The sequence below is a fragment of the Salmo salar genome, chromosome 23 (assembly GCF_965601325.2).
Source record: "Salmo salar chromosome 23, fSalSal1, whole genome shotgun sequence".
Taxonomy (NCBI): domain Eukaryota; kingdom Metazoa; phylum Chordata; class Actinopteri; order Salmoniformes; family Salmonidae; genus Salmo; species Salmo salar.
In genome coordinates, this window is record NC_138313.1 from 33,488,221 (window position 1) to 33,632,399 (window position 144,179).

The 144,179-nt window shown below is 42.9% G+C and overlaps 5 protein-coding genes across 9 annotated transcripts; 4 read left to right on the plus strand and 1 right to left on the minus strand.

The window, feature by feature from the left end:
• Positions 1-39,836: 39,836 nt before the first annotated feature.
• On the minus strand, positions 39,837-42,298 carry LOC106584432 (uncharacterized). The gene is made up of 2 exons (XM_014169756.2): positions 41,476-42,298; positions 39,837-40,502 (listed from the first exon to the last, which is right to left on the minus strand). Exons 1-2 carry the CDS (start codon positions 41,908-41,910, stop codon positions 40,140-40,142), a joined length of 798 nt encoding a protein of 265 aa, XP_014025231.1. The 5' UTR covers positions 41,911-42,298; the 3' UTR covers positions 39,837-40,139.
• A 3,499-nt stretch (positions 42,299-45,797) lies between these two features.
• On the plus strand, positions 45,798-57,431 carry LOC106584429 (E3 SUMO-protein ligase PIAS4-A). Its single transcript, XM_014169752.3, has 11 exons — positions 45,798-45,934; positions 46,903-47,281; positions 48,965-49,049; positions 49,151-49,192; positions 51,710-51,800; positions 51,911-52,039; positions 52,214-52,319; positions 52,426-52,499; positions 52,924-53,084; positions 53,673-53,824; positions 54,016-57,431. The coding sequence occupies exons 1-11, from the start codon at positions 45,908-45,910 to the stop codon at positions 54,261-54,263; spliced, it is 1,494 nt and encodes a 497-aa protein (XP_014025227.1). The 5' UTR covers positions 45,798-45,907; the 3' UTR covers positions 54,264-57,431.
• A 7,503-nt stretch (positions 57,432-64,934) lies between these two features.
• On the plus strand, positions 64,935-76,276 carry mp2k2 (Dual specificity mitogen-activated protein kinase kinase 2). 2 transcript variants are annotated; one of them, XM_014169272.3, is made up of 12 exons: positions 64,935-65,108; positions 65,584-65,701; positions 65,977-66,187; positions 66,398-66,544; positions 66,944-67,021; positions 69,931-69,982; positions 71,045-71,169; positions 71,364-71,583; positions 71,774-71,838; positions 71,961-72,022; positions 72,435-72,480; positions 74,936-75,653. In XM_014169272.3, the coding sequence occupies exons 2-12, from the start codon at positions 65,613-65,615 to the stop codon at positions 75,044-75,046; spliced, it is 1,206 nt and encodes a 401-aa protein (XP_014024747.1). In that variant the 5' UTR covers positions 64,935-65,108; positions 65,584-65,612; the 3' UTR covers positions 75,047-75,653.
• Positions 76,277-76,973: 697 nt separating this feature from the next.
• On the plus strand, positions 76,974-102,059 carry LOC106584433 (zinc finger and BTB domain-containing protein 7A). 4 transcript variants are annotated; one of them, XM_082968067.1, is made up of 4 exons: positions 76,974-77,332; positions 87,965-88,516; positions 89,182-90,110; positions 94,567-102,059. In XM_082968067.1, exons 1-4 carry the CDS (start codon positions 77,303-77,305, stop codon positions 94,982-94,984), a joined length of 1,929 nt encoding a protein of 642 aa, XP_082824193.1. In that variant the 5' UTR covers positions 76,974-77,302; the 3' UTR covers positions 94,985-102,059. The 4 variants fall into 4 exon arrangements, with proteins under 4 accessions (XP_082824193.1, XP_082824194.1, XP_082824195.1 ...); XM_082968068.1 differs by lacking the exon at positions 76,974-77,332 and adding an exon at positions 77,950-78,193; XM_082968069.1 differs by lacking the exon at positions 76,974-77,332 and adding an exon at positions 78,520-79,361.
• A 14,087-nt stretch (positions 102,060-116,146) lies between these two features.
• htf4 (Transcription factor 12) lies at positions 116,147-136,405 on the plus strand (the record flags this gene model as incomplete). The annotated part of the gene is given in 4 exon segments (NM_001141222.1): positions 116,147-116,455; positions 119,683-119,784; positions 121,302-121,373; positions 136,359-136,405. Coding segments are annotated over 2 exon segments (153 nt in total), but the record flags the coding sequence as incomplete, so codon positions are not given.
• Positions 136,406-144,179: the final 7,774 nt, after the last annotated feature.

A 144,179-nucleotide genomic window follows, 5' to 3' on the forward strand; every position in this document is an offset into this window, starting at 1 on the left:
ACTTGCAGTGATCAATAGCACTGGTGCCATATCGATCTATCCGCATGCTGATCGATTGACAGGTACAATTGGGCCTAGAATTCTTAGGGATACTATTGCAGGTTTACTCGAATTAATATATACAACTTGGTTTTTACATATATGCATAATTTATTTCTATGATGTAGCCTAACATGTATAATGTAATGTGGGGTAGTAAAAGTTTTCGGCTGCCCCAGAAACAACTAGAGTAGTCATCATCCTTTATGGCTGTGAATCTATCGATAATCACTATATTTAGCCATGCCAGGGATGGTTATTGGCATCGTATTAATCACCGACATCAGAGAGCGGTTTCACTTTCAAGATTAACTGCTTGGAGGAAAACATAAACATTCACTGTGTGGTAGACTATAATATTATCAAATAAAATACAACCTGAAATAAAACATTTTCATTATGCAGCATTGTTTTTTGTGTTCCTTTCTTAATTCGTATTTAATGGCAAATTGTACGATGGCAAATTCTCTAAATAATAATAATATAAACAATCTAGTTAATTTGATAATAACAAAAATAAGGCTTTATAACAGTGTAATAATCCATATGTAGCATTTTTCCTTTTGCTACAGTTTGTCAAACATTGCAATTTACAAGGGAGTCGTTTATTATAAAGTATAGATAATACATAAGCAAACATACTAATAAGCGTATAGAAATAAATATATCGATGACATTGGCTAAAACTGAATCCTTTTAAGTCATCGATGTTTGTGAATCTGATCGATGATTTCTTTCGAGTTTGTGAAGTGCATGTACGAAAGTGCAAGGCCTATGAAATGAACATGCTGTTATTCTCCAAATAGAGGTGTCATGTCCTGATAGTGTCTTACTGTTGAATGTTACTGTTTACTACTGACTGTTTACTATAATCACTGATGATCTATCGAACCAATGTTCAGTCACCTATCGACACATCAGACATATTCTGTTTCAGCTATGTAAGCCATTTAGAAAAATATGGCATGTTTGACTATTTTGGCACTTATGCCATGCATATGAGTTTAAGATTGAGCCACTTAAAATCAAACATGCATTTTTGAATGCACTCACAACAACCTGGGCTATGCTTTTAAGGCTACATGCAGGCCTACACATGCATGTCTGACTATACCTTTTAAAATATATTATTTTCTACAAACAAAACCAATTTGTGTGTGTATATATGTATATATATACACAGTTGAAGTCGGAAGTTTACTTACACTTAGGTTGGAGTCATTAAATCTCGTTTTTCAACCCCTCCACAAATGTCTTGTTAACAAACTATAGTTTTGGCAAGTCGGTTAGGACATCTACTTTGTGTATGACACAAGTACATTTTCCAACAATTGTTAACAGACAGATTATTTAACTTATAATTCACTGTATCACAATTCCAGTGGGTCAGAAGTTTACATACACTAAGTTGACTGTGCCTTTAAACAGCTTGGAAAATTCCAGAAAATTATGTCATGGCTTTAGAAGCTTCTGATCGGCTCATTGACATCATTTGAGTCAATTGGAGGTGTACCTGTGGATGTATTTCAAGGCCTACCTTCAAACTCAGTGCCTCTTTGCTTGACATTATGGGAAAATCAAAAGAAATCAGCCAAGACCTCAGAAAACAATAGTAGACCTCCACAAGTCTGGTTCATTCTTGGGAGCAATTTCCAAACGCCTGAAGCTACCACGTTCATCTGTACAAACAATAGTACGCAAGTATAAACACCACGGCATCACGCAGCCGTCATACCGCTCAGGAAGGAGATCCGTTCTGTCTCCTAGAGATGAATGTACTTTGGTGCGAAAAGTGCAGATCAATAGCAAAGGACCTTGTGAAGATGCTGGAGGAAACCGGTACAAAAATATCTATATCCACAGTAAAACGAGTCCTATGTCGACATAACCTGAAAGGCCGCTCCGCAAGGAAGAAGCCACTGCTCAAAAACCGCCATAAAATAGTCAGACTACGCTTTGCAACTGCACATGGGGACAAAGATCGTACTTTTTGGAGAAATATCCTCTGGTCTGATGAAACAAAAATAGAACTGTTTGGCCATAATGACTATCATCATGTTTGGAGGAAAAAGGGGGAGGCTTGCAACCCGAAGAACACCATCCCAACCGTGAAGCACGTGGGTGGCAGAATCATGTTGTGGAGGTGCTTTGCTGCTGGAGGGACTGGTGCACTTCACAAAATAGATGGCATCAGGAGGAAGTCAAATTATGTGGATATATTGAAGCAACATCTCAAGACATCAGTCAGGAAGTTAAAGCTTGGTCGCAAATGGTCATCCAAATGGACAATGACACCAAGCATACTTCCAAAGTTGTGGCAAAATGGCTTAAGGACAACAAAGTCAAGGTATTGGAGTGGCCATCACAAAGCCCTGACCTCAATCCTATAGAACATTTGTGGGCAGAACTGAAAAAACTTGTGCAAGCAAGGAGGTCTACAAACCTGACTCAGTTACACAAGCTCTGTCAGGAGGAATGGGCCAAAATTCACCCAACTTATTGTGGGAAGCTTGTACAAGGCCACCCAAAACGTTTGACCCAAGTTAAACAATTTAAAGGCAATGCTACCAAATACTAATTGAGTGTATGTAAACTTCTGACCCACTGGGAATGTGATGAAAGAAATAAAAGCTGAAAGAAATAATTCTCTCTGTCACGTTCGTCGTAAAGATGAGACCAAGGCGCAGCGGGAATGTGTATGCTCATCTTCTTGTTTATTGAGAAGAAAACGAAGCAAAACACTTAATCAAAAACAACAACAACAAAAAAACAGTCCTGTGAGATATACAGCTACACACGAAACAACTACCCACAAAAACCCATGAAAAAACACTCCTACTAAATAGGACCTTCAATTAGAGGCAACGAGAAACAGCTGCCTCCAATTGAAGGTCAAACCAATAAACTAAGCATAGAAATAGATAGACTAGAACCAGACATAGAAATAGACTAACATAGAACATTGCCCAACAAACCCCGAAACACATTAAACAAACATCCCCTGCCACGTCCTGACCAAACTACATTAACAAATAACCTCTTTGCTGGTCAGGACTTGACACTCTACTATTATTCTGACATGTCACATTCTTAAAATGAAGTGGTGATCCTAACTAACCTAAGACAGGGAATGTTTACGAGAATTAAATGTCAGGAATTGTGAAAAAAATGAGTTTAAATGTATTTGGCTAAGGTGTATGTCAACATCCGACTTGAAATGTATATATATATATATATGTATATATATACAGTACCAGTCAACAGTACCTGTCAAAGTCTTGGACACACCTACTAATTGAAGGGGTTTTCTTTATTTTACTATTTTCTACGTTGTAAAATAAATGTGAAGTCATTCAAAACTATGAAATAACACATATGGAATCATGTAGTAACCCAAAAAGTGTAAAATAAAAAATATATATATTTGAGATTCTTCAAAGTAGCCACCCTTTGCCTTGATGACAGCATTGCACACTCTTGGCATTCTCTCAACCAGATTCATGAGGAATGCTTTTCCAACAGTCTTGAAGGAGTTCCCACATATGCTGAGCACTCGTTGTCTGCTTTTCCTTCACTCTGGGGTCCAACTCATCCCAAACCATCTCAATTGGCTTACAACGAAAGCAAAACATTAGATTATGTCAGCAGAGTACCCAGCCAGAAATAATCAGACACCCATTTTTCAAGCTAGCATATAATGTCACATAAACCCAAACCACAGCTAAATGCAGCACTAACCTTTGATGATCTTCATCAGATGACACACCTAGGACATTATGTTATACAATACATGCATGTTTTGTTCAATTAAGTTCATATTTATATCAAAAAACAGCTTTTTACATTAGCATGTGACGTTCAGAACTAGCAAACTTCCGGTGAATTTACTAAACATTTACTAAATTACTCACGATAAACGTTCACAAAAAGCATAACAATTATTTTAAGAATTATAGATACAGAACTCCTCTATGCACTCGATATGTCCGATTTTAAAATAGCTTTTCGGTGAAAGCACATTTTGCAATATTCTGAGTAGATAGCCGGCATCACAGGGCTAGCTATTTAGACACCCAGCAAGTTTAGTACTCACCAAAGTCAGATTTACTATAAGAAAAATGTTATTACCTTTGGTGTTCTTCGTCAGAATGCACTCCCAGGACTTCTACTTCAATAACAAATGTTGGTTTGGTCCCAAATAATCCATAGTTATATCCAAATAGCGGCGTTTTGTTCGTGCGTTCAAGACACTATCCGAAAGGGTAAATAAGGGTTACGCGCACGACGCATTTCGTGACAAAAAAAATTCTAAATATTCCATTACCGTACTTCGAAGCATGTCAACCGCTGTTTAAAATCAATTTTTATGCCATTTTTCTCGTAAAAAAGTGATAATATTCCGACCGGGAATCTGTGTTTAGGTACAGAGACGACCGAAAATAAAAACATGGAGTCGACTCGTGCACGCGCCTAAGCCCATTGTTCTCTGATAGAGCACTTGCCAAAAGCGCTAATGTGTTTCAGCCTGGGGCTGGAATTACATCATTCAGCTTTTTCCCGCCTTCTGAGAGCCTATGGGAGCCGTAGGAAGTGTCACGTTACAGCAAAGATCCTCAGTTTTCAATAAACAGAGTCAAGAAGCTCAAGGAATGGTCAGACAGGCCACTTCCTGTAAGGAATCTTCTCAGGTTTTTGCCTGCCATATGAGTTCTGTTATACTTACAGACACCATTCAAACAGTTTTAGAAACTCTAGGGTGTTTTCTATCCAAAGCCAATAATTATATGCATATTCTAGTTACTGGGCAGGAGTAGTAACCAGATTAAATCGGGTAAGTTTTTTATCCGGCCGTGCAAATACTGCCCCCTATCCCCAACAGGTTAAACAGCCTGGAGGTGTGTTGGGTCATTGTCCTGTTGAAAAACAAGTGATAGTCCCACTAAGCGCAAACCAGATGGGATGGTATATCACTGCAGAATTCTGTGGTAGCCATGCTGGTTAAGTGTGCCTTGAATTCTAAATAAATCACTGAGAATGTCACCAGCAAAGCACCCCTACACCATCACACCTCCTCCTCCATGCTTCACGGTGGGAACCACACATGTGGACATCGATTTCCACCGGTCTAATGTCCATTGCTCGTTTTTCTTGGCCCAAGCAAGTCTCTTCTTATTATTGGTATGTTGTGATCTCTTTTATATCAATTCAACCATGAAGTCCTGGTTCACACAGTCTCTTCAGAACAGTTGATGTTGAGATGTGTCTGTTCCTTGAACTCTGGTAAGCATTTATTTGGGCTGCAATTTCTGAGGCTGGTACCCCTAAGGAACTTATCCTCTGCGGCAGAGGTAACTCTGGATCTTCCTTTCCTTTCTCATGAGAGCCAGTTTCATCATAGCGCTTGATGGTTTTTGCGTTAGCGCTAGAAGAAGGTTTTAAAGTTCTTGACATTTTCTGTATTGTTAATTGAAATGCATTCAAAGTGACTACCTAATTAAGCTGGTGGAGAGAATGCCAAGCATGTGCAAAGCTGTCATGAAGACAATGGATGGCTACTTTGAAGAATCAAAAATATTTGTTAAACACTTTTTTTTGGTTAGTACATGATTCTATATGTTATTTCATAGTTTTGATGTCTTTACTATTATTCTACAATGTAGAAAATAGCAAAAATAAAGAAAACCCTTGAATGAGTACATGGACACACGTTCCTTGAACATCTCATTCCAAAATCATGGGCATTAATATGGAGTTGGTACCCCCTTTGCTGCTATAATAGCCTCCACACTTCTGGGAAGGCTTTCCACTAGATGTTGGAACATTGCTGCGGGGATTTGCTTCCGTTCAGCCACAACAGCATTAGTGGGATCGGGCACTGATGTTTGGCAATTAGGCCTGGCTAGCAGTCGGCGTTCCAATTCATCCCAAAGGTGTTCGATGGGTTTGAGGTCGGGGCTCTGTGCAGGCCAGTCAAGTTCTCCCCACCGATCTCAACAAACAATTTCTGTATGGACCTCGCTTTGTGCACTGGGGCACTGTCATGCTCAAACAGGAAAAGGCCTTCCCCAAACTGTTGCCACAAGTTGGAATGACAGAATCGTCTAGAATGTCGGTGTATGCTGTAGCATTAAGATTTCCCGTCACTGGAACTAAGGGGCCTGAACCATGAAAAACAGCCCCAGACCATTATTCCTCCTCCACCAAACTTTACAGTTGGCACTATATATTGGGGTAGGCAGCGTCCTCCTGACATCCGCCAAACCCAGATTCATTGGTTGGACTGCCAGATGGTGAAGCGTGACTCATCACTCCAGAGAACGCATTTCCACTGCTCCAGAGTCCAATGGCAGCAAGCTTTAAACCACTCCAGTCGATGCTTTGCATCTTAGTCTTGATTGCGGATGCTCAGCCTTGGAAACCCATTTCATGAAGCTCCCGACAAACTGTTCTTGTGCTGACGTTGCTTTCAGAGGAAGTTTGAAACTCGGTAGTGAGCGTTGCAACTGAGGACAGATGACTTTTACGCACTACGCGATTCAGCACTCGACGGCCCGGTCTGTGAGCTTCTGTGGCCTACCACTTCGCGGCTGAGCTGTTGTTGCTCATAGACGTTTCCACTTCCCAATGCCAGCAGTTACAGTTGAACGGGTCAGCTTTAGCAGGGCAGAAATTTGACGAGCTGACTTGTTGGAACGGTGGCATCCTATGACAGTGCCAAGTTGAAATTCACTGAGCTCTTAAGTAAGGCCATTCTACTGCCAATGTTTGTCTATGGAGATTGCATGGCGGTGTATTTGATTTTATACATCTGTCAGTAACGGGTGTGGCTGAAATAGCCAACTCCAACAATTTGAAGGGGTGTCCACATACTTTTTTTATATACAGTGCATTCGGAAAGCATTTAGACCCCTTGACTTTTTCCACATTTTGTTACGTTACAGCCTTATTCCAAAATTGATCAAATAGCTTTTTCCCTCATCAATCTACACACAATACTCCATAATGACAATGCAAAAACAGATATTCATACATTTTTGCAAATGTATTAAAAATAAAAACTGGAAATGTCACATTTACATAAGTATTCAAACCCTTGACTCAGTACATTGTTGAAGCACCTTTGGCAGCAATTACAGTCTCAATTCTACTTGGGTATTACGCTACAAGCTTGGCACACCTGTATTTGGGGAGTTTCTCCCATTTTTCTCTGCAGTTCCTCTCAAGCTTTGTCAGATTGGATGGGGAAGGTCGCTGCACAGCTGTTTTCAGGTCTCTCCAGAGATGTTCGATCGGGTTCAAGTCCGGGCTCTGGCTGAGCCACTCAAGGACATTCAGAGACTTATCCCGAAGCCACTTCTGTGTTGTCTTGGCTGTGTGCTTAGGGTAGTTGTCCTGTTGGAAGGTGAACCTTTGCCCCACTCTGAGGTCCTGAGTGCTCTGGAGCAGGTTTTCATCAAGGATCTCTCTGTACTTTGCTCTGTTCATCTTTGCCTCGATCCTGACTAGTCTCCCAGTCCCTGCCTCTGAAAAACATCCCCATAGCATGATGCTGTCACCAACTTGCTTCACTGTAGGGATGGTGCCAGGTTTCCTCCAGATGTGACGCTTGGCATTCAGGCCAAAGAGTTCAATCTTGATTTTATCAGACCAGAGAATCTTGTTTCTTATGGTCGGAGAGTCCTTAGGATGCCTCCAAGTGGGCTGTCATGTGTCTTTTACTGAGGATTGGCTTTCGTCTAGGCAGTCTACCATAAAGGCCTAATTGGTGGAGTGCTACAGAGATGGTTGTCTTTCTGGAAGGTTCTCCCATCTCCACAGAGGAACTTTGGAGCTCTGTCAGAGTGACCATCGGGTTCTTGGTCACGTCCCTGCCCAAGGCCCTTATCCCCTGATTGCTCAGTTTGGCCGGCGGCCACCTCTCAGTCGTGGCCAAAAGTTTTGAGAATGACACAAATATTAATTTTCACAAAGTTTGCTGCTTTAGTGTCTTTAGATAATTTTGTCAGATGTTACTATGGAATACTGAAGTATAATTACAAGCATTTCATGTGTCAAAGGCTTTAATTGACAATTACATGAAGTTGAGCTGCCCTGGCATGCTGTCAATTAAATTCTGGGCCACATCCTGACTGATGGCAGCCCATTCTTGCATAATCAATGCTTGGAGTTTATCAGAATTTGTGGGTTTTTGTTTGTCCACCCGCCTCTTGAGGATTGACCACAAGTTCTCAATGGGATTAAGGTCTGGGGAGTTTCCTGGCCATGGACCCAAAATATCGATGTTTTGTTCCCCGAGCCACTTAGTTATCACTTTTGCCTTATGGCATGGTGCTCCATCATGCTGGAAAAGGCATTGTTCATCACCAAACTGTTCCTGGATGGTTGGGAGAAGTTGCTCTCGGAGGATGTGTTGGTACCATCCTATATTCATGGCTGTGTTCTTAGGCAAAATTGTGAGTGAGCCCACTCCCTTGGCTGAGGAGCAACCCCACACATGAATGGTCTCAGGATGCTTTACTGTTGGCATGACACAGGACTGATGGTAGCGCTCACCTTGTCTTCTCTGGACAAGCTTTTTTCCGGATGCCCCAAACAATTGGAAAGGGGATTCATCAGAGAAAATTACTTTACTCCAGTCCTCAGCAGTTCAATCCCTGTACCTTTTGCAGAATATCAGTCTGTCCCTGATGTTTTTCCTGGAGAGAAGTGGCTTCTTTGCTGACCTTCTTGACACCAGGCTATCCTCCAAAAGTCTTCACCTCACTGTGCGTGCAGATGCACTCACACCTGCCTGCTGCCATTCCTGAGCAAGCTCTGTACTGGTGGTACCGGGATCCCACAGCTGAATCAACTTTAGGAGACGGTCCTGGCGCTTGCTAGACTTTCTTGGGCGCCCTGAGGCCTTCTTCACAACATTTGAACCGCTCTCCTTGAAGTTCTTGATGATCCGATAAATGGTTGATTTAGGTGCAATCTTACGGACAGCAATATCGTTGCCTGTGAAGCCCTTTTTGTGCAAAGCAATGATGAAGGCACGTGTTTCCTTGCAGGTAACCGTGTTTGACAGAGGAAGAACAATGATTCCAAGCACCACCCTCCTTTTGAAGCTTCCAGTCTGTTATTCGAACTCAATCAGCATGACAGAGTGATCTCCAGCCTTGTCCTCGTCAACACTCACACCTGTGTTAACGAGAGAATCACTGACATGATGTCAGCTGGTCCTTTTGTGGCAAGACTGAAATGCAGTGGAAATGTTTTTTTGGGGGGGATTCAGTTCATTTGCATGACAAAGAGGGACTTTGCAATGAATTGCAATTAATCTGATCACTCTTCATAACATTCTGGAGTATATGCAAATTGCCATAATACATTTCCACAAACTGAGGCAGCAGACTTTGTGAAAATTAATATTTGTGTCATTCTCAAAACTTTTGGCCACGACTGTAGGTAGAGTCTTGGTGGTTCCAAACTTTTTTCATTTTATATTAATAGAGTCCACTGTGTTCTTGGGGACCTTCAATGCTGCAGAATGTTTTTGGTACCCTTCCCCATATCGGTGCCTCGACACAATCCTGTCTCAGTGCTCTATGGACAATTCCTTCCTCCTCATGGCTTGGTTTTTGCTCTGACACGTGCTGTCAACTGTGGGACCTTATATAGACAATGTGTGTGCCTTTCATGTCCAATCAATTGAATTTACCACAGGTGGACTCCAATCAAGTTGTAGAAACATCTCAAGGACGATCAATGGAAACAGAATGCAACTGAGCTCAATTTCGAGTCTCATAGCAAAGGGTGTGAATACCAATGTAAATAAGGTATTTCTGTTTTTTGTTTTTAATACATATGCAACATTTTGGAAAAACTTGTTTTCACTTTGTCATTATGAGGTATTGTTTGCAGATGAGGACAATTTTTTATTTAAACAATTGTAGAATAAGGCTGTAACGTAACAATATGTGGAAAAAGGGAAGGAGTCTGAATACTTTCCGAATGCACTGTATAGAGTATATATACAGTAGCGGTCAAAAGTTTGGACACACCTACTCACTCCAGGTTCTTTTTTTTTTTTTTACTGTTTTCTACATATAACTATAATTTTATAATTTTACTGTTTTTTTTTTACATATTTCTACACATAACCTAACCCTTTGTAAAGAATGGAACATCTGGTCACACAATCCCAATAACTCGCCTATCATGTGCAGTGATTTCAAAACAGGACTGTTGTTTTTCTTTATTTTTACTGTTTTCTACATGGTAGAATAATAGTGAAGACATCAAAACTATGAAATAACAAATATGGAATCATGTAGTAACCAAAAAAGTGTTAAACAAATCAAATGAATTTTATATTTTATATTCTTCAAAGTAGCCACCCTTTGCCTTGATGACAGCTTTGCACACTCTTGGCATTATCTCAACCAGCTACATTCACCTGGAATGCATTTCAATTAAACGTTTCTTCAATTGCAGTCGCAATTTTTGTTTTAACTACTCCTATAGCAATGGTAGTCTGTCAGGTACTCAGCAGGAAGGTCTGACATTCTATTATTAAAGCAAGACCCAGATGGCAAATATAAAGACCTAGTCTATCTTAAAAACTGGAGGCCCCTTACACTTCAATGTTGTGATGCAAATATACTAGCAAAATGCATAGCACTCAGAATTAAAAGGGTTTTACCAGGTATTGTTCATCCTGATCAGACAGGTTTTTTAAATGGATGATACATTGGAGATAATATACGACAATTACTAGTAATAACAGAACATCATGAAACGTCTAAGAAGCCAGGCCTGGTATTTATAGCAGATTTTGAAAAGGCATTTGATAAAGTAAGACTGGATTTTATTTATAAATGCCTGGATTTTTTCTATTTCGGTAAATCTCTTATAAAATGGTTGAAAATAATATGTAGCAACCCCAGGTGTAAAATAGTAAATAACAGTAACTTCTCAGAGAGTTTTTAATTGTCAAGAGGAGTTAGACAAGGGTGTCCGCTGTCACCATATCTATTCATTATGGCCATCGAAATGGTTGCTATTCAAATCAGATCCAATAACAACATTAGAGGATTAGAAATCCAAGGCTTAAAAACAAAGGTGTCCATGAAGGCCGATGACTCAAGTTTTATATTATGTCCACAAGCTAGATCCCTGCAATGTCTCATTGAAGATCTAGATAACTTTTCTGTACTCTCTGGACTAAAACCTAATTATTATAAGTGTACAATATTATATATTGGCTCTTTAAAAAATACAACTTTTACATTTCCCTGAAGTTTACCTATAAAATGGGCTGATGGTGAAGTAGACATACTTGGTATTCATATCACAACATATATAAATAAGCTCTCCACAATGAATTTCAATAGAAAACTTGTAAAAATAGACAAGATCCTGCTACCATGGAGAGGTAAATACCTTTCTATTTATGGAAAAATTGCCCTGATTAACTCCTTAGTCATATCTCAGTTTACTCACTTACTTATGGCTCTGCCTACTCCTGATGATTCGTTTTTCAAATCATATGAGCAAAGAATATTTCTCTTTATCTGGGACGCTAAACCAGAGAAAATAAAACGTGCCAGCTATATAATGAATATGAATTGGGTGGGTTGAGATGATTAATTATAAAAGCACTAAACCTCTCTCTAAAAGCTTCGCTTATTCAAAAGTTTTACTTGAACCCTAAATGGTTCTCCAGTAGATTACTAAGAAAAGCTCATCCATTGTTTAAAAATTGCTTTTTTGCCTTTGTGCAAATTGCTATGTCTCATTTTCGATTAATTGAAAATGATACTTTTTTCTAAGTATCTCTCTTTTTCAAACAAGCATTGCAAAGCTGGCTACAATTTCAATTTCATCCCCCTGAAAAGATAGAACAAATATTACAACAAATATTATGGCTGAACTCAAATGTGCTGGTTGATAAAATACCTGTATTTATGGGAAAGATGTTTGAATAGGGTATTTTGTTCTTAAATGATATTGTAAATTGGAATGGTAGAGTTATGTCCTTCATGGTGTTATCAGAATTGTACGGTAAAGTCTGCTCAATCCAAGAGCACAACCAATTGATTACAGCATTACCCCAAAAATGGAGGAGGCAGGTGGCAGCAGGAGTAGGTAGGAAACTGGTCTGTCTGCCCAATATAATTGATCAAAACTGGCGGAGGAAAAAATATAGAATAAATAGGAAAGTATACCAGTTTCATTGAGGACCAGGATGTTGACACCTGTGCCATACAGATTGAAAAATAGTTGGGAAGAGATTTTTGATGTACCGATTATAAAACAACGCAAGATTCAAGATTTCGTACCTTTAAAGCGAAAATTATTATATAGAATTCTTGCCACCAACAAAATGTTGAATATTGGGGCATAAAATCATCCAAGCTCTGCAGATTTTGTTGTCAGGATACAGAATCAATAGACCATTTATTTTGGTATTGCCCTCAGGTAGCCTGTTTCTGGTCTCAAGTTCAGGAATGGCTGAAAATGCATACAGTAGCATTGATCTAAAATTGACCCTAGAAATAGTACTGTTAGGAGATCTGGAGAGACCGGGTCAGTCAATTACTAATACACTAATACTCTTAGTAAAAGTATTTTTATTCAACTCGCAATCTGAGGATTCTATTCGATTAGATCAATTGAAATTGTACATTAAACATCACAGCGTAGTTGAAAGATATGTGCTGCGTAGAAACCCGAAGTGGGTGGCCAGCAGAGATAGATGGGATGGGCTGAGGAAAGCTGAGGGTTGGGATGAGGAATTCGAGACATGTAGGAGTGGAGTTACTGTGCGGGAGATAGAATAATGGTCAAAGATAAAAGTACAAAAAAAGGTCAAAATAAAACATAATAAAAAGTATGTTTGAATGACACTGAGGGGCAGTGTTTTTACAACTAATGTCGGTTTGCCTGCGGCTGATGCTGTGCAGGTGTTTGTACATCTGCATATACACACACTCACTCAAATAAACACATACAAGAACACACACATACATGTAATAGTGCCAGACATGCACACAAACATATACAGTTGGCATTGCTGTTATGATTTTAGTTGTCCTTGATGTCCTTTGTTTTAATTAAAAAAGAACGATTATTTTTTTCATTGTTGTTTGCTGTTTTCTTCTCTCTTTTCCTTTTTTCTCTTAAGTTAATTCTCTAGGTTGTTTATGTACTTGTGCGTTCTAGTGGGTGGGGAATGGAATTAATTGTATATTTTATTTTTCTTCTTGGGGGGGTCTCAAATGGTTGAGGGTCAGCTATTAGGGGACTGTGTGGGGGGGGGTTCGAGGTCTTGGAGGGTTTGGGTTCACATGTTTTGGCCTGGTGGGAGATCTGTCAACGTGCCCTTGAGCAGGACATTGACCCTGGATGCTTCTGTGTGTCTCTCTGAATGGGAGTCTGTTGGATGACTGGTATGATGTAGTTGTTGAGCGGCTTCACTGTAAGTACATTGTATGTTTCAGATAGTCAATGAATTAAAAAAATGTATAATAATAATAATAATTTGCAATCGCAATATTCATCAAGCACTATGATGAAACTGGCTCTCATGAGGACTGCCACAGGAAAGGAAGACCCAGAGTTACCTCTGCTGCAGAGGATGAGTTCAATAGAGTTACCAGCCTCAGACATTGCAGCCCAAATAAATGCTACAGAGTTCAAGTAACAGACACATCTCAAAATCAATTGTTCAGAGGAGACTGCGTGAATCAGGCCTTCATGGTCGAATTGCAATAAGAAGAAGATACTTGATTGGGCCAAGAAACAGGAGCAATGGACATTAGACCGGTGGAAAACTGTCCTTTGGTCTGATGAGTCCAAATTTGAGATTTTTGGTTACAATCGCTGTGTCTTTGTGATATGCAGAGTAGGTGAACGGATGATCTCCGCATGTGTGGTTCCCACCGTGAAGCATGGAGGAGGACGTATGATGGTGTAGGGGTGCTTTACTGATGACACTGTCAGTGATTTATTTAGAATTCAAGGCACACTTAACCAGCATGGCTACCACAACATTCTGCAGCAATACGCAATCCCATCTAGTTTGCTCTTAGTGGGACTATCATTTGTTTTTCAACAGGACAATGAAACAACACACCTCCAGGCTGTGTAAGGGATATTTGACCAAGAAGGTGAGTGATGGATTGCTGAATCAGTTGACCTGGCCTCCACAATCACGCAACCTCAAACCCAATTGAGATGTCTTGGGATGAGTTGGACCACAGAGTGAAGGAAAAGCAGCCAACGAGTGCTCAGCATGTGGGAACTCCTTCAAGACTGGTGGTGAGGGTAGGTAGCAACACATCTACCATGCTGATCCTCAACATTGGAGCTCCCCAGGGGTGCGTGCTCAGTCCCCTCCTGTACTCCCTGTTCACCCACGACTGCATTGCCAGGCACGACTCCAACAGCATCATTAAGTTTGCAGACTACACAACAGTGGTAGGCCTGATCACCGACAACGATGAGACAGCCTATAGGGAGGAGGTCAGAGACCTGGCTGGGTGGTGCCAGAAGAACAACCTATCCCTCAACGTAACCAAGACTAAGGAGATGATTGTGGACTACAGGAAAAGGAGGACCGAGCAAGCCCCCATTCTCATCGACGGGGCTGTAGTGGAGCAGGTTAAGAGCTTCAAGTTCCTTGGTGTCCACATCAACAACAAACTAGAATGGTCCAAACACACCAAGACAGTCGTGAAGAGGGCACGACAAAGCCTATTCCCCCTCAGGAAACTAAAAAGATTTGGCATGGGTCCTGAGATCCTCAAAAGGTTCTACAGCTACAACATCGAGATCATCCTGACTGTTGCATCACTGCCTGGTATGGCAATTCCTCGGCCTCTGACCGCAAGGCACTACAGAGGGTAATGCTTACGGCCCAGTACATCACTGGGGCTAAGCTGCCTGCCATCCAGGACCTCTACACCAGGCGGTGTCAGAGGAAGGCCCTAAAAATTGTGAAAGACCCCGGGCAACCCAGTCATAAACTGTTCTCTCTACTACCGCATGGCAAGCGGAAACGGAGTGCCAAGTCTAGGACTAAAAGGCTTCTCAACAATTTTTACCCCCAAGCCATAAGACTCCTGAACAGGTAATCAAATGGCTACCCGGACTATTTGCATTGTGTGCCCCCCCAACCCCCACAACCCCTCTTTTTACACTGCTGCTACTCTCTGTTTATCATATATGCATAGTCACTTTAACTATACATTCATGTACATACTACCTCAATTGGGCCAACCAACCAGTGCTCCCGCACATTGGCTAACCGGGCTATCTGCATTGTGTCCCGCCACCCACCACCCACCAACCCCTCTTTTACGATACTGCTATTCTCTGTTCATCATATATGCAAAGTCACTTTAACCTTATCTACATATACATACTACCTCAATCAGCCTGACTAACCGGTGTCTGTGTGTAGCTTCGTGACTTTTATAGCCTCGCTACTGTATATAGCCTGTCTTTTTACTGTTGTTTTATTTCTTCACTTACCTATTGTTCACCTAATACCTTTTTTGCACTATTGGTTAAAGCCTGTAAGTAAGCATTTCACTGTAAGGTCTACACCTGTTGTATTCGGCGCACGTGAAAAGAAACTTTAATTTGATTTGAAAAGCATTACAGGTGAAGTTGGTTGAGAGAATTCCAAGCGTGTGCAAAGCTGCCATCAAGGCAAAGGGTGGCTACTTTGAAGAATCTCAAATATAACATATATTTCGATTTTTTTTAACACGTTTTTGGTTACTACATGATTCCATATGTGTTATTTCATAGTTTTGATGTCTTCACTATTATTCTACCATGTATAAAGTAGTAAAAATAAAGAAAAAACAACAGTCCTGTTTTGAAATCACTGCACATGATAGGCGATATGACGTCTGAGTTATTGGGATTGTGTGATCAGATGTTCCATTCTTTACAAAGGGTTAGGTTATGGATTTTATGAACTGCGTGCAGGAAGACATAATCCTATATTCCAGGTTGAAACTACAACTCCAGATTACTGCATAACTCCCAAATTGACCTCTTTTTGTGGGTGCAAAATTTAGCTTTTTGGTAAATTCCTATTCAGTATTTAACTCTTTTAGGTGGTTTTGTATCAAAATGATGTCACTATTAAGCTTATAAGGAAATTAATTGGATGCTGCATCAGTTTATACCCATTTTAAAATGGAAACATTCTAGCATAATGTTGTTGTGTATGATGACATTAGAGGGTTATATCTCACAAGTGGATAGTGAGGATTGAGACATTAGTTTGCTAACAATTAGAGTAGTTTATCTTTGTTTGGCTCCCAAGTGGTGCAGCGGTCTAAGGCACTGCATCTCAGTGCTAGAGGCATCACTACAGACACCCTCGTTCGATTCTAGGCTGCATCATAACCAGCCGTGATTGGGAGTCCCATTGGGACTCAATTGGCCCATCGTCGTCCGGGTTTGGCTGGTGTAGGCTGTCATTGTAAATAAGAATTTGTTTTTGACTGACTTGCCTAGATAAATAAAGGTTAAAAAAATCATTTTAAAAATCTCAGTCAGTCAGCTGATAGTGTGCACATCCTGAGATGAATTCTCATAGAATATTCTCTCTATTCCAGTCCCCTTCATACAGATGTAGGATCTTTATTTGATCACTCTTTTGTTGCTGAGAATTTTCCTGCGCAGAAGGAAATGGAACTTGTTGTATATTTGAGTTTTAAAAGGCATCCAAAGTTTGGATTTTCCCCTTAGAAATGTCACACTTGATTTGCTCTAATGAAAAATGTATCAACCCCTTCAAAAATGTCTGTTAATTGTTATCTTTCAGTATTCTTATTTTGACTCCTATGCACCTGGAACCAACACTAAGTAGTAGTAAGGACCGCAGACGGCTTCTTATCATAAATTATAATCCACATAATAATTCACATTTCCTGTTGCTGCAGATTTATTTTCCTGGTGTAGCAAACTGGCTCAAATTAAGATCCTACATTTGTACCACACAGCTTTTCACAATCTTATACACTCCTATTTACCACATCCTAAATACCTGCTGGATATAAGCTTAAGTAAGATAGAAACTATTTAACACTTTTGTGTTAGAGCTGGACAAAATTCCAGTAACTTTTCCAAAGTTCCCAGGTTTTCCAGAAACTCTGTTTGGAAGATTTCTGGAATCAGGAGGGAATAAGCAGGAAATCCGGGAATCCTCCAACCGGGATTTCTCAAAAACCTGGGAATTTTGGGAAAATTACCTGACTTTTGCAACCATAAACTGGACATAGTTCAAGGATTTTGGTTGTTGATTCACAGTCACATCACACACAAGGTGTCACTAATTATGCCTTTAATGTTCCCCTGTAACGTACAGTATACATTTGGTATTGTTTTGGCAGTTGTGTAAATGTACATGGCATCATAGAAAGACCTCTAAAATAAAGTATTTTGAAATAAGGTTATTCCATGAAATCAGGAAATTAGAAAGGCTATCCCAATATTCATCAGTATCAACAAGCTCACCAATGTACAATAAGCTGTTGCTCCCCTCCCCCTCCAACCCCCCCACCCATTCTAAAATACCCAACCTCCACACACTGATAGTGCACTGGTTGCTAAGCGACAGAGGGAGAGATGGATTGAGAAGGCATAGTCGATCAATTCTACAGCGGGAGAGGGAGAGCACAGAGAGAGTGACCCAGAGAAAGGAGAGGGGTCGAGGGGGAGAGGGTGAGAGGAGGGGAGGAGGGAAAGGCAGAATGCAGGGTAGTGGAGAGGGGTTAGAGATGATCTTATAAAACATATATCTTTGTTAACGGTATCTTGCCTTTGCAAATATATCCATCTCTAGAACTCTCTGCCTCTCAATCTCTGTCCAAATATATTCCACTTTAATATCTTAATCACAACACATTATAATCTGTTCACCCCCCCCCCCCCCCCCCCATGTGGAATGTTAACCAATTCAAGAGAGTTTATAATTGTACATTTTATATTTTATACTTTCACTCTCTATCACACACACACACACACACACACACACACACACACACACACACACACACACACACACACACACACACACACACACACACACACACACACACACACACACACACACACACACACACACACACACACACACACACATACATTCGCGCAGCAGTAGCACATCTCCCCCAGTGTGTGTGTGTCTGTGCAGAGCTAGGTGTTGAGCGCATCGACTGAGTATCGATCCCTCCACTCACCTCCCTGCAGTCAGCTCTTGTCCTACCTAGCATACCCTGTCTGATTTCTCCCTTAATGGCTTTTATCCAGCTCCAATCTTTATTTAAACTGAAAAGCAGGAATTAGCACTCACTCCCTTCCAGCTACTCCTTCCCCATCCTTTTCACCCTCCTCTCCAGGATGTCAACACATCACTGAACCCCATTCCTCCTTTACTGGCTTTCTCTTTGTTCCCATCCACATTTTACTTACTCCCCCCACCCACTTTGTTTCTCTGTGTGTGTTGGCAATGATTGTGGTGCTGTTTGTGTGTCTGTGTGAGAGAGAACGAGAGAGTAAGAGAGAGAGAGAGAGGTGAGCGAGTGAGGTGGATTTCATACCAAGATCATATGAGTTTCAGTCATGTAAGAGAGAGATTTCAGATTTCTGCATGTTACCAAAAAATATGCAACTTACCTATCAAACACTAATATCTCCTGAGAATCATTATTTGTCATATGTGATTCTGATTTGCACATAATACAAAATAAATATTCAGGGTTTATATGTACAGTACAGTGAGATTAATTTCCATCATCCAGTCACTGACATTTCAGCCTGGGAATGAGAGGCATTTGTTCTCTGAGGAAGAATTTGTTATTGATGGGCTTTCCTTATTGTGATTACCCAAGCTGCCCTGGGGAGGCCATGCTGCATGCCGTCACCCCACCATTCTGTTTGATTTGATTTGATGATGTTCATAGAAGGAAGTGATTGGAGACTCTTATCTTGGCTGAGCAGAAAACAAGCCATACCAAATAAGACACGGCCGACTATCTGTGCTGGCACACACAATGGGGATTAATTGATCCCCTAATACCACAAATAAATCAATTCCTGCCTTCCCCTTGAGCTCCTCTGTCCAATTGGAGGGCTTATTGTTTGATCAACAGAGGCTCCGTGGCCAATGGGGAGGCAGGGGGGAGGGAGACTGACAGACAGACAGCAGAATGGAGGTTAACCCTACTATGGCCAGGGGAGAGCCAATCAGAAAGCCATTGGCAGGAGAATTGTTCCTGAGTTGGATTGAATAGAATTAGTGCTAAATACACAGCGCTACAGAGTGCCCTGTGTAATCCTGGCAAAACTGTAGTGGAAAACTACTGTATAAGAAGGCATCTATGGTTGGAGAAAAATGACTAGTTGATACAATATTCCCATCAATCTAATAGGAATAAATGTGTTTGTTGAGTCAATTGATATCACAAAACACATGGTATACCCTCTTTAGAGTCACTGTAAACCTATCACAATATCATATCAAGTATCACATTAGTCACTGTTCCTTCCTTTCTTCTCTCAGTCAGCCCATACGCTCCTCCTCCCATGCAGCCAAGTCTCTGGTCTGGTCGGGGCACCGGCCATTTTCTCCCAGTCGCCTCCTCTTATCCCCTCCTTCATTTGATTAATCTCCATTAGACTATCGTTTCCATCCACTAGCACTCTTCTTCTCCTTCTTTTGTCTCTCTCTTCTTGTCTCTCCTAGTCTCTCTTATCAGTCACTTTGCTGTTTCTGCCTTTCCCACAAACATGTTTTCGTCTTACAGCTCATATAATAACGGGCTAAAAATATGCCTTTTTCTTTCTGGAAAGTATTGATTTTGCCCGTAGCATTGTCTATGGATAGGGAGAGGAGAAAGAGAGAGGGAGAGTGAAGAGGGAGAGAAATGAACTAGCAGGAAAATAAGGAAAGGATCAGTCTATGTCTGGTTAAGCTCTCACCTTCTGTATTACTGGACTTAACCCAGTTGCAACATACATGTGCTGTACATTACAGCACAGTAATAACCCCACTTTGTCGGTTACATTTTTTTGTTGTACTGGTCTACAGCACAGGGAGTGATTACATGTATAGGTACTAGTATAGCCTACTGTCTACATGTATTTCAAGATATGAAAGAACATTTGACAGACCTTACATGGCAAGTGCTCACCGAATATGTTTTAGGTCAGTGAATGGTTGGCTCTTTTGGCACTTGTGTGTAATGGAAATGGAGAGAGCTGATCAATAGAATATTGATCGCAGCTGGCCGTAGTCAGGGGAATTGAGAGTGAGAATAGGAGGGAGTTGGGGTGGGGGTTGGCTGCAAGTTGAATTTTTAAAATGCTTTATTTTAGAGATGACATATAGCCTGTTTGAAGTGAGGGGAGAATGGAGGAGCCAAAGCGTCTCCTTCCAGTATGCGCTCTTTCTGAACAGTCATCGGACAGACTGGGCTTCCCAGAAGTTGTCTTTTGAATCTGAGCTGAATCTACTACAAAGCGATGGAGGCTTTTAAGGCCACAGCAGCTTGTGTGTGGGGATCTCTGTTTTAAAGGCTTTCAGAGCCATCCAGCAGTGTTTTAAAGCACTGCAAGCATATACAGTTTAGTGATTTGAACTTCTATCCAGGGTGCAAGAGTGTCTGAAACCCCAGGGGTCACAGAGACACACGGTACTTAGGTAATACTTACACACACACGGGACACAGGCTCTGATTGAGGTGCTATACCCATACAAACCAACACTGGAGGAGTGGATAGTAGAGGCATCACACATCAACATTTTATAAAGGGGGAACTGATGGTAAATGTATTTTGTGTGGAAGAAATAGCATATTTTTACAATACAAATGGATAACATTGTGGGGGCATATAGGCTACCTCCTCAGTTTCAGTAGGTATTCTGGCTGTGGTGGACAGGACCAGCTAGTAACCCAGGTCCACAGTAGCCATTGGTAAGGCATTGGTACAGTTGAAGTTGGAAGTTTACATACACTTAGGTTGGAGTCATTAAAACTTGTTTTCCAACCACTCCACAAATTTCTTATTAACAAACTATAGTCGGTTAGGACATCTACTTTGTGTATGACACAAGTCATTTTTTCAACAATTGTTAGCAGACAGATTATTTCACTTATAATACACTGTATCACAATTCCAGTGGGTCAGAAGTTTACATACACTAAGTTGACTGTGCCTTTAAACAGTTTGGAAAATTCCAGAAAATGATGTCATGGATTTAGAAGCTTCTGATAGGCTAATTGACATCATTTGAGCCAATTGGAGGTGTACCTGTGGATGTATTTCAAGGCCTACCTTCAAACTCAGTGCCTCTTTGCTTGACATCATGGGAAAATCAAAAGATATCAGCGAAGACCTCAGAAAAAATTGTAGACCTCCTCAAGTCTGGTTCATCCTTGGGAGCAATTTCCAAACGCCTGAAGGTACCACGTTAATCTGTATAAACAATAGTATGCAAGTATAAACACCATGGGACCACGTAGCCGTCATACCGCTCAGGAAGGAGACGCGTTCTGTCTCCTAGAGATGAACGTACTTTGGTGCGAAAAGTGCAGATCAATCCCAGAACAACAGCAAAGGACCTTGTGAAGATGCTGGAGGAAACCGGTACAAAAGTATCTATATCCACAGTAAAACGAGTCCTATGTCGAAATAACCTGAAAGGCCGCTCAGCAAGAAAGAAGCCACTGCTCCAAAACCGCCATAAAATAGCCAGACTACGGTTTGCAACTGCACATGGGGACAAAGATCGTACTTTTTGGAGAAATGTCCTCTGGTCTGATGAAACAAAAATAGAACTGTTTGGCCATAATGACCATCATTATGTTTGGAGGAAAAAGGGGGAGGCTTGCAAGCCGAAGAACACCATCCCAACCATGAAGCACGGGGGTGGCAGCATCATGTTCTGGAGGTGCTTTGCTGCAGGAGGGACTGGTGCACTTCACAAAATAGATGGCATCATGAGGAAGTCAAATTATGTGGATATTTTGAAGCAACATCACAAGACATCAGTCAGGAAGATAAAGCTTGGTCACAAATGGGTCTTCCAAATGGACAATGACCCCAAGCATACTTCCAAAGTTGTGGCAAAATGGCTTAAGGACAACAAAGTCAAGGTATTGGAGTGGCCATCACAAAGCCTTGACCTCAATCCTATAGAACATTTGTGGGCAGAACTGAAAAAGCATGTGTCAGCAAAGAGACCTACAAACCTGACTCAGTTACACCAGCTCTGTCAGGAGGAATGGGCCAAAATTCACCAAACTTATTGTGGGAAGCTTGTGGAAGACTACCTGAAATGTTTGACACAAGTTAAACAATTTAAAAGGCAATGCTACCAAATACTAATTGAGTGTATGTAAACTTCTGACCCACTGGGAATGTGATGAAAGAAATAGAAGCTGAAATAAATCATTCTCTCTATTATTCTGACATTTCACATTCTTAAAATGAAGTGGTGATCCTAACTGACCCAAAACAGCGAATTTTTACTAGGATTAAATGTCAGGAATTGTGAAAAAGTGAGTTTAAATGTATTTGGCAAAGGTGTATGTAAACTTCCGTCTTCAACTGTAAGTGGTTAGAGCCCTGGTCTATAAGTAAGTATCCCTGAGAGAGAAAAGCACCATACCTCAGTAAAAATTCAGCTGTAAATAATGTATTGAATGAAAACTTAAGGTCCAGAGGGAACAACGGATGGGCTCTTATTCTTTTTGTTGCCTATTCATACAGTGCAGGTTCAGACTGATGGGTTTCCAGCTCCATTCTCTATTGTAATTTCAGCAGCCTACATATCATTTTACATGTGGATATGGATTAGGATAGTCTTGTTTTTCCATTTCACCCTCAAGTTTGCATACAATACACCTGAACACTAAACTGTTTCTCTGCCCTCTCATGGTTGGGGTGCATGTGTGTGTTATCTAGGCCGGTAGCCGAGGCGGATACATGGTCCTAGGTGTGTGTGTTATCTAGGCTGGTAGCCGAGGCAGATACATGGTCCTAGGTGTGTGTGTTATCTAGGCTGGTAGCCGAGGCAGATACATGGTCCTAGGTGTGTGTGTTATCTAGGCCGGTAGCCGAGGCGGATACATGGTCCTAGGTGTGTGTGTTATCTAGGCTGGTAGCCGAGGCAGATACATGGTCCTAGGTGTGTGTGTTATCTAGGCTGGTAGCCGAGGCAGATACATGGTCCTAGGTGTGTGTGTTATCTAGGCTGGTAGCCGAGGCAGATACATGGTCCTAGGTGTGTGTGTTATCTAGGCTGGTAGCCGAGGCAGATACATGGTCCTAGGTGTGTGTGTTATCTAGGCTGGTAGCCGAGGCAGATACATGGTCCTAGGTGTGTGTGTTATCTAGGCTGGTAGCCGAGGCAGATACATGGTCCTAGGTGTGTGTGTTATCTAGGCTGGTAGCCGAGGCAGATACATGGTCCTAGGTGTGTGTGTTATCTAGGCTGGTAGCCGAGGCAGATACATGGTCCTAGGTGTGTGTTATCTAGGCTGGTAGCCGAGGCAGATACATGGTCCTAGGTGTGTGTGTGTTATCTAGGCTGGTAGCCGAGGCAGATACATGGTCCTAGGTGTGTGTGTTATCTAGGCTGGTAGCCGAGGCAGATACATGGTCCTAGGTGTGTGTGTTATCTAGGCTGGTAGCCGAGGCAGATACATGGTCCTAGGTGTGTGTGTTATCTAGGCTGGTAGCCGAGGCAGATACATGGTCCTAGGTGTGTGTGTTATCTAGGCTGGTAGCCGAGGCAGATACATGGTCCTAGGTGTGTGTGTTATCTAGGCTGGTAGCCGAGGCAGATACATGGTCCTAGGTGTGTGTGTTATCTAGGCTGGTAGCCGAGGCAGATACATGGTCCTAGGTGTGTGTGTTATCTAGGCTGGTAGCCGAGGCAGATACATGGTCCTAGGTGTGTGTGTTATCTAGGCTGGTAGCCGAGGCAGATACATGGTCCTAGGTGTGTGTTATCTAGGCTGGTAGCCGAGGCGGATACATGGTCCTAGGTGTGTGTCTTATTTAGGCCGGTAGCCGAGGCAGATACATGGTCCTAGGTGTGTGTGTTATCTAGGCTGGTAGCCGAGGCAGATACATGGTCCTAGGTGTGTGTGTTATCTAGGCTGGTAGCCGAGGCAGATACATGGTCCTAGGTGTGTGTGTTATCTAGGCTGGTAGCCGAGGCAGATACATGGTCCTAGGTGTGTGTGTTATCTAGGCTGGTAGCCGAGGCGGATACATGGTCCTAGGTGTGTGTGTTATCTAGGCTGGTAGCCGAGGCGGATACATGGTCCTAGGTGTGTGTGTTCTGTTAATGCGCAGAGCCGGGATCCATTGATCTCTGTGCAGGATGTCAAACATTTTAGCGCGGATCTTGTCCTTGTTATTGCCCTACACAAGCAGGCTGTTAATGCATTAAAAATCGTTTCTCCCTATCTTTCCAAACCCATTTCGGAGCCCTGCCCGGAGCAACAGAAGAATATACCTCCATTGTATCATATACCACTCCTGGCCCCCCTTCCTCCACCAACTGTTTCTCCCTGTCCTTCCATCCTCTTTGTCTCAATCAATCTTTACGACACCCGGTTGCATCTCTCTAATGTTTCCGGACTTGACTGTATCCCCGTTCAAAAATTCTTAATTAAGCCCGTTCTATCTGTTTACATTTGGGCAAATTCCAATCTGACAGGGCTAATAAAATAACATTTGAGAGAGGTGGCCAAGAAAAGCATAAAGGGACCATTCTCTATGACCCTTACCTCCTTCATCTACCACTCCATCTCTACCACTCTTTATCTCCATATTTTCTACCTCACAGCTCACGCGAAGAGGGGAGTGATGAACTGATACCCGTTATTCAGGTCCTTGTGTTGATTTCATTTCTAGCCAGCTTTCATCTCTGGCTATTGAGATTCATTAATCTGCTCCCTGAAGTACAGTTAGTGCTACTGCTGTGAGTCATATGCCTATCTTTGCACATTAGCATTCTCTTGATATAGTTATTGACATATGCAATATCTAGACTTCGGGAATGTTTTGGTTTTTATTTCATATCTCTATTTCTGTTCAATGTATGTTTTAAAGTGGACAGCTGCAGGAGCAGTGGGTGAGGAGGGGAGGGAGAGGGGACCTCTCCAGCTGTTTAGGGAGACCTAGGGGGCGAATAAGGTTTGACGGCCTAATATCCGCTCAGAGCAGAGTCCAACCACACGTGTCTGAGGTCAGCGGTCATGACAGGAACAAATAAGGGGTGATTTTCGAAGCAGTCTGAAAAGAAAGCTATACACCCCAAATGACATGACAGATGTTGAAAGGGAGACTTAATTAAGGGAAATATAAGAGGGCCCAGGTTCACACAAATTAGGTACATTTATTGGCCAAATTATTGGTTTGGTACAAATTTGGGGTTAACAGTCTTACTTATTTTCAATTATAACCAACAAAAACTTAAATAAGTAAAATGAGTTTTAAGCTCTTTTAAAGTGTATTATTTTCTTCAGTATGTGTGTCCGTAGGAAAGAGAGGGAAAGAGAGTGTGTCTTGTATGATACTTTGTATGTTGCTCGACACAGTCTGACAGGAGCAAAGCCCCACAGTATTGTATTTCACACTCCAGCAGACATATACCTCACATTGGATGTGTGAGAAATCCATTGTGGTCTTTGAGGACCTATCACAGAGCCTCTGTGAACACACCCTCACCTCCTGTATGTCAGCCACACACACAGGCTCCCCACTGCAGCGTGATGTGTTCGCCCCTCTCTCAGGAGGGGATTTGTGAGTGTGTGAAGTGAAAGAGAGAGAGAGGCTCTGAGTTTGTGTCATAGGATCAGAGTGTGTGTGTGTGTGTGTGTGTGTGTGTGTGTGTGTGTGTGTGTGTGTGTGTGTGTGTGTGTGTGTGTGTGTGTGTGTGTGTGTGTGTGTGTGTGTGCATGAATGGCTGTCTATAGTGCAGTTAATCAAAGGAGAGGCCTGGAGAGTGTCAGGCAGCTCAGTTGAAGAGTCCTCAAGCTCTCGCTGTGTGTTGACACCTCTTAACCCCAGTCTATCATCTCTCACACCGACACGGCCTCTCCATTGACACTTGCCACCGCCGTACAGCATACAGCCCTCTCCAAAGGCTGAGAGTCCACTACAGGGGTTGTTAGCATAAAGACAGTGTTCAGAACAGTAAAGCATGTGCATGGTATGAACTGTACGTATCAGAACCCCCTGGAATATTACAATGAAGAAGAAGAAAAATGTATCAAAGAAAAATAAAAGGGGAAATGATTTGTTCTGTAAAAATATGGATTATAGAAGATGAAAATGTATATAAGTATAATGACTTTCAGCTCCCATGACCATTCGCTGCATGCTTGTCACCTTCACTCTTGTTTTTCATTCATTGTGCAAAAATGGATTGATATGGATGGATAGATAGATGGATGGATGACAAAAAGATGGATTGACGGGTCAGTGATGGAGTGAAAAATAGCATCAATTTTTAAGACCTCAGAAACAATGCAAATTTGTTTATTCAAATAAGTCCTTCTCCTGTACAGCTGACCAACGGAAGTGAGAGAGGAGTGTCAGTACTGTCACTGGCCTGTGTAAGTGGGGTCAGGGGGTGGAATCAGAAGATGAGGGTCAGTGGAGGAAGGTAGAAGGTCCCAGAGTAGTGGGTTCTTAAAATTCCTTTTAGCCTCCTTCAGGGATGTTATGAAATAGCTTGGGACTAGTTTGCGGGGTGAGGGGGTGCTAGCTAGGAGATTGTATATGCACTATGCCGGATGTATATTTATTACCCTTTTTTATCGGGATTCAAACTGAGGGCATAAAGGTCAAGAGGGTCAGGGTTCAAATTGATGTTGTTTTTTGGGAAGTATTAATATTATTATGTTTAACATAAAGAGGATGTCTTTATGTAGCATAGTTTAACTTGAACCTTCCAGACATGTTAGTGTCACTGAATGTCATCAAATTAGGTCTTAATAAATAAATGTTCATATGTTCTCATCAACAGCCTTGTGTCATGAACAATGACATCCCCCTTTTACACCACAAACTCCATCACTCCCTCTACATCATCATTGATCACTCCACAGCCCCAGCCTCTCTCTCCCTCGGCTATCTTTCTCCTCACACCTCTAACCTCCCTCCATCCTCTAGCCTCACTGTAAAATGTGTTCTTATTCCCTGCTTCAGGACACTAACCGTGTGCAGTCCCTATTATCAGTCCACAGCTGTTAAATTAATAAATTGATATTGACGAGCTATCTGCCAGGGGATAAATTATTTGGGAGCAGAAGGCTAGGGTCACATGACTTTTAGTACCCACGATTCTGCAATTATTCCCTGCGAGTAGGCCAGTGGTGCATTTCCCATCCCCCCTTCCATACATTCACACTTTGGCCTATAAACATCAACACGTAGCCTACAGTGGGTTACAGGGGGCTGTGGGGAATACCGATGATCATTATTGCTGTCATAAACGTAATTTGGTCACACAGGGGTTAGAGCTGAATATTGTGCATTACTCGTAGCCTACCGATAACTCATAAAATACATAGAATGTCCATCCATGTGTATATAGGCAATATATGTATGAGAATGTATAGAATCAAATGCAATTTGTAGACTATTGAGCGCACATACGTTGCCTTAAGAGTAGAATACCTACAGAAACAAAAATGCGAAAATATGGAATGTTATGCACTGATGTTTCCAATATAAATGCAAATGGGAGGTGAAATCTGGGAGAAAGGTGAGGACTGCAGATGAGGGGGCAGTGAGGTGGCAGGTAACCTAGCAGTAAGAGCGTTAGGCCAGTAACTGAAAGGTTGCTGGATTGAATCCCAGAGCTGACAAGGTAAAACTCTGTTGTTCTGCCGCTGAACAAGGCAGTTAACTCACTGTTCTCTGGTAGACTGTCATTGCAAATAAGAATTTGTTCTTAACTGACTTGCCTAGTTAAATAAAGGTTAAATAAAAAAATTGAGTGAGCATCAGAGTGGCAATCATGGAAGTGCTCTCATTGCCCTCTGGCCACCACTGACCTCTTGACCCTGGCCATGGCCTAAAGGTTAAGGGTCAGCAGGGTTCACTGCTGGCCTGGCCGAGAACCATCACCATAGAAACCGTGGTCCCCAGGGAGGGAGAAAGGGAAAGGGCACTGGACTCTAACATCTAGCATCTCCCCCTGACCAGAGGCTGTATCACATCTTTCCTGGTTTTAGAGATTTCAGCTTCCCCTATTAGGACACATTGGACTAGCATACGGTGGTATTGCTTAGCCCTACAGTAAAAGGAGAAGGAAAGGGGGATACCTAGTCAGTTGTACTCCTGGATGCCTTCAACTGAAATGTGTCTTCCGCATTTAACCCAACCCCTCTGAATCAGAGGTGCAGGGGGCTTGCCTTAATCGACATCCACATCTTAGGAAAGGTAGCATAAGGCATCAAGTAAGGGAACATTATAATGATCGGGTTAATATGATATTTCCAATATAATGAGCCATCTGATACTCACCAGGAGAGAAAGAGCTGATCTCTTGAGATTCTCATCTGACAATTTTTTTAATTAGTGTCTTGTTCTGTGAAGTATTGCTTTCCTGGTTTTACTAAGATGTCTTAATCTGTCGCTTGTATTTTGTACCCAGAAAGTGACATGCAAGTCTACATATTGCGTGTGTAGAATTTCCATAAAGTGTGACGAAATAGAGCCCTACTGAAATAATTGTTACAAATGGTCAACAATGTTGAGGATTTATTGACATCTTGCACCATCTAGTGGTTATATGCCATATCGCTCTTTACGCAGCGCGGCACCGCTGGTCCTTTCTCCGCTCTCATCACCGCTCCCCCTGCAAAAGAAAATCACTCCGTCTGCCTTCGTCTCCCGGGAGCGCCGGTCGATGCCTCGTCCTACCATATGTCTGAGCCCAGCTGCCAATCAACAGGTCAACGCGACCCCGGGGACAGAGAGGGGGTTGTGGGGAGAGATCAAACAGTGTACCTCAGGGATGACAGATGCAGATGAAAAGAAAGGCAATAAAACATTGCTTCAAAGATGGCAACCGTGCATTGGGAGGCAAATGATTGTTAACAGTAATGTGTCGAATAGCGCCTCGCATTCATGATAATCGATTGACTATTATGGGGCCTTTGATGCTCAGGCAGCAGAGGCTATTGTTCCTGTGACACAACTGTACACGACGGAGATAACGGTTCAGGTGCAGCATAATGCTGACGTCTAAATAGTCTACCTGTTTCTATCTATTCAGAAGCTTTACAATACCTTGTTTCGACCTTTTCCAAAACTTCAAGTTCATGCAAGTCTATCTGCCATGGGTCCGTGTACCTTTCCTTACTTTGATTTTCCGAGTCATAAACTGAAAATGTCTCGTTTCTCGTTTCTGATAACCAATAATAAAAAAAGGTGTTCTTATTTATTGTGTCATCATTGGACATGGAATAACAAAAAACAAATAACAACAAAATGTATACATTTTTTGTCTCTCCGTTTTTCATTTGGTTCATATCTTGAAGCAGTGGCGACCCATCATTCAGGGCAGGTGGGGCTGTTCTAAGCGCCATATTTTTGCAAAAAAAACAACAAAAAAAACGAAAACATAAATAAAATATACACTACCGTTCAAATATTTTGGGTCACTTAGAAATGTCCTTGTTTTTGAAAGAAAAACTAGTTTTTTTGTCCATTAAAATAACATCAAATTGATCAGAAATACAGTGTAGATATTGTTAATTTTGTAAATGACTATTGTAGCTGGAAACGGCAGATTTTTAATGGAATATCTACATAGGCGTACAGAGGCCCATTATCAGCAACCATCACCCCTGTGTTCCAATGGCACGTTGTGTTAGCTAATCCAAGTTTATCATTTTAAAATGCTAATTGGTCATTAGAAAACCCTTTTACAATTATGTTAGCACAGCTGAAAACTGTTGTTCTGATTAAAGAAGCAATAAAACTGTCCTTCTTTAGACTAGTTGAGTATCTGGAGCATCAGCATTTGTGGGTTTGATTACAGGCTCAAAATGGCTAGAAACAAAGAACTTTCTTCTGAAACTCGTCAGTCTATTCTTGTTCTGAGAAATGAAGGCTATTCCATGTGAGAAATTGCCAAGAAACTGAAGATCTCATACAACACTGTGTACTACTCCCTTCACAGAACAGCACAAACTGGCTCTAACCAGAATAGAAAGAGGAGTGGAAGGCCCCGGTGCACAACTGAGCAAGAGTGTCACGTCTGCTCCTGCTCCTCCCTTCCGGCGTATGACGTCGCTAGAGTACTAACCACTGGTCCTGGTGTAACCGATGTGAAATGGCTAGTTAGTTAGCGGTGGTGCGCGCTAGTAGCATTTCAATCGGTGACGTCACTCGCTCTGAGACTTGAAGTAGGGTTTCCCCTTGCGTCGCAAGGGCCGCGGCTTTTGTGGCGCGATGGGTAACGATGCTTCGTGGGGTGTCAGTTGTTGATGTGTGCAAGGGTCCCTGGTTCGAGCCCGGGTTGGGGCGAAGAGAGGGACGGAACCTACACTGTTAAACTGGCACCCATAATTTCATGCACCGGTGAATCATTATGATCATTATGATTCACACCTGGACTCCATTACCTTCATAATTTCCTCCCCTTTATATGTCAGTCTTCCATGTTCACTCACCAGTTAGTATTGTTCTTGTGTATTGGCGTACTGCCTTATGTTAATGTCGTGTTCTTGCTTTTGTTGTTTAATTCAAACGTTTCCGACTTCCGACTCAACGCCCCATCATTACAAAGAGGACAAGTACATTAGAGTGTCTAGTTTGAGAAACAGACACCTCACAAGTCCTCAACTGGCAGCTTCATTAAATAGAACCCGCAAAACACCAGTCTCAACGTCAACAGTGAAGAGGCGACTCCAGGATGCTGGGCTTCTAGGCAGAGTTCCTCTATCCAGTGTCTGTGTTCTTTTGCCCATCTTAATCTTTTCTTTTTATTGGCCAGTCTGAGATATGGCTTTTTCTTTGCAACTCTGCTAGAAGGCCAGCATCCCGGAGTCGCCTCTTCACTGTTAACCTCTATGAGCTAGGTGGGACGTGACCGTCCCACTCTATTCAACAGCCAGTGGAACAGCGTGGCGCGAAATACAAAAACCTCAAAAATGCAATCATTTCAATTTTTCAAACATATGACTATTTTACACCATTTTAAAGATAAGACTCTCGTTAATCTAACCACATTGTCCGATTTCAAAAAGGCTTTACAGCGAAAGCAAAACATTAGATTACGTTAGGAGAGTACATAGCCAAAAATAATCACACAGCCATTTTCCAAGCAAGCATATATGTCACAAAAACCCAAAACACAGCTAAATGAAGCACTAACCTTTGATGATCTTCATCAGATGACACTCCTAGAACATTATGTTATACAATACATGCATGTTTTATTCAATCAAGTTCATATTTATATAAAAAAACAGCTTTTTACATTGGCGTGTGATGTTCAGAAAATGTATTCCCACCGAAAACTTCTGGTGAATTTACTAAATTACTCATCATAAACGTTGACAAAATACATAACAATTATTTTAAGAATTATAGATACAGAACTCCTTTATGCAATCGCTATGTCAGATTTTAAAATAGCTTTTCGGCGAAAGCACATTTTGCAATATTCTGAGTACATAGCTCAGCCATTACGGTGAGCTATTCAGATACCCGCCAAGTTCGAGGCACACTAAACTCAGAATTAGTATTAGAAAAATGGTATTACCTTTGCTGATCTTCGTCAGAATGCACTCCCAGGACTGCTACTTCCACAAGAAATGTAGTTTTTGTTCCAAATAATCCATAGTTATGTCCAAATACCTCAGTTTTGTTCGTGCGTTCAGGTCACTATCCAAAGGGTAACGCGTGAGCGCATTTTGAGACAAAAAATTCTAAATGTTCCATTACCGTACTTAGAAGCATGTCAAACGCTGTTTAAAATCAATTTATATGGTATTTTTCTCGCAAAATAGCGATAATATTCCAACCGGAGAATAGTGTATTCATTCAAAGAGGAAAAGAAAAAACAGAGTGGTCTCGTGAACACGCATATCCAATCTCTTTGTCACCAGGCAGACCACTGAGAAACTGAGCTACTATACTCTGCCCAGAGACAGGAGACGCCTCAATCTACTTTCTGAAGGCTTTAGAGAGCCAATGGAAGCCTCAGAAAGTGCTACGTAACCCCACAGATAGTGTAGTTTCGATAGAGAATCAAAAGAAGAACTACAAATTCTCAGACAGGCCACTTCCTGCTTGGAATTTTCTCAGGTTTTTGCCTGCCATATGAGTTCTGTTATACTCACAGACACCATTCAAACAGTTTTAGAAACTTACGAGTGTTTTCTATCCAAATCTACTAATAATATGCATATTCTCGTTTCTGGGCAAGAGTAGTAACCAGTTTAAATTGGGTACGTTTTTTATCCGTCCGTGAAAATACTGCCCCCTAGCCCAGACAGGTTAACATTGAGACTGGTGTTTTGCGGGTACTATTTAATGAAGCTGCCAGTTGAGGACTTGTGAGGCGTCTGTTTCTCAAACTAGACACTCTAATTTACTTGTCCTCTTGCTCAGTTGTGCACCGGAGCCTCCCACTCCTCTTCCCATTCTGGTTAGGGCCAGTTTACACTGTTCTGTGAAGGGAGTAGTACACAGTGTTGTACGAGATTTTCAGTTTCTTGGCAATTTCTCACATGGAATAGCCTTCATTTCTCAGAACAAGAATAGACTGATGAGTTTCAGAAGAAAGTTCTTTGTTTCTAGCCATTTTGAGTCTGTAATCGAACCCACAAATGCTGATGCTCCAGATACTCAACTAGTCTAAAGAAGGACAGTTTTATTGCTTCTTTAATCAGAACAACAGTTTTCAGCTGTGCTAACATAATTGTAAAAGGGTTTTCTAATGACCAATTAGCCTTTTAAAATGATAAACTTGGATTAGCTAACATAACGTGCCATTGGAACACAGGAGTGATGGTTGCTGATAATAGGCATCTGTACACCTATGTAGATATTCCATTAGAAATCTGCCGTTTCCAGCTACAATAGTCATTTACAAAATTAACAATGTCTACACTGTATTTCTGATCAAATTTATGTTATTTTAATGGACAAATTATATATTTTTGGGGCTTGCCTGTTATGCATGTTATTTTGGCATTAATAAGTGTCACATATCAGTTTACATACAATGTAAAAAAATATATACTGCTCAAAAAAATAAAGGGAACACTTAAACAACACAATGTAACTCCAAGTCAATCACACTTCTGTGAAATCAAACTGTCCACTTAGGAAGCAAATGGAATAGACAACAGGTGGAAATTATAGGCAATAAGCAAGACACCCCCAATAAAGGAGTGGTTCTGCAGGTGGAAACCACAGACCACTACATTTCAAAAGTGCTAAACACATAGTTATATTGACTATGTCCGTCGTCGCTCGCTCATTAATGTCTTAATCGAAATGACGGAATACCTCTTATCTGCTCATCGTTCCCTTATGCCATAGTTTGTTCATCTCAATTGTCAGTAGAAACCAAATTTGTTTAAGCAAGTCAGCCATATCAGCTATGTTTTTTTTTAAAAGGCAGTAAACGAGGCTGAATGAATTTTTTTGCTGCCAGACAAGGCTCTGCTGATAGCCAGGTGTAGTGGTGGTAAGGATTCACTCCATTGTCCTGGAAAGAAAGCTCTGCTGTTGGGACAGCTTTATGTAGGCCCTAACAGTTTGTAGGCACCGCTTGTCACCGCTATAGTGCTATTGATGTATTGTTTAGTGTTGTGTTGTGTAGTGTCTTTGCTGGCATGCATCTTTTTTTGAGTTTGCCCCACCAAGATTAACATGCTAAAATCGACACTGCCTGGAAGTACACACCCCCTCATATAATATTCACAGGGTTTAGGGGGGGTGTTACAGTCTAGGTTGGCAGCACAAATAAAGGATTAGACAGTGTGAGTGTGACAGGAAGATAAAAATACTCATGTTAGACTAAGATGCAGAACTAATTATGAAGTTAGCACACCAATAGAACAAACTCAACAACAACTGAACAAAGTTGGTTTGCACTACTTGGCTACAAGGCTGGCTAGATAGCCCTACCTGGTTACTGGCTATAGTCATGCTAGCTAGTAGTAGCTAGTGGAAGTAAGTTAGTCCCTCAACCTGCTATGAAGCTGCCCGGCCAGAGCTACTGTACCTGCTGCAGAAAGGTTCGATTTCTAGATTACTTCTGCAGGGAAGAACAGGAGGGTCTAAGCTGATGTCCAGTAATTATTATATATTCTATCCAGTTGTCCCTCAAACAGGCATGCAGGTGCCATCAAACAGCTTACATACCATCTGTGAGTGAACTGTGAGGATTGTCATGTTTCCCGTGCCAATAAAGCCCATTTGAATTGAATTGAGAGAGAGAGATTAACACTGTTGAGCATTCCATTTCAAATAGTGTATAACTGTTCTAGAGTCATATTGACTCAGCACAGTAGGGTACAGCAGGGTTAGAGAAATAGGCAGACTCACAGTCTTGGGGCCAGGAATATTGCTTCCCATCAGGATGTTGTAGGAGGCAGTAGTGCGGGGCCTTGAGAGCATCATGTCTACTGGATAGGGCTGAGTGACTGAACTGTGTGAATGGTCCTGTGTGTGTGTGTGTGTGTGTGTGTGTGTGTGTGTGTGTGTGTGGTGTGTGTGTGTGTGTGTGTGTGTGTGTGTGTGTGTGTGTGTGTGTGTGTGTGTGTGTGTGTGTGTGTGTGTGTGTGTGTGTGTGTGTGTGTGTGAGAGAGAGAGAGGGATAGGGAGAGAGCGAGAGTGTTTGTGTGTGGGGGGGGGAATCAGTTACCAAATAATATTAGACTGGTAGCGTATCATTGATCATCGACCCCCCCCCCCCTGTACATACCCCCCCCATACCCCCCACACAGGCGGTATGTACAGATGTAGGATGTTAATTGGATAATTTTCTCACAGCAACATTTTTTTCCTGCAGAAACAGGAAATGTGAATTATTGTGTGGATTATAAATCATTGATACTTTTGTCAGGGTTGATAAATTCTTAGTTAGGGCAAATCAAGTCAGTCATTTTAAAGTGGAAATTACAAACTATAGAAGCCTTTTTAAACCTCAAATAAGCTATAAGTTTGCAACAACTGGGTGATCAATTAAGATCCTACTCCTGTATACACTGAGTGTACAAAACATTAAGGACACCTTCCCGAATATTGAGTTGCACCCACCCTTTTGCCCTCAAAACAGCCTCAATTCGTTGGGGCATGGACTCTACAAGGTGTCGTAAGTATTCCACAGGGATGCTGGCCCATGTTGACTCCAATTCTTCCCACAGTTGTGTCAAGTTGGCTGAATGTCCTTTGGGTGGTGGACATTCTTGATACACACAGGAAACTGTTGAGCGTGAAAAACCCAGCAGCATTGCAGGTCTTGACACAAACTAGTGTGCCTAGAACCTACTACCATACCCAGTTTAAAGGTTTAAAAATGTTGTTTTGCCCATTCCCCCTCTGAATGCACACATACACAATCCATGCCTCAGTTGTCTCAAGGATTAAAAATAATCCTTCTTTAACCTTTCTCCTCCCCTTTATCAACACCGATTGAAGTGGATTTAACAAGTGACATCAATAAGGGATCATAGCTTTCACCTGAATTCACCTGGTCAGTCTATGTCATGGAAAGAGTAGGTGTCCTTAATGTTTTGTACACAGTGTACATTCAGAGAAGTAGGCCAATTGTCATAACAATAGTCATGTTTTCTACTGAGTATAGCCTTGGTCTGCCTTTCAGTGAGTAGGAAGGGATGTTGGTGAAGTATACCAATGACAATAAAAATGCTTATTTTAACTTACTGTATTACTTGATGTAACTACATGAAGTTCATGATGATCAGCTGAAATGTCATATTATACTTTTCTCCTACGGGGACATTCAGAACTCTCACACACACACGCACACACAAGCACACACACGCATCAGCACTGACTATAGTTTAGTAAGGAGATTATTGTATACATAAGCAATAGCAAAGTTAGCTATGCAAAGTGCCAGATAGGTAACTATTTACAGTAACTGCAGCTCATTATTACTTAGTCAACAAACACCATTAGCCAACAGAAGATCGAGCTACCTTTCTGCCGCAAGTAGACTTGCCTAGTTAAATAAGGGGGACTAATTTACTTCCATTAGCTACTACTAGCTAGCATGACTATAGCCAGTAACCAAGTAGAGCTAACTAGCCAGCCTGCTAGCTATTCTGTAGCCAGCTAGTGCAAGCCAACTTTGTTCAATTGTTTTTGAGTTTGTTCTGTTGGCATGCTAACATCATAATAAGTTATGCAACTTTGCTAGCATGAGCATTTTTATCTTTCTGTCACACTCATACAGTCTAACCCTTTCTTTCTGCTGCCAACCTAGGCTGTAATCCCTGTGAATATTCTATGAGGGACGTGTACTTCCAGGTATGAAAATAAAGGAATATATTTTGATGTCGTTTGTTTTCTGTTATTCCATGTCCAGTTTTGACACAATAAATGAGAAAACAAGTAGATTTCAGAAACAAATTTTTCACACTCCGTCTTGACTCGGAAATCAAAATAACAAAAAATACACAGACATATTCCGTTACGAATTTAGTTAACCTAGTTGTTATATCCTAGGTCATTGAACTAAGTTAACCATTGGCTAAATTTAGGTAATGTAAGGATTGACTAATTCAAATAATCTAACATATTTGACACGTTTATTGAAATAATAATTTTTACATGCCAAGTTTTGGTGGTGCAGTTGTGCTTCCTGTCTTATCAAATGTCAGTCACATAATACCCCCAGCTTTATGTCATTTTCTTCTGTTTTACAGATTCTCTGTGGAATCAGACATCAGCCAATGTTTGGTCAACATTTGTCAATATTGTGTCTTGTGTTGAGCCATAATCAATCCAAGAGATACTACAACAGAGCTATCAAACTAGCTTTGGAATATTGTAATGTACTAATGTACTAGAACATGGCCCTAAGTTTTCATCCCAGCAGGACACATCTTCTTACCTCACTCTCAGATCTGTTAATCAGGCACAAGTCGTGGACAGTAATCCCCTGAACCCTTCAGCCTATCCTATTAGATTAAGAAGTTAAAGCACCCAACCTGACAACCTCCCTCTGCAATAGCCCTATAGGATGGGGCTAAAGTGTACCACACACTGACTGCGTCAGTCATCTTAAACACTTTTAACTTCTGACCACCATTCATTGAATGGAGAGTTTATTTGGTAAATTGAGATATCAGGTTTCTTGACGATGGACAACTCACATATTCCTAAAATGCATGGCACACCTACAATGTCATAGGCCGAAAGAATATAGCACATTGCTTGTCTATTCCCAACATTTTTTTAAACCTTCAATTATGCTATTTTGGATTAGACATCATTAGTAAAGTTGAACAACTTGACAATGTGTTGTGTCACGTTAAAGTCATTCAAGGGGCTCTACATTGTCTGATAGTTTTCCCATTGATCCTTTTACTGTGAACTTCAACCTTATACCTCACAACCACCAAATAGGTCACTGTGTGTGTGTGTGTGTGTGTGTGTGTGTGTGTGTGTGTGTGTGTGTGTGTGTGTGTGTGTGTGTGTGTGTGTGTGTGTGTGTGCGTGTGCGTGTGCGTGTGCGTGCGCGTGCGTGATTGTGCGTGCGCGTGTGCGTGTGTGTGCGTGCGTGCGCGTGTGCGTGTGTGTGTGTGTGGTGGATGCAACCTGTTCAAAGTCTTGTTTCCTGCCAGCATGCGGCAAACATATGCAACATAATTAAAGCCTAAAAGCTCACAAATTGTTGAGGATTTAATGCAGAGTGCAATTCATGGGAATTAAACAAATTAGTGATCTAATTAGCTTGTCCACAACGAATCGAGAGATTTGGTCAACAAAAATTAATTAGATGGATTTGTCATCGCTCTAATGAACATAGATGGAAATTGGGTATTGAGATGTTTATCCTTTGTATTTGAGCCCTTTCCCATTTATAGATTCATTCTATTTTCTTTTTACAATGTAATCTAATCTACATATCAGATGTATTGCTTTATCTGAAAAAAACCTCACATGAATTGCAATAAACAAGCAGCATAATTCATTCAAAAAAACAACTCAAGTATTGTGAATTTAAATGTCAACCTTTGGAAATCACATAGGAATTTCCTATTAATGGAATAACTGATAGCTGATGATTGACTTTTCTTTTTAATCTTGTTGTATTCTCCAGATAGGATTTTCTGACCATGCTGCTGCATATTTGAACACGTTTTGCCCTTTGGGAAAGAAATATGGTGCCAGTTCCCTATCCATTTTCAGACCTGTTTAAAGATCATTATTATTGTATACTGTATCATATCTCTTTCACATTTCCAGTTGAGTTTGATTGACTGTTGGGTTTGAGTGGACCTGTATACCTTCTACTTGTTGTTGCCTGTGATGACTTTGACAATGACCTTGTCTTCTAGGCCTTTCCATGTCCACTCCTCCACCTGCACCTCCCCCTCTCCATGTTCCCTCTTCTACCTGCACCTCCCCCTCTCCATGTTCCCTCTTCTACCTGCACCTCCCCCTCTTCATGACATCCACTCCCCCTCCCCCTCTCATCTCCCTCCCTCCTTCCCTCACCTCCCACAGTGTCTCCTCACCACAGGAGCGGTTACAGATTACACTGTGTGATAAGCTTCCTATTTTTTTGGAAACTCCTTGGGATCTGTGGGATTATCCAGGTGCTTATCCCCGGAGTCAGCTTTGGGAAGCCTGCTTTAGTCTCTCTTACGGCACAAGATTTGGTATCCTGGCAGCTCTGACTAATTAGCATCTAAACCACGCCGTGCTGCCGGAGTGGGCTCACTTTTAACACTCTGTATCTACACACAACCACACACACAACCACACAGACACAATTAGGAACACCCTGTATCTACACACACAACCACACACAGACACAATTAGGAACACCCTGTATCTACACACAACCACACACACAACCACACAGACACAATTAGGAACACCCTGTATCTACACACAACTACACACCCAACCACACACAGACACAATTAGGAACACCCTGTATCTACACACAACTACACACACAACCACACAAACACAATTAGGAACACCCTGTATCTACACACAACCACACACACAACCACACAAACACAATTAGGAACACCCTGTATCTACACACAACCACACACACAACCACACACAGACACAATTAGGAACATCCTGTATCTACACCCAACCACACACAGACACAATTAGGAACACCCTGTATCTACACACAACCACACACAGACACAATTAGGAACACCCTGTATCTACACACAACTACACACAGACACAATTAGGAACATCCTGTATCTACACACAACCACACACAGACACAATTAGGAACACACAAACACATACAACCACACACGTGAATACACAGGCACACAAAAAGACACACAGACACATAAAGGTATTCAGTCGCACGCACGCACATGCTCAGTTGATGAACTGTACTACCTGGAGTACAAAATGTCTTCTCAGAACAGTCATCTGTATGGTCCATTATTCTGTACAGATTTGTTACTTTAAAGTGCTTTATTTACTAGTTCAAAAAGTTATCATTCAGTTTAAGCCTTTTCTCGTCTGACAGAAATCAATGACACTTTGCTGGGTGAGTTTTTTGTTTATTTATTTGAAATTGTGCAAGATATATAAAATATTGCAATATCTTCATCAGTATATTTACAATTCATTTTCTTCATATACAGAATTCATCAAATACAATATACATGTATACTATCACAATACAAATTTGATGTATTACATTTCAAACAAAAATTGTGCAAAATCGTACTTTGGTGCTTTGGTACTCTTATTTGTGCCAGCCAGCCACAGATTTCACAATCATACTCAATACATCTCTCTCAGCCACCTGTCATATAAAGAACAGACCAACATCCAACATGCATCCAATTCTATGTGGTGCTATTGAACCGGAGCGTGGCTGGGTGTCGTCTGGTCTGCAGGCTGGCCCAGCTCCAATAGATCCTGGCTGAGACGTAAGACAGAGGGTGGGCTGGGGGACAGCACCAGCACCACACCCCCCTGGGCCTATGGAGGGGGTAATAGGGTGTGTGCAGGGCGTAGGGGAGCTGTCCTGTTACTCTGCGGATCCTGCGGCGAGCTCGGCGGCGATGGTAGTCCCCATTGGAGAAGTCCTGGAAGTTAGTAGGGTGGATGGCCCAGAAATGGCCTTTACCATTGTCACTCCGACCTGCCTTCACAAAGCACTCGTTCAGGGATAGGTTGTGTCTGACGCTGTTCCTCCAGTTCTTATCCTGTAGGACAACAAAGTTCACATATGAGACATGAAGTATAAAGTTGAGTAATGAATGAAGTGTTGTATGTGGCCCTGGAACAGAAAGTATATTAATTTATTTGAAACCAATTATCGTTTTCCCTCACAGCTGAATCCCTAGTATATACATTAATACACTGTACCGAGAATATGGCAATTTGCTCTTGCTTTCATTTCATTGGTGCCAAGTTCATGTGAAGGGTCCATGGTGACCTTTGGTCAATGATGTTTCAGTTGGCTGCCAGACGAAACCATCATGTTCACTTTGTCAAACTCCCCCCAATCATATGAGGTAAACTTGCTGTTACACCTGTTAAAGACCTCGTTTTAGTTTTTAGCCTGTTGCGGCTATCAACAGGTTTACCTATAGCCTTGAGATGACTCAGTTAGACCTTCCATGCAACAACAGCATCAGCCGAGCCAGGGTCCTGCATGCAGCAATTATACTCATTACTGAGTCAGACCACTGTGTTTCTACAGCTCACAATAGGAATATAGTGAACATTTAAAATTATAGATCAACTTTTTTCAAGCTCTTTATTTTCAGATGCTGCCTTATGACTACAGTGGAGGAAGTGCGTAATGTCCCAGAATAGTACTTTAAGCTTTGGAAACTTTCCACACACTAGTCATTGCTTGACCACAGAACTTTGCAAAGGTTTTTTTCATGCGTATCTTGTCTACTGTTATTCAGTTAAATTGATAGGAATATCAGTAATTGGCTATTGGCTATACAGGGTTGGCAATGTCAATTAAATTCAGTCCATATATTAAGTGAATTGAAATTGCATTGCAATCATTTAAAAAATCTACTTTCTAAATAAATGGCACTCTTTTAAATTATTGAATTGGAATGTACTGTATCTCCTGAATTGAAATGAAACTGGCCCCAACCCTAATTCAGACAAATTCTCAACTTGAAATGAACCCTGAAATGAATCACTTGGACATACCTTGCTCTTGAAGTAGGGGTAGTTATCCATGATCCACTGATAGATGTCACACAGCAAGAGCTTCTTCTCCTCTGAAGCAAGTATGGCCATGGAGATAAGGGAGATGTAGGACTGGGAAGGCTTGTCCTGTGGGCTGTCTGTAGTGGTTTCCTCTTCATCTTTTCCCCCTTTGATCTCCTCCTCTTCTTCATTCTCCTCTTCTGACCCCTCTTCTCCCTCTGGCCCCTTCTCAGGGCTCCCAGGTTTGATCGTTTTCCTCTCTGAGAGGATGTCAGGACTCTGGCCCTCCAGTAGGCTATGAGGGGTCTGCTCCACTGCGGGAATATTTTGCTCTTCTCTCATACACTTACTGTCCTTGTTGTACAGCAGGTAGTCTATGGTGAAGCGTATTCCCAAGCGCTCCCGGTCATTGTTGCAGCTGCTTCTGTCCTCCATGGTTCTTCTTAGACTTTTAAGGCAGTTACTAATACTTTCGATGTAGATTATCTATACCCACCACAATAGGCAATCCTCAGATTCTTTCACAGGTGTTTTTGTTTCTTAATTTCAAGATGCTGGTCTAGGACACTGCTGTGCTGTCCATCAGGTAGGAGGCCTCTCTTCAATGTCCTTTGGGCTAAGTAAGTTAAGTCTCTCTGGTCACAAGATCAAGTTAGGACAATTAAAAGGGATCCTCCCAACGTACTCTGTTTGGCGACTCAAACTCAATGTGATGCCAAAGCTTGAATAGGTATAGAAAAATCTAATTTGTTAGACCAAATAGATAGGTTAGAGAAAGAAAAAAAAGGGTATATTTTTTCTATCTATGCAGTGCTCAACTGTATCTTGTGTACACTAGATCAGAATGGATCACAGTTGTGAAGGTACCGCTATTTAAATGTCCGTGAATTTATCCTTCACGGTGAGGGGCAATAGAGACAGGAGAAGCAGAGGTAGGGGGTCTAATCGAAGCGGATTAATTTTATTAACCACAGCAAATCTTTGTAATTACGGGAGATTAAACACTCTGATTTAGTAGGACATGGTGTTCAGGGGGTGCTTCAGCAGCACCAAAAGGCATTTAAACAGCGTTATCCCTACTTAAATGGTTTTCAAACAGAGAATGCGCTGCATAGTGCGCATCATTCGAGTTAGGCTTACTGTAAGCCTTTCTGTTATAAAACATTAAATCATTTATCATATATGATATGCTAAAATCAAACTCCTTTGGCACAATGACAATAGCCAAGAGGCTAGACATAACTCAAACTACACTGCTTGAGTTTATCTACTTAATCTAAATTCAATAATTTGGTTGCAGATGAGTGCCAAATCAAGAGCAGAACTATCTCAACTCCATTATTTTACGAATATTCTACTATTTCTCGCATAGGTCTTGTCACAGTTGCTAGGTTCCAAACGGAATATGAAATGTTTAATTGTTCTATGTAAAAAGCTTTAAATGCTGCTGACTATTTGTAACTATTATAACACTAAAAAGTGTTGCACTTGTGCTATTCTAGAGTTAAACTACAATAGGCCTATAGCCCTGTTCTGTACATAATCTTGCTATAAAATGTTTCATGCTTAATTATATTTCATTTAATTTGGTTAGAGAGCACATTCAAAGTGCTACTTTCCAGGAATGTTCCTAGCGTCAGTAAAGAAAGATAAGTTGTAATGCTGTATTAGAACAAGGTAGGGCATGCAAACCGTCTCACACTGGCCAAGAATGAGAGGAATGAAGATCAACCAGTGGACTATATCGCCCTCGTCTGTCCGAGTTGTGGAACTACTACTACAGCATATACAGTACTATCCAAGTACACTGCGTGCACAATTGTTAGGCAAATTGTATTCCTCGGGATTCATTTTATTGTTGAACAAACACAATGCTCTCAGTCAATCCAAAATGTTATTGAACCTCAAACCTGAATGTTTAACAAAGGAAAAGTGAGTTGTGTCTTTCTCAGGGAAATATATAAGTGTGCACAATTATTAGGCAACTATTAGTGTGCAGAATTATTAGGCAACTAAATTACAAAAATAATTTCTCTCAACTCACTTGTTGAGTCTCAATTTTTAGAGTAAGTGTAACAGATAAGTAACACAAAATGACAATTATATAACATTTTTGGCCTTTCAAAATATTCAGTGAACAATAAAGCCACCCTTATTTTCAAGAACTGCCATGAGCCTTCCATTTACATTTTAGTCATTTAGCAGACGCTTTTATCCAGAGCGACTTACAGAAGTGAATACATACATTTCATGCATATATTTTTTTTCCACTGGCCCCCCGTGGGAATCAAACCCACAACCCTGGCGTTGCACACACCATGCTGGCGTTGCAAACACCATGCTCTACCAACTGAGCCACAGGGAAGGCGTGTCAGTTTCTTGATCTGTTCACAATCAAGTTTCGCTGAAGCAGCAACCACAGCCTCCCAAATGCTGTTCAAATAGGTGTATTGTCTTCCCTCACTGTAAATCTCACGTTTGAGAAGGGCCCACAAGTTCTCAATAGGATTTAAGTCAGGTGAGGAAGGGGGCCAGGTCGTTATTCAGGCATCTTTGAGGCCCTTGCTGGCTAGCCAAGCAGTGGAGTACTTGGATGCATGTGATGGAGCATTGTCCTGCATAAAGATCATGGCCTTCTAGAATGCTGAGGACTTCTTCCTGTACCACTGTTTGACGAAAGAATCTTCCAGAAACTGGCAGTAGGTTTGGGAGTTGAGTTTCAGTCCATCTTCAACCCAAAAAGGTCCAACTACCTCATCCTCAATGATAGCAGCCCATACCAGTACCCCTCCTTCACCTTGCTGGCACCTGACTCAAAGTGGTGCCCTGTGTCCATTACTGATCCAGCCACGGGCCCATCCATTTGGTCCATCAAGAGTCACTTTCATTTCATCTGTCCATAAAACCTTTGAAAAATCTGTCTTCAGGTATTTCTTTGCCCAATCTTGACGCTTCAACTTGTGAATCTTATTCAGTGGTGGTCTTGTTTCAGTCTTCTTGACCTTGGCCATGTCTCTGAGCACTTGACACCTTGTACTTTTGAACATTCCAGGTAGGTTGCAGTTCTGGAATACGGTGGCACTGGAGGATAATGGCCCATTTTACCTGAGGTAATGAGGCTGCCTAATAATTATGCACACCTTGATATAAGGTGTTATTCACTTTCGCCACACCCTCCCTCATTACACAAATACATATCACCTGAAAATGATTAAATCCAATAAGCATTCAAGTTAATATGGTTTGGAGTTGGAAAATGTGAATAGAAACAATGAGAAGATCAGAATACTCACTTGCCTAATAATTGTGCACGCAGTGTATTATGAGTGAGCCATGCGGTAAAATGTGTCATTAATTAAAGCTAGAATCCTTAATTTAAAGAATACAAAGCGGTTACATCCACCTATGTATTGGTAAAAAGCTGAGGGATTGGCCTGGAGAAATGTAACCACTCTCAAATATATAGACAGAGATATGGATGCAAGGACTGACCATCCATAATATCAAAATTATAGTTTTAATTAGTTTTGAAGCAATCCAGCAGTCAAACTCATTCCATGGAGGGCCTAGTGTCTGCGTTTTTCTTTTCTTATTTCAATTAAGACCTAGAGCAGAGTTAGGCTATATGTATTGTTCCAATAGTATACTTAAGTTATGGCAAATTTGAGGTTAACATATATCAAAGATAATATATAACAGCGTATATAATCTTTAATTCGATTTTATGAATCAATTTGAACCATTTCTGTTCTTCAGCACAAATCACGAAGTTTGGAAATCCAGAAATGGATCTTCAATGGAGAGTGTGAAATCGGGATTTATTTAACTCATGATTGCTCTTATTCAATGCACTGCATTTTAAAATTGAAAATCAAATATAACCTCTCTCAGAACGTGACTTCAGTACGCTACATCTGTGTACTGCATTTTGACTTGGCTCCCTGTGATTATTTAGGTTTTGTGTTAAAAAAATATACAAAGCATTTATAATTGATAGCTAATAGTTCATTGCAAATCCCGAAGTGGAGTTTTTCACTCGGACAGGAGTTGATTTGGCCATGTGCCTCTCCCCATTTAACAAGTCATGCTTTCCTCTTGTGTTGAATTTCAATTATTTCCACAACGCATATTCTCTTTGACTCGATAGTATAAAACTCAGCAAACCCCAACGTTCAGCTATTTGGAGGCTGGTTATGTTTTCTTATAATTGAGGCCTAGCATAGAGGGGAGGCCTGTCTTTTAGTGTTTAAAAAAAAGTTGTACTGTCACTTTAAAACAATGCTGGCACGCCTACTTTCAGCACACTCCTTGAGGCTCGTGATGTAGTTGCTCTGTGATTGGAAGCAGAGAACCGTCGACCAGCGACCCCTCTGTCTCTCATTGGCGAAGGACTATCTTTCGGCTCTGGCTCTCGCGGGGCTGCTGTACGAAGATGGCGGCCGAACTGGTGGAAGCGATGGTAAGCAGAGCTCCGCTCGCCTGGGTTGATAGAAAAGGGTCTTCTGTAGCGTGGGGGATGGCCTGCTAGGCTGGGAAACTGTAAGGGTGTGCCATGAATACTGTCTAAAAGGGTTTAACTTAGCTACTTAGTGATGGTTGATTAATTGGTATATTGAAACTGGTTTCTGTGCGCTGCTAAGTGCGTCTAGTTAGCAGGGACATGGCAAAGTGATGAGACCATAAACATTCGCCATCAGGGAGTCGGCGTGAAATTGTACCATTCAATGTTTAAGCAAAATATTGCATTAAGCATTCGGGCCATCCGCTGTCCATTTGACTTCTCAAATGGATGTATTTTCAGTATTGGGGTGACAACAGAACAAGTGGAGTTAGCTTAGCTAGCTATGTAACCAATAGCCTAGCCTCTGTTGTCAGACAAGGCAATCGCTCAATGCCGCTGTCTGGACAAAACAGTAAGCATGTCACTAAGCCTTATACACGAACTGTAGGAATTAAGTCAATTGATGAGATTGACTGATGTAGCTAACTTGTAAGGTAACTTTCTTATTAACTAAATAGATTGCTAACGTTCCATGCATTGCCGGGTCTTCGACTATACCGGTGTTGTGTCCTATAGTAGTTACATGAGGGGACCAGTCTAGGTTTTGCTTGCAGGAATATGGCGTTAGGAACAGAAGGTGCTCACAGGTTACGTTACTGAATTCTAGAGGGTATGGATGGGAAATATTGCTCCAAGCAAATACTGACATTGATATTTCAACCCAGCAAAAAATAAGTTGGTATGATCTGAGTATACACTTTAAACAACTTTTTTTAGACACCTGTGCCCATCTCTTTGTGTAGGCTATTTTTCTTATTGGGACTTTCCTAGGTCAAGGAATCCAAAGATTGTAATGCAAAATCCAAGATTGTAATCCAAAACCTCCCCTCTTCTTCCTATCCCTCTCTCCTTTGCCTTCCCTCCAGAACATGGTGAAGAATTTTCGGGTGTCTGACCTGCAGACGCTGCTGGCCTCTATGGGCCGCAGTAAAAGTGGTCTGAAGCAGGACCTGGTGGGACGGGCACTGAGGCTGGTGCAAACAGAGTGCAGCCCAGAGCTGCTGAAGAACGTGCGGCAGCTCTATGAGTCACGCTTCCCCAAGGCATCAGGTTGGCTGGCTGCCCGGCGCCCGGAGGGGGTCTCTGTGGCCTACTCCTCCCTCAGCTCCTCGCCCACTGGCACACAGGGCGCAGACTACCTCAACGGCATCCCCAAGCTGTCCTCCACACCAGCAGCTGAGGTCAAGCTGGTGTCACTGCCATTTTACCAAACACTGGAGAAGCTGTTGCTGCCAACGGAGCTGAGTAAGTGATTTTTGTATTTTTTTTTCGCCCCGCAGTGAGATGTCAGGCTAGTCTTTGTAGAGAGGGCCAAACATTTTTACTGCTCAAACAATAAAGTTCAGAAGAATACTTCCTGGTCAGGTCTTGTTGCCAGGGGGTTTTCTGACCTCTGGGCCCTCGCCCTACACATACAGTGCATTCGGGAAGTATTCAGACCCCTTGACTTTTACCACATTTTGTTACAGCCTTATTCTAATATGTATTTTCTTTTATATGTCCCCCTCAATCTACACACACTACCCAATAATGACAAAGCAAAAAAGGTTTTTGGGATTTTTTGCTAATTTATATATAAAAATAAACTGAAGTATCACATTTTCAAACCCTTCAGTCAGTACTTTGTTGAAGCACCTTTGGCAGGGATTTACAGCATTGAGTCTTGGCTTTGAAGCTACAAGCTTGGCACACCTGTATTTGGATAGTTTCTCCCATTCATCTCTGCAGATCCTCTCAAGCTATGTCAGGTTGGATGGGGAGCTGCACAGCTATTTTCAGGTCTCTCCAGAGATGTTTGCTCGGATTCAAGTCCGGGCTCTGGCTGGGCCACTCGAGGGCATTCAGAGACTTGTCCCGAAGCCTCTCCTGCGTTGTCTTGGCAGTGTGCTTAGGGTCGTTGTCCTGTTGGAAGGTGAACATTCGCCCCTAGTCTGAGGTCCTGAACGCTCTGGAGCAGGTTTTCATCAAGGATCTCTCAGTACCTTGCTCCGTTCATCTTTCCCCCGATCCTGACTAGTCTCCAGACCCTGCCGCTGAAAAACATCCCCACAGCATGATGATGCCACAACCATGCTTCACCATCGGGATGGTGCCAGGTTTCCTCTAGACTTGCCGCTCTACCATAAAGGCCTGATTGGAGTGCTGCGGGGATGGTTGTCCTTCTGGAAGGTTCTCTCATCTCCACAGAGGAACTCTGGAGCTCTGTCTGTGACCATCAGGTTCTTGGTCACCTCCCTGACCAAGGCCCTTCTCCCCTGATTGCTCAGTTTGGCTGGGCGGCCAGCTCTAGGAAGAGTTTTGGTGGTTCCAAATTTCTTCCAATTAAGAATGATGGAGGTCACTGTGTTCTTGGGGTCCTTCAATGCTGCAGAAATTTTTTTGGTGACTCGACACAATCACGTCTCAGAGGTCTACGGTTTTTGTTCTGACATGCACTGTCAACTGTGGGACCTTATCTAGACAGGTGTTTGCCTTTTCCAAATCATGTCCAATCAATTGAATTTAACACAGGTGGACTCCAATCATGTTGTAGAAGCATCTCAAGGATGATCAATAGAAACAGGATGCACCTGAGCTCAATTTTGAGTGTTCATAGCAAAGGGTCTGAATACTTAGAAATACCTTATTAACATGTTTGTTTAATACATTTACAAACATTTCTAAAAACCTGTTTTTGTTTTGTCATTATGGGGTATTGTGTGTAGATTGAGGACAAATGTATTTTTATCAATTTTAGAATAAGGCTGTAAGATAACAAAATGTGGAAAAAGTCAAGGGGTCTGAATACTTTCCCGAATGCACTGTATATTAATGATAGAAACATGCCATGGCATTAAAATGAGAAGTACTAAGGACATTTTGGACATTACGAAGCATAGTGATGTTGTGCATTGTGTATGATCTATTTTTCTGCACCTGTCGTTGTAGTTGCCCAGAACAGTGAGAAACTGCAGGACAGTCAATGTGTATTTGAGTTAACACAGAGCCAAGCAGACCAAGTCAGAAACTCAACGTGAGTATAACACTTTTATTCAAAGTTAACTGTCTATTCTACTGCTTGTGACTTTGAATGAGCACTGAGGGTACCATCATTTTTCCCTCTTGTTGTTTCAGTGAGCTTCGGCCAGGAATGAAGGCAATCCAGGTGGTTCTTAGGTGAGTTAAGAGGTCCAACTGTTTTACACACACAGCAGCACACCAATCCCAGTGTTAATATAATTGCATAGGTACGTATAGTTGATACATACAGTACCAGTCAAAAGTTTGGACACACCTACTCATTCAAGGATTTTTCTTTATTTTTTACTATTTTCTACATTGTAGAATAATAGTGAAGACATCCACTATGAAATAACACATGGAATCATGTAGTAACCAAAAAAGTGTTAAACAAATCAAAAAAACATTTTATATTTGAGATTCTTCAAAGTAGCCACCCTTTGCCTTGACAGCTTTGCACACTCTTGGCATTCTCTCAACCAGCTTCACCTGGAATGCTTTCCCAACAGTCTTGAAGGACTTCCCACATATGCTGAGCAATTTTTGGCTACTTTTCACTCTGCGGTCCAACTCATCCCAAACCATCTCAATTGGGTTGAGGTCAGGTGATCGTGGAGGCCCGGTCATCTGATGCAGCACTCCATCACTCTCCTTTTGGTCAAATAGCCCTTACATAGCTTGGAGGTATGTTGGGTCATTGTCCTGTTGAAAAATAAATTATGGTCCAACTAGGCACAAACCAGATGATATGACGTATCGCTGAATAATGTTGTGGTACACCTGCTAGTTAAGTGTGCCTTGAATTCTAAATAAATCACTGACGGTGTCACCAGGAAAGCACCATCACACCACCACCTCCATGCTTCACGATGGGAAGTACACATGCGGAGATCATTTGTTCACCTACTCTGCGTCTCACAAAGATACGGTTGGAACCAAAATTCTCCAATTTGGACTCCAGACCAAAGGACAGATTTCCACCCGTCTAATGTCCATTGCTCGTGTTTCTTGGCACAAGCAAGTCTGTTCTTCTTATTGGTGTCCTTTAGTAGTGGTTACTTTGCAGCAATTAGACCATGAAGGCCTGATTCACACAGTCTCCTCTGAACAGTTGATGTTGCAATGTGTCTGTTACTTTAACTCTGTGAAACATTTATTTGGGCTGCAGTTTCTGAGGCTGGTAACTCTAATGAACTTATCCTCTGAAGCAGAGGTAACTCTGGGTCTTCCTTTCCTATGGTAGTCCTCATGAGAGCCAGTTTCATCACAACGCTTGATGGTTTTTGCGACTGCATTTGAAGAAACTTTCAAAGTTCTCGAAATTTTCCGTATTGACTGACCTTCATGTCTTAAAGTAATGATGGACTGTCATTTTTCTTTGATTATTTGAGCTGTTCTTGCCATAATATGGCCATCTTCTGTATACCCCCCTACCTTGTCACAACACAACTGATTGGCTCAAATGCATTAAGAAGGAAAGAAATTCCACAAATGAACTTTTAACAAGGCACACCTGTTAATTGAAATGCATTCCAGGTGACTACCTCATGAAGCTGGTTGAGAGAATACCAAGAGTGTGCAAAGCTGTCAAGGCGAAGGCTGGCTATTTTGAAGAATCTCAAATATATTTTGATTTAACACTTTTTTTTTTTTTGGTTACTACATGATTCCGTTTGTTATTTTATAGTTTTGATGTCTTCACTAATGTTCTACAATGGAAAAAAAGTAGAAATAAAGAAAAACCCTTGAATGAGTTTGTGTCCAAACTTTTGACAAGTACTGTACATGTTAGGTACATACAGTTGATTTGCAAAACTCAAGTATGCGGTTATAGCCTTTGCCATATCAGTATCTAGGTTTCCATCAATTTGTTAAAAGATTTTCATGCAAATATTTGCTTAAAATATGCAAATTTCACAAGCAGTGGTCGATTTCCATCAAACTGTTTTGTTAATTAAAAGCTGTGCGGGATGACGTAGTGCACATAAAAAGCACTTTGTCGTATAACTTAATTTACCAAATAAATTTAAAAAAACAAGTACAATGTGTTTCCATCCAGTTTTTAACTCTGCCGTTGGTTTTGGCACAAGAAGTCTGCAACAAACGGTAAATGTGCCCACTGGTCTTAGCACGTGTGCTCTAGCCAACAGCTCGCCGATGCCATGCAGAGGGTAGGCTTCATGATGACATTTTGGATAAGAGCAAGATCATTTTTATTTGTCAATTGACAGCCAAGCATTGATCATCATGTCACTAGTGTCAAACTAAGACCCTCAATATTTACTGGAAAGGAGCATCAAGATCATCACTGTGCACTTTCACCACCCTGTGAAGTTCATAACTTATTTCATCTGTAGCCTAATAAACTGTGCAGTGTGCATGCTTTTCTAAGTCATAGGAGAACCACGCAACATTCAACATTTTACTTCGAGATGATGGTATTTTGTTCTGTCGACGTTTGGAAAGTTTTCCTCTACAGTGTCCTCGTTTTGTCAACAGTGAAAGTCAAAAAACAAAATGGTGTACAATTTGAAATGTGTGTATTGAATGACAAATCTGACCACCTCAACCATTCATTGGGAATGGCTCAGTGTCTGAGGCTTACAAATGTTGCCACTTATCTAACACTGCTAACCAATGACCCTCCTATGCTGTTTCTACGATGCTTTACAGAATCTGTTACACAGACTCCATCGGTGTCCAGGAAGATCAGTACCCTCCCAATATTGCTGTCAAAGTCAACCAGTCTTACTGTCATGTACCGGTGAGTAGTCAAGATGGTTTGTATGCCTGATGGGATTCCCCAACTAACTAAGAAAATACCTTGGCCTCTAAATATTGGAGGCTTAACATGTCTATATTTGTTCTGTACAGGGTTACTACCCTTCTAATAAGCCAGGTGTGGAGCCGCGTCGGCCCTGTCGCCCAGTCAACATCACACCCTGGTTACACCTCTCCACTGCCACCAACCGGGTCACTGTCACATGGGGCAACTTCGGCAAGGTCGGGCTCTGGTTGACATTGTTCTGGAATTGAAAACCTCGCTGCTGTATTCCAAATTTGTTTTGATTCATTTTTATGACAAGTATTTTAAATGGTGTGGTTTGTTTTCTGTAGAACTTCATATCTGCTGCTTTCCAGTGTTCATTCTGCTCACTGCTCTCGTTCTGTGTGCAGCGCTACTCGGTGGCAGTGGATTTAGTGAGGGTCTTCACATCAGCAGAGCTCTTCGGCCAACTCAAACACTGCTCAGTGGAGAGTGCAGAACGCTGTCGTGAACGCAGTAAGTGGTCTCAACATTTTTCTCTTTCTCCCTGTTTTTCATGCATCTTGCATTTTAGTGATGTTCACCGTGTGATGTTGAACTAGTTTCTCTCTGCTGTGTCCAGTTCAGGACAAGCTACGCTTTGATCCAGAGAGCGAGATCGCTACCACAGGGCTACGGGTGTCCCTCATCTGTCCTGTGAGTATCTGCGCTCCCACCCTAATCCATATCCACCCAAGAGAGGAAGTCACAAACTTTTCAGTTGTTTCTGACCAAAACAAAGAACTCACGACACGACAAACAGGCTACAACCCACCATTTGTCCACAGCTTAATAATCAAATCAAATTGTATTCGTCACATGCATATACAATAGGTGTAGACCTTTCCGTGAAATGCTTACTTACAAGCCCTTAACCAACATTGCAGTTCAATAAATAGTTACTCAAATATTGACAAAATAAACTAAAGTATTATTATTTAAAAAAATTATCAATCAAAAAGTAACACAATACATTTAAATAACAATAACTAAGCTATATACAGGGGGTACCGGTACTGAGTCAATGTGCGGGGGTACAGGATAGTCGAGGTAATGGCATGTCTCCCTTTCCTACTCTCAGCTGGTGAAGATGCGGATAGGTGTTCCATGTCGGGTGATCACCTGTGCCCACCTGCAGTGTTTTGATGCCATCTTCTTCCTGCAAATGAATGAGAAGAAGCCCACGTGGACCTGCCCTGTGTGTGACAAGCAGGCTCCCTTTGAGCTGCTCACCATCGATGGGTAAGTAAGGCACGTTGAGACTTACTAGCACTACCACTCACAGGAATTTGAGAACCACGCTTCCTCTTTGCATGGGTCATTGCTTGTTCAACCTTGGAAACAAACATTTGCATTTTTGGAGAAATTTGTAGACTCCTGTCAACTTGCAATGGCTTAACTACACTGGGCTACATTTTCAATAAGGCTGTTGTCTCTCCCTGTTATATTGTGGAACAGAGTAGAATATCAAACCATTTCCATTGGGCTCCCGAGTGGTGCAGTGGTCTAAGGCACTAAATCTCAGTGCTAGAGGCGTCACTACAGACCCTGGTTCGATTCCAGGCTGTATCACAACCGGCCGTGATTGGGAGTCCCATAGGGTGGCGCACAATTGGCCCAGCGTCATTAGGGTTTGGTCGGGGTAGGCTGTCATTGTAAGTGAAAATTTGTTTTTGACTGACTTGCCTAGATAAATAAAGGTAAATAAAATTCCACAAACTTCCTATCTAAGATTTGAGAGTTGATAATGTTGTGGGACACATCCGATCGATCCATTGTGAGTCCTGGTATGATATGTACTTCTCTTACTGACTGTTTCTCATGTTTCAGGCTGGCATCTGAGATCTTAAAAGAGACCCATGAGGATATTGAGGAGATTGAATATCTGACTGACGGGTCATGGAGACCCATCCGAGATGAGAAGGAGAAGGAGAGGGAGAGGGAACGCAGCAACACGCCTGACTACCCTGTTCTGGATATATGTAAGTGCATGTCGAGTATTGCCATTATTGCCTTTTTGACAATTGCAGACTAACGTTTTGATTTTTAATTTAAGTTTTCAAAATGAATTTAAGACCCCACTCTGTGTAGGTCATGTCTTTTATTTTTTTATATATTTTTTTCAACGGCATTGGTTTGTAATAGTGTGTGTGACCCTGTTCCTTCTTCTCAGGTGTTCCTGAGGTGAATGGCCACTCCCCGGCCCACAGCAGCACCAGCCAGACGGGGAAGTCAGGAGCAGGGTCTACGGCAGGGGGGGCGGGAGGAGGAGGAGGAGTGGTGGTTGATCTGACTCTAGACTCTGAGGAGGAGGGGGGAGGGGCTGGAGGAGACAGCGACGACACTGAGGACAGCCAGGACAGCCCTGCCCCCAAGAGGGGCCGATACGACTATGACAAGGACCTGGTCACAGCGTACTGACTGGCGGACTGACCCCACAGACTGGGAGAGATGGTTGGGCTAAATTGGAAGACTGGAAATCATTAGTCCCTACTACATCGCCCGCCCGCCCCCACTACTCTAGCATATATTCCCACAGACACATGCGCATACATGCACTGTCAACCTCTGGAGTGGTTAGGCTTCCTCAATACACCACTGGAAAAAGCAGCTCCCTGACACTTGTGACCCCTCCCCCTCCCAGCATTCAAATTCTGTATCCTCCATCATAACGACCATTGAAAAGAGTAACCTCCCAAACTATTTCTCCCTCCATCTTCTTGTACTTTGTATTTGACTTGAACTTAAGGCTCTCAAAGCCACAAGCATTTGGTGTTTGCGTCTCAGAATTTGGCCACTTTTTGTGATCGCAGGCAGTTGGAGATATGGAGCCTCCTCCGTAGTTTAGTGGTAAGAGGCCAAATAACTTCAATGAATAATTTGGGACACGAACAACAGACAAGATTTTTCTGGAATATGATTAAATTGAACAACACCCCTACTTTTTCTTTCTGTTTAATTTATTCAGACAATGAAAATAAATTAGCTCTAACAAAACCTTCCCCCATTTCTATTGTCTTTAAATGCTGACAACCTACCTCAGTCATACACAGCAAACTTACTTGACCAGAGAGAGTAGCACCTGAACTAAGGTTGCTATAGTATTTAACAAGAGGGTCTATTTTTATTTTTTTGGCTAACTTTTTTTCGCTCACTCGCCTCACTTTTCCAAACAATTTATGTATGGCCTTTCTAAGGAATGGGTTATTGGAATCAGGGTCGTGTTCATCAGGGCACATGTTGCAAAACATATTTTTATGGTTTGTAACAGAAAATGAGCATTTCTTATTGGACAAGTACAGTTGGTACCTCCCTGTTTAACTCCATTAGAGCAATGTGGTTCCAATTTGTGCCTACTGAATGCGACCCAGGAATGCTGTGTCTTTGACAAGTTCTTGTATATACTCCCCACTGCATTGAAATCTACGATTTAATTTGGTGGCTGAATTCATATGACAAGCTATTGTCTTTGTGGAGAGTTTGCAAAAACAAGCAGTTATCATTTGAGGTTTTGGAACATAATCTTTTCAGATTCTTCCCAATGTTCTGTTTTGCCAGTGTTGTTCATATTGATCAAGGAAACAAATGCAGGATGTATTCTTTTCACTTGCCTATTTCATGTCAGTTTTCAACAGTTGAATAGTCTAGAGACTGACTACTGCTGCATTCAACCTTCCCCTGATATCCTGAGAGCTTTGCAGGGGTTTGAACTGGACTAGAGTTTGTCTTTCTGTTTTTTTATTGAACAAGGCTAAAGAATGATCATGTCACAAATATTAGTATCCACACAATTGGTCAAGATCATGTTGAGGCAATTGTGCCAAACAGATTTGGGTCAGTTATCTCTTGATGTGAGGTCAGATTTGGGTGCCTTTTTGTTTTGAGTTAAGATTGGTGGAGGCTGGAGCCCACAGTTGTTTGGCTACTTGAGCTGGTCTACACAGGAAGGCTCAGTAAGAAAATGTAATTAACTTTTTTTTTTTCTTTTTTTCCCTGGAGTGGAAGACTTGAGGGATGTGTCTTCAGATCTGGAATGGGATTAATTTGTCAGTGTCGACATCCTTTTTGACTTAATTTTCTTCGTCTTAAGTATTTTATTTATTGATAATTGATTGCTTCACGTCTTTGTTTTATTTGAATGGCAGTTTATATTAAAATGTACATATGTCTCAATGGAAAGAGTGCTTTACCAGAGCATTTATATACGGCTCTGATCTGTACACGTTTTCAGTAAGGGATAGCAGAACACTTACGAAGCTTGGACTATTTGTGGAAGAGTGAATGATTGCGGCACAAAGCACTGCCATTGTTAGACAGGTTCCATTCCTTTTCCTCTGAGGAAACTTAGCACTTCTAACCAATGACACATTCTGCCTCCTCTCAGTTCAAGGATATTACCCTCAGAAATCAGCATTTATTATCACATAGATCCTAGATGAATGTCCTCTACATCAGTAATAGCTGCTTCAGAGGAGCTTTTTCCACGGGCACAGTTAAAATTGTAATAAACAGTTCATCTTTTGGGTAACAACAGTTGTTGAGAGAATTTGGCTCCATGGATGGTATGAGTTTAATATCCTCTCACTTTTATTTACTTTCGTGGTCATTAGATTCCTCACTCCAAGAGTCCCTGTTTTCAATCTGTACTGTAGAGATGGCATTTCTGTTTTTATAGAACGGTGTGTTCTGAATTCCTAAAATGTCTCAAATGGTATTGATGATGCATGCATTTGACTATAGCATATTGACATTTTGTGATCATCCTGAATTCAGACTTGCGTAGACATTTTGTCCAAAGTGTAGTAGTATATCTAATAATGAGATGGTAATGACCTGAGGAAACACATGGGCTCTGGTCTTTTATGTTAACCTGGTCTTCCAAGTTTCTGCAGTACTCATGACATGTCCATATAGCTTGCGGATTGTTATACCGATTGGTGAGTCCTGTAAACATGGGAAACCCGCAATGATTGATGGCACTTTCTGTAAAAGAAACTCAAACCGTAGCCGTGTCCCTGAATATGACAGTCGTTGTACAATTTAATGCATTTAAGCAACATGTTAATACATCTTGCAGAATTTCATCTTCAACTAACAGAAATGACTTTACAGATTTGAATCACATTGTTTAAATTTACAGGTGCAAAAGTGTAAAAGAATGTCGCTGCGCAGATGACATTTCCTCAAGCTTTTTCAGAGAGGTGAAGTACATGTTTCTAAGGAACTCAGTTATAATAATGGTTAAGGTAGCATGAGCAGTGGCTTGCAATCCATGATGTAAATGTTTTGTTTGTCTTTTTATATGTTCATATTAAAAGACAATACAATTAAAATATTTTATTAAGCTTTGAATTGCCTCCAGTTGTCCCAAAAGTCCAATAAAATCACAAATACCAGTGTTGGAACTGATGCCAATTTAGGGGTAAGAGAGGTGGTTGAGGTGTAGATTGGTGGGATGTCCTGTACCAGATGCTGTGGCCTGAGGGACACATTTGTCTCCTGTTAAAAAAGAACTGTAAAATTCTAAATAATCGTATTCGAACACCTGTTATTGATGTGTGGAACTAATTAAAACATTTTTAAATCTAATTGTCTTAATTAATTTTAGCTTTAAAACTAACTGAAGTTGCTTCTGGAAAAAGTGATTTTAAAACAAACATTTAATCATGATCAAATTACTTTTGCCAGTTTTCCCATAGGTAATCAAATTGTATTTTTCACATGCTTCGTAAACAGGTGTGGACTAACAGTGAAATGCTTATGTATAGGCCCTTCCAAACAATGCAGAGAGAAAGAAAATAGAGAAATAATAGAAAAGTGAAACGTATAGTAATAACCAATGAGTAACGCTAACTTGGCTATATACAAAGGGGTACTGAGTCGATGTGCAGGGGTACGAGGTAATTGAGATATGTACATAACTAGGAATAAAGTGACAGATAGTAAATGGTAGCAGGAGCATACGTGATGAGTCAAAGTTAGCCATTATTTGCATTGAACCTTTTTGCACTATCAATTTATTATTTAGCAGTCTTTTATGGCTTGGGGGTAGAAGCTGTTCAGGATCCTGTTGGTTCCAGACTGTGCATCGATACTGCTTGCCGTGCAGTAGCAGAGAGAATCATCTATGACTTGGGTGGCTGGAGTTTTGATAATTGTTAGGGCCTTCCTCTGACACCGCCTGGTATAGAGGTTCTGGATGGCAGGTAGCTCTGCCCCAGGGATGTACTGTGCCATACGCGCTACCCTCTGTAGCTCTTTGCGGTCGGATGCCAAGCAGTTGCCATACCAAGCGGTGATGCAGCCACTCAAGATGCTCCCAATGGTACAGTTGTATAACCTTTTGAGGATCTGAGGGCCCATGCCAAATCTTTTCAGCCTCCTGAGGGGGAAAAGACGTTGTCGAGCCCTCTTCACGACTGTGTTGGTATGTTTGGACCATGATAGATCCTTAGGAATATGTACACCGAGGAACTTGAAGCTCTCAATCTGCTCCACTTCTGCCCGGTCTATGTGAATGGGGCTGTGCTTGTCCCTCCATTTCCTGTAGTCCATGATCAGCTCCTTTCTTGCTGACATTGAGGAAGAGGTTGTTCTGGCAGCAGACTGCTAGGTTTCTGATCTCCCTGTAGGCTGTTTAATTGTCGTCTGTGATCAGGCCTACCACCCTTGTGTCATCAGCAAACTTAATAATGGTGCTGGAGTGGTGCCCGGCCACGCAGTCGTGGGTGAACAGGGAGTGCAGGAGGGGACTAAGAACGCACTCCTGAGGGGCCCCTGTGTTGAGAGTCAGCGTGGCGGATGTGTTACCTACTCTCACCACCCGGGGGTGTCCCGTCAGAAAATATAGGAACCAGTTGCAGAGGGAGGTGTTCAGTCCCAGGGTCCTCAGCTTAGTGATGAACTTGGAGGGCACTATGGTGTTGAACGCTAAGTGAAGTTTCCCATCCTAAATTTAAGCCTTAATAGTCTTGATGCACGTGTCTAAGTAACATACAAAAAAAATCCCCATCAAAATCTGTCAGTATAAGCAAAATCTGTTCTCCATCCACCGCATCCGGCTATGAAAGCTTTCTGCTTTCGGCATCTGCGGTGGAAGGTGGCCGAGCTACAGCGATGTTTGTCAGGCCATGAGGCATCCCTAAGATCAATCTTGTCATGAAAATGTCTGTAGCATCTGAACCATTTGGGCTACAAACTAATATCACCCCACTATGGAAAGGGGAGATTCTCATAAACACGATGTTCTCCGTTTTGCTTTACGACCCCCACAAGTGTCACAGGACTCGTCTGAAGGTAATCGGTACCGTTATTTTTTTTTTAAGTTATGGAGGTCGTTGTGTCCAAAAAAACTATATTTCCTTAGCTTTCTTAAAAACCTTATTCTATATGATTTATTTATTTTACTGTGTTCTGTCTTTTATAAGTGTTTTTCAGTGCGCTTCTATGGATGATAGTAGTCAAATTTAAATATTTTATCAAAATTGCTGTATATACAGTACCAGTCAAAGGTTTGGACCCACCTACTCATTCAAGTATTTTTCTTTATTTTTACTATTTTGTACATTGTAGAATAAAAGTGACGACATCAAAACTATCAAATAACACATGGAATCATGTAGTACCCAAACAAGTTGGCACAAATCAAAATATACACTGCTCAAAAAAATAAAGGGAACACTTAAACAACACAATGTAACTCCAAGTCAATCACACTTCTGTGAAATCAAACTGTCCACTTAGGAAGCAACACTGATTGACAATAAATTTCACATGCTGTTGTGCAAATGGAATAGACAACAGGTGGAAATTATAGGCAATTAGCAAGACACCCCCAATAAAGGAGTGGTTCTGCAGGTGAGGACCACAGACCACTTCTCAGTTCCTATGCTTCCTGGCTGATGTTTTGGTCACTTTTGAATGCTGGCGGTGCTTTCACTCTAGTGGTAGCATGAGACGGAGTCTACAACCCACACAAGTGGCTCAGGTAGTGCAGCTCATCCAGGATGGCACATCAATGCGAGCTGTGGCAAGAAGGTTTGCTGTGTCTGTCAGCGTAGTGTCCAGAGCATGGAGGCGCTACCAGGAGACAGGCCAGTACATCAGGTGATGTGGAGGAGGGCAACAACCCAGCAGCAGGACCGCTACCTCCGCCTTTGTGCAAAGAGGAGCAGGAGAAGCACTGCCAGAGCCCTGCAAAATGACCTCCAGCAGGCCACAAATGTGCATGTGTCTGCTCAAACGGTCAGAAACAGACTCCATGAGGGTGGTATGAGGGCCCGACGTCCACAGGTGGGGGTTGTGCTTACAGCCCAACACCGTGCAGGAGGTTTGGCATTTGCCAGAGAACACCAAGATTGGCAAATTCGCCACTGGCGCCCTGTGCTCTTCACAGATGAAAGCAGGTTCACACTGAGCATGTGACAGACGTGACAGAGTCTGGAGACGCCGTGGAGAACGTTCTGCTGCCTGCCACATCCTCCAGCATGAAAGGTTTGGCGGTAGGTCAGTCATGGTGTGGGGTGGCATTTCTTTGGGGGGCCGCACAGCCCTCCATGTGCTCGCCAGAGGTAGCCTGACTGCCATTAGGTACCGAGATGAGATCCTCAGACCCCTTGTGAGACCATATGCTGGTGCGGTTGGCCCTGGGTTCCTCCAAATGCAAGACAATGCTAGACCTCATGTGGCTGGAGTGTGTCAGCAGTTCCTGCAAGAGGAAGGCATTGATGCTATGGACTGGCCCGCCCGTTCCCCAGACCTGAATCCAATTGAGCACATCTGGGACATCATGTCTTGCTCCATCCACCAATGCCACGTTGCACCACAGACTGTCTAGGAGTTGGCAGATGCTTTAGTCCAGGTCTGGGAGGAGATCCCTCAGGAGACCATCCGCCACCTCATCAGGAGCATGCCCAGGCGTTGTAGGGAGGTCATACAGGCACCTGGAGGCCACACACACTACTGAGCCTCATTTTGACTTGTTTTAAGGACATTACATCAAAGTTGGATCAGCCTGTAGTGTGGTTTTCCACTTTAATTTTGAGTGTGACTCCAAATCCAGACCTCCATGGGTTGATAAATTGGATTTCCATTGATTATTTTTGTGTGATTTTGTTGTCAGCACATTCAACTATGTAAAGAAAATAGTATTTAATAAGATTATTTCTTTCATTCAGATCTAGGATGTGTTGTTTAAGTGTTCCCTTTATTTTTTTGAGCAGTATATTTTAGATTCTCCAAAGTAGCCCCCCTTTGCCTTGATGACAGCTTTGTACACTCTTGGCATTTTCTCAACCAGCTTCACCTGGAAAGCTTTTCCAACAGTCTTAAAGGAGTTCACACACATGCTAAGCACTTGTTGGCTGCTTTTCCTTCACTCTGCTGTCCAACTCATCCCAAACCATCTCGATTGGGTTGAGGTCAGGTGACTGTGGAGGTCAGGACATCTGATGCAGCACTCCATCACTCTCCTTCTTGGTCAAATAGCCCTTACACAGCCTGGAGGTATGTTGGGTCATTGTCATGTTGAAAAACAAATGATAGTCCGACTAATCACAAACCAGATGGGATGGCGTAATGTTGCAGAATGCTGTGGTAGCTATGCTGGTTAAGTGTGCCTTGAATTCTAAATAAATCAGTCTTACAGCAGAGCACCATTACACCACTTCATCCATGCTTCACGGCGGGAACTACACATCCAGAGATCATCCGTTCACCTGCTCTGCGTCTCACAAAGATAAATATTTCCAATTTGGACTCATCAGACCAAAGGACAGATTTCCACCGGTCTAATGTCCATTGCTCGTGTTTCTTGGCCCAAGCAGGTTTCTTCTTATTATTGGTGTCCTTTAGTGGTGATTTCTTTGCAGCAATTCATCCATGAAGGCCGGATTCATGCAGTCTCCTCTGAACAGTTGATGTTAAGATGTGTCTTGCCATAATATGGACTTGGTCTTTTACCAAATAGGGCTATCTTCTGTATACCACCACTACTGTACCTTGTCACAACACAACTAATTGGCTCAAATGCATTAAGAAGGAACGAAATTCCACAAATACATTTTTAACAAGGCACACCTGTTAATTGAAATGCATTCCAGTTGTCTACCTCATGAAGCTGGTTGAGAGAATGCCAAGAGTGTGCAAAGCTGTCATCAAGGCAAAGGCTGGCTACTTTGAAGAAACTCAAATATAAAATGCTATTTTTTTGGTTACTACATGATTCTATATCTGTTATTTCATAGTTAGGATGTCTTCTCTATTATTCTACAATGTAGAAAATAGTAAAATAAAGAAAAACCCTGGAATGAGTAGGTGTGTGCAAACCTTTGAGTAGTACTGTATACAGTTGAAGTCGGAAGTTTACATACACTTAGCTGGAGTCATTAAAACTCGTTTTTCAGCCCCTACACAAATTTCTTAACAAACTATAGTTTTGGCAAGTCGGTTAGGACATCTCCTTTGTGCATGACACAAGTAATTTTTCCAACAATTGTTTACAGACAGATTATTTCACTTATAATTCACTGTATCACAATTCCAGTGGGTCAGAAGTGAAATCAAAGTTAATTTGTCATGTGCGCCGAATACAACATTGAAATGCTTACTTACAGGCTCTAACCAATAGTGCAAAAAAGGTATCAGGTGAACAATAGGTAAGTAAAGAAATAAAACAACAGTAAAAAGACAGTGAAAAATAACAGTAGCGAGGTTATATACAGGAGCGAGGCTATAAAAGTAGCGAGGCTACATACAGACACTGGTTAGTCAGGCTGATTGAGGTAGTATGTACATGTAGATATGGTTAAAGTGACTACGCATATATGATGAACAGAGTAGCAGTAGCATAAAAGAGGGGTTGGTGGGTGGCGGGACACAATGCAGATAGCCCGGTTAGCCAATGTGCGGGAGCACTGGTTGGTCGGCCCAATTGAGGTAGTATGTACATAAATGTATAGTTAAAGTGACTATGCATATATGATATATGAACAGAGAGTAGCAGCAACGTAAAAGAGGGGTTGGGGGCACACAATGCAAATAGTCCAGGTAGCCAAGTTTACATACACTAAGTTGACTGTGCCTTTAAACAGCTTGGAAAATTCCAGAAATGATGTCAGGGCTTTAGAAGCTTCTGATAGGCTAATGATGTATTTCAAGGCCTACCTTCAAACTCAGTGCCTCTTTGCTTGACATCATGGGAAAATCAAAAGAAACCAGCCAAGATCTCAGAAAAAAATTGTAGACCTCCACAAGTCTGGTTCATCCTTGGGAGCAATTTCCAAACGCCTGAAGGTACCACGTTCATCTGTCCAACAATAGTAGGCAAGTATAAACACCGTGGGACCACACAGCCATCATACCGCTCAGGAAGGAGACTTGTTCTGTCTCCTAGAGATGAACGTACTTTGGTGCGAAAAGTGCAAATCAATCCCAGAACAACAACAAAGGACCTTGTGAAGATGCTGGAGGAAATCTGTACAAAAGTATCTATATCCGCAGTAAAATGAGTCCTATATCAACATAACCTGAAAGGCCGCTCAGCAAGGAAGAGGCCACTGCTCCAAAACCGCCATAAAAAAAGCCAGACTACGGTTTGCAACTGCACATGGGGACAAAGATTGTACTTTTTGGAGAAATGTCCTCTGGACTGATGAAATAAAAATATAACTGTTTGGCCATAATGACTATCGTTATGTTTGGAGGAAAAAGGAGGAGGCTTGCAAGCCGAAGAACGCCATCCCAACCGTGAAGCACAGGGGTGGCAGCATCATGTTGTGGGTGTACTTTGCTGCAGGAGGGACTGGTGCACTTCAAAAAATAGATGGCATCATGAGGAAGTCAAATTATGTGGATATATTGAAGAAACATTTCAAGACATCAGTCAGGAAGTTAAAGCTTGGTTGCAAATGGGTCTTCCAAATGGACAATGACCCCAAGCATACTTCCAAAGTTATGGCAAAATGGCGTAAGGACAACAAAGTCAAGGTATTGGAGTGGCCATCACAAAGCCCTGACCTCAACCCTATAGAAAACTTGTAGGCAGAACTGAAAAAGCATGTGTGACCATGGAGGCCTACAAACCTGACTCCGTTACACCAGCTCTGTCAGGAGGAATGGGCCAAAATTCACCCAACTTATTGTGGGAAGCTTGTGGAAGGCTACCCAAAACGTTTGACCCAAGTTAAACAAGTTAAAGGCAATGCTACCAAATACTAATTGAGTGTATGTAAACTTCTGACCCACTGGGAATGTGATGAAAGAAATAACAGCTGAAATAAATAATTCTATTTACTATTATGCTGATATTTCACATTCTTAAAATAAAGTGGTGACCCTAACTGACCTAAGACAGGGAATTTTTACTAGGATTAAATGTAAGGAATTGTGAAACTGAGTTTAAATGTATTTGGCTAAGGTGTATGTAAACTTCCGACTTCAACTGTATGTTTTTATACCTACAGGGGTCATAAAATTCAAAAACAGATAGCTAAATGATCCATGGTATGACCATCTTAAAACAATGCCATATATTAGCTTAGTAAAAAAACTCCCCCAGGCTTAGACTTTCAGAGGTGAAATACTAAAATGAAACAAAAATCTAAGCAAACCATTTGAAAAGTGAAGTAAGTTTGTAGTCTGAACTGAAGTATGAGTTGCTCGTTGTAGAAAACGGCTTGATTGTAATTTCTACAACCTTCCATTGGAGGTCGCTAATCATGAGAGACCTGGCGATAGTTCAATTGCTATGCCCATGATAGCTCAGTCTCGCGATTTTTGGAAGACTCCACGTTGCTGGGTTTACACTAGATAGCAAAGCCACATCGTCAAAATTGTCTACATCTTAATTTAAGGTTAGGATTAGCCATAAGGTTAACAGTGTGGTTAAGGTTAGGTTTAAAATCAAAATTTAAGAAGATACATTTTAGTTATAGGCGGGGTTTATGACTTTGTGGCTTTGGTAACTAGTGACGAACATGTTTCTGTTTCCTGTACAGAAACCCCATAAGCAAAGATAGTTCACTCATGCCGTTTACCATTGGAAAAAATAAATCAGTTCCGGTCTACTTAACTGGGTGTGTCTCCCACAGACACCAATACAATAGCAGCTGGGTCCATTAAACCAGAAGAAAAAAACTGCGAGTGGGGTGTCTCGCTTCCTTTTCAGTCTCTGCCGAAACCCTTCTCCGCAACCACGCTTCACACCCGGCTGCATAGGGAAGGTCCACCGCTGCACCCCACCAAACCTTCGAAGGCCAACCATCCTCGGTCAGTGACCAGTCCTGTCAACCACCGCCGCTGTCCTTTCCGTGAGACCTGAGTGGCGAGGGCCGCTCCGATTTGAGGAACGCAGCACACGATTTTCGTAGGGGAGCTGGTTCTAGTTATCGCCTAGCAGCTAGCTTGCTAGCTAGGCTAGAATCGAAAGGAACAGTAACGTTAATGTGTTGTGTAAGAAATACTGCTAGTGTTACGTTACTGTTATAGCTAGTTTGTTTGTGAAATATTCTGTACTCGTTAACTAGCTAGTTAAGTTAGCTGTCTAAATAACGTTAGTCAAATGCACCTGACCTGATGGTGACGTGCATTAGGGATTGTCCTTAAACAGTTATCTGCCATGATCGCAAAGTAACGTTACTTAACTAACGTTAAGTCACAGACCACCAGCAACATTTACCCCTGTTGCTGTTTTAGAACAACTTTGAAATATCAGTTAATTCTTATACTGATTTGCTTTGGAAAGTCGTCCAGTGCACTGTCAAATATTTCGAAATGGCTCCGAAGAGAAGACCCGTTCCCCTAAATATCACGCCCATTGGAGAGGGGCAGTCCATCTCCACGACCATCGATGCTGCGTCCGAGTGAGTGTTCAAGGAGGGCTAAGGGCATGTACTGTACTGATATTAGGCAAATGTTGATTCCGGAAACTGTAGTTGCACAATTTAGTTCCAGGCCAAAACGAACCTACCTAACACTAGCCTAACGCACCTAATTCAAACCAATCATGGGCTCAGTGATCAGTCGTATCTGGTACTGCTCGGCTAGAACACAAATGTGTCCCCAGGAAAATGGTGAAGAATATGGTTATTTAATATTGATCTGTGCCATGCTCACTCCATGCATATCTCCTTCTTAGAGCCAATCTGGAGGCCTTACAGAAGAAGCTAGGTGAGCTAGATTTGGATGAACAGCAGAGGAAACGCCTGGAGGCTTTCCTCACCCAGAAAGCCCAAGTGGGCGAGCTGAAAGATGATGATTTCCACCCCATATGTGAGCTGGGCGCTGGCAACGGTGGAGTGGTCAACAAGGTCCGCCACAAACCCTCCAGACTGGTCATGGCCCGGAAGGTGAGTCTAACCTTGTATGTACTTTTGACATTTTTCTCCAAACCCAGAGTTTTAGCTCTACACTTCACTACACTACTGAGACATACAGCTGTTGAAAGAAACCAGGGCCACACAGAAGTCTAAGTTGGTTTATGACAGTGAAACTGATAGTTATTCTAGATGAGCAGTAGATTATTCGGATGTTTATCTGATCTCTCTTCTCCTCCACAGCTCATCCACCTGGAGATTAAGCCTGCCATCAGGAACCAGATCATCAGAGAGCTGCAGGTGCTCCATGAGTGTAACTCTCCCTACATCGTGGGCTTCTACGGGGCCTTCTACAGCGATGGAGAGATCAGTATCTGTATGGAGCACATGGTAAGAGTGAGCGAGACCGAGGTTTGAGTTGAGGGGGAGCGTCTGATTTACCTTAGTCATTGAACTAACATTATGCTGGAATGATGCAACTTGTTGGAAGACAATGGGGGGTCCATGGCAAAAAGGAAGATATGTGAATTCTCATTTTTGCTGAGAGTATGAACATTTGTGTGTGGTTTTGAGACGGCAATGGTGCTTATAGTTGGACCTGTGGTATAACACTAACAAACCAGTTGTAACTTTGTTTTAACAAATTGATGTGTTGCAGTGGTTGTTACGATATACCTTGTCATGCACCTGGAGCTATTGTGTATTACTGTATGACAAAACAATACAAAATGCAGACCGTGTACAGTAGCAGTGTGTGTCAGTAATTAAGCCGTGGCCTGTTGGGTACAGGATGGAGGCTCTCTGGATCAGGTACTGAAGGAAGCCAGGAGAATCCCTGAGGAGATCCTGGGCAAAGTCAGCATAGCAGTGAGTATTACACTACATAATAAAGATTTATTTGTGTATTATTTGTGCTTCATTCAGTGGTACTTGCGTTTATTTTGTAGATGTCTAGATTTATCTCCTTTTTAAAGCAAGTTTCCTGCAATTCTATATATTTTGCCATGGGGTGGAGAATTTTCGTTCTCAGTTTTATACCACATTTCCTGCAATTCTACACATATTGCCATAGGGTGGAGACAAATGTTTGCAGTTTTTAATATGATGACCGGAGTGACTAACAAAAGCAATGAGAGCCCCACGGTCGGTAATACAACCATGATTCCTACAAGTTTAGATGGCTGGCCATAACACAAATTACCAAACTAAAAAGGTTTAGCTGACACAGGCCAATTGAGTAGCTGACATAACAAGATATAAACTACTAATGCACAACCACATTTCGAAATTGCAACTTGTGGGGGAATTGATCCGCGGGCCAGTTGCCCATCTGTGCTCTAAACACAACAACTTCACAGTATGTCACAACTGTGATCAAATGCACTCTGCTCCCTTCCCATGTGGTTAAAGGCCCGATGCAATTATCAAATAATTTCTGGTTAACAATTACTACATTACTGTAATACATTTCCATAAAAATAGCTTTTTAGCAAGCAAACATTTAGCCTTTTATGCTGGCTTCGAAGCAAGCAACACTGAAGCATGCATGAGAGCACCAGCTGTTCCGGACGACTGTGTGATCATGCTCTCCGTAGCCGATGTGAGCAAGACTTTTAAAGAGGTCAACATTCACAAAGCCACAGGGCCAGACGGATTACCTGGACATGTACTCAAAGCATGCACGTACCAACTGGCAAGTGTCTTCACTGACATTTTCAACTTCTCCCTGACTGAGTCTGTAATACCTACATGTTTCAAACAGACCACCATAGTCCCTGTGCCCAAGAAAGCGAAGGTAACCTGCCTAAAGGATTTCCGTCCCGTAGCACTCACATCTGTAGCCATGAAGTGCTTTGAACGGCTGGTCATGGCTCACATCAACAACACCAACACCATGCCGGAAACCCTAGACCCACTCCAATTCGCATACCGCCCCAACAGATCCACAGATGGCGAAATCTCAATCGCACCCCACACTGCCCTTTCCCACCTGGACAAAAGGAACACTTACGTGAGAATGCTGTTCATTGACTACAGTTCAGCGTTCAACACCATAGTGCACACAAAGCTCATCACTAAGCTAAGGACCCTGGGACTAAACACCTCCCTCTGCAACTGGATCCTGGACTTCCTGACGGGCCACCCCCAGGTGCTAAGGGAGGCAACAACACATTTGCTACGCTGATCCTCAACACCTGGGACCCTCAGGGGTGTGTGCTTAGTCCCCTCCAAGCACAACTCCAACATCATCATTAAGTTTGCTGACGACACAACAGTGGTAGGCCTGATCACCGAAAATTATGAGACGGCCTATAGGGAGGAGGTCAGAAACCTGGAAGTGTGGTGCCAGGACACCATCCTCTCCCTCAATGTGAGCAAGACAACGGAGCTGATCGTGGATTATAGGAAAAGGAAGGCCGAACTGGCCCCCATTAACATCGACAGGGCTGAAGTGAAGCGGGTCGAGAGTTTCAAGTTTATTGATGTCCACATCACCAACAAACTATCATGGTCCGAACACATCAAGGCAGTTGTGAAGAGGGCACGACAACACCTTTTCCCCCTTATGAGACTGGAAAGATTTGGCATGGGTCCCCAGATCCTCAAAGTTATACAGCTTTACTGTCGAAAGCATCCTGACCGGTTGCATCACCGCCTGGTATGGCAACTGCTCGGCATCTGACCATAAGGCGCTGCAGAGAGTAGTGCGTATGGCCCAGTACATCACTGGGGCCAAGCTTCCTGACATCTAGGACCTATATACCAGGCGGTGTCAGAGGAAGGCCCTAAAAATGGTAAAAGTCTCCAGTCATCCAAGTCATAGACTGTTTTCTCTGCTACTGCATGGCAAGCGGTACCGGAGCTCCAAGTCTAGGACCAAAAGGCTCCTTAACAGCTTCTACCCCTAAGCCATAAGACTGCTGAACAATTAATCAAATGCCCCCCCCCCCTTTGGTTTTACATTGCTGCTACTCACTGTTTATTATATATGCATAGTCACTTTACAAATGACCTCGAATAAACTTTATCCCCGCACATTGACTCGGTACCGATACCCCCTGCATATAGCCTCTTTATTGTTATGTAATCTTCTTGTGTTACTTTTATGTTGGGATTTTTTTTTCTCACTTTAGTTTATTTAGTAAATATTTTCTTAACTCTTTCTTGAACTGCATTGTTGGTTAAGGGCTTGTAAGTAAGCATTTCATGCTAAGGTCTACACCTGTTGTATTTGGCACATGTGACAAATAACATTTGATTTGATTTTGCTGGGAATGTCTGAGTGGCCTAAGTGAGGGGCCTAATGGGAGGGACATAACCTGAAAACTAGCTGTTATTGGCAGAGAGGTTTGGAACTCTCTTTGTGGTCTATGGTATTCTATTAATTTATAACACCAGGCAAACCAAAACTCCACCTTAACCCTGCTGATTAGGTCCTGTGTAAATTGTATTTTCAACCAGCAACTATCAGGAAATAGTACAATATGATAGGAAAAAACTGAATTTGGATTGCACTGGGCCTTTTGGAAGGAGTTTCTTATTGTTTCTCAATGGACTGCTTTTTCTCCTTTTATTATGATAATCAGGAGTCACAGGAAGCTCGACATGCAAGACCTCACTGTTCTCACCGTTCACACTGTGTGCGTGTGTTTTTGATGTGATATCCTGTATGGATGTATCTATGGACTCAGCTGGTCTTTGTATGATTTCAGGTCCAGGAAGTGTGGGTTATTATATGTTGTGTTAAATAAAATGTTTGCATCTCACTTTTAAAGGTACTCAGAGGACTTGCCTATCTGCGGGAAAAGCACCAGATCATGCACAGAGGTAAGCGACAGCTCTATATATAGAATGTGTGTGTTTTTGTGCATATTAACGATATGGTTTGAGACCCTGGATAGTGTTTGATTTGGATGGAATGAATTAATGTGATGTCTATAGTGTGTTTGGGTGCATCTGAAGCTGAGGAGTTCTGGTGTCTATTGTTCTGAAGTCGAGGACGGTGGTGAAGTGTTTTGAGCTGAGCGTTGTGGTGTACAGTTTAAAAAAAAAAAAAAAAATTTAAGTTGAGGGCACTGGTGTATGGTGATGTATCGGGAGCTGATGGGGTGGGTTCTGGTGTATGGTGATGTATGTGGAGCCGATGGGGTGGGTTCTGGTGTATGGTGATGTATGTGGAGCTGATGGGGTGGGTTCTGGTGTATGGTGATGTATGTGGAGCTGATGGGGTGGGTTCTGGTGTATGGTGATGTATTTGGAGCCGATGGGGTGGGTTCTGGTGTATGGTGATGTATGTGGAGCTGATGGGGTGGGTTCTGGTGTATGGTGATGTATGTGGAGCCGATGGGGTGGGTTCTGGTGTGTTGGGGGTGTAGTTGGAGGCGGAGCTGAGCTCCATGGTGTATTGGGGTGTGGTGGTGTTAGGCAGCAGGGCTGAGACAGAGCTGTCTAGGAGCCCAGTCGGTAATTACACGCTCTCCGATGTGATTACATGGCAGCCACACCCTGCAGCCCCCTCCCTCTGTCTCTGTCACGCCACCTCTCATACTTGCCCCTCTGTCTCCTCTGAAGTGGGAGGGGTCACCACAGAGGATGGATAGCAGGTCTACTACACCCCATTATTGAGAGAATATTTCCAGACTAGCGGGATTGAGGAGGATTTGGCTTGTTTGTATGGTCTCAAATGTAAATGTTGCGGTCCATGCTAGCTAGCAGAATCAGTGGCTTTGTGAAATGTCAGTGGTGAGGTGTCTGGCATGGTAGAGGGAGAGGGACAAAGAGAAGTGGGGAAGGGGCTGCTGGGTCTGGGCCTCTGGCCCTCTCGCTCTCTGACAACTCCCCTCGCTCTCTGACAACTCAACTGTCCACCCTCCCTGCTCTGCCACGCAGACGTCAAGCCCTCCAACATCCTGGTGAACTCGCGCGGGGAGATCAAGCTGTGTGACTTTGGCGTGAGTGGCCAGCTCATCGACTCCATGGCCAACTCCTTCGTGGGAACGCGCTCCTACATGTCGGTGAGTCAGCTCTCCCTCCCCTGCCCAAGCCGCCTTGCCAAGAGCTGAGGCCGTACCCAGTAGAGGGCTGTGTCGCACGGAGGCAGCCGCTGCCAGCCCTGTCCCCTTCCCCCAGACACCTGGAGGGAGCGATGCACAGAGCTGCCCGCCCACTTGGCCCACTCTGGGTGTGACGTGCATGTGTTCCTCAACAGCCGGAGAGACTGCAGGGCACACACTACTCTGTGCAGTCAGACGTGTGGAGCATGGGCCTGTCCCTGGTGGAGCTGGCCATCGGCCGCTACCCCATCCCCCCGCCTGACGCCAAGGAGCTGGAAGCCATCTTTGGCCGGCCAGTACAGGATGGAGCTGAGGGGGAACCACAGGCCCCCTCCAACCGCCTCCCCAGACCACCAGGAGGACGACCAGTCAGCGGTTAGAACACACCTGCAGCCCTTTCTTCTCACACAATATTACAACACAGATTATATAACTGCTTTTCAAACACATTCATTTTTGCTTTTCAATAAAAGGTATTCTGGAAGCAAAAAAATAATAGTTACAAAAAAATGGTATGTTTTATTTACGATGTCTAAATACCTCTCCATATTGTCCTCTTCCTCAGGACATGGGATGGACAGTCGACCTGCCATGGCGATATTTGAGCTACTGGACTACATTGTCAATGAGGTCAGATGAACTGCTGACTCCACATTTATATTCTCCTTATTACATGTTCTCCTTGTCCGTGTGCTTGTCCGTGTGGTTATTTTAAATGACTTTTGTCTTGCGCACCTTCTCCTCATTCCCAGCCTCCTCCCAGGCTTCCACTCGGTGTCTTCACCAACGATTTCCAGGAGTTTGTAACAAAATGGTGAGCCCAAGCATTCATCATATAATAATACTGCCCATTATTACCTCAGGACCTTTTATTGTCAGCATTCAGACAGAATCCCCAGTTGGTTTACTATGATTGTTTGGTGGCTGTGTGTGGACTCTCCACATCTTGTGAATTATTGTATACACGAGGCATGGCCTAGAGCAATATGGAACAAACTTAGATTCAAAGGTCATTTTCTCACCTCTAGAGAATCACTTTATATTAGGTAAAGTCAGCAAAATGCTTATTGTGATTCCCTGTGCAACTAACCTACTCCAAGAACTTCTGGAGGGTTTAGAGAAAAACATATTTCATAGTGGAGAAAGCTTTTCTTTTATTTCTCTTTGCTGAGTTTTCTAATGATTTCTCGGGAGTCATAGAGATTATCAACTGTTTGTGTTAATAGTCTGATCAAGAATCCAGCGGAGAGAGCTGACCTGAAGATGCTGATGGTAAGTAGTTTTCAAATTGGCTCAGGGGTCCTATTAGCTTTCAGAAATCTGCATTTTGTTATATGCAGACATTCAAAAAAATATGCGTTATAAACCGCTTCACCTGCGTTTCATATTGAAAGTCAAGTCTTTTTTTCCCCCATTTTTTTTCTCAATAAAGTGATCAGGGGCTTGCAACTACAATCAGGGTTGGAGGGTAACGGATTACATGTAAGGGATAACAAAAACGGTAACTGTAAACCGTTACGTTACAAGCAAAAATATTGTAATCAGATTACAGATACTTTGGAGAAACTAGATCATTTCTTCGAGGATTACTTTTAAAATCAGAAAGATTTTTCTTTGCAAACCTTTCACACTTCTGTTTTCTCAATGACATTCAAATCAGCATTGAAAAAAGGCGCAAATTTAAGTTTATTCCACCTGAGTGTGTCTGACCACAAGTCAGAAAGTCAGAGAACACTGATGTCACACCAAATTGGTTTGATGGATTGCGGGAAAAGAGCAGGAATAGGCTTTTGTAGGCTACATTCCAAGCTATGTCTTCCAATGGTGTGACTGCTGTCGGCATCCAAAGATTATCCAACTTGAATAAACGCTTGGAGGTAAGGATGACAGCAGTGGTGTAGTCTACGGCGATACAGATATCACTTATTGTTATCTACATTTGAATCACACTGCTGCTCTCTCATTTAGCTATTTGCGCCTTACGGATTGTGGATGGCTGTTCACAAATCTAAATATGTATTTGAACCCAATAATGGTTGAATTCAAGAAGTTTAAGCTGCTTATCAATCATTGTTTTTTAAACCAGTGGACATTCTGTGAAAAATGCGCTCTTGCCACAGCTGCACAGTGCGGATCCCAGCCTATGGAATAAAAGTGGGGCTTTCATTGCTCAATCTAATTCATGCTGATAAAAAAATTTAATCCATTGGCCTAATGGACACATGTTCAAACTCACACACTTTTGATAGACTTAAAGGGGCAATCTGTAGTTGCTGCATCCATTTTTGGACTTGTAAATTATATATATATCCATCCATAGATTGATTCTTGAAGAATATAACTTATAAATGACAGTCCTTGCATCCTTAGCTCTGTCTATTAATTTGAGAGTGGTTACATTTCTCCAGGCCCATCCCTCAGCTTTTTAGCAAAACACCAACAAAAAGTTAAATAGGCCTATAGCAAATGCAGCATTCATTTTTCACATGTAAATACCACTTTTCAGTAATGTTCAAAGCATGCCATTCCATGAGCGCAGCATTTATTTTTCAACTCAAATCAATGAGCCCAATCAGTCCTCCATGACAACAAAATCATAAACAACAGAGTAGGGCTGGCTAATAAGTCTTTAGTTTTGGGTTTATGCTCAGGTAAAACTATTTGGCTAATCTATAATTCCATATTTCAAAGTCCTATTCTTGAAGATCAAGGGGTATAACATTTTTTGGAATGACTGGAATTCTGATGGATGGGTTTTTAATGTAAAGATATAATTTAATCGTATTATTATATGTAGTAGAAAGCGATAGGTTAGAAGAATCCTACATAACCAACCCATAAAGTAAAATTTAACATATGGCCAGCCTTGTAAACTTGAACATTGATTTATCCTGCAATAGATGTGTTTCAATTGGTAACATACATTTTTGTCTTCTAATTACTCTCTTAAGGGGAAAGTAATCTAAAAGTAATGGAATGTAATAAGATTATGTTACTGAGTTTGGGTAATCTAAAAGTTACGTTACTGATTACAATTGTGGATAGGTAACTGTAATGGATTACATTTAGAAAGTAACCTACAAAATACGCTAGTGCAACAGATTCGGCAGAAAATTGCTTCATTTTCATTAGATGACAACAGAAGTGCAATGCTATTTTGGCTAGGAGCCACACAAGAAAATTAGTTTACAATGAGTTTTTTAAATTTATTTTTAATTTAAAAAATGATACATGGCCAGCATATCTAATGTTTGTCATAGGACATTTAGCTGGCTACATTCTTTCTAATGTTTTGCTTTAAATTAATCTATAATTTTACCAGAGAAAAATACAAAGAGAAAAGTATTGGATAAAAGTAGCTTCACATCATTCAAAGCACTGTTAGCTGATGGAATGCCTGTGAGAGAATGCAGGGATTTGATTGGTCTGATGATGAGCGCAAAGATTTCTCATCCGGTGGAGAAGTGCAACTGAATCACAAAATGAATCTGAAGCCGAGCAGAAATTACAATAAGAAGCATTTCAGATCTACTTTGACAAAAGGCAGCAATATCTTTCTTATGCGTTTTATCTAAAATAATTGTGTGTGGGAAAAACGCCCAAATTCTGCATTAAAGCGACCACTGTGGCTATGTTACCTCTCTACTGTACATGCCCTTTCGATATTAGCCATCAACTAATTCTGATGTATTAACTAACTTGCGTTTGCTGTTTTGTTATTGTTTAGAACCACACGTTTATCAAGCGTGCTGAGGTGGAGGAGGTGGACTTTGCTGGCTGGATGTGTAAAACCATGGGCCTCAACCAACCCAGCACCCCAACCCGCATCACAGAATGAACAGCCCAACGCCAAACTGCTTCCCACATTAGGATCCATGGTGTCTCACTGTCACACACACACACTTTGGCACCCTTTTCGTCTTGCTCTTAAAAAAGGTTTCAGCACTCTCTCTAAAGTACACATATCATCAACAGGGCCAATTGACTCAATGTATGACCACAGATTCCCATACCAGTGGCAGGGTAGATCTACACACTAGTCATGATATTTTTCTCCAATCATCATATTAAAAAGAAGGTACAAGGCATGAAAGGGCTGCCAGGTTATAATTTAATGAATTGTCATTGATATCATCTTACCACATTTGTATTGATAAATTCTGTATTAATATTGGCAAGAGAGTTGTTAATGGTTTGTGCAACTGCATATTAGTGAAGGCTGTAGAGGGGCCATCTTTGACAAAGAAAAAGTGTCCATGACAGAAATCACTGGAGTCAAGTGCTTTGTATTCACAGGAGGACAGCAAACCAAAGAAGGTACTCATCGTGACTACTAATGTTTTGCATTTAATGCCTTATCAAAGTACTTCGTTTTGTACATTCATGACCAGTACAGTTTTGAGAAAGGAGTACTTTGAATGTTGACATTTTTATTTGACTATAATAGTAATTACGTAGTTATCAAATGTGCTCATTTTACAAAATGACATCATTTGCTATCTTATATATTTTCCAGACACTCGAGATCATGTTTTTTTTATTTTTTTTTAAAACTTGTATCTGTATCAACTGCCTGAAACGCACATCTGTGTCAAGTCAGAATATGTCCAACACCTTGACTACAGACGCTCTGAAATGTTCAGATTTTTGCCAGTCGACTCTTTATTCCCCCAGTGTTTTTGGTTCTGCTCGCACTGTTCTGCTTTGCGTGAGTAAGTGTAACCTACACGCCAAGCTTTCTTTTGGTGAAGCCGTGGTTACTGGCTCTGGTGGGGGTTGGGGTAGCATGTATTCATTAGCCTGTCGTCTGTAAGAGCCCCTGTATATATAATCTGCTTCTGGCTGACCTTTACAATTTCCAATAGACTTGCATTTGTTGCTAACAAAGTTACGGCATTGTCGCCTGTATGTGTATAAAGCTATATAAACTTTACGCAAGTGCTATTTTGCAGTCTTAAGAAAAATATTTTGACTCGTTTAGACAGAAATTTAAGAAATTTCGTTTTATCTAAAGAAAATGTGTTGGATATTGTTATAATGTAAAAAATAAAACGTATTTGTGAATGTATATGGCAATTTTGTTTTCATGTGGGGAGAGTTTTGTGGTTAGTTATGGAACAAATGTTAAATAGTGCTTTCTATTGGGCGAACTGAATGGCTTTGCCCTCTTCCAGGAGCGTTCCTTTAGAAACAGGACACTACCAGATACTTACGGAGGAAAGACAGGAGGTAAGTGCCAAATGATGCTCTTGACCCAGGTTATGACATGCTACACATATCCAAGGAGTCTTCAACTCTCGAGTCATGTACTGTAGCTATAACACAGCTTCCCGTTAAACTATGCTTTGGATACTTATTTTAAAACCAAAACACTTTAGGAGATACATTCCGTATTGCTTTTAAGTGTTTGATTAATGTTTCGTCTTTGGCCTGAATTAAGTCAACCATGACTCAGCCACAAATGACAAAAGCAGATTCGCTGGTGGGTGTTTGTGGTGGGTGAGGCTCGTTTATATTGGACTGTATTGTAATAAAAATGGCTGACATCATCTGACCTGCCAACCAGAAGGGAAAATTAACCAGTCTGATGGTTCGCTAATTATTTAAGACTTGAAAACTGTATAGTTCAATCGTTCAGATGTACAATGTATTGGATGTTAAACTGCAGTACTGTCAGCATGGATTCATTTATTGATTTCTAGCTGTTTCTAGTGTAAATTGTTTACATTAATTGTCCCTATAGCAGGGGTATTCAAAAACCTAATGTTTTTCTGTTCTACCTGATAGTTGCACCCACCTGGTGTCCCAGGTCTAAATCTGTCCCTGATTTTAAAGGGGAACAAATCCAGTGGAACAGCTTCCGGGTCCAGAGTTGAGTTTGAGGGATGTATATATTTTATATATTCTGTGTTTTGTCTGATTGTGAACTACCTCTGCTACCTGCTGTAGTGCTGACACTGTCCTCTAGGCTGGGTGTGTTACTGCCTCCCCCATGCTGTCAGAGCATGCCTAGCCTAGTTCTTCTCACAGTGCCAAGCCATGCCACACAGTGTGGGGTGCAACAGATTCCAGTCAGACTGAGGAGACACCAGTCATGGCTAGCTGTTACATCACATTACATAAGGTAAGCCATTTCACTTCATACGTGATAACGTGTTCATACGCCGTGTGATGCTTGTTTAGAGTATGGAAGATCTCCATCCCACTCTGACTGACTGTCCAGGTGTGCAGTGTAGAACATTTTAAAGAGTGCGTAGGCATGTTAGAAATCAGTCAAAATGCATTGTCCTTATAAGAGATATAAAGCCGAACGATTTGATTTTGACTGGTGTCTTACACGCCACCTAAGAAGCGTTGGTAAAAGTGGGATTAGTATGACAAGAGGTGAGGCATGTTCTGTAGTCTTACCTGTAAAAGGTACAGGTATTCTAGTAGAACGTGGGGAGGGAGAGATTGAGAGTCTAGGGGGTTACTGGCAGCCCCTGTGTCCTGGAATGTACCAAGGCTCGTTTTTGGGGTGGGACACTATGACCTCAGGCTATGGGATGGGTGGGTGCGATTCGGTAGAAGAGAAAAGACTAAGGTAAGAACTACAATCAGTTCATGCCCAATTAATATGGACTCTGTTGTCAACTGTACCGACAGCAAGAGGATGAAGTCAAGTGCTCATTTTCAATTATGTCATTGATATGACAAATGTCCATTCTTGATCGCAGACCAATCGCTTTTATTTTTCTCCCCAGAGAGGAGAGCAAGAGAAACATCTAGTGGAATGCTGTTTCTTTAAGAGAGAGAGAGGGTGAGAGAGAGCGAGAAAGGGAGGGACCTCTTTGCCCTCCAGAAACCAGGAAGGGAATTGAGTTGATCTGCTGGCGCTTGGTTAGCGCATACGGGGCTTTGAGCAGCACGGCAGTTAGAGAGAGAGAGGGAGAGAGAGGAGGAGAGGAGGGCTGACCCATAACAAGCACCACCACGGCCATCGCAGGTGAGCTAAAAGCACCCCCGCTTACACCCCGCTGTCCGCCCAGGGCCTGTCGACCGGAGGGAGCAGGCACAGAAGGAGAGGAGAAAGGAATGAGGGAGGGGGACAGAGAGAGAGGAGAGAGCGAGAGGGAAGGGGAGGGGAGGGAGGGGGGGGGGGTTGTCTCAGGCAGTAGTTATGGATATGTTTTTATTCCTTGTAAAATACTTATCTTATTCCTGCTTTTACCTTTTGGGGGATGATTCAGTTTTATTTGGTGTGTTTGAGGCATTAACTTTTCAGGCAGGTGGAAGCACTTAGAGGATGAGGTGGATGGGGTGTTCGGGGAGGGGGGGTCTGAACAAGAGGAAGGAGGAACCAAAAATAATTATGTTGAACAAGGTACGATGACAAGCAAATGACAACTTTTCAGAATTTGTCATTCACTAAGAAATCATGCTTGGAGGGAAAAGTTACGAGCAATGTGTTTACATATATTTTTGCTGGGTTGGTCCTTCTTTCCTCCTGGTTTGGAATTGATCAGAATAGAAATTTGTCTTTAATTTAGTCAGGCCTCTTGAAGTGTGTTTAAAACGTAGACAGAGTAGTCTCACTGAATACAGTGTTTGGCTGTGACGGTTCTGGCCGAGAGCCTTCTGTTAGTATGCAGCACGGCCCTGTTTGATGGCTGATCTGTACTTTTAATACCTGGCATCCTGCTAGCAACATACTGTAGTGTATAATTCTGCCCAGAGTGCTTACGTTGGAACAGGCTTGGAGCAGTGGGGGTGGCGAGGGACAGAAAGCTGGGACTCGTAGTTCACAGCAAGGGCTGTGTAGCAGGTCAAATAGCATTTAAGGACTCTACATCCCAGAGTGCCTTGCCCTTGGCCATACAGAAAAGGGAACAGCTGCCAGCCTATCCCAGCAAGGAGGTGTGGTGAGTGAGCGGCTGTCAAGCCAATCACAGATGAGGAAGATATGCAAGAGCAGTGGGCTGAAAATAGAGGGTGGGAGTAGGTGTCTGCTTGTGTGGAATCAGGCAAGGGCTTGCCTGTATGACTAGGGCCACTCGGAAGTTTCCTGTCTGCAAAAGCTCCAGTACTGAGGCAGCAGGCAGGGCCCTACCCAGACACGGAGACAGGAGAGCCGGACAGGGCCTGGGGAAGGGACACGTGCTTCTGCCCAGCTGGTAAGAGCTCAAACTGCACTCTCTCTCCCCTGACACCGAGGAAAGAGAAAGGAGGAGAGCTGAGGAAATAAATACCAGGCCCCCCCCCCCTCTCTCTCTCTCTCTCTCTCTCTCTCTCTCTCTCTCTCTCTCTCTCTGTCTCTGTCTCTGTGTGAGGGAGGGAGGGAGGGAGGGGGCTTCAGAGCTCCTGACCCACTTGCAGATAAAAAAAAAATATGGCAAATAGGGCACTGTTCAGAGCAGGTAGAGCACATCATGTTTAGAGAGACTGTTGTCTTAAAGATTTGGGAATACACACTGTGACATTTTAACACTGTACTTACTGGGTTGATTTAAAATGAGGATTTTTAATTTGATCATCTAAAATAGTGTGATTGTGCGTAATGTTAATGGTGTAATGTTAATGGTTATTAATGGTGTTATTAATGTAATAAGTGAGTCAGCTACAGATGATATCTCCCTCCTTACCCTCAGGCACAACTGTGACATGATGGAAGAAAATGTGACACCTCTTGTGGACAATTTCTCCTCATTAGTGAAGTGTAGAGAACGAACCGCCACTGGAAACTTTGCCCACTGCCCTTGGGAACTCCTGTATTCGTTTATTAACTTTCAGTTGTTCTTCTCCCCGGCTGCCCACACCCTCCTTCAGTTGTTCTTCTCCCCGGCTGCCCACACCCTCCTTCAGTTGTTCTTCTCCCCGGCTGCCCACACCCTCCTTCAGTTGTTCTTCTCCCCGGCTGCCCACACCCTCCTTCAGTTGTTCTTCTCCCCGGCTGCCCACACCCTCCTTCAGTTGTTCTTCTCCCCGGCTGCCCACACCCTCCTTCAGTTGTTCTTCTCCCCGGCTGCCCACACCCTCCTTCAGTTGTTCTTCTCCCCGGCTGCCCACACCCTCCTTCAGTTGTTCTTCTCCCCGGCTGCCCACACCCTCCTTCAGTTGTTCTTCTCCCCGGCTGCCCACACCCTCCTTCAGTTGTTCTTCTCCCCGGCTGCCCACACCCTCCTTCAGTTGTTCTTCTCCCCGGCTGCCCACACCCTCCTTTTTGTCACTCTCTTCATCCCTCTCGCCTCAAGTAGCCCTCTTGGCATTGTGTGATTTCTGTCACAATGTATTTTAGCCTACAATGTCTCTCTGTCTGTCTGTCAGTTGGTGGTTTGTCAAAAGACGTTGCAGGAACCATAACATATTCTAATTCACAGATGCATATTTCTGGCAACCCATACTTGTTGGACTTGTTTTGAAGTGTGTGGGTAAGAGAGAGAGGAAGGGGCATATTGTATTGTAATAAAGACACCCACAACTGAGAGGTGTTTAGATGTATTCATCTCTCAAATGTCAAAGTGTTCTGATGTTACATTTGCTACCCCTGACTACCAATTGCAAAAGGCTGCACTTACTTTCAGCCTGAATAAATTCCACTAAGAGGTTAAATCGGGACGCTCCATGTTACCCACAATAGCATCCAGGGGAATTGCAGGGGACTTCAGTGGCTGTGGGTAGGCCCTAGACACCACCCATCAATTTGGCGGTGAGCATGTTGAATACAGTTTGATATTCTTGTATGTTGTGCACCATAATGCCCCAAACTAGCAGGTCCACAGCGACAGGAGGAGACAGGTTGCATGCATGCTTACTGACAGTCTTTGGAAGGCCTCATTTTGGGGTAATGTTGCTTTTGGGTGGTGCACTGAACTATAAGCTGCCCCATTATTAAGGGGGAACTCCCCTTGTCAGCAGCTAAATGTCCCACTGTTCCTGTCCCAAGTAGACAGACACACAGACATGGCTCTGTTTGTTGTGTTGTTGTTGTGGAGTCTGGGGGGAGTGATAGGGGCTGTCCTGGGCCTGCTGGGTTATGAAGCAGCTCACACAACCTGATCAAATTAGAGGCTCAGATGCAGCCCAGGGTAAGAGTAGCCCGTTGTGTTGTGAGTGGGACTTCACTTTTTACACTTTCCTTTATTCGCGGTGGGTTGTCTCCAAGATGTCACACATTTTTCTCTGAGTAATCTATTGTCTGAGAAATCCCATGTTGACCTTGGTACTACGTATGGAGAGAGGAGTGTTCGCTTAAGTCTCCTGTGATCAGAGGGTACCATATGACAATCTCATGGCTGGTGAGTTCCTGCCTCATTTCCAGACGTTGTTCTAGCCTTCTCAGCAGGCTGAAGGGGATGTGGGCGATGTGGTTGGCCAGCAGGGGCACAGCGCAGTGCAGTGTCTAGAAGAGAGAGAGAGAGAGAGAGAGAGGGATGGTCATCTGATAACAGAGCGGGTTCTGTTACACGCCTGTCACAGACACACAGGAAGTCCTCTGCACACAATGCACAGCCGCCTGCACAGAATGGCGCAGGGCGGAGGGGAGAAGGGCTACTGCTGCGGGGCCTGGCTCTACTATGGGTGTAGCTAACTGCCTACTAGGGGTGCAGCTGATTTTAGTGCTACTGTGAGTTTGGATCCACTACTTCCTGACTGACAGCATGGCAGCGTTAGGGAAGTATAGTTCCAGCAGTAAAAGAGGTTTTGTCTCTGTTTGAAACGGTGCTGCCAGATGTGCAAGTCTGTTTCTGGACCAGCTAGTTCAGGCTGGAGGAGGGAGGCATGGAAAGCCAAGTCGAGCCTTCACTTTGGTTTACTTTACTTTGCTAGGAGAAGGGGGATGGTACTGTAAACCCATACAGTAGTCAGTTATTGATTCTCAACAGTGGCTCTCCAGCTATCTCTTGATCTCTGGGGTAATGGTACCCTTAAAGAACTTAGACCTTTGATATGAAATCATAAAAATCTCCCACTTCCTCTTGCACTTAACCTTTATTGACAAATGGGATATAAGGACTTTATATAATAGTGTCTAAGCCCTCCTGCAGTGTGAAGGGTTAGTTTCTTACAGGGGCTAAGAAAAGGTTTGTCGAGTCTCTCAGACACTTTCCAAGCACATTACATTTACAGTATTCCTTGGGCTGTTGTCAAGGTTGTGAGTTTGTTTAAGATGGCCTCGCCCACTACCTTTCAGTCAGGGGCATTGTGTCTGATTCTTGGCAGCCGTCTGCCGTGTTTCAAGTTGAGCAGCACAGCCCCACCTCCAGTTTTATCAGTGGTTCGCCCTCTTCCTGCTCAGGACCTATCAGGTTTGTTATCCCGGGAATCCTGGCAGTAATGATTCACACAGCCACACTAGGCCAGGCTCAGCCTCAGTCAGAATCCTGTTCTTCTTGGAACTGGCCAGCCCCTGCCCCCCTCCTCCCCATAGTATTTCTGATTATCCTGTAATATCCTCTGTGACGTGACCTTGAACCCTGGTGACCCCGGTCCAGTGATTCCCTTTCTCTGGGCTCAATCAACAGGGGGCTGGTCTTAGCCTGTGACAGTCAGCCAGGGAAAGACAACCTGTTTGCACTCTGCTGTCTATATCACCCAGCCTATGCTTCTATGAGTTTTACTCTAGTCTACTGTAACTGTTCCAGTGTGGTTGGAGTTAAATTATTCACAGATATACCACTGATCCCCCACACACTCGCACTGCTTGTTCTGCTAAGGATGCTTGTTTTCTGGTCTCTGTTTTGCTCCCTTCAGCAGGGAAACAAAGAAGTGTGGGGTTGACTGCTCTTCAAAAGCATCATAGCAAAACACTCAGTTTCAGCGACTTTCATTTTGGTGATGTAAGGAACACCGGAGCTTGTCATGGGTAAGGTTGATAGTCATTTTACTCCAGGAATGAACGGTATGTGTCAGACAAAGACTGTAGCTTCTTTGATCCTGGTCCCAGTTGACCTGAGATTATATTTCCAGTATAAAGCACCACCCAGTGTATTACAGGTTTTATAACTACCAGTATAACCACAAGGTGTCACTGTATTGGTCATTAAATAACAAGGGTTCTATCTAGGACAGAAGCCCATTTATCACAGTCAGGTGTTAAAAGCCAAATAGACAAAGTTCAATAGAACTGAAACAAAGTCGATGTTCAGCTCAGAGTGTCTTGCATGGGATCGTCCCCGAAATCGAATCTTGATAGCTGTTCTCCACATTTGCTGGGGGGGGGGTTTGAGTGAGTGGGGGCAGGTAGGGGAGGGGTGGGGTGGTGGGATCTGCAGCAGTAAGTAGTGGTTTGACTTGCAAAGCAGCACCCTGTGCGTGCAGAGTAGGATCTAGTGAACTAGGCAGGCAACGCTGGGTCGGTGGTGGCCCTGGGAACTGAGACGCTGAGACGTTGGGGACACGGTGTGGCGCTGTGGCCGCTGTCACCCACAGCCATGAATAAGTGATAAGGAATGTTTCAAGCCAAGAGTAGGTGTCAGGATCAGGTTTGTTTGCACTGTTGTTTCCTCCTCTTTCTTTCTGTGGGGCTCTCTGTGGGTTCATCCTGGCCCCGGCCTCTTCTCCTCTCCCCAAAGCTCCTGTGTACAAGACAGGACACCTGCATGCCTCAATGGTGACTGGTCTGTATGAGGTAGCCTATGAGACTGTTTTTAACTCCTCTCAGCCTCCACAGATCTGCGTGTGACCCAGGGGCGGGCGTGTATGTCCTGAGGATAATGTGTAAGCAGGTTTGCACTAGGGGCCAGCCCAGCAGCTTGGTGCAGTAAGCAGCAGCATCAGTGAGAGCAGGTTGACTTGGCTGAGGTCTCTGTGGGCTCACCCAGGATCTATTTCCACACTGTGAAGGACATAACCGTTAACCCTGCGCTTGCCTTCTCCGACTCTCTCTCTCTCTCTCTCTCTCTCGCTCTCGCTCTTGCTCTCTCTCTGAGTCTCTGTCCTCGCTCCCCTCCCTCAGCATATTCAAATGAGAGGTGGAGGATAATCAAATGTTCCCACGTCAGACAGGGCAGTTTTATCAGAAAGACAATGGGAGAGGTTGTAGTGGCTGTGTGGTCAGGTGCATATAAAATAGTAGGGGGTTAAAGGAGGAAGAAAGTGCTCTAACTTGGCTTGAGCCGAAATGAAAGGACATTGTGTCATGAATAAAAGACACAAACTACTCCACATGGAACCAAGTGGGACAGTATTATTTCCATTTGAAAGCTTGTTTGTTTTAAGATTACCACAAGACAGATGTACCGGTTTACCATAGTAAAGTATTTAAATGTCAGACATTGAGGTGGCATGATTGACAGGTCTTGTTAAGGATTTTTCCTCTTTGTTGAAGGAGTGGAGTTAACATCAGAGAAAGTGCAATTAGGTTCCTAGCACTACCCAGAGTTGACTTTTCAGAAAGCGTTACCGGAGTATGACCTGTGGTTAGTGTTGCTGCGGTGCCAGATCTCTAGGTGTGGAGAGAGGCGTTGCTTTGTGAGGAGGTGTGGGAGAGAGCCGAGCAGGGGAGAGGAGAGGCAGCCAGGTTGAGCACGGCTAGTGTACATACCAAGAGCCTTAATCTGAAGGAATGTCATTTGAATGCGTTGCTCTTATAGAGAATAATCCCACTTGCCTCACCCCCTGCTGGGTCTCCCTGGCAGATGGAGAAGGGTGGGGGGGCTTTATTTAATGTGTGTGTTTGTCTGTGCTTGTAAGTGTGTTTGTAAATGGACAAATCAGGAAGGACTTGCGTTGCCGAGCCCCCCTCCCCCGGGCATTGCAAGCTGCAGTCGATCATTTTAATCTTCCCCCCCACACACACACACACGTGAGCGAGGGGACAGCCTTCCTGAAACTTGGCACACAGTAAAGGGTGGGGTAACCGGCTCAGACCGGATTGACAACCTCCCTTTTTAATACCGTTCCCTCGCAGCTTGTGCGTGTCCTCCTCCTCCAGTGAGGTTTTTCCACGGGGTCTGTAACCCCCTCCCCCCTCCTCCCCCTTTCCTAACTGACACAGAGCGACGCACAGGCTGCTGTACAGTCCCAGCCCTGCTCCTCCTCCCAGCATGCACTCTGATCCTCCCTGCTCTCCCTCAAACTGCCCTTCACTCTCTCTCATGGTAATAGGTTCAGCAGTGGGCCAATACATCCAGCATTACAGATACAGCATGGATGACAGATATTTCAACACTGACTATGTATGGGAAATGTTGGCCAAAAAGGATGTATGCCATAGCTATACTGTAGTTTCTATTAGATTGGTCTGTAAAGCCAGTATGTCGGCCAGTAGCTGTTTGTCAGTGAAATCAATGGTATCTGTAGTGTTTGTATGGTGGTGATGTTACAACATGGCTCACCTCCAGGCTCTTTAATGAACTCTGGGGCCTGGTGTTGTAGAGGACTGTAGTTTTGAAAATGTTCAGTTCTTTAGCTAAACTGGCCAATAGGAACTCTGACATGATTTAATAGTGATTGATCTACAGTATCAACTTTTATTCCACGTTGGTTCTAGGGCTGTGAAGATACCAGTATCGTAATGTTTTTTCTATGGCAAAAATGAAAACACGAAGAAGTTCACTCTTTGGTCCTTTTAAAAACCTTTTGTATGTAAAATATTGTGGGCTATAGCTTGGAAAATAATTCATCTGACTCTGGATGACAACCATAATGATGTTTGTTTCCAACATTAGGGACTTTTTCCTAAAAAAGTCCTTGCCATTACACTTACGAGTATCGCACTACTGGTATCGTCCCGGACCTAGTTAGTTCAACGTAATTGAATTGAAAGTACGTGGAAGAACCACTAATTCAACCTGTGTGTGCCCAGTGGATATTAATGGCACGCCACATTATTGTGGCATTAGTGAGCAAAATTTCAATCCAATATTATTTTCATGTATTTTCTCAGGTGCTGAAGCCTGTCGGAGCATTTTAAATTACTTTCTTACACAATTTCTAAATAACCAGCAGCCTTTACCCTCAGGCACTTCTTATATATCTGGGTGGATGGAAAATGACAGAGGAAATTCCACCTAGCCTACCACATGGTCAGGGCCGTGACCAGGGTTTTAGTGAGGTCGGGGAGTTTTTATAAAAAAACACATATTTTACCTTTATTTAACTAGGCAAGTCAGTTAAGAACACATTCTTGCTTTCAATGACGGCCTAGGAACAGTGGGTTAACTGCCTTGTTCAGGGGCAGAACGACAGATTTTGACCTTGTCAGCTCGGGGATTCGATCTAACAACCTTTCAGTTACTGGCCCAACACTCTAACCACTAGGCTACCTGCCGACCCAAAGTTGAAGATCATTTACTGCATTTCTATATAAGCAGAAAAAAAAGTTAAAATGCTGTTTAGAGAACAGCAAAAACAAGCTAGTGTAGGTTCATTCACGGCAGTCCATCTAGAAACATTTACATTTAAGTCATTTAGCAGACGCTCTTATCCACAGCCTATTAGCAGGGCAGGCATGGTGGGAGGAGCTATAGGAGGATGGACTCATTGTAAAGACTGGAATGGCATAGATGGAACGGTATCAAACATGGAAACCACATTTTAGACTCCGTTCCAATAATTACATTCCAGCCATCACAATGAGCCCGTCCCCTTATAGCTCCTCCCACCATAAATTAGCTATACAATTGTAATGTTATACCCCTGAAAGGGGGGAAATATGAGAACTGAATCACACTGACACCTAGCATCAGCAACTGTTCAGTCATTGCTTAAAATCATCAACTCTTTACATAGATATCTATTTTCTCAAATTACATAGCGTTCACATTTGTATTCCGAGCCATTACTAATCAAGCTTCGCCCAGACAGACATCAATGGAGCACATAGATGATTGTATTATCAATTATTAGAATATTATTTACGGGGCCTCCCAAGTGGCGGAGTGGTCTAAGGCTAGAGGCGTCGCTACAGACCCGGGTTCGATCCCAGACTGTGTCCCAGCCGGCATTGCCCGGGAGACTCATGAGGCGGCGCACAATTGTTAGGGGAGGGTTAAGCCGGCCGGGAGGTCCTTGTCCCATCGCAGTCTAGCGACTCCCTGTGGCGGGCCGGGTGCATGCACGCTGACTTCAGTTGCACAGTGTTTCCTCTGACACATTGGTGCGGCTGGCTTCTGGGTTAAGCGAACAGTGTGTCAAGAAGCAGTGCGGCTTGGCAGGGTCGTGTTTCAAAGGACGCATGGCTTTCGACCTTGGCCTCTCCCGAATCCATACGGGAGTTGCAGCGATTGGACAAGACTGTACCAATTGGATATCATGAAAAAGGGGTCAACAAATAGAATATTATTTACGATTCTGTATTAATAGCAGCAATGTGGTGGTAAAAAAAGGTGGGTAATGGGTAAACTATAAATTCCATGTGCTGCTAAAATGGCAAATCCGGGGGCGCAGGCGAACATAACAAGCAAACCACTGTTCATGATTCCATTCTTTCGCAAACAGGCAGGCGCGATTAGGACTCAGTCCGATGAAGAATATAAGCGTTCTGAGCTTTGAGCAATATTTAGATTGATTTCATTTATTGTGTACAAAATATATCCTTTTATTATTTGACTTTTTTTCAAATTAGAAAAAAATACAGTGGTCCGGACCTCGGTGTCCTCATATGTATGTAGTTATGGCCATGCACGTGGTGCTATTACCATATTGCTACTGTAATACCTACCAAATCCCTAGGACTTTGGGCTAGGAATTGAATTGGGCATCTGTGTATTGTGTTTTAAAGACTGAGAACTGATTCTCTCCTCCTCCTTTTCTCCCCCTCTTCTTCCTCCCTCAGACAGGCAGACGGATAGACGGCAGGACGGACACGCGGGCGGCGGCTGTGATTGGCGGCTCTGCGGCAGGCTGGTGGAAGATGTCGTTGGGAGCCGGCGGGAGGGGCGGGCGGCGGCTCAGGGGCACTGGGGGTGGAGGAGGAGGGAGAGGGGAGGCGGCGGAGGAGGGCCTGGTGGGCATCCCCTTCCCCGAGCACAGCGCAGACATCCTGGGCAGCCTGAACAAGCAGCGCGTCAGCGGCCTGCTGTGTGACGTGCTCCTGGTCAACCAGGAGAGGGAGTTCCCCGCCCACCGCTCGGTCCTGGCCTCCTGCAGCCCCTACTTCTACAAGCTATTCACCTCTGGTCCAACTGCCGACCAGCAGCACGTCTACTCCATCGACTTTGTGGCAGCCGAGGCCCTAGCCGCCCTGCTGGACTTTGCCTACACAGCCACGCTGACCGTCAGCCACAGCTCCGTGGGAGACATCCTGGCCGCTGCCCACCTGCTGGAGATCTCGCCCGTCCAGGAAGTCTGCACTCACCTGCTGGACACCAAAGTGCTCTCCCCGCCGGTAGGCTGGTCATCATGACAACGCTAACTTACCAATACTCCGTCAACAGTCTCTGTCTTACCATTACATCACAGGCCTCGCATCAAAATATGGTCACTTGACAAACGTTTTTATCCAAAGTTTCTGAAAGTAAAAATACATGTATTCAGTATGGCCTCTGTGGAAACCAGTCAAACCACTCTTGTTTTGAGTTGTTAAAACTATTGTGTTGCAAGTGCCATTCTGGAGCTCCATCCAAATGCGCCACCACAGACCACGTACCACACAACCTCATCGCGTCACGCTAACAAACTAGCACTCAGTCATCAGTGGTTGTCTGGCCATCACATCATGCTCTTTATTAGTGTCTCTCTCACACACTGCCAAACACACATCCACACCCTGGGGTCACAATAACACTGACCTCGAAACATTTACCCATGCTAAGCCAACACCAGTCTCTGAGTCTCAGGACAGGGTGCTCTTTCACAAGCTGCATTCTACAGACAAAACCTATCGCAGTTAAGCTACAACATTCACATGGCGGGGAGCGTGTAGAATAGCAGTAGCATGGCCACGTTCATAGTCGTGTATGTTTCTGTTGTGTGAATATGATATGCATGTGTCCACTCACATTCTATGAGACATTGTATGAGAGTAATGGAATCCTGTTTATTTTTTCGTAGGCGGGCAGTGAGCGAGGAGAAGAAGAGGAGGATGATGATGAGGAGGAGGAGGAGGGGAAAGGTGGAGGAGGAGAGGTGGAGCAGGGGAATCGACTGCGGGCCCAGGAGTATCTACAGTACTTCCAGAGAGGGGCCCACTGGAGCAGCAGCTGCAGCACACCAGAGCTCAGGGACATGCCCACACACCTGCACTTTAATCATGGCAATGGGGCCCAAAGCAACGGAGCCCCCGGGGGCCCCCGAGAGTACTACTCTCCCCTGGACCTCGCCCTGACCCAGGCCCCCACACAGGACCCTGAAGATGAAGAGGAAGAGGATGAGGAGGACGAAGGGGAGGTGGAGCACTCTGAAAGTGGTGGGGACATGCTGGCCTGGGCCAGGGGTAACGGAGGGGAGCCAGGGGCCTCTTTCTATGCCCCAGCCCAGAACGGCCACTTTTACCTCCCAACGAAGCCCAAACTGGAGACGGAGGAAGAGGGGGAGGAAGAGGGGGGGCGGGATGGAGAGAGGGGCTCGGCCAGCGCCCTCCTGCAGAAGATGATGGACTCCATCGAGAGGCAGAAGGAGCGGGCCGCGGCCGGGGAGGAGCTGGGGGAGGGAGAGGACCCGGACGTGGAGTTTTACTTGAATTACTTTAATAGCACGCAGCACGAGGATGCCGCTGCCGCCGTCTCACAGGGACTGCTGCCCCTCTGGACGGCACGGGGCGGTTCTAGCCGAGAGAGAGAGAGGGGGGGAGGAGAGAGGGGAGGAAAGGGAGGAGAAGAGAGAGGGGGCGGAGGGGAGAGGAAGATGCGCTCCAAGGCCTTCCAGAAGTGCCCCATCTGCTCCAAGGTCATCCAGGGAGCAGGCAAGCTACCCCGCCACATCCGCACGCACACGGGAGAGAAGCCCTATGAGTGCGCCATCTGCAAAGTGCGCTTCACCAGGTAATCCCCAATTAATGCACTGACCACCCCATGTCACATCTACTCATGGTGAGGAGGCGTGATGGAGCAAAAACAAGACCACTGTTGTCCCACAGCCAAGGACACTCTTACTTAGCATTAGCTATGTTAGCTCTCTGTCAATTAATTGATTTACTAATGTACTAATTAATGTACTATCCTGAAATTAAAGTGAGAAACATAGTAAACAAATATATTTTAATTTTATTTAACTAGGCAAGTCAGTTAAGAACAAATTCTTATTTTCAATGACAGCCTAGGAACAGTGGGTTAACCTCCTTGTTCAGGGGCAGAACGACAGATTTTTACCTTGTCAGCTCGGGGATTCGATCTTGCAACCTTTCGGTTACTAGTCCAATGCTCTAACCACTAGGCTGCCTGCCGCTCTAGATGTCCTCTACCTATGTGGTAATGTGAATCATTTTGCCAAGACCTTTCTGGAAAATGTTATTCAGAGATGAACATGTTTGATATTTCATCTAGTGGATGGAATCAGGGTGTCATAAAGACGTGTTTTATAAAGACATGGCTCATGGCAAAGTCCTGGAATGTTAACAGGTGGTATAAAAGAGGGTTGTGACACGTTATCTAGGAGGAAGCTGCTGTAAAGTGTTCTGTTCTGATACTGACGGGGATTACAAGCAGAGCAGTTCCCTATCTGTGCCAATGCCGGAATTTGAACTTGTGATCGCCGGTTTTGTTGATTATTGCCCACGACAAAACCGACTGGACCTCTCTCTCCCCTCCCAACCTACCAGCCCTCTCTCTCCCCTCCCAACCTACCAGCCCTCTCCCTCTCTCTCCCCTCCCAACCTACCAGCCCTCTCTCTCCCCTCCCAACCTACCAGCCCTCTCTCTCCCCTCCCGACCTACCAGCCCTCTCTCTCCCCTCCCGACCTACCAGCCCTCTCCCTCTCTCTCCCCTCCCGACCTACCAGCCCTCTCTCTCCCCTCCCAACCTACCAGCCCTCTCTCTCCCCTCCCAACCTACCAGCCCTCTCCCTCTCTCTCCCCTCCCAACCTACCAGCCCTCTCCCTCTCTCTCCCCTCCCAACCTACCAGCCCTCTCCCTCTCTCTCCCCTCCCAACCTACCAGCCCTCTCTCTCCCCTCCCAACCTACCAGCCCTCTCTCTCCCCTCCCAACCTACCAGCCCTCTCTCTCCCCTCCCAACCTACCAGCCCTCTCTCTCCCCTCCCGACCTACCAGCCCTCTCTCTCCCCTCCCGACCTACCAGCCCTCTCTCTCCCCTCCCGACCTACCAGCCCTCTCTCTCCCCTCCCGACCTACCAGCCTTCTCTCTCCCCTCCCGACCTACCAGCCTTCTCTCTCCCCTCCCAACCTACCAGCCTTCTCTCTCCCCTCCCAACCTACCAGCCCTCTCCCTCTCTCTCCCCTCCCAACCTACCAGCCCTCTCCCTCTCTCTCCCCTCGCAACCTACCAGCCCTCTCCCTCTCTCTCCCCTCCCAACCTACCAGCCCTCTCCCTCTCTCTCCCCTCCCAACCTACCAGCCTTCTCTCTCCCCTCCCAACCTACCAGCCCTCTCCCTCTCTCTCCCCTCGCAACCTACCAGCCCTCTCCCTCTCTCTCCCCTCCCAACCTACCAGCCCTCTCCCTCTCTCTCCCCTCCCAACCTACCAGCCCTCTCCCTCTCTCTCCCCTCCCAACCTACCAGCCCTCTCTCTCCCCTCCCAACCTACCAGCTCTCTCCCTCTCTCTCCCCTCCCAACCTACCAGCTCTCTCCCTCTCTCTCCCCTCCCAACCTACCAGCCCTCTCTCTCCTCTCCCAACCAACCAGCCTTCTCCCTCTCTCTCCCTCTCCCAGTCCTTAGCCAGCTAATGAAATCTGTCTGCTCACAGTCAGGCTGCCCAGCTAGTTACAGGCCAGGGTGGACTGCTAGACTAGCGCGCTGTGTCGCTGGTCTCCCTGTATTTTAAGAGCACTACCTCTTCCTTGAATCTATCCCCTTAATGAATGAATCAATGGACTTGCATTGGAAATAGATGCACACTGGAAATACCCAGGACTAGGGTTGCAAAGGGAGGGTATATTACTGGAAACGTTTGAAGTTTACCAGAAAGCTACCAGAATGTTGGTAACTTTCAAAAAATATATTGAATTTTATCAGATGACGTCAGTGGGCTTTTGGGGTACTTCAGATTATCTCTGGCCCTCTTGTGTGGCCTTATCACATGTAAAATATATTTAAAAAATAAATACAGAAGAATGACAAAGCTGTAATACATTATTCTGAATATAAACCATCACCTTAGTGAATTCCATTAGCATTTAATATGAGGGTTTCCACATGAAATATCCTTTATTTTATTTATATATATATATATATATATATATATACCCTTTGCGCAGGCGGGCGAGCCTGATCTAAATGTGCTTGCTTCTAAATGCAGCCTATCGGCAGTGAAGTGGGAAGCGGGTGTTGTAATCTTAATCCTATTTGATCAGGGTTACGAGTGTGCTGCTTTCGCACTATAATAAACCACTCCTGTCCTTTAAATATTTCACCCTGTGTCACTGTATGTGTGTAACCATGGTAGCAGTAGTGCCCCTATGTGGCTTGTGTGGGTGCTAAGTAGTTTTCTTAACTCCGGAGGTTTGTTTAGGTGCACTCTGGGTGCTAAAGGGCTGGATGGCAGAGAGACAGATATTATGACTGGGTGGGTGGGTAGGTGAGGGAAGCTGAAGGACTGATTAAAATCAAATGTTTAATTGTCACATGCGCTGAATACAACCGGTTTAGACTTTACTGTGAAATGCTTACAATGTTGTTCAAGAAATAGAGTTTAGAAACTAAAGTAAAAAATAAAACAAAAAGTAACACAAAATAACAATAACATGGCTATACGTATACAGGGTAACCGGTATCGCGTCAGTGTGTGGGGTATAGGTTAGTCGAGGTCATTTGTACATGTAGGTAGGGGTAAAGGGACTATGCATAGATAATAAACAGTGAGTAGCAACAGTGTGAAAACAAAGGGGGGGTCAATGTAAATAGTCTGTGTGGCCATTTGATTAATTGTTCAGTAGTCTTATGGCTTGGGGGTAAAAGCTGTTAAGGAGCCTTTTGGATCTAGACTTGGCACTCTGGTACCACTTGCCCTGCGGTAGCAAAGAGAACAGTCTATGACTTGGGTGACTGGAGTCTTTGACAATTTTTTGGGCCTTCCTCTGACACCGCCTAATATATAGGTCCTGGATGTCAGGAAGCTTGGCCCCAGTGATGTACTGGGCCGTTCGCACTACCCTCTGTAGCGCCTTACGGTCGGATGCTGAGCAGTTGCCATACCAGGCGGTGATGCAACCAGTCAGGATGCTCTCGATGGTACAGCTGTCAAACTTTTTGAGGATCTGGGGACCCATGCCAAATCTTTTCAGTCTCCTGTGGGGGAAGCCTCAGTTAATAAGGTAGAGGGGCCTGAACTAGTAAGGTGTTCAGCTAGCTATCCTACTTTTACAAGATAGCACCTCTACAGACTGTAATCCTAAAGTGTATGTTTTGTCTTCTAGTTTTATTACACTGAAAACTTGCTGCTGATGTTTTAAGAGGAGCTATTGACCCATTGATTAGTCTCTGAAGATTCTGGGTTTGTCCAAAAAAGTGACCCTTAATTCGCAACCCTTAATCTAAAATAAAGGTTCAATAAAAAAAATATACAGTTTCGTTCACAAGCATTTTTGTTTAATTGAGTTTATTTCCACTTTCCAGTGTTATATGTGATATTCTTTGAAGGTAGGTGCACCAGAAATAGATTTCCCCTGAACCTAGCCACACTTTCTGTGAACGTTGAGCTCCGGGCCAGGTCTCTACATGTACTTTAAGAAATGGTGTAGATAAAGATGTAATGGTGTAGATAAATGTAAGTGAAAGGAAGGAAAAAAAGAAAGGAAAAAATAGTTCTACAACCAAAGAATCCTCAATTCCAGAATGGCTGGAACTTTACGAGGCCTTTCTTCCAAAATATCCACACTTAAGACCGTGTGACCACTACTATTCTTTTCCAAACTTATGTATTTATTCATGGCCTGTCCTCAGATGACCTTGCTACCGTGGCAGAGTAAACAACCTGGAAGAGGTCCATTAGGTGTTATAGTGAAGGCGATAGACACAGGGAGACAAACAGCCTCCATAAGCACGTTCACCCTGGACAAACACCCTACTTTAAGATCACACAACATAACAATATGTACTGTAGCCTATGTTGCAAAGCAGTGGAACATTTTCTATTTTGTTTCAATGTCAACACAGACATGTTTTAAATTGTCATTTTTCAAGATTGTGATTCTTAGCCTATTGTTTGGTTAATGGTTGTAGTTTGCTTCTTATTTTAACTACCCTTGTTGCTATCAGAGTTCCTACTGTACTAATCAATTCTGTTGTTTTTCTGTACTGAGCCTCTGTGTTCTTCCTCCGCAGGCAGGACAAGCTCAAGGTTCACATGCGTAAGCATACGGGAGAGAAGCCTTACTTGTGCACGCAGTGCGGTGCTGCGTTCGCCCACAACTACGACCTGAAGAACCACATGCGCGTGCACACAGGCCTGCGGCCCTACCAGTGCTCCAGCTGCTTTAAGACTTTTGTGCGTTCAGACCACCTGCACCGCCACCTCAAGAAGGACGGCTGCAACGGCATCCCCTCCCGCCGCGGCCGCAAGCCTCGTGTGCGGGACCCCGGGCTCCTGGAGGTCCCTGTGGGGCTGGCGGGCCCCGGCCCTCGGAGTGGCAAGGGGAGACGGCGCATGGAGGCGGCTTCAGCTGCGGCGGTGGAGGGGGCCTCCAGGGCCCATGCACACAGTCCTCAGCCCCAGGAGATGGCAGGGGAGCCGGGGGACTGAGACAGGGAGGGACGCTGGACGCCATATTCATACTGGGACCCTGAGGGGCCGCCACCGAAACCAAGGGAGAAAAGAACACGCTATGAACAAGGGCAAACAAAATAAACACAACAACTAACTATTCCTCTATATACCAAATCAGGGTGTCACCAATCTAATATTTTCAGTTTATTTTATCCCTTTGCTTTAGGAAACAGAGTAAACACACAAACACCAGTCAGTGGTCTGTTAAAGAGCAAAGAATGCTTCAAATCACACCTCCATGACGTCTCCTTTCTGGGTCATTTCTGTCTCATCTGGGTTTCTGTACATTTGGCAAAAGTGCTTAAGCTTATGTATAACCAAACAACAGAAAAACCTGAGCAACTATGCAGTTAAAATAGATTCTATTGGTTTGGACTTCATAGCCTTCAAACTTTGAGGTGTCCCACATCTATTGGCTGCTGCATTGGTGAACGGAGTGTGATCTCTCATATTCAGATGGAAAGCAACCAATCTTTTTCTATTCTTTTGCATTTCTAAAATGTACAGTTACTATAGTAGTAGTATTGTCAGAATATGACAATATATGCAAGATTAACTCAACCACACCTCTGATGCAGAAATAATCATTTTTTTCAAATGCTCCAGAAAGAATCAGACAAGGATTTGATTTAAGTGTTACTTACTCTTTAAAATATATTTTTTAATCTATGGTTCATCTTTTTAAAATGTTAAATGTCGAGTTGAATCCACGTTTGGGGGGGCTCTTCCATTGCAGGGGTAAGGACCACGAGAGGAGGGGGTGTGTTTCTAAAGCACTACCATGGTCATGTTGCCAGGCGACCACGTCGTTGACTACCAATCACAACCCTGAAATTTCAGCCTTTCTATTTTCTTTTTGATTTGTCTTAATTTTTTTCCGTTATTTGTTTCTTGTTTGAGTTGACTGCTTTGGGTACTTGACACTTTACATTTGTATACATGTAGATACATTAGTCGGTGATTATATTGGTCCTTTTTAATGCTGAGATATATTAGCCTACCAATCGGGGTTTCCTTCGGCTTGATGTCAGATTTCTCACAGAGTGAAGCTTGTGGGTAAAAGAGAAAAGAAACTGTATGAATGTTAGAGTATATTGAATTGAGAAACCCATTGGTCCTAAACTTAACACTTGATTGAGATGTATAGAGTTACTGCCCGAAGGAAGAAGAGTTACTAGCTATGTGCTTAACTTTGTGCAGTTCTGACAGAATCTTCCCTGGCGTGAGAAGGAGAGAGGGCAGTGTCTAACCAACAGCACGTTGAAAAAGACGAAAACCAGGGATAGACAGAGATGAGTAGAGGAGAGACGAGCACCTTTTTTATACGTTTGCACAGCTTTACTAAAGATATCCAACAGAGAGATGTATATTTAAAGGAGGTCGTCAGGAAAAGGAGGTGTGTAATTGTGCGTATTCCAATCTTTTTTGTCCTGGGGACCACGAAGCCACGAGGCAACCTGTGTGATGAAGAGAGCAATAAATACCTGTCCAAGTTGGGAGGCCAAATAAGTGCGCAGCTGGGTGTTGGGGGATGGGTGGCGAGGGGAGGGGGATTTCACAATGTCTGTTGCATTCCAAAATATAATCTCCTCGGCACAGCCATGTTTCCAGGCAGAACGGGTTCAAATCAGGCCTTCTCTCTCCCACTTTAGTCCTCCAATGCCCCAAAACCAGCCTGTGGAGTGCAGGGTATTATAGAGCCCTGGGTAGAGAAGGTCTACTCAGTGGCTGACTGGACTGCTGCTGGGTGTTTGTGTGTGTGGCAGCCAGGGTCTTTTCTCTGGCCACATCAGCGCAGTGTGACTCACTCACAGACGGGCTGGGAGTGTCAGCAGCTCCTCCAGTTGTGGGCACGTTCAAACACGCTCCCCAAACTGCTGGCGCACTAAAAGCCAAGCAGACACTAAAGTGGGCGAAAAACACGAGGTCAGCCACTAGGTGCTGCTCTACAGACTTATGACGTGTGTTCAGTATGGGCCACTGGCTCACATACATCTGGACATGTTTGTCTTGGTCAGTACACTCTTAACCACACAGAGGAGAGGGTGCCGTGCCAGTGACTTAGATCGAATTCCCCTGCCATTGCTGCAATGCGGTGTCCTGAGTATCAGTCCTTTGCACCTTAATGGGAAAGAAGCAGGTTATGAATGCACTTTGTTACTGAGAAGGGCACTTTTGTCAAAGAAACGGGTACTTTGAAACAAAGTAAGGCGAATGAGCTTAATATCCCCATCGCAAGTGCTGCCGTTAAGCTTGTTTTCTGGTTTTGTTCAGTTTTTGACGACAAGCTGCCAAAAAAGAAAAATGTATGTGCGTTTTGGATCTCTTAAGAGAAGTCAGGCACGTTCAGAAATGAACATGTTGGGTTTTGTGACCATACAAACTTTTAAAAATACAAAATAACCCCATGTAACTGATTGCACTTGAAATTAAGTTTTGGTAAAAAAAAATATATATATATAGTCTATATTCATGTCTTAATGCAGAGCAGGGGAGGAGTGGAGGGGGTGGGGCTGGAGTGTGTGTGAGTGTGTGTGCATGGCTGGAGGGTCTCAGGGCAAGCCTGGATAAACAAACTATCTCCACCCATCTGTTCACCAGCTCCCCTCTCATAGCTCCACATATTATCACAGGGAAGAAAACACAGTCAGACACGGCAGTTCCATCATACACATACTATTTTCCAAGTAGTGGCTAACTAAGGGGTGTGTGTGTGTGTGTGTGTGTGTGTGTGTGTGTGTGTGTGTGTGTGTGTGTGTGTGTGTGTGTGTGTGTGTGTGAGAATACTTGAAACATCCACACACTCTAAACCATCTCTTCCATAGCTTTTCAGCGCTTTGTATTCTGTTGCAATCTTTATTTCCCTGGGATTTGTTATTGAACAGTTTGACTCCTTTTAGATGAATGTATTCAATAGTCTGTCAGTGTGGACATCTACAATGATCAAGTCAAATACTAGGAGGTAGTAGATAAGGGGTGGTTAATATGTATAGCCTGAATGCCAGGAGCTCGGTGTAGGGTCATGTATATGCATAGGTCTGATGAAAGCCATAGTTCGGTGAGGTGTTAGGCTTCTAAGTCACCCCTCCCAAGCATATGTAACCATTAAAACGGGTGACATTCTTGGGCCTTAGTATTGTGATTTCAAGTTGTATTCCTATTTTATTTCTTTATTTTTTGGCTAAGCCAAAATTGACCCAGATTGCACATAGGACACTCTTATAGAGATATGCCCTAGTTGCTCTTCATGTCTGGTGTATAATATGAAGGTATGAAAGTAATCCCAGACATTATATCTAGAATGAGACTCTGACCAAGCCACACACCAACACCAACAAAGCCCACCCCCTCGATATGTATGCAGCAAATTGTGTGGAATCATACACAACATTTACTTGAGTTCACATTTCTCCCTTTATTTCTGTGGACTTTACAATGGTGTAGATGGAATAGCTTGTCCTTTATGTCTTTATGTAAAAAAAAAAATGTCTTAAAAGGTTCCGCTACAGCATTACTCTGTTTTTGTGTGGGTGGGGGTCAGGGTATGGGATGTGGTTTAGGGAGGGTGGGGGTCAGGGTATGGGATGTGGTTTAGGGAGGGTGGGGTATTTTATGAGGTCGGGCAGAGGGGTGTTTTGGGTGGGGTTGGGGATATAAAGCCTGATAGCACTGGAAATAGTGCTATAGCTGAGACAACAAGAGTTTGCACTAAAGTCATGTCCTTGTCCTGCTAAGGGTAGGAGGGCATGAGACCTCAGCAAGGCCCTTGAGTTTCCATGAGCACAGGGTGTTACACACTCAACGGTCCAACACAGAGAGTCCATCCATTCCCCTAACCAGCAGACTTGATCATGTAAAGGTTCTTCTGAGAAGTATACCAACATTAATTAACCAAACCAAAGCAGAAAAACACTTTGATAAGTCATTGCACATTTAAGCTGTCTTATCATGTTGAATGTATACAGCAAAGCCTGAAGGTGCTTTGAAAGTTGTAGAATAGTTCACTAAAGTCATGTAACTACAGCAAATCTGAAACTCTCCCTCCATGTTTGAAATGTTGTAAACATTCAGACCCTATATATAACTTCTATAGCTGCCTCTGGAAGGTAGTATGACAACCCTCTGAGCAGTGTGTTCCGCAGCAGTGTCTAGATAAATTCAGGTGTCCTTTAGGTAGAGTGAGTGTTCTCTGGGACTCTGTGGCCTTGTCTGAGGACTAAGCTTTGTTTAATGGGTCCAGTAGCAGTCTGGGGCTGGGGCTCTGTCTGTCTGTCTCACCAGGGGGACATGGGTGAGAACGTGACTTAAAACGGAAGGAATGGAAGAACCCCTCCCTCGTTCTAATTGTAGAACACCTTAATCTAACTTCCTAATGGTTAGTTAAAACATGTGGATGTTGAGGAGTGTGGCTGAAAATCTCTGGTGAGCCACTCTCAATCAAACTCCCACTGTATTGTTTGACCAAACTACTATGACTTACTTATAAATGTAAGAAAAGGTGGACCTATGAACTAATTGTTCTACTGGTTGATGTTGTGGTGTAGTTCTCTGCTACTTCGTTGCCCTATGTTCCCATGGTCCCACCCCTGGTGAGACCTCCCAGGCTCAGCCCCTGACCCCTGTTACTCTGACACACGCTACACTGAGAAGGTGTCTCACAACTCCTTCAAGAAAATACTTATTGTTTGTGTTTATCCAAATCGTCCTTATGTTTTGTTCCTAATTTATTAAGAAAAAGAAAAGAACATGTCTGAAAGCATTAAAAACTACGCAAAACATTTGATAACAATTATAACTAATAATCATAGAACAGGAGTGGGTAATGGTGGTGGAGGATATGTTTTGTTAGTGGTGCTGCACACCTGAATGTCCAGGCTGGTAAAGCACAGCAAGCTGAGGATGACATATGTAGTATGGCACAATGCACAGCGTGGCTCTGGCACTGGCACAGCCATCCCTGGGGCCTATCAGAGGCTATTGGCTGGTTGGTCGGCCAGTTTACTGTAGGAGTCGCTATCTACTTCAGTGGGGTACAATGGTTTGTAAAAAGTGGGAGAGACCAGATCAGGGAAGTTGTGCTGTGCAATGGTTCAGGTTGCCCCATCTTGTTGTGTTTCACTGGGAATTATATGATGTAGCAAAATGGTGGACGGTGTAGGGGAGTCACAGAACTGGTGATGGGGAAATTACAGGGGAATGTTGATTATCTACTTTTCTGTTAGTGCTTCTCAGGTGGAAAGCAACACTGCAATGCATTGCGTTTCAATTTCTGTTTCTGTTCAGTTTGTGGTTTGACCCCAGTAACATCCATTTGTACAATTGCCAAATTGTACCAATGTTTAACGAAATGGTTCCCAGAACGCAGAGCGCGGAAACAGTTGGTTCCCCATTGCCATGTGACTGTGACCCCTATTGCTTTACCTAATGTTCATTCAATGGCTTGTCTGTGGGAGGGAGAGTGCTCAGAAGTCTGTGTTAATCAGGTTAAAACATGTATAAAAGTATCTGGGTATGAAGCACAGAGGGAGGGGAGAAGGGTGGGTTCTCTCTCCAGACCCTGGTTTCCATATCTCTAAAGACAGGCCTTTGATTAGAGATCACAGGCCCTCAGCAGGAGAAGCTGAGAGAGGGAGGGAGGGAGAGAGGGAGAGAAAGAGAGACTCACTTGTGGTTTAAAGCCACCAACCAATAGAGGATACATTCCATAACTTCATACTGTAATTCCCGCTTCTGAGTCTTGGCGTGGGGAGACGGAGGGGATAGAGGGAGAGGAACAGTCAGCGTTTTACAGCCGAGTGTTTCAATCTGTCCATTCCACCTCCTACCACCCCCAGTCTGACAGACAGACAGACAGGCAGGCAGTGAGCTTGGCCTCTCCAGGCTTGGCCGTCCAACTGCCTGAATGTCTCAGCTTCTGCGATTGTAACAAAGCACTTTGCGAAAGGCCATCCAGAATATTGTTTGCTGTTTTTTGGGGGTTATTACTATTGTTATTATTGTTTATTCTTGTTGATATTTTTATTTCATTATGGATTATTATTTAAATGCAAAGCTACATGAAAATGAGAACTTGAATATTTGATATTTGGGTTGAAGTCCATTCGAGCTACCGCCCCACTAGGCCATATATACACCTCTGGCACACACACAGTCTCAGCTAATAGATGCAGCTCAGTGGGGATACACTCGGAGTGAAAGGGTTTTAAGGCAAGGTCTCCTTCATCTCCACATACAATCTCTTTGGAAAACAAGTCATATAATCTCATTGGGAGAGTTGCGCTGCACAGAAACTTCCATAACAGTTGAGAAGCTTTCTGAGAAGGCTAACTGGGTTGTTCTACTTAATGTCAAACATGCAGTACTTTGTAGGTTTAAAGCTGATTTATTTTTATCTCTCACGTCACTTACACATACTGGTTCATTAATGTATGTGGTGTCTCATTGCTGTACAATAGTGCCCCTTGTGTAGCTAGAGTAAATTGCTGGATCTGGTATCCTCAAATCATTCTGAGACATGAAAATAGGAACGACCAAATTATTGTGCAGTTTTTGTTTGGAGTTAAGGTTTTGGCCTTCACATAGATTTTTCAGTCAAATCAAAATTTGTTTTAGCAAAATAGAGTAGTATGCAGAAGTTTGAGGGAGAAGAAAGTGACTATCCATTGTAGATTGATTTCTAACTGTAAAAATCACTAACCATCCATTCTAGTTTAAAACGCTGGGGCATTGGGGGCAGCAGAGTATTCCCTGTCTGTCAGGCTTGGATGCTAAAAATCCTGTCCTCTTCAGAAAAGTAATTTTCATTAACATTGTCAGTGTATTTTGGAAGCTATGCAGGGCTATGCAGGGGATAGGTGGTTCTGGAGAATTTGCACTTTTGGCTACAAAAATAAATTGTATTGTATATGAGACCACTAAATCCACACCGTCTAAACCATATAATTCCATTTGTTTTGTTCTGTTTTTCTCTTTGTAATATATCCCAAAATGTCTGGCGTCCTTGGTTGAACGAAACAACAATCTTTCTATTAAAAAAAAACAATGGTTGTGACTTTTTTGTCTGCATGCACATGTTTGTTTATAACTAGGAATGGACACTAGCAAATGCATTCAAGAGCAAGCCTCTGGCGATTGTCATTTCGAATGTCAGGCTAATGGTTTCTGTCTCTCTTCTTTTGCCCACACACTAAAACCACATCAAATAGCCTTCCCAAGTATACGTTTCTCATCAAATATTATCTAAAAACAGTTAATAGTACTGCAATAGTTTGCATAGTTAATGAATATGTATTTGTACATTCACGATGTTTTGCATTTCAATATTTAGTCTAACTCTGCTTCACTTTAAAATCATCCCACGAAAAATACAGCAATCCAACCTGTGTGAATTTTTTATAATTAAGAATATTATAAATTACACATGTACCTTAATCTATCAATGTAATATCTGAGAATTTATTGCTATCTTTTACAGTATTTTTCAATCGCTTTGGTGCTATTTTCACACGTATGTTATGAATTTTCAAAACTCTTAGTACAAAACTCCAAACTGGTAACACTTGTAATGCAGCAAGTCTCATATTCAAAACTTTTTCACTATTGATCCAAAATATATATTTACTGTGGAATACCATGAGCACAAAACTATGATCTCAAAACATTTTCTTCTTTTAACAAGTTTGTTTTTTTCAATCGCTTTTGTGCAATTTTCACAAGTACAGTGCCTTGCGAAAGTATTCGGCCCCCTTGAACTTTTCGACCTTTTGCCACATTTCAGGCTTCAAACATAAAGATATAAAACTGTAATTTTTTGTGAAGAATCAACAACAAGTGGGACACAATTATGAAGTGGAACGAAATTTATTGTATATTTCAAACTTTAACAAATAAAAAACTGAAAAATTGGGCGTACAAAATTATTCAGCCCCTTTACTTTCAGTGCAGCAAACTCTCTCCAGAAGTTCAGTGAGGATCTCTGAATGATCCAATGTTGACCTAAATGACTAATGATGATAAATAGAATCCACCTGTGTGTAATCAAGTCTCCGTATAAATGCACCTGCTCTGTGATAGTCTCAGAGGTCCGTTTAAAGCGCAGAGAGCATCATGAAGAACAAGGAACACACCAGGCAGGTCCGAGATACTGTTGTGGAGAAGTTTAAAGCCGGATTTGGATACAAAAAGATTTCCAAAGCTTTAAACATCCCAAGGAGCACTGTCCAAGCGATAATATTTTAATGGAAGGAGTATCAGACCACTGCAAATCTACGAAGACCCGGCCGTCCCTCTAAACTTTCAGCTCATACAAGGAGAAGACTGATCAGAGATGCAGCCAAGAGGCCATGATCACTCTGGATGAACTGCAGAGATCTACAGCTGAGGTGGGAGACTCTGTCCATAGGACAACAATCAGTCGTATACTGCACAAATCTGGCCTTTATGGAAGAGTGGCAAGAAGAAAGCCATTTCTTAAAGATATCCATAAAAAGTGTTGTTTAAAGTTTGCCACTAGCCACCTGGGAGACACACCAAACATGTGGAAGAAGGTGCTCTGGTCAGATGAAACCAAAATCAAACTTTTTGGCAACAATGCAAAACGTTATGTTTGGCGTAAAAGCAACACAGCTCATCACCCTGAACACACCATCCCCACTGTCAAACATGGTGGTGGCAGCATCATGGTTTGGGCCTGCTTTTCTTCAGCAGGGGCAGGGAAGATGGTTAAAATTGATGGGAAGATGGATGGAGCCAAATACAGGACCATTCTGGAAGAAAACCTGATGGAGTCTGCAAAAGACCTGAGACTGGGACGGAGATTTGTCTTCCAACAAGACAATGATCCAAAACATAAAGCAAAATCTACAATGGAATGGTTCACAAATACACATATCCAGGTGTTAGAATGGCCAAGTCAAAGTCCAGACCTAAATCCAATTCAGAATCTGTGGAAAGAACTGAAAACTGCTGTTCACAAACGCTCTCATTCCAACCTCACTGAGCTCGAGCTGTTTTGCAAGGAGGAATGGGCAAAAATGTCAGTCTCTCGATGTGCAAAACTGATAGAGACATACCCCAAGCGACTTACAGCTGTAATCGCAGCAAAAGGTGGCGCTACAAAGTATTAACTTAAGGGGGCTGAATAATTTTGCACGCCCAATTTTTCAGTTTTTTATTTGTTAAAAAAGTTTGAAATATCCAATAAATGTCGTTCCACTTCATGATTGTGTCCCACTTGTTGTTGATTCTTCACAAAAAATTACAGTTTTATATCTTTATGTTTGAAGCCTGAAATGTGGCAAAAGGTCGAAAAGTTCAAGGGGGCCAAATACTTTCGCAAGGCACTGTATGTGGTTAATTTTCACAACTCTTAGTACAAAATTCATCTAGAAATACAGTTTTCACATTGCAATGCATGTTCAAAGAAAGTCATTGCCTTTTACAATGCAATGCTCACATTACTTTTGTTATGATTCTTTTCTCATTTGTTAAAATACATATTATTACTTAATCTGTAAGCTCTTAATTGATAATCACTAAATTGAACACAGTGGCCTCCATCATTCTTAAATGGAAGAAGTTTGGAACCACCAAAACTCTTCCTAGAGCTGGCCGCCCAGCCAAACTGAGCAATCTGGAGAGAAGGTCATTGGTCAGGGAGGTGACCAAGGACCCGATGGTCACTCTGACAGAGCTCTAGAGTTCCTCTGTGGAGATGGGAGAACCTTCCAGAAGGACAACAATCTCTGCAGCATTCCACCAATCAGGCCTTTTTGGTAGAGTGGCCAGACGTAAGCCACTCCTCAGTAAAAGGCACATGACAGCTCGCTTGGAATTAGCCAAAAGGCACCTAAAGACTCTCAGACCATGAGAAACAAGATTCTCTGATCTGATAAAACCAAGATTAAACTCTTTGGCCTGAATGCCAAGCTTCACGTCTGGAGGAAACCTGGCACCATCCCTACGGTGAAACATGGTGGTGGCAGCATCGTGCTGTTGGGATGTTTTCCAGCTGCAGGGACTGGGAGACTAGTCAGGATCAAGGCAAAAATGAATGGAGCAAAGTACAGAGAGATCCTTAATGAAAACCTGCTCCAGAGCGATCAGGACCTCAGACTGGGGAGAAGGTTCACCTTCCAACAGGACAATGACCATAAGCACACAGCCAAGACAACGCAGGAGTGGCTTCGGGACAAGTCTCTGAATGCCCAGCCAGAGCCCAGACTTGAACCCAATCGAACATCTCTTGTGAGACCTGAAAATAGCTGTGCAGCAACGCTCCCCATCCAACCTGACAGAGCTTGAGAGGATCTGCAGTGAAGAATGGGAGAAACTCCCCAAATACAGGTGTGCCAAGCTTGTAGTGTAATACTCAATAAGATTCAAGGCTGTAATCGCTGCCAAAGGTGTTTCAACAAAGTACTGAGTAAAGGGTCTGAATACTTATGTAAATGTGATATTTTAGTTGTTTTTTTATAAATCAGCAAAAATTGCAAAAAAACTGTTTTTGCTTTGTCATTATGGGGTCTTGTGTGTAGATTGACGAGGGGAAAAAAACTATTTAATCAATTTTTGAATGAGGCTGTAACCTAACAAAATGTGGAAAAACTCAAGGGGTCTGAATACTTTCTGAAGTCACTGTATATACAGTGCCTAAAGACAGATTAACCAGCATGGCTTGACCAGCTTAACCAGATAAGCTACCACAGCATTCTACAGCGATACACCACCCCATCTGGTTTGTGCTTAGTGGGACTATCATTTGTTTTTCAACAGGACAATGACCCAACACACCTCCAGGCTGTGTAAGGGCTATTTGACCAAGAAGGAGAGTGATGGAGTGCTGCATCAGCTGACCTGGTCTCCACAATCACCTGACCTCAACCAAATTGAGATGGTTTGGGATGAGTTGGACCGCAGAATGAAGGAAAAGCAACCAAGTGCTCAGCATATGTGGGAACTCCAAGACTGTTGAAAAGCATTCCAGGTGAAGCTGGTTGAGAGAATGCCAAGAGTGTGCAAAGCTGTCATCAAGGCAAAGGGTGGCTACTTTGAAGAATCTAAAATATATTTTGATTTGTTTAACACTTTTTTGGTAACTAAGTGATTCCATATGTGTTACTTCATAGTTTTGATGTCTTTGCTGTTATTCTACAATGTAGAAAATATAGTAAAAAATTAAGAAAAACCCTTGAATGAGTAGGTGTGTCCAAACTTGACTGGTACTGTGTGTATATAGTAATGTACTATTATTTTAATTCACAGTAAGTTTTTTTTTTTTTTAAACTGATATTGACAAGATCAGATATGCACTTCTGTAGCGGGGTGCGTAATTGGCGGCAGAGAAGTCAGGCGCAGGAGAGCAGAACTGGGTAATAACCGGAGATTTATTAAGCAAAACCAACGGCATCCAGAACAACAAGGTAAATGGGCACACAAATAACCCGTCGTGCGCTCACGGGGACTGTGCACAAGCACTACAATAAACAATCCCACACAAAGACATGGGGGGAACAGAGGGTTAAATACACAACAAGTAATTCAGGGAATTGTAACCAGGTTTGAGGAAAAACAAGACAAAACACATGGAAAATGAAAACTGGATCGATGATGGCTAGAAGACCGGCAACGCCGACCACCGAGCGCCGCCGGAAAAGGAGAGGACCCGACTTCGGCGGAAGTCGTGACAACTTCATGTAACAATGCATCCCTTATACAGTAAACATGTATCTAAAATGAAGTTGCTGGGGTGGGATTCACACTAAAAGCGTCTGCTATGTAAATAGCATATATTACGGCATTGCAGTACTGTATTGGCCAATGCAATTTTATAGTAAAGCAGTGTGAATCCCACCCCAGGAACTTCATTTTGGATACATATTTACTGTATTGGGGATGCATTGTTACATACAGTACATCTCTGACCTTGTCAATATCAGATTTATTTTAATTTACTGTGAAGTAAAATTATAATAATCATCATAATAGAACATTACAGTATATATATCACACTTTATATGGTTCTACTTTACAGACCTACATTTTCATTATGTAGTTCTCAAAATCTTTAGTAGACAAACCGGTTTAAAATAGGGTCACCATGCAGTTAAGTAATAGTAACATTTATTTTAACAAATGAGAAGAGAATAATATCAAAAGTAAAATGAGCATTGCATTGTAAAAGGTCATCATTTTATATGAAAATGTATTGCAATGTGAAACATGTATTTCAAGACGAAACACTGATTAATTAAGGATTGGACTTTTTTTTTTCTTCAATTTTCACCTAAAATCACATACCCAAATCTAACTGCCTGTTGCTCAGGAACTGAAGCAAAGATATGCATATTCTTGATACCATTTGAAAGGAAACACTTTGAAATTTGTGGAAATGTGAATTAATTTAGGAGAATATAACACATTAGATCTGGTAAAAGATAATGCAAGAGAAAGGCCATAATATACTATTCCAGGTTAGGCACCATTTAGATTTTGGCCACTAGATGGCAGTAGTGTATGTGCAACATTTTAGACTGATTCAATGAACCATTGCATTTCTGTTCAAAATGTTGTATCAAGACTGCCCAAATGTGCCTAATTGGTTTATGACTACATGTTCAAGTTCATAACTGTGCACTCTCCTCAAACAATAGCATTGTATTCTTTCACTGTCATAGCTACTGTAAATTGGACAGTGCAGTTAGATTAACAAGAATTTTAACTTTCTGCCCATATCAGATATGTCTATGTCATGGGAAATGTTTTTGTTACTTATAACCTCATGCTAGTCACATTAGCCTATGTTAGCTCAACCGGACACTGATCCCGTAGAGGTTAAGTTAGGTGAAAAAGTGGTTGTATGATTTTGTTTGTACTTAGTCAATTGAAAATATGCTTAGAGTTTTTAAACAACTGCCTTTTTTTTATTTTATTTTTTATTTCACCTTTATTTAACCAGGTAGGCTAGTTGAGAACAAGTTCTCATTTGCAACTGCGACCTGGCCAAGATAAAGCAAAGCAGTTCGACACATACAACAACACAGAGTTACACATGGAATAAACAAACATACAATCAATAATACAGTAGAAAAATCTATATACAGCATGTGCAAATGAGGTAGGATAAGAGAGGTAAGGCAATAAATAGGCCATGGTGGTAAAGTAATTACAATATAGCAATTAAACACTGGAATGGTAGGGTGTGAAGAAGATGAATGTGCAAGTAGAGATACTGGGGTGCAAAGGAGAAAGATAAATAAATAAATAAATACAGTATGGGGATGAGGTAGATTGGATGGGCTATTTACAGATGAGCCATGTACAGGTGCAGGGATCTGTGAGCTGCTCTGACAGCTGGTGCTTAAAGCAAGTGAGGGAGGTAAGAGTCTCCGGCTTCAGAGATTTTTGCAGTTCGTTCCAGTCATTGGCTCTGCAAGGAGAGGCGGCCAAAGGAAGAATTGGCTTTGGGGGTGACCAGTGAGATATACCTGCTGGAGCGCGTGCTATAGGTGGGTGCTGCTATGGTGACCAGTGAGCTGAGATAAGGCAGGGCTTTACCTAGCAGAGACTTGTAGATGACCTGGAGCCAGTGGGTTTAGCGACGAGTATGAAGCGAGGGCCAGCCAACGAGAGCATACAGGATCTGTTTTGGGTTTTGTACTTGGAGTTGTGAAAATGTACAGCATACTTTTGAAAAATGCACCAAAGCAATTGAAAAATGAATAGGATATTCTGTTATTAAGAGCTCCCACCTCAACTATATATTTTCCACATGTAGTACTCAGGACATCAGTTCCGCCTCAAGATGGCAGTATCCTTTCTAGAATGACCTGAATACTGAAGCTACATCCCAGTAGTAACTTGCTACTGCACACACAAACTTGCTGCTATTCATTCTGCTGAATCCACCACAGCGGAAGCCGGCCCAGCCATCAAATCAAATAAATGTTTATTGGTCCAATACACATGGTTAGCTATAGACGCTAAGCAGACCATGCTGAACATTCAAGTACAGTACTATATTTTTTACCCACTTAATCAAATACATGAACACACCACCATTATGTTTCTTGATGCTTTCTTACGTATTCTGAAATGTGTGCACTTTGACTCTTAACTTTAATTCCTCCATTTTTGCTAAGGTCTTGTACTCTGCCTGTCCACTTACACAGTCGTGGTGTGTGTGTGTGTGTGTGTGTGTGTGTGTGTGTGTGTGTGTGTGTGTGTGTGTGTGTGTGTGTGTGTGTGTGTGTGTGTGTGTGTGTGTGTGTGTGCGCACGTCTGATTCCCTCAGGGTGTCCTGTGGGGTGAACGGAGTCACGTGACGGCTCCCTCCACTCCCCTCACTCCAGGCCCTGCTAGGCCTGCCCCCTCCCCCCCCCCCCCCACACACACATCTAATGCTCCACTAATGACAGTTAAGCAGACTAAGAGTCCACTGTGTGAGTTACATATTCTCACAAATGGTGTGTGTGCGGGTGCTCTCTCGTGTGTTATCCATGTGGTTATAAATGTTTCCTAGCCTCAACCTGTGATGAGAAGGCATACTGTCGGGAAAGAGTCCAAATCTCCACTTATTATTCATCTTCACTGAGATAACGTCTATTTGTGCATGTTTGAGTATAATGAATCTAGTATTTTTGGGGAATACTTGAAGCTAACATAATCTATTTTCAAACAACAAAACATCATGAATGGAGAACACCTACATTATACATGACTCCAGTGAAGTGCAGAATGTCTTTAGGCATGACACAATGAATAAATGTGTTCGGTATCTCCGACACAGTAGGATGTGGTGTTATTTTCCAGGTTTAGGCCCATGTGTTGTAGTCTAAACATATTGGATAAGACGCACAGTAACACTGGGGGGTAAGAGATGCCTGGGAGCTGTTGTCTACCGTCTCTGGTGACACCACTTTGTGTGCGTGTGTGTGTGTGTGTGTGTGTGTGTGTGTGTGTGTGTGTGTGTGTGTGTGTGTGTGTGTGTGTGTGTGTGTGTGTGTGTGTGTGTGTGTGTGTGTGTGTGTGTGTGTGTGTGTGGGTGGGTGGGTGTGTGTCGTCTTCGTTATAACCTGAGGTAGTTGGGCACCCTGCTGTTTTCACAATGAGCACACACAGAAGACATGTGTTCTTTCTTATGTTGATCAGGGACAGTGACCCTTGACCCCTGAGCCCTGCCACCCTCCTCTGCATCTACCCCCACTCTGGCCAACTCCCACCAGGAAGTATTTTGGGGGACGGGGGAGGCTTGGAGCCTCGCCGCTGGCCATTCCCCTCCCTAGAGGAGAGGACTGAGGTGCATTTAAACCACTGCGGCAAAAACCCCACCAAAACTCTGCAGTCATTAATATGCAAAAATGCAAATGAGGAGGTAATTAAGAGCCTGAGCTCTCTGGAGGCTCTTTGATTGCTAATTAATTCTAATCTGCAAAGAAAGGGGGAGGGGATGCAAAAAAAGGATGGAAGAATATAGAGATATAATGAAAGAGGGTCCAATACCTGAATTTCTTACATTCCTAACTTTAGAAATCAAAGTTATTACCTGGGGTCATACGCTTAAAAATGATCCTAGTCATTTCATCCAATAACAAAATGGTAGATATAAGTCACACACATTTTGGGAGAATAGCAATATGTACTTGATTCTTTTCAAAATAAAGAAATATAGGCATTATTGTTATATTTTGCTGATGTCATTTTTACCTAAAGAGAGATCATGTTTTGAACAGAAAGGGTTGTGTTAAACAATAGAGCATCAGTGTAACGGGAGAACGTTAGACATACTGAAGCAGATTCGAACACACTGATAAACACACTTATGACCTGATGTGTGTCAGGGAGAAAACAGAAAAAGGTCAGGTATCTTAGCAGAATGTGTTCTACTGCTGCAGCAGCTGTGTTGTGGAGTAGAGGAGATGTCATTTCATCACGTTTGCAAGCAATAACACCCCCCTCTTCTATGCTCTTGCTCAGACACATGCACACACAAACACACACACGCAGGCACTCACTCACACAGACACGCACACACACACTGCTGTTATTGTTGTTCCAGTGCTCCCAAGACACCAACAATCTCTGTCTCCCTCCCCCACTCGCTCCCATCTATCTCCCTATCTTTCCTTCTTTTCCTCCTCCTGTCCTGGATCTGCCTGACATGCCTGCTCCAATTGATTTAGAGTCAATTCAAACCTTGATCTGATTGTAATCATATGACTTTGCCCTCCCACACTTCCTACTCAGTATGTGACTATTACATTATATTTACAAAATGTCAAGCGACCAAAGATTGGTAAGTGTTGATATTGCCAGGGACCTCTCTCTCTCTCTCTCTCTCTCTCTCTCTCTCTCTCTCTCTCTCTCTCTCTCTCTCTCTCTCTCTCTCTCTGTCTCTGTCTCTGTCTCTGTCTTTGTCTCTGTCTCTGTCTCCGTCTCTCTTTCTCTGTCTTTTGTTGCACTACCACATTTTTGCTCTCCTTCTCGCTTATGGGACCGCAAGTCTGTTCCGTGGTGGGGGTTCTAATGTGCTTGCCTGACAGTGTTCTGTTCACCGTACCTGAAGCGTGGGTTGCAGAACAGAGGCTACCCATGGAATTACTGCGCAATAATGGGATTTCAAGATGGCAGGAGGGGTGTCAAAAATCACAAGAGAAAGGTAGTGGTCAGGAAACCACCTCGTGTTAAAATGGGACAGTAGGGTTTGTTGGGCTTTGTAAATACACAGTTGATTTGTTTTTGTCTGTGACATACAGCATTATGTTCATTTTAGCTTTGGGATGGTTGTGAGATTAATTTTAAAGTCAATCCAAAAAGCTCTGCGGGAATTATAGTTTCAGTCAAATGCAATATACTTTATTGGAAGTATAATACAGAACACATTTGGGTTCACATTTAACTTATTCTTTGTGTACCATGAGGATACTTTGTGTACCATGAGGTTATCTACAAACTATTTGAATTTGAGGTGTCTTCACATCACATACAGTCTTAAACTTGTCTTTCCTCATAGCTAGCTGACCTTGTAGCTTGTAGCACTCTTCCCTGTGCACCTTGCTGATATTACACAGGTGGGCATCTGAGCTTGGATAGTTTCTGCTCTGTGGGGGTCAGTTTACCATGAGTACAGAGAGCACAACAGATAGGTCCTCCTCCCCTCCCCCTTTCCTTCTGCAGAGATAGACTCAAAATACAGGTATCCAGCCAACGCTATCAATCTATCCCCTGCTACCTTCAGCCCCTTTCATTGGAGCAATGCTTTCAAGGGGTACGGAAATATGAATCATTGCCCAAATACATAAGGTTTATTCTCTAAACACACGTGTTGTGGACCAAATGCTTTTTTTTATGTCTGGTTAATGACATTCTCTCAAGGGATTGTCTTGATCCTGTAACAAGTTGCAGTGATGGGAGGGGCTAGGGTTTGAAGTGTTGTCGGTCTTGGCCTAGTTTCTTGTGTGATCAGAACCCTATGCACCTCTGCCCTTCCCCCACAACCAATCCAAAGCCTCTACCATTACGCAGTCATTGACTGTTAGGGGCTCAGTGTAGTGAGCAGCTTGTCTCACTGCTGTGTGATATAACCTGGTGATGTGGTTTGCCTGAGTGGCTTTCTATAGACTGAACAGAGAGGATGCTGGGGAAGAGGGCTGGATTTGAAAAAAGATGTAAGAGACTGTTGAGACAGGTAGCACCAAACCACAAAACATAAAGAGGAAAGGTACATGCTGCCATTTGTTCAGTGTAAAATGGAACAAAGAGAATATTGGCTCACAATGCTTTCTTCCTTGTTCTCCCAGGAGTGGTGAATCCCCCTTTGTTTATTTATTTCTGTTCTTTACATAATTAATTTGATAAATACATCTAATATTGCATAATTTGTACACTTAGTACATAATTATTACTTACATGAATTGGTCTATATTCAAAGATTTGTATACATTTGAATATTTTATACATGTGCCCAAATATATGACCGATTAGCACCAATGTGCAAAATATATGCTAATTTTTCTACGTGCATTTGGGGTTAATTACAGAGAGGATGAATGGAATGGCTTGAAGGAAGTAAAGAGGGCAAATATGTCAGTTTCTCGCTCCAAATACGTTCTATCTTGTCTATTGTACTATTAATGCATTTGAAGATTGTATATTAAATATACAGTATTTTGGTATCCATTTGTTCTTCCAGTGACAATGATATATGATGATCATGATCTGGGGCTGCCAGGCTACCATTCTGCAACCTGTTAATCATAAACAACCATTGCAATATGACGGATGGTTAAATGATGTGATTTTAAATCATTCTTGTCTTTTTCCCTGGCACACACATTATTGATACAACATTTACAGGTACACTTAAATCAATACTCAATTTTATGTTTCAAATTCTATACAATGCCCCTTCCACTCCACCTTTATTTCTTGGAGTTCACTATCCACTCCAATATTCTATGAATTCATGTCTTTGATCCTTTAGTTAAAGGTTTTCAGACATTTTTTTTATTCCACCCCCTCCCTCTTCACTCTGGCTGCCCTTGTACATGCTCTCCATGTCAGGCCCAGCTGTTAATACAAACTACTTGGAGGGCTTACAAGCCTCATTGCTAACACTGACAACAGCACTATTCTTACCCAGGGCCCAATAGTGTAAAAATAATTTTTTTCTTCTGCCAATTCATTTTCAAACAGATGTTTCCATCTGTTCAAATTTTTATTTTTGATGAATAGATACCTTAATTCTGGATTTTTCAAGTGGCTGTCAGATAAGTGAATCAGATGTCCTTTTTTGACAGCAGGGATAATTTTCTGTGTTTTTTCTCCCTGCCTTCCGTCAATGTGTTCAATGTGTTAGTAAAGGTATTTATGGCCCATATGTGCATTTGTAGGCAATAACCCCATTACATTCCACAGATGGTCCCTGGGACTAATTAATGCATTGTGCTGCCGAGGCTCTCCTACCCATGGGAAACCGTGATTATTTACCTATATATTCTATTGGCAGCCAATCCCTCTCTCTCTCCTGGCTATCCTAAGTGAATGGACAGTTAGATATTTAGTTGATGCTTTTATTAATTTCCATACAAAATCTTTGCTTTCCAACTGTAAACTTTGGCCACAACTTGGACCACAAACACAAATGGTTGTCATCATCCTCATCATAAACATCATCATCACATGTCTATCTACCCATTAGCCAGTCTGAATTTGATGTTGGTCAAAGCATTCCTTATCGCATCCTTGCCTCATGGTTGATCTTAAGGGTTTGTAGTTTCTACACGCAATGCTCTCCAACCCTGTTCCTGGAGAGCTACCCTACTGTTTCGCTCCAACCCCAGTTGTAACTGACCTGATTCAGCTTATCAACAGGCTAAATATTAGAATCAGGTGCGCTAGATTAGGGTTGGAGCAAAAACCTACAGAATGGTAGCTTTCCAGGAGCAGGGTTGGAGAGCCCTGTATGACAAGGTTTAAGGCGGAGCCTCTGACATTAGTTATAAAGCAGCCATTAGAATAACATAAGACCAGCTGTCTATTAGACATGCTATAAGAAACATATAAGCTGATTAAAACATATATTTCCAATAGTGTGTGATGCGCTTAGTTTACATATATATTGCCCTTCAGTGTAATAACATTTTGTTTTGTTTTATTAGGGGAAGTGAGGTTGATTTAAAGTAATTCACATTCCAAAGCTGTGTATCTTTTGTGGTAATTTATAGAAAGATATAATCTAACTACCTAGCTATTAAGTCATATATTTTTTTATTTTTCTTAACGTCTGAATCACCAAACGTAGACTTCAATATATGCCTCTCCGTCTCTCAACACATGCTCTCTCTCTCTCTCTCTCTCTTGCGCTCTCTGTCTCTCTCGCGCTCTCTCTGCAGCCAGACCTCCTCCCCTCCCCCCACATTCATGCTCTGTTAAAATCCTGTACTCTGTGATCCCATACTCTTTTCTTTCCCTCCTCTCTCAGTGGAGAAGACCAAGGAAGTTTAGTTTTATGGTTAAGGTTCAGCTTTTGTCAATAAATATTGTGTCCACAGTGAAAATAGCACGCAATCAATCAACATTATTTAGGGTCTAGAGTTTTTCCTGTTCATATCACCAGGTCAAGAAAAACTCAGGCCCAATAATAACATAGTTATCTATTATCTATTATATTTTTTATTATTATTCATTGCTTGGCAAACATTTAGTCAAAACGGGATAGATAGGCTTATCAATGGTGTGAGCAGTTTTAAGGTGAGAATTGAGAGGGAAATAATTGATTAGGTAAGAAAATTGTAAAAAGAAAAATGGTTAAAGTCTAACATTGTAATACTGTTAGACATGTGCTGTCTATCTGACTTTAAAAAAGAAAGACAAAAATTGTAATAATGTGAAACAGCCTATTACTCTGAGAAAGCATTGCAATACACCCGCAATAATATCTGCTAAATGTGTGTGACCAATACAATTTAATTTGATTAAAGGCTAGATCATATAGTCTGACATAACAATTTGGTGATGTCCACTCTGTTGATGCTACGGTGCACATAGCCTATAAACCAATACAACTAGTATAGTGTGTGGTTGACATAGGCAATGAATGTTATTTATTTGACAATTTCACCCATCCGCTTAGAGTAGGCTAGGGCTACGCTTTCAAAATGTAGAGCGAGAAAAAAACGATAACCACAGCATTAAAATGATGTCAGAGTTTACACTGTAGCCCCCCTCACAGCCTTCATTATCACACAGCAAAAGCAAGCGTCAAGAAGAGGGAGGGTCCAAGATGGATTTCCGGTCGGCTATTGGCTTCCTTGTCTGCTTGTCACTCCTACCTGCTTTTCTATTGGCTATGCTCTTACGGATTTATCAACCCATCTCGGGAAGCTGCTGTGTAATCACAGTGAACTTTCCTACAATAACCTTCCGCTGAAAGGCGTAGTCCTTTAGATCTCTTTTATTTTGAAGAGAACACCATGAACTGTTGACCAACGAACTAACATATGCGGCTGTTACATCTATGTAGGTCGTTATATCTTATATTTTTTATTGTCCTATGAGCAAATAGGTTGTCTTTCTATAGGCGTTTGAAATCGGACACCGCTGGCGTTGGGGCCCTCATTTCATGCGTAGGGATACGTTGTTGCTTCTGACAATGTGGACGGAGGTGGTTAAGATGTCTACTAGAAGAATGAAATCATCTTAATTGTAACAACAAAAAGGAAGACGTGAGATTAATAACTATAAATTGTTTGGGTTCGGACTGGTTACATTGTACTAATGATGTGGGTAGTGTAACAGAGCAAGGTTCAAGAGGAATAAGGAAGACATCTACAGCGATCCAATGTGTTTCACGCGCTGAGGTTGAAATTCTCTTGAAGTTTTATGTTTTTTTCCCCTGCGATACTCAGCCTTTCTTTTTACTGTTGGATGCCAGACATTTGAAGATTAAAGGTAAAAATGTTTCTGTTTCACACTCGCATATAGTTGTTAAAATGCACTAATTCATTGTACCTAATGTAGGCCAATTGTAGGACGTATGACTTCTACAATTATCAAAAGTTTTGGGAATGTGTGGTTGGAGCAGGGGGTGTAAGTTTTTGTCTGGTTTCTGGTAAGGTGGAGAGTTCAGCCATCAAGTGTGTGATGGTCTCCACACCAACCGTGTAGTGAGGGAAATTAGTCCTTTGTTCACCATAAATATATTGTAAGGTTATTCTGAATATGAGTCATTTTGATGTATTTGCCAGTCTCAATTTTCCAATAAAGAAGCCTGTTTGATCAGTGGTTATGACGACAAAACTAATTGACTGTAGCCAAAATAATGTTGAGGGGCATTATAAACTTGTGCTTTCATTTGTTCACCCTGCCATTTTAAAGGTTCATAACAAATGTAAAGCAAGTAACGAACATTTCTATAACCACTAATACACAAAACAACCACCCCTTAATGAAAGTGGTTAAGCGGCTGTTCACAGGCTAGACTTTAATTTATTTTATTGCACATTTGGCAGGAAATTCCTTATGCCCCCATCATCTCTCTGAACGAACTGAAATGCAAACTAACCTTGAGTTGTAAATTATATTTCAAAAGAAGCAACATATTTATTGCATTATTTCAAGGTCTTTCGCAGTTATTCAGAGGCCACATTTTTTCCAGTATCTTTCAGAAGCCCTTTTCATGAAGGTAATTCATTATTTTAAACTTTGTGTAGTTAGATATTCCACTATATAGAGCATTTGGAACCTGAATATCCTCCGGCTGAAAAGCGTCCCTTTTCAGTATAGCTATATAGGACCTAGATGTGGCCTGTTATCGTTGGAAACGGGTAGCTCACGGTGTAGAATAGTTTATAATCTGGAATAAATATTTACATTGTTTCAGTCTTGGAAACTACGCGAAACGATGTGGGGAAAAATGTATTGTAACGAACTATCGTTGGACTGAGCAGATTTGTTGTTATACATTTGATCATGGTGTTCACACTGCTTGCTTCGTTTTCTGTCGATGTTACATTCTGGTTGGCTACATTGACATTTATATTCTGTTCCTAAGAAGCAACAGTTCAATTAAATTTATTTAAACTCAAACATAAGCAATTCGTTATGATAAAAACACAACTATCCAAAACTCACATTATACTTACTAGTTGTTGATTTGGCTTCAATTTGCTCGAATATTTTGCGAAGTACATTATCCCAATGGATATTATATTGCTGTTAGATCTCAAATATTTGAGGACTATTAGGCCCGTTTTTATCAAATATATATATTAATCATTTTTAGAAAAATGTGTTCTCTATAGGAATACATTCTATAGGCCTAGTTTTGCACTTGGAGGACTTCTTTCCTTGTCTGTCTCGCATGTGTACAAGGCAACCATAGACTTAATCTGTTGCATCCGAATATTGTTCCTACTGTCAGTAGCAAAATATGCAATTCTGCATTACAAAATGTGTGTATCCACAAAGTGCCAGCATTCCTTTTAACTATCAAGACATACCCACAACATTTTGGAACAGTCAATGTTTTTGTGGTTTATGTTTGGCAAGGCTTGTGTATCCTTGGCCTACCACCTTATCCGAAAGTCTGGCAAAACAACATTAGGCTTATTTACACTTGGGCCTAGTGTTATATTAGGGCATTAAATGTGTTTTATTAAAGGTTAGGTTATGTCAACCTGCCTTCACTTTCAATACAAAAGCCTATTCCTGATGGATCCTTTGCATGGTATATAGCCATTTTTATGGTAAAATTCGATCTCCGTTTGAATCTGGGTTTTTTTACACAGGTATTCTGAGCCTTCAAAGAATATTTAAGTTTCAAGATGCTGAAGCATCAGTTGCTGAAACTCCAAACACATAAGTTCCTTGATCCCACAGTGTGGTCTTGGCTCTAAGGAACTAGGCCCTATGTGTGACAAATAAGAAGAAAGTAAGAATAGCTTTCATTTTGAAATGGATGTATTGTTACAAATCTGGTCTTTTACTTCTGAGAAGTTGTGTTTTATTTTCTGGTTTAAGCCCCCAAATTGTTGATTACAGCAAATTGCACTAGTAATGGATTACAAAGAATGCGGTAAAAGTACACCACCTGTTGGTGCCCTAGTGCTTATTTCCAGTTGCACTGGCAGTGTTTTTGTGTGGCATGTACTGCTGCTGCTGAGCATCCAAGCTCTACCCTTTGTGCCTCAGGCGCATGTTGGAATGCAAAACACAGGGTAAATCCAGTATTCATGCTTATTATTTTTTCATTTGACAAGGTTCCTCTGCGCTGACATATGGTAATTTGGTAATGACATGTTTGCATACATCCATTAGCTCTGCCTTTTACCCCTATTACCCAGTGCAAACAATGGTCCCAATTATGTCTAATTGTAAACCTAATGTACTTTACTTTCATATAGAATTGGATGATTGACGTGCGTGTGATTTGTTGTGGAAGCATCAGAAAGGAAGGCATGGTCTCAGAAGTGTGATTACTCTTGCTAAGGTTGGATAAGGGATACAAAAACTAAACAGGCCTATATGTTTCACATAGAATGTCACAATCTCTTCTTTGCAGCCTGTGTAGTGAGCCTCACTATTAGTAGCTTATTTGGTCATGCCCAAAGGAGTTGATGACATTCTCTGGTTGTTCTTTAGGTTGTACTTGTTCATATGGGATTCTTACCAATAAATGAATGCACTGGCCTAACTTTTAACTCTGTTACAACAAAATAGTGTTTCCCATTTTTCCGGTCTATTGTTTGAACATCAGTGTCCCATATGCCAAAATAGCCTTGACTCCTCACCCACGTCTGACGACAATTATTACCATGAAAAGTCAGAGGCGATCAGGCGGCAGTGTTAAGGTTGTAGGGCTTCTGGGAAATCATTTAGTAAGAGGGGAAGGATCTTTAACTATTAGTCTGGGTACTCAACTTCCGCCAACTCTTTACTTATCTGTGTCCATAGATAGTGGTAGGTAAGGGTCAATGACAAGGCCGAAAAAGCAGTATGTTACCATCTGTATGTTCACTCATTTTCACAAGTGATAGAACTCATGAGTTCTTTATTAATATCAGCCAGTAATATCTAGCGTGAATTTTTTTCTTTCTCAGTCACATTCAATGTGTTTGTACTCTCTAGTCTGGTTCCATTAAAAGTCAGTCTATCCTATTTGCGAATCTCTCTCGTAGGGTTGTTAGAGACTGAGGGGCATGAACGAGCAGCCGCAGCAGAGAATGGCTGCAGTGGGAACACAAGACAAGGAACTCAACGACCTCCTGGATTTCAGTGCGGTAAGAGAGAGTGGCCTAGGGGTCTGGGGCCAGGTCATAAGGGCTGCTGGGCTGGGTAGGGTGGACGAGAGAGAAGATGAATGGGGAGGGACGGGCCCGTTACATTTCCAATATAATGACAGCTAAACTCCTTGTTCCCGATTCATTAACAAGTTATACTTTTTCCACATCGCTCACCCCATGCTTTTTTTTATCCTTTAACTCCTGCATGGCAGAAGTAGCTTAATTTCCCCCAAGAAGTCGTTTGGGGGGGAAAAATCTGTTTTACCCCATCCCACATCAAAGCAAGGTCACCTGAATACAACACAGGTCCAAGGTGTTTATTCATTGGGTTTAAAATCAGTCTTTGAACATGAGAGAACATAATCTCCAGTAAGGTTGATTTATGCTTTGGGCTGACCTGAATGCTGAAGATTTATTTAGACTAGATGCATTTGATTCCTATGTTTGCAGTTATGTTTATATTTTGCTCCAAGTTTGGTTTATCTTATTTTGTGCACAACCTTGCAGTAGTTTGATTGCTGATAAGTTCCAGGACTTTTAAAGGGATGCTCCATACTCTTGAGTGGTTCTGGCACTCTCAAAGTTTACACAGCTGAAAAACCTCACATCATATTCAACTCAATACATGCTGTGTGAAATGGGGTAGCCCTGATATTTATGTCTCTTGAATAGCAGGTCTTTATAAATGGTCAGATTAATGGGATTTTGGGTATGATTTTTTATCCACTTGCTGGCATCGGCCTGTTTTTTTATTTATTTTAAATTTTTTTCATTCATTTGTACCATATGATTTCTGTCTTGGGCTTTTGAGTTGACATTCATGTCAGTGTTTCTCTCTGAATAAAAGTAATATCCTGAGTAAATTCATTGTTATGGAAAATTACCTTATACGGGGGACATCCATGGATTCAAGACCAGGAATTCTAATTGAGTAAACGCTTGTCATCAGACTTGATGTCCCACATTAATTGATATCTCTACACTAAGCACGGCTTACTAATGAGATCTGCCTATGTATTTGATTTCCTCTCCATTATTTTAGCCTTATGATGTGTAAAATTGGGAAATTCCATTGGTTCTGTTCCCTCTGTCAGTTAATGGGCCACTAGTGTGTGGAGCATCAACTATCATGCCCTCAATCAAGACCTTGGTTTGCTATGCACATCATTTGTGTAGCCACCACTCAAATCATAAATGCGTCCATGGTTCTATAACTAGTAGCTATGTATGGAATCTAAACCCACTAGAGACAAAGGTGTGTGTGTGTGTGTGTGTGCCGTGCTATGCCAGGATTGGCTGAAAATGCTGCAGTATGGCTGTCGCTGGCCCAGATGCCAAAGAGGCAGAAACACACAGCGGCTCATGAGATGGCATGTTAAACAAGGCCCTGTAACCAGGGATTAGGATACATCACTCCTATCAGTGTCCAGCCCACATTTCATATCACAGATTATCAAGTTTTACTGTATGTTCAATTAAGGTGTATTTATGAATTTATTTCCCATCTCTTCTAGATGTTTGCACCACCTGTGGCTAATGGGAAGAACAGACAGACGACACTCGCTAGCAGTCAGTTTGGTGGATCAGGTAAGATTCTATTCAGAATGCAAGATACTGTTATCCTGAGTCTTGCATGTCCTGCAGGGCCATACTTAAACTGTATTGTATGAAGCTTTTTTTTTTTTTTTTGATAAGGTCAGTAAGTAATGGAGAATGGTTATGTAGCAACAAAATATTTTGGTTGGAAGTACTAGGGCAGTGGTTAGTAGTGCTTTGGTTCTATTGCACTATGCCTTCACCCATTCACCTGGTTATATAATTAAAGATGCTGTATATGGGGCGGCAGGTAGCCTAGTGGTTAGAGCATTGGACTAGTAATCGAAAGGTTGCAAGATCAAATCCCCGAGCTGACAAGGTAAAAATCTGTCATTCTGTCCCCGAACAAGGCAGTTAACTAACTTGCCTAGTTAAATAAAGATAAAATAAATATATATATTTTGGATTGACCTCTTACATCCTCTGTGTGCGGACAGTATTTCTTCACCTTTTAGTGCTGGTAGTAAGTTGGCCAGACGTAGTTACTTTGATCCGAGTTCTCCTCTGGAAACGTGAGAGCCTGCTCTGTCCCTCCATGTGTTCACATTTCCCCTCTTTGATCTAACCAAGATTATTAATCTGTGTTGAAGCTTCAGGACACTGTTGGTGCCTTTGAGCGCTGTGTTGTTGGATGACACTTCTTAAGAAAAAAGCTTTCTGGAGTTCAGCAGAATGTCTTCATTTATGGTTGTTGAATGAGACCCATGTTTTTTGGTGGGGTGATGAACAAACTATCTTGGTAACTCTTTTAATTGATAACAATATCTCAATTTAGCAAATGAGATCTATATATTTTATTTTCATTGCATCCTTTTCTAGCACCAATATAAAAAAAACTTGCTTGTATTTTCCTACCTTGGAACACCTGAAACCCTTGTGTAAGCTAGTAGCTGTTGCTGAATGTTAGTAAGTCATGTTCCTTCCCACTGTCACCCTGCCAACCTGCAGTGTGAAATGGAGTCACACTGCGCGGCCCCCAGAGTGAAAACTCCGCCACAGAGGAACAAAGACAGAAAAGGGCTTATGGACTTGAAACGACTCCCCCACCCCGAAGTGTAAAACACTCCTCCCCCAACTCCGCACAGGACTTTTCCCCCCACTGGTTCACAGGAAATGGCTTGAGCCTGAGACAATGCCCCTCACCCCCAGCACTGGGGCACTTAACTGGCCCAGCATGGAGCGCTGGCTAGAGTAGGAGCCCTCTGAATGGGGATCAGTGGCAGGACTCTGTGTTTGTTTCTATTACAGCAGGCAATTACTTAGCAGTGAGGAGTTAATTCCTGCCCCCGTCCTAAGTGTGCCCCTTGGTCATTGACACCATTCGAATGTGATACTTCATGCTGTCACATTTAACTTTCAGAGTACTCCAGGTATCTCGTAACAGCATTTGAGTGCCACAGCGCAAACCTCCATAGTTGCCAACCTCTAGAGAATCTATATGAGATTGAGACAAGCCTATCAATCCATGGAGCAAAATGAGGGTGTCCGCTAGTTAATGCTACCTAGTCCAAAAAGTCTATTTTTACAAATTGGAGTCAGTATCGCTATAATATCATCCAAAATAATATTGCGATATGTTAGTCGCTTTTTCCATCCCTCAATCCCCTTTTTATAAAGTCAGATATACAGTGCCTTCAGAAATTATTCATACACCTTGACTTATTCCATATTTGTTACAGCCTGAATTTCTCACCCATTTACACACAATACCCCACATTTATTGAAAATAAAATACAGAAATATCTCATTTACATACAGTACCAGTCAAAAGTTTGGACACGCATACAAGGGTTTTTCTTTTTACTGTTTTCTACATTGTAGAGTAATAGTGAGACATAAACTATGAAATATCACATATGGAATCATGTAGTAACAAAAAAAGTGTTAAACAAATCAAAAGATATTTAATATTCTTCAAAGAATCCACCCTTTGCCTTGATGACAGCTTTGCGAACTCTTGGCATTCTCTCAACCAGCTTCACCTGGAATGCTTTTCCTTCACTCTGCGGTCCAACTTATCCTAAACCATCTCAATTGGGTTGAGGTCAGGTGATTGTGGAGGCCAGGTCATCTGATGCATCACTCTCCTTGGTCAAATAGCCCTTATGCAGCCTGGAGGTGTGTTGGGTCATTGTCCTGTTGAAAACAAATGAATGGATGGCGTATCGCTGCAGAGTGCTGTGGTATCCATGCTTGTTAAGTGTGCCTTGATTTCTAAATAAATCAGTGTCACCAGTAAAGCACTCCCACAACATCATACCACCTCTTCCATGCTTGACGGTGGAAACCACACATGCAGAGATCATCCGTTCACTTACTCTGCGTCTCAAAGACACGGCGGTTGAAACCAAGAATCTCAAATTTGGACTCATTAGACCAAAGTAATGTCCATTGCTCGTGTTTCTTGGCTCAAGCAAGTCTCTTCTAATTGGTGTCCTTTAGTAGTGGTTTCTTTGCAGCAATTGGACCATGAAGGCCTGATTCACGCAGTCTCCTCTGAACAGTTGATGTTGAGATGTATCTGTTACTTGAACTCTGTAGCATTTATTTGGGCTGCATTTTCTGAGGCTGGTAACTCTAATGAACTTATCCTCTGCAGCAGAGGTAACGCTGGGTCTTCCTTTCCTGTGGCGGTCCTCATGAGAGCCAGTTTCATCATAGCGCTTGATGGTTTTTGCGACTGCACTTGAAAAAAAACGTTCAAAGTTCTTAATTTTCCACATTCATGTCTTAAAGGTTAAAGTAATGATGGACTGTTGTTTCTCTTTGCTTATTTGAGATGTTCTTGCCATAATATGGACTTGGTCTTTTACCAAATAGGGCTTTCTTCTTTATACCACCCCTACCTTGTCACAACACAACTGATTAGCTCAAATGTATTAAGAAGGAAAGAAATTCCACATTAACTTTTAACAAGGCAAACCTGTTAATTGAAATGCATTCCAGGTGACTATCTCATGAAGCTGATTGAGAGAATGCCAAGAGTGTGCAAAGCTGTCATCAAGGCAAAGGCTGGCTACTTTGAAGAATCTCAAATATATTTTGATTTGTTTAACACTTGTTTGTTTACTACGTTATTCCATATGTTGTTTTGATGTCTTCACTATTATTCTACAATGTAGTAAAAATAAACAAAAACCCTTGAATGAGAGTAGGTGTGTCCAAACTTTGGCTCATACTGTATATATTCCCACCCCTGAGTCAATACTTTGTAGAAGCACCATGGGCAGCGATTACAGCTGTGAGTCTTTCTGGGTGAGTCTAAGAGCTTTCCACGCCTGGATTGTGCAACATTTGTCAATTTTCAAAATTCTTCAAGCTCTGTCAAATTGTTTGTTGATCATTGCTAGACATCATTTTCAGATTTTTGTCATAGATTTTCAAGTAGATTGAAGTCCAAACTGTAACTCGGAAACTCGGGAACATTCATTGTCTTGGTAAGCAACTCCTGTGTAGATTTGGCCTTGTGTTTTAGGTTGTTGTCCTACTGAAAGGTGAATTAATCTCCCATAATCTGGTGGAAAGCAGACTCATCCAGGTTTTGCCTGTGCTTAGTGACTCCCCAGTCCTTAACAATTACAAGCATACCCATAACATGATGCAGCCACCACTATGCTTGAAAATATGGAGAGTGGTACTCGGTGATGTGTTGTGTTGGATTTGCCCAAAACATAACTCTGTATTCAGGACATAAAGCTAATTTCATTTTTTGCAGGATTACTTGCCATGTTGTAAACAGGATGCATGTTTTGGAATATTTTTATTCAGTACAGGCCCCTTTTCCCTCTGTCAGTTAGGTTAGTATTATACAGTAACTACAATGTCTCCTATCACAGCCATTAAACTCTGGAACATGTTTTAAAGTCACCTTTGGCCTCATGGTGAAATCCCTGAGCGGTTTCCTTCCTCTCCGGCAACTGAGTAAGGAAGGATGCCGCTGTCTTTGCGGTGACTGGGTGCAAAATGTAATTTATAACTTCACCATGTTCAGCGGGATATTCATGGTCAGCGTTTTTTAACCAATATACCAATATGTGCCCTTTGCGAGGCATTGGAAAACCTTGCTGGTATTTGCTGTTGAATCTGTTTGAAATTCAGTGCTTGACTGAGGGAACTGTGTGGGTTAGAGATGTCATAAAAAAAAAAAAAATGTTAAACACTATTGCACACGAGTGAGTCCATGCAACTTATGTCTTAAGCACATTTTTACTCCTGAATACATTTAAGCTTGCCATAACAAAGGGGTTGAATACTTATTGACTCAAGACGTTTGTAAAAAAAATATATATATATATATATATAAAACATCTAAAAACATTATTCCACTTTGACATTATGCGTTATTGTGTGTAGGCCAGTGTTAAAACATTTAAATGTAATGCATTTTTTTTATTCTGTCTGTAACACAACAAAATGTGAAAGTCAAGGGGTGTGATACTTTCTGAAGGCACTATACAATCAAAGGGGAGTAGCCTCAATACAGGGATAAAATTACTTACTTTAGCAGTTTTACCGCAGTTTTTCTCCTGAGAGTAGACTTCTATTGAAGTAGGCAATGTTTGATTCATGTAAACATTTTCCCCATGATATTTCCCCACCTCTTCCACTTTGTCCTGAAATGACAACTTGATTTGATTTATTAGGATATGTAGAGGTGGGTCTACACACAATACCTTAATGTCAAAGTGGAATGTTTTTAGAAATGTTTACAAATGTAATAAAAAAATGTAACCTGAAATGTCTTGAGGTATTCAACCCCTTTGTTATGGCAAGCCTAAATAAGTTCAGGAGTGAAAATTTGCTTAACAAGTCTCATAAGTTGCATGGAGTCACTTGTGTGCACTGTTTGTTTTTAAACATTTATATTTTTACTTCCGTCCTACATTATGATAGGATCACAGGGCCATAACAAAGAGCAGCCTGTTTTGTTCTTTATTGTTCTCCTGGTAACTTGCGTCAACTTCCTGTTTGCCTGGGCCAACTGTATCCCTTGACATCACGGCTTCAGTGTGCCACTACTAGTAGATGACCCAGCGCGGGAAAGGCAGAAGCAGAGCTATTCACCAACACAAAAGTACTTAGAGGGGTACTAATTGCGAAGGGAGCTCCATCAGGCATCCCCTCACTCACCTCTGCAGCTGCTGGCCCCCGTCACCCATCCACCCAGGACAGCCCCCCCCCCCCCCCCCCCCCCCCAACCACAACAAACAACCCCCGTTCACACGCACAGACAAATGCTTGTGCACACACTCCCACACAAATATTTTTTCAGATGATTGTCATGGAGTGTTTGTCACCTTATGATCTGAACAGCCAACTTCTATCTAATATGCCCTATACTGCTGGCACTAGAAAATGGCTGCTCTACTAGGTCTATATCTTGTTAAGACGTACGCAAGAAACGATCCAGGCTGCCTTTTGGAGGCATATTACATTTTGCCTTGTGAGAAGGTTTTGTGCCTCAAAATATGATTATTTCTTCAGCGGCTGGCTGCTCCTGTACAGTGTTAGTATTGCCCTCATGGCCTTCACTAGATTCTCATTACTGAATCCGGTTATAAAGTTGAGGCGCAACGTTTCAACAGGTAGAAAGTGAGAATAAAATGCAATCACACTTATAACAGCATTACACAAACAATTAAATGAATATATTCTTCAAAAGAATGAAGAGTGAACTTGGATCAATGAAGTCGGTCCTCTCTTGTCTCACACCCCTGTCCTTCTCTCCCCCCTGTGCCTTTTACTCCCTCTGTTCCTCCAATCGTTCACCCTTGTCCCTCTCTCCTCCACTTGTCTTGTCTGTTTCTCCTCCCCTCTTCCTGTCCCCCTCTCCTCCTTTCCTTCAGTCCTGTATCCCTGTCCTCCCCTCCTCCATTGTGGCAGTAGACTCAGTGTTTGGCTCCCACTTAACATGGCTGGCTGTGTCATTGTCACCTCAGCAGCTCCCCACCTTGTTTAATTGCCTTTGAGTTAATTACTCCACAAAGTGTGAACAATGTTGTCAGAGTTGTCCTCAGTAAGGCGATTCTATCTCAGACACTACCCACTCGCCAAGTGGAGGCCTTTTTAAGTGGCGTAGATCTAGGTGGGCAGCAAATACTATTATTGAGTGGCTGCTGGACCAAAGCCATTGTGGACACTGGATAATGGAAAAGCTTGTTTTATAGACCTGGGGTTCCTCTTATGTGGATTTGATCATGTCTCAGTGTTGAGTAAACGAACTCTGCCAGCAAGGCTGTTTTTAGATGAGGTGCTGTCCATGCAAAGCCTGTCTTACATATTTCGTTGTCCATCAGTCCTGTGTGCTGTTGTGACTGTATGTAGCTGTATTAGCAGTGTGGCCTTTCAGCCCACTGACAGTGACTGAGTAAGGCTGATCTTTGGAGGTCCTGCTCCCCTGCTTCTCCATGCCAGTGGCATCAGCTCCATAGATCATGGCTGTCATAGCGTGTGTAGGTGCTTGCACCACTCTGTTAGCATCATCAGTCATTTTCACTCGTCAGTCGCTCATCTCACCCAGACCCTCTCCCTCCCTCCCCTCACACTCTCCCTCTCACGCACACATTTTTTTAATTAGGCAAAAATCAAAGGAGAAGTATGAATATTCATAAGGCAACCACATTAATATGCACAATTATGCAAATTAGTATGCAATTAAGCCCTGTGTCTCCAGGCTTGGTAGCATTAACGGATAAGACTATGGGAGAAGGGGGTATTTGGAATTTCTGCTCCGCCAATCTTTAGAATCCTTGTTTTTCTTATGCCACAGCCGCCACTTGTGAAATAATTTAACATATTCATATACGTTTTGTGTACTGAATATGTATGTTATTGGTTGTTTTATGGCTTAGCGTATGATGGCATCTGCAAAACTGCTGTGGAACGAATTTCAATGAGAAGCTGGACAATGACACATTCTGTTATAGTTTGGTTTCTCAGCCAATCAGTGAAATGACCCCTCTATTAGACTGGTTATGGTGATTTTCACTTTGTTTTCACATGGACATGTATGGAATGGTCCCTCCTTAAAGGGATAGTTCACCCAAATGTACAAATACATATTGGTTTCCTTACCCTACCTTAAATAGTCTCTGCCTAGATCTTTGGGATAGAGTTTTTCACAAACAATGTAAACAGTCTATGGACAAAGTATGACAGCAATCCATGCTTTGGTTTAGTTTCCCTGGCATTGTTTCCACATGCTAACATTTGAGTGTTTGTGGCACAAATCCCTTTCAAGTCATGGGACCAATATTAACATTTTTTTGTGTATCATTTTCAAAACCTCTAAGTGACTTTGAGCTTCACAATCAATTTTGAATACTTTCAGATGGTTTGGAAATGAGGTGCAAAAAATGCTAATATCGGTCCCCTGACCTGAATGGGATTTGTGCCACAAATGCTAAAACGTTTGTATGTGTAAACTGTGCCAGGGAAACTTAACCAAAGCATGGATTTCCATCATACCTTGTCTCTAGACTGCTTACAAGTTGAAGAAACCACTGTCATGTTGTAATTTGGGTGAACTATCCCTTTAATGCAACAATGGCAGATTCTCTTAAAGATGACCTGTTGTCCCAGTGGCTTTGCCTTTAAACCAGTTAACTCTTGTGAATGACATACATTGGCTCAGGGGCCCTGCACTGCTGACAAGTTCACCTGAGTGATGGGTGCTAGCTTGTATTATGGCTACATGCCTACAGATAGGTTTGAGCTATAGGACCCTACCCCTAACTTCACTGTTGGTCGACGGTATTGCCCTGCGGCCACTCGATCCCACCGCGGACACCAAATGAACACTTGTGCTAGTACTAGGAAGGAGGAACATGCCCACAGTCATTGTAACTTGCTGGTTTTAGTATAATTTGTCCGGATCTAGTAGTTTATGATGGAAGTTGTCTCCTCCATTGTCCACCCAACCTAATGTGTTTTTAAAGCTGTCTGTGTATACCAGTCAGTGAGTAACCCCAACGTTTCTCTCATCCAGCTCTGGACGAGCGCAGTAGCTCTGGATCCTGGGGCCCTGGAGAACAGAACAGCCCCTCCTTCAACCAGGGACGGGTAAGCATTATCAGGGACTCCTCACAGGCTCTCAAACTCTCTCACTCACACACCATAACAGCTGGGTGTGTTGGCAAACTTTCGATTCAGACTGGTAGTTTTTACTTTGTACCTAATGTCTTGGATCAGTGTCAGGCATTGGCAGGCTCTGCGCTAAACTTTACATCTGTGGAAGCCCAACGGTAATTGCGGCTTCACAGCCATGGTAACTGTCTTGGCTCGTTTTGGTGTAAATATAAGGAACTGGGTATAGGGGGTGAAGATTGGCTGCTGCAAACTGTGATTACGGATTACCACAACTAGATGATTAAGACATTTCTAGAGCCTGGATTCTGCACATTTCCTGAGCTCGCATGACAGTTTACAGACTGGGATGAACCAGTGCACTGGCCATGGCATGGAAGGACTTCAGTGAACTCTGCTGACTTGGACTCCAGTCCTCATCATGTGTTCTTCCTCTGTGTGTTTTCCCACAGGGCTACGGAGATGGCTCCCACTACAATGAGCATGAGGGCCTGTCATCTCCCTTCCTCAGTTCAGGAATCGGAGGTAGGCTATGCTCAGAGTCTGCTGGCTTGTCTCTTTGTGTCTATCACTGTTGTAATGCAGTGGTTCCCAACCTTTTTCAGTTACTGTACCACCAACTGAATTTTGCTCTGCCCGGATACCCCTGAAGTTACCCCCTTGTGCATTTTTACCAGTAGGCCTATGGTCTCATGAGTCTTTTCAAGTACCCCCTGTGGAATGGCTAAGTACCCCCAGGGGTCCTAGTACCCCTGGTTGGGAACCACTGTTGTAATGGGGATAGGTTGTAAATAAGTAGCGCAGGTTACTGTTGGTGTGTACATATTTTGTTATGACCATGAAATTGTTATCTGAGTGACAAAGTGCCAGAAACTGTGTGTGTGTGTGTGTGTAATGTGTATTTAGTGGGTGCTGGGGATGTTAAGAGCACTGAAGCAGAAATGCTCCCTTGGGGTTTGTCTGGCCAGCAGCTGAGCACTCTGAAAGGGGGAGGCCACTTTTATCACTACTTTCTGTATTTTAAATGGCTTCTAATAATTTTGAACTTTTTGTCATTTTGGAAAAATTACTCTGAATACCCAATGTGTAACTTCCATTCCATAAGGAACCCGCTAATTGTACATTTCGTCTTGCAGGTAAAAATGAGAGGGTACCATACTCTTCGTTTGGAGGCCAGGTAAGAGTACTGCTGACCCCTTTGCTTAGACCCTGTTATGATCATAGTTTAGGTTGCCCACATCACCAATTCTAACTTGATTTGAGCAAAATTCATAGTCAGGTTTCAGTATAAAGAAGACCCTGTTTTCTCACTTCTCCTTTCATCCGATACACATTGAATTAGAGCGTTCTGTATTTCCCAGAACTGTGCATTCATGTGTGTTTTCGTATGCATTCCTGCATGTGTTGTTTGTTAACCCCTTGCTCTTTGTGTTGTTCTGCCAGCCTGGCTTCCTACCCAGTGACATCGCCATGCCCAGTCCAGATGCCATGTCCCCCTCTGGGCTAAAGTCTGCCTCTCAGTTCTACCCCGGATCGTACCCCAACAACCCCAGGAGGAGGCCTCCCGATGGCCAGCTAGGTAAGAGAGATGGATTCGGAAAAGCTTTAGTTCTTTGTAGAAATGTTTTTCAGGCTCTTGCCTTTTCATGTCAGATTATAGAACAAGAAGTTGTCTCAGCCAAATATATGTGTAGCTTTAACCTTTTTAACTGGGTGAAAAACACTAACAATACACAATAATACCGTCAATATGGTCAAATAATATTTTATTTTCAAACAAGACACTAACGGCTCTAATTTAATAAACCTAACACAATGGTAAATCTTAGCGCTGGCGGTAGCGCTATAGGTGTGGGGTGTGCCAGAAATATTTGTGCTATTTTTCACAGCAGGAATTATGAGCGCATTAACTGGCGGTGCCGCGAAAGGACTGGGTTTTGATGAATAAATGAATTGTAGGTGTGACAAGGGCTTGGCCACTCACTGGCCAATCAACGTGTTTCATGGCTTAATACTGCATGCCATTGTCTCAAGTTCTGTAGGTTATTGATGGTCTTTGCGTTATCGTTCAATTCGGCTGGGGGCACGGAATATTCTCGTCCTAGTCCCTTGTGGATTGATACTACAGTTTATTAAATAGCATAGGCAACAGAAACTAGTAATAACTGTAAAAAAAATAATTCAGTGTTTGCTCAATGTGTTTGGAGTGTTGACAGAACATTGTTGTAATTGACTTCAACGAGTGTAGGCCTACATGTCTTTATGCCTCGCTCTTTCTTCTCAAACAAAAAATACTAGGCTTCTGTAAATTGTATTGTGTGAGGCATGTTGTCAATAAGCAAGATACATCCTAGGCCTACCGTTGATATGGCGTTATAGGACTGAATAATTTGAATATGTTTGGAAATGGGCTTCTTTGGTAACTGGACAAGAGGTGCTCTTTGGAAATGAGGATGGATACAACCTGACTGGAGTATGCACTGCAGGTAGGTCTATGTAAATAATGCAGAAGCATCACGAGTAGACCATTTAGTAACCTTTTATGGATAGGCTACTTGGCTAATGCATGGCCAGGAAAAACACCTGACGCATTGCTGTTGAAACAGCTGTAGTTCTAGTAGGGTATGGGTTTCCTACTTTGTGCTTGTTTTGTTATCAGATGGAATAGAAAACGAGCAATTGTTACAGGAAAATAACTTGAATGTTTCTAAATACGATGGTCACCGGCATCATCTCATCTCTCATTCCATTATGGACATGTAGCCTACATGGAGTTTTTTTTACACACATCTAAAATAATAACAGGCGCTGGCTAAAATAACGTACATGGATAAAAAGGGGATGTCCGCTCACTGTTTTGCTGCTCCAAAACGTGATCTTTTAATAAAGCTTTGGTGAAATTTATTTCAGTGGTGTCACGAGCTTAACCCTTTATCGATAGTCTAGACTGCTTGGCGAATGCATTGGGATGGACAAAAAAACCTGCCTTAGTCAAATGAAACAAAGTGGGAATATATATATTCAAGGAAAATGTTTGTTTTTTGTTCCCGTAAACCTCGTATTGATATATATATATATATAGATATATAGATAGATAGAGAGAGATTTTTTTTTCTTTTATGTTTCTCAATACGAGGTTTACGGGAACAAAAAAACCAACATATTTTCCTTGTGCCATGTGCATAGGTCACTGGGTGGCACGCCTGGACTGGCTGTGCTTCCGCGGTCAAAATCCATGCCATAACCAGCAGCGTTACCACTAAGGCCAGGTTTTGGTTGGTCTTAAATATTCCCACCAGCGCTGTCTGAAATTGGCACTTTGGCGCACGTTTTTAAGAACACGCCTCAGATATTGCCACCCCTCCAACCTCGGCGCAAGCGAGCTCATGTAAGACAGTTCAATTACCAATCCTGGCGCAAGGGCTGGAAAATAGCAGAGCGCCGGCTTTAACAGGCCAACATTTCCAACGAGCGTGCGTTTGACAATTGTGCTGTCTTAACACCAGCCGAAAATAGAGCCCTAACAGTCAACCTTTATGAAGCGTGCTATCTGATTTACCTTCTGTCTCCCTGTAGACACCCAACCGAAGAAGATCCGGAAACCCCCTGGCCTGCCTTCCTCGGTGAGTGTTCATTCTGCTCCCCTTCACAGACATACAGTCTCCCCACACTAACACTTACCACTCTGTCTGTCTGCTCCAGAAGCTCTCTGACAGACAGACAGGCGGGGCCAAAGGGCCTCTGCTCACTCAGACAAACAACTAGCAGCCCAGGCGAGTGAGAGCCTCCAAACAAACATTTAGTCTCTACAACACTGGGCTCAGACTACTGACAAAGTAGTTGCTGAGCAAGCCTCCAAATAACCAACAGTAGAGTTGTTTTTGTTGAACTAATGCTTGAGATTGCATGCCGTGTGGTATTTGCTTACCATGCCCTGTAAGATGGTTCAGGGTGCCTGATGCCTTTTTAGCTAATAGTGGAAGGCCCCCTGCAGGGATCATTAAAATGATATATTGCCATTACACAAACATTTTCTGTAACCCAAACCATGGGCACATTCACTCTGCTGCGCTCTCATATATATGCGTATATGACACCGCAGCGAAGACGGTCATAGTGAAACCTCTGTGGCCAGGGTTCGTGACTGCACCACATAGGCAATATTAAACACCGTCTGGGTTTGAGGCCCTTCTCTCAGCCGCTCCCACAGTTTGAGCAATGGCCGTGTGGTTTTAGTGTAAATTAATGTAAAACCCCTGGCTGCCCCCCTCAACCCGTCCGCTTACGCTTCGCCACATGATGGTCTGGGAGGCCTCCCTCTATGAGTGACCCAGTTGTGAGGCGTGCTGCTCGCAAGGCCTCTTAGCCCGTGTCTGAGCCCAGATTAATGACTGCTGATGATCCTGTGTCCCTCTCCCTGCTCTCTCCCTCTCCCCGCTCTCTCCCCCACCTGCTCCCCCTCTCCTTTTGCACCCTCAGCTCTATGTGGTAACCTAGTTCTAGCTCTCCAACCCAACTGCCAGACCCCTCAACTAAACTTGTAATACCTGTACATCAGGGCCTGGCCCTAACCGCTAACCTCCATGTCACACACAACACAGGCCATCCCTCAGGCGTATTGTTACCCCTTAATATTGCGCCATCTACACTACATGAAAAGTATGTGGACACCTGCTTGTCGAACATTTCATTCCAAAATCATAGGCATTAATATGGAGTTGGTCCTGCTATAACAGCCTCCACTTTTCTGGGAAGGCTTTCTACTAGATGTTGGAACATTTCTGCGGGGACTTGCTTCCATTCAGCCACAAGCATTAGTGAGGTCGGGCACTGATGTTGGGCGATTAGGCCAATTCCCAAAGGTGTGAATTATATGGACCTCGCTTTGTTCACTGGGGCCTAACCCAAACTGTTGCCACAAAGTAGGAAGCACAGATTCGTAAAATGTTGTCATATGCTGTAGCGTTAAGAATACCCTTCACTGGAAATAAGGGCCCCGAACCATGAAAAACAGCCCCAGAACATTATTCCTCCTCCACCAAACTTTACAGTTGGCACTATGCATTGGGGCAGGTAGCGTTCTCCTGGCATCCGCCTGACCCAGATTTGTCTGTCGAACTGCCAGATGGTGAAGCGTGATTCATCACTCCAGAGAAGGTGTTTCCACTGCTCCAGAGTGCAATGGTGGCGAGCATTACACCACTCCAGTCGACGCTTGGCATTGCGCATGGTGATCTTAGGCTTGTGTGCGACTGCTCGGCCATGGAAATCCATTTCATGAAGCTCCGGGACGAACAGTTATTGTGCTGACGTTGCTACCAGAGGCAGTTAGGAACTCAGTAGTGAGTGTTGCAACCGAGGACAGATGATTTTTATGCACTAAGCGCTTCAGCACTTGGCGGTCCTGTTCTGGGAGTTTGTGGCCTACCACTTCGCGGCTGAGCCGTTGTTGCTCCTAGACGTTTCCACTTTCCAATAACAACACTTACAGTTGACCGGGGCAGCTCTAGCAGGGCAGAAATTTGACAAACTGAAAGGTGGCATCCTATGACGGTGCCACGTTGAAAGTCACTGAGCTCTTCAGTAAGGCCATTTTACTGCCAATGTTTATCTATTGAGATTGCATAGCTGTGCTCAATTTTTATACACCTGTCAGCAACGGGTGTGGCTGAAATAACCGGATCCATTAATTTCAAGGGTTGTCCACATACTTTTTTTTATATACATGCATACAGAACCAGTCAAGTTTGGACACACCTACTCATTCAAGGGTTTTTCTTTATTTTGACTGTTTTCTACATCGTAGAATTATAATGAAGACATCAAAACTATTAAATAAATCAGAGACGGTGTCACCAGCAAAGCACCATTACACCACCACCTCCATGCTTCACGGTGGGAACCACACATGCGGAGATCATCCGTTCACCTACTCTGTGTCTTACAAAGGCAAGGTGGTTGGAACCAAGAATCTCAAATTTGGACTCATCAGACCTGAGGACAGATTTCTACCGGTCTAATGTCCATTGCTTGTGTTTCTTGGCCAAAGCAAGTCACTTCTTATTATTGGTGTCCTTTAGAAGTGGTTTCTTTGCAGCAATTCAACCATGAAGGCCTGATTCACGCAGTCTCCTCTGAACAGTTGATGTTGAGATGTGTCTGTTACTTGAACTCTCAAGCATTTATTTGGGCTGCAATTTCTGAGGCTGGCAACTCTATTGAACTCATCCTCTGCAGCAGAGGTAACTCTGGGTCTTCCTTTCCTGTAGTGGTCCGGATTGACTGACCTTCATGTCTTAAAGTAATGATGGACTATTGTTTCTCTTTGCGGCAGGTAGCCTAGTGGTTAGAGTGTTGGGCCAGTAACCGAAAGGTTGCTAGATCGAATCCCCGAGCTGACAAGGTAAAAATCTGTCATTCTGCCCCTGAACAAGGCAGTTAACCCACTGTTCCTAGGCTGTCATTGTCAATAAGAATTTGTTCTTAACTGACTTGCCTAGTTAAATAAAGGTTAAATAAATAAATAAAGCTGTTCTTACCATAATATGGATTTTGTCTTTTACCAAATAGGGCTATCTTCTGTATACCACCCCTACCTTGTCACAACACAACTGAATGGCTCCAACGCATTAAGAAGGAAAGGAATTCAACAAATTAACTTTTAACAAGGCACACCTGTTAATTGAAATGCATTCCAGGTGACTACCTCATGAAGCTGGTTGAGAGAATGCCAAGAGTGTCCAAAGCTGTCAAAATGGCAAATGGTGGCTACTTTGAAGAATCTCAAATGTAAAATATATTTTGATTTTAAGAATTTATTTTATTACTACATGATTCCCTATGTGTTATTTCATTGTTTTGTGTTATTTCATTGTTTTGATGTCTTCTACATTCTTCGATGTAGAATAGTAAAAATAAAGAAAAACGCTAGAATGAGTAGGTTTGTCCACACTTTTGACTGTTACTATGTGTATATGTAGTTCTCTAGACCAGCGTTTCCCAAAGTCTGTCCTTGGGACCCCAAGGGGTGCATATTTTGGTTTAGTTGATTATGTGAATCAGCTGTGGCGTGCTAGGGCAAAAACCAAAACGTGTGAGTGAGATATATATTTTATTATTTTGAACTCTTAGGGTCCCGAGGACCGAGTTTGGGAAACCCTAATTTTATTTTTATTTAACGTTTTATTTAAGAACAAATTCTTATTTTACAATGACGGCCTACCCCGGCCAAACCCTTCCCGAACCCGGACAAAGCGGGGCCAATTTTGTGCCGCGCTCTGGGACTCCCGATCACTGCCGGCTGTGATACAGCCCGGGATCGAACCATGGTCTGTAGTGATGCCTCTAGCACTGAGATGCAGTGCCTTAGACCGCTGCGCCTCACAGTGGTAATAATACAGACCTACAGTGGTTGTATTATCAATGTAGAGGATATGTTCTCTAAGTTGTTTTCTACTAGGCCCATTCTATTGTCATATTACATCACTTGTTTTGCAAATGCTCACACACAGTCACAACCTGAATTACATTAAACCCCCATTAGTGAGGATTTTCCACAGAAATCCGAATTCTTTCTTCCTAAGAACACAATTATCCACCCGCAATCATTGTTTCATTCCCCCACACATCTATCTAGAGCAGAGGATTCGCTCAACATTGTTTCCTCTGAAAGGCAAACCTAAAGCCTATTGTTAAATGAAGCCATCTCCGCCTTGTTCTCTCGAATTAACCGTGATGGTAGTAAAGCCCCTATTCACACACACTGACTCCCCTGGCCATATCATGCTTTGTTTAAGTCATTTAGATTACCTTATTCTGTCCCCCGCCCCAGCCTTATCTCTCTGCCTATTTCATAAATCATCAGCGCCTTAATTTCCCCCCCCACACTCCCCATTCTTTGCCCCCGCCCCCTCCATTTCAACCTCGCTCTCTCTCGCTGACTGGCACCCAGCCCCCGCCTCTCTCAGCCCTCTCCCTCTCTTCGGCTCTGCTCTCCTCAGCCCAGCTGCCTGTGGAGTTGGACCAGGTCCAGGAACAGGCAGATGGCTCTGTAATTAGAAGTGCATCTCTCCATTCCCTTTCCACTTCTCTCTGTTAAATCAAATTACAGAAAAAAAATCTGTTTTCTGGTTTAGCATTCTTTGCAGCATAGCCTCTCTCTCTTCCCTCTTTCACCCCGTACATGCCAGAAAGTGTGAGTGATGGGTTATAGTGTCAGGAAGCTGGGATCTTTGTGTCCATTTGAATTTTAGGGGAGTGATTCGATGTTTCCGACACATGCAGGGGAAAAAGGTTTGGAATGGCTTGCCATTTTCAATGTAGCATTCATTGTGGTTCTGAATAACTTAAATGGACCCTTGAAGGGCCATTTAACAAAATGGCTATTAGAGTATTCAAATGTCTATTTAGAGTATTGGGTCACGGACCCATATCACCCCTAATTCAATAAATACAAATTCAATACATGCGTATTATCTATGCCCCTTCAGTTCAAACCCACGGTCTTGGTACTATAGAAATTGGAGAAACGATTAAATGTGATTCCCTTGCTTATTTGAGGTCATGGGCTGGACAATGTTGTGTGTTTGTGCACATCTCAGTGTGTGAGCTGCTGGTGAAAGGATAGCTTGAGGGGAGGCGCTGCAGGCACTAACCCTGCTATGTCACTGGGCTCCTGGGAGAGAGGAAGTGCTGGCTGTGCTGTGGGATTGTAACCGTTGCTGTGCCCAGCATGGCATGGCCACTGTGCCGCTCTCGCACACGGCATAGGCAAGGGAGGCATGCCAGCCTCACCCTCGCCACCTCCTGGCTGGTTAGTGCTACAACCGTTAGCTAAATGTCAACACCATTGATTAGTGGCAGTTGTGCATTTATCTTGGCAATAGTGATACCTGGCAATTTTAGATGTAAGGTGCAGACACCTTTTATTTTAGGGGAGGCTGACTGTAGGTATATATCATGGCACAAGTGTGTTTTGTTGAAATGACAGCTAATGTGAAATTTGTTTGACCCGTTAGGTGTATGCCTCTTCCTCCGGGGATGAGTATGCCCGTGACAACGGAGGATATCCTGGCACCAAACCTGGCTCTGTCTACCCAGGCTCTTTTTACATGCAAGGTAACTACCTTAACCACTTAAGCACTGGAGTGATGACATAGTCTAACCTCTTTATGTTAACTTAATGATTTAAGGTATATGAAAATGTGTTTTGAGTTCAAATGCACTGGAGTCAGTCATGTTTGAGTGAGTAAGTCCATTGCCTAACCCTGTTGTTGACAGAGGGACTCCACCCCTCTTCTGACCCTTGGGCCTCCTCAGGACCTTTGGGTCAGTCTGGCTACTCTGCCATGCTGGGGAACTCTCCCCACATCGGCCAGCCCGGATCCTTCTCTGCCATCAACCCACAGGACAGGATGGTGAGGACAACCTCACACTATGTAATATTTCATATCATTTACATTCAAGTAACTGTTGTATTGAGTTCTTTTTTTAATGCTATTTCTACTCTCTGACGAATCCAACTTCCATACAAGTTGCTCTAACCCAAGCTGTTCTGTCTTCCCTCTAGAAGCGTCAACCCCTGCCTCTGTCCCCACAGAACTACCCTCTCCACGGCAGTGAGGTGAACGGCAGTCTCCCGCCCGGCTTCCACTCTGGCTCTGGGAGCTACAACCACACATCCTCCATCAACGGCGCAGACAGCATCATGGGTACAATAAAGGCTCACGTGACAACCGTGTATTTTGTTAACCAATTACCTTGTCCTTCTCCTGTTAAACATGTTGTGTTGCCCCTCGGTTTAATAATGTATTTAAAGCGGTCTCACTAGCTTATTGGAGACCTTTTTATATAGTAGTTGCTGCCTTTTTAAATAATGGGTGAGGTCAATAAGCTGTCGTTTCTCCACAGCCAATAGAGGCACCACTGCAGGGAGCTCAGGGGATGAGATTGGGAAGGCTCTTGCTTCAGTGAGTAATCCTCTCAAAAAAAATCCTACAGACTTTTTGATTGAACTGCATTGTGTTCTGCTGTTCACTGTCTAAAGACACTTTGTCCTGTGTGGGTTAGATCTACCCCTCGGACCACAACAGTAACAACTTCTCCTCCACACCCTCCACCCCAGTGGGCTCGCCCCAGGGAATTGCAGGTATACATACTGGATTATATCTGCTGCATCTGGTAGCTTGTATTAGTAAAGGGCTTGACTGGCTCTCTGGAGCCCTGAAAATGGTTCTGGAGCTCCATCTACAGTTGGAAATCAGAGCTGTCATTTTGTTGGACAGGATTTTCTGTGTAAATATGGCATCTCTTCTATTCTCTCTCTGCAGGAGCTGCATCTCAATGGCCAAGACCTTCAGGGCAGTCTGCCCTGTCACCCAACTACGAAGGGCAACTGCATGCCCTGGTACGCCCTCTTCACTCCAAATAATTCCAAAATCTATTATTTGATGTGATCGTATATTAGTCAACATAGTGACTGAGATTTGCCCTGTACATCTGTCTCTTTGCAGCAGAACAAAATGGAGGACCGCCTGGAGGAGGCCATCCACGTGCTGCGTAGCCACGCTGTCCAAGGCCCGCCCGGCCTGGGAGGAGGAGCCCACTCTGACATGCACAGCCTGCTGAGCGCTGTGTCATCTGTACACAACGGTGGCCTGGGAGGTCTCTCTCAGGCCTTCTCCAATGCTGGCCTTGCCCTCAGCAACAGACACCCTACCATGGTGAACACACCCTCTGACTCCAAGACTTAGCCCCCCCTGTTGTCTTAAGTTACTGAGATTATGATGTTGTGTTTGATGTCTCATGTTTTGTTACCGTTCTCCAGGGAGGGAACCATCAGGAGGAGCCCACAGGCCTTCCTCCCAGCAGTACCCTGCTGCATGGTCACCACGCCTCCGGACCCCCCCAGTCCACTGGACAACCAGAGGGCTTCACCAGTGAGTCACACACTCTGATTCGCTGCTCATCCCCCACATGACCTGTGACCTTTACTCCTGTTCCCTGATTTAATGTATAAAACATGGCAAGCCGATAAGATAATGTGGCTACTTAATTGTTCTCGAAATCGGACATACTGAAGGTGTGTATCTGTGCTGCACCACAGGTCTACCAGGAAGTGTGGCCCGCTCCACACACTCATCCAGCGGCTCGGACATCAAGAGGGAGGATAAGGAGGATGACGAGAACTCCTCCACCGCTGACAAGTCTGAGGACGAGAAGAAAGAAACCAAACGCATCAGAGCAAGGTAGGTATACACCAACCGTCTCTCACCCCGACTATTGACACTGGCAACTATCATAGAGAAGGGCATTCCTGTGTATTACCATTTGTTGATGAACATACTGTAGACTATTTTATACCACATAGGTGGAAATGTTGTTAAATTTTGTTAGCGAAAGAAATAGGAGGAGGAACGCATGACATTAGCCCCGATGTAGATGCACAATTTCAACTGCTAGTTAGATGTGTTAGTTGAGTTGGTCACTTATTGAATTGGTAGCTAGTTGTGTAATGCCCTCCCCTCATGTCCCATTGTTTTCAGAAAGGAGGCGTTGACCCTCCAGATCCTCTCTGGCCTCTCAGGCCTGTCAGACCCGGGAGATGAGTAAGTCTCTCCATCCATAGGCCATAGTGCTTTGTGCGCTGAAAGCACACAATTGGGGAGCCAATACTGTATATCAAAGTCTACCGTTCTGCAAAGCCTAGCACTTACATTTTCATTTGGTTTGATGGTAATAGACACAAGTTGGAAAACAAAGCAACATTGAATAGCATAATGGTAAAAGATAACAACATTTCCAACCCATGTGGGATAAATCATTATTGTTTAGTATTTTTACCAAATAGTCTTATAATGTGTTTCACTGCAATTGGTAACTTATTTTCCTAGTCTTGAGTAAATTAAATGTTTCTATTCGGATCAATTGTATGACTTAACAATGTATCTGGAGCTTCCTTTTAATACATTTACTTTCAGAACTACATAACTTCCTGGTGCTACCCAGGATTCTTTTAGAATGACAGCTAAATGCTTAGGTGTCTATGCTGCTTCGCATGTTTTGCTGAGGTGCAGCTGGCACATGCGGCCCAACTCTTTGAAAGTCTAGTTGCTTGGTTTGTGAGTGCCGTCCTCCCGTGGCTTCATTCCTCTCCGTGTCTTCCGCCTTCTAGTCAAGAGGATGAGGATGACGAGGACCTTCCTCCTGAGGTAAAGGTAGAGCGTGAGAAAGAGCGGCGAGTGGCCAACAACGCCCGTGAGCGGCTGCGAGTGCGAGACATCAACGAGGCTTTCAAGGAGCTGGGCCGCATGTGCCAGCTGCACCTCAGCAACGACAAACCTCAGACCAAACTGCTCATCCTGCATCAAGCCGTCAACGTCATTCTCAACCTGGAGCAGCAAGTCAGAGGTAACGCAGGGCTACTGTGGCCATATCTCTTGTATTGTCACTTTTTTTAACATGTTGACCTCTGTATTACTTTGTCCCCTGTGTATATTCTTTCCTCAGTGGACCATCGAGAACCATCCTGAATATTTCATCCAGCTATTTCTCACACCAGAAAAATCTGTTTCATGTATCTTTTTAATAAAGGATTGAGTTTTTATAGCACAGTGAAAGGTTGGATAAATGACTTGTATGCGATGTAAACTCATATTCCCTCCTATCCCCTCTTGTCAGAACGCAACCTGAACCCTAAAGCAGCGTGTCTGAAGCGGCGGGAGGAGGAGAAGGTGTCTGGGGTGGTGGGGGAGTCCCCCATGCAGCTCTCAGGAGGCCACTCCGGCATGGGGGGAGACGGCCATAACCCAGTCAGCCATATGTAATACCAGGTAGGTATCTCTTCATCCATATTTCATCTTTGTCAATAATTGTAGTGCTTTCAAGTTTAGAAGACTGATACTATTGTATTTTCCTTTGCAGATCTGGTGGAATTCCCTTGGCTCTCGGAAGATGTGGCCTTGATCTCTTCTTCCACCCATTCTTCTCAGTGTGTACATATACTGATGTGTCTGTGTATTGTCAAATTCAGTTTCAAGACACACATTCACACACCCTTATCCACACATGCGTACTGCCAAAACTGACACAGCCAATTTGCCGCACTCCTGACCATGACTACCAGCGCAAATGTGAAGAACCTTGTACTTTTTTTTTTGTATACATATATTTTTTGCTTCCGTAACATGATGGATCACCGGAGTACTAGTGTCCGGCCACAAATGGGACTTAAAACACTGCCGAGAGGTGCTCTGTGAAAGACAGAAGCCTAACAAGCTACAAATTTACAAAAGGATTTGTGCCTAATTGTTACATGTTTTATGAGATATTTAAGCAAATCTGTGGAACGTTTTGTTTAGGGGTTGCTTGTATGTATGAGCAAGAGTAGATTTGTCATTCCCAACTTAATGGTACAGTCTTACATATGTTATGTAACCAAATCCATGTGATAGAGAGGGCAGTTGACCTGCATTGTGGGACAGAGTTGCAGTCCCACTCCAGCTCTGTGGGCCCTGGGCCCAACATGAGACGAGGCAGAAGGGGGAGGAACTTCACCTGCCTAGTTGTCATGTTCAGGGTTGTAGAAGGCTCCAAGGCTTTTCTTCCCTGCCATAAACAAAATAATAGTATTTCAGACACAAGTATTGTTCCAGCATCTCCTCGGTGTAGGTTAATTGGGAGACACCGGTTTACCTGGCCAGGGGTAGAAAAGCAGTTTAACAGCACAAAATAAACAGTAATTTTTCATCCTGCGTCTCGCCCCCACCCATTGGTTACTATTGATGCCATCAGAAACTAGAGAAGCTTTCTGGAAAGCTTGTGGTGCTAACCAGCCACTCTGTTCCATCTAGTCATGAGACTGGAGGCTTGGTTTGGAATACTCTGATGGGCATCTTATGGCCATATTGTGTAGTGCCACCCTTTGAGTTTCAAATCAATTGACCCTGAACTTATGCCCCATGCATTGTTATTCTTAAACTAACACTAGGCGCCAATGTGCATATGCAGGATCAACCATTGATACCCTTAATGGAATGAAATATCCTCTTAATACCAGACAAGCAATTTATTATAAGTTCAGTTGTCTATTCTTAAAATTGAAGCTTTGAGCATTCCCAATTAACTACACTACATGGCCAAAAATATGTGGATTCGGTTATTTCAGCCACACCGTTACTGACATATAAATCGAGCACACAGCCATGCAATCTCCATAGACAAACATTGGCAGTAGAATGGCCTTACTGAAATGCTCAGTGACTTTCAACGTGGCACCGTCATAGGATGCCACGTTTCCAACAAGTCAGTTCATCAAATTTCTGCCCTGCTAGAACTGCCCCGGTCAACTGTAAGTGCTGTTATTGTGAAGGGGAAACAACAACGGCTCAGCTGCGAACTGGTAGGCCACATATGCTTACAGAATGGGACCACGTAGCGCGTAAAAATCATCTGTCCTCGGTTGCAACACTGACTACCGAGTTCCAAACTCCGGAAGCAACGTCAGCACAAAAACTCTTCATCGGGAGCTTCATTAAATGGGTTTCCATGGCCAAGCAGCCACGCACAAGCCTAAGATCATGTACAAATCCAAGCGTCGGCTGGAGTGGTGTAAAGCTCGCCAGTAATGGAAACGCATTCTCTGGTGACGCTTGATTCTTCACTCCAATCTGGGTTTGGTGGATGCCAGGAGAAAGCTACCAGCTTGAATGCGT

What these genes read in the sequence shown, in the direction of transcription:
- LOC106584433 (XM_082968067.1), top strand. Translation starts at nt 77,303, where the DNA reads ATGGCTAGCTGTTACATCACATTACATAAG. An exon ending in CCAAAGTGCTCTCCCCGCCG is followed by an intron (nt 88,517 to 89,181) that starts GTAGGCTGGTCA and finishes ATTTTTTCGTAG; the next exon opens with GCGGGCAGTGAGCGAGGAGA. An exon ending in TGCAAAGTGCGCTTCACCAG is followed by an intron (nt 90,111 to 94,566) that starts GTAATCCCCAAT and finishes CTTCCTCCGCAG; the next exon opens with GCAGGACAAGCTCAAGGTTC.
- LOC106584429 (XM_014169752.3), top strand. Translation starts at nt 45,908, where the DNA reads ATGGCGGCCGAACTGGTGGAAGCGATG. An exon ending in CCGAACTGGTGGAAGCGATG is followed by an intron (nt 45,935 to 46,902) that starts GTAAGCAGAGCT and finishes CCTTCCCTCCAG; the next exon opens with AACATGGTGAAGAATTTTCG. An exon ending in GCAATCCAGGTGGTTCTTAG is followed by an intron (nt 49,193 to 51,709) that starts GTGAGTTAAGAG and finishes GATGCTTTACAG; the next exon opens with AATCTGTTACACAGACTCCA.
- LOC106584432 (XM_014169756.2), bottom strand. Translation starts at nt 41,910, where the DNA reads ATGGAGGACAGAAGCAGCTGCAACAATGACCGGGAGCGCTTGGGAATA. An exon ending in ACCCCTACTTCAAGAGCAAG is followed by an intron (nt 40,503 to 41,475) that starts GTATGTCCAAGT and finishes GTTGTCCTACAG; the next exon opens with GATAAGAACTGGAGGAACAG.
- mp2k2 (XM_014169272.3), top strand. Translation starts at nt 65,613, where the DNA reads ATGGCTCCGAAGAGAAGACCCGTTCCCCTAAATATCACGCCCATTGGA. An exon ending in AGGAGGACGACCAGTCAGCG is followed by an intron (nt 71,584 to 71,773) that starts GTTAGAACACAC and finishes CCTCTTCCTCAG; the next exon opens with GACATGGGATGGACAGTCGA. An exon ending in CAGGAGTTTGTAACAAAATG is followed by an intron (nt 72,023 to 72,434) that starts GTGAGCCCAAGC and finishes TTGTGTTAATAG; the next exon opens with TCTGATCAAGAATCCAGCGG.